General features: G+C 40.5%; 2 protein-coding genes across 3 annotated transcripts in view; one reads left to right on the forward strand and one right to left on the reverse strand.

Moving 5' to 3' along the window:
• The window catches only part of RNF6 (ring finger protein 6), a 6,313-nt gene extending 4,893 nt beyond the window's left edge, over positions 1-1,420 (reverse strand). The window contains exons 1-2 of the mRNA XM_065896245.1: positions 1,228-1,420; positions 245-340 (exon numbers count right to left, since the gene is read on the reverse strand). Coding sequence (XP_065752317.1) covers positions 245-340; positions 1,228-1,420 — 289 coding nt within the window. The remainder of the gene's footprint in view (positions 1-244; positions 341-1,227) is intronic.
• A 16,918-nt stretch (positions 1,421-18,338) lies between these two features.
• Positions 18,339-117,385, forward strand: CDK8 (cyclin dependent kinase 8). Of its 2 annotated transcripts, none has more exons than XM_065895897.1 (13): positions 18,339-18,466; positions 63,598-63,673; positions 75,235-75,345; positions 78,646-78,786; positions 97,526-97,583; positions 99,908-100,039; positions 106,665-106,808; positions 109,253-109,322; positions 110,129-110,201; positions 112,766-112,863; positions 113,478-113,556; positions 113,683-113,838; positions 116,109-117,385. In XM_065895897.1, exons 1-13 carry the CDS (start codon positions 18,339-18,341, stop codon positions 116,232-116,234), a joined length of 1,392 nt encoding a protein of 463 aa, XP_065751969.1. In that variant the 3' UTR covers positions 116,235-117,385. The 2 variants fall into 2 exon arrangements, with proteins under 2 accessions (XP_065751969.1, XP_065751968.1); XM_065895896.1 differs by having other exon boundaries at positions 113,680-113,838; positions 116,109-116,234.
• Positions 117,386-144,179: the final 26,794 nt, after the last annotated feature.

Raw genomic sequence — 144,179 nt, forward strand, 5'->3', positions numbered from 1 at the left:
TTGTATACTATTTCATACACATGAGCTCCCTGAAGGCAATGGGTGTGTAAGACGTCTTTATATGCATCCCCTGTCCTGTATTACCTAACTATACTGCTCAGCATATAATATGTAAATACTACCTGAATGATTATCACATTTAATCTAGAAAACACTAAAAACAAACATTGTACAAGGTCCTATAAGTTCATTTCTGCAATTACTCCAATCAAACCTGTTCCTTATGGAAAGGAGTCTACAATACCTCTGGTGTTTGTCCCATTTCTCAAGTCAGGCTGAGATGCTAGCTGTTCCTTGACTCCATCTAAACGTTGTTGTAATTCTTCTGACGTTATTTCTCCTAAAACAATGGAAAAGTGCCCACTAAAATTAAAATCTTTAAATTACATGAAAACTCATGAAGGGTAAGACTAATCTTTAGCAATCTGTAGAAGACATTCTGTCTTCATGTTCTATAAATTGAAGACAGCAAAAAACGTTTAATTCATGCAAATACATCATTTTCGTTGTTTCATTTATTAATGTTTTATTTAAATTAAAATAAGATTTAATTTGAATCATTAATGAAGTGCTCCTAGTTTATAAACTTAGGAACCTATAAGCTATAATTCTGTGGATTTTCGTCAGAGTTAAAAAGAAATTAAGAAGGGAGTACTTGTAGAAAAAATTTCAAATCTTTATTTACTTGAATTCTACCTAGTTCGTTATATGGGTAATGAATGCCCTTCATTATATGTGTATACAGAATGCGAATATGCAACACACAAATATATACAAGCATACAGTTTCAATTAGTTCATCTGTGAAATTAATTTGTAAAAAATTAATGGAGCACATTGAACTTTTTGGGAGTCATTAATTCAGCTAAATAAATAAATAAATGATAAGACCTCAAATGAGTTAGAATTAGGTTTTAAATGAATAATATTTTATTTGTACAAATATTACTTAAGAGACATAGGACTACGTAAATATCTGACACTATCATGTACGTTAACCTGTTGGTTTGACACTTGTGTAACAGTGCTATATGTTCAATATTCTTACCTACTTATAAAATACAGAAGTAAGCCAGTGATTTTCTATGTTGTTATGTTACAGTGCTCTTAAAGTCACAAAAACAGTACACTACATTTTGAGAGAGGAAAGATGGGGTAAAAACCCCTCCTTATTTTGAAACTTCTAATAATGCTGAAAAAGGTATTTCCTCTTTTGCCCATCTCTTACCAGGGGTGCCTAAAAGATTATGGTCTCTCATTAGCCGGTAATCTTCGTCATTGAGATCATTAATAAACTGATAATAGGCTTCTTCTCTGTGGAGACGCTCTTGCTGCCTCCTTCTCTCGTTTTCATGATGATTCTGGTCTTGAGATGAGGTTTCTTCACCACCACCATCTGATCTAGATCTAGACCAATTCATGCTGAGATTCCTGGCTTTCTGTTCAAACAGTATATACAAGATTCAAGGTATTAGCCGTGGACTACACATGGCTTCATATTTTAACTTAGTTTTTCATTTTCATTTTAAAATTCTGTCCACTACTCAAATACTTCATATGCCAAATCTTGCAGTGAAGAACTTACATATAAAATGAATAACAGCTCCTAGGTGATAGAACACAATTGGACCTACTTCTTTGCCTAAAGCCATCCTCTAAGTCAGACTGGATTTGGTTTCACCATACATTTCTCATAGCTGAAAATCAAAGTGATTATCTCATTTTCTACATCTTTGACTCTCCTGTTGGCCCAAAAGCCCTCACTGATGTTCCAAATATCTGGGTATTTCACATTACCATACACATTTTAAGCTTGAATTATGCACGTTCTATACTTCATAAGCAAAGGACTATTGGGTATCAAAAGGGTATCATTTACATTTATTTCCAGTAAGGGTATTCTTCCCAAAAAAAGTTCATAAATATAATATTACCCCCCCCTGCACTTTGCTGAGGTAAAAATAACTTAGCTGAACAGACCTGGAGTTGATTTCCCTTACAGCTAACAGGAAACAATACTCTGTGCACAGCTCTGGGGATTGTAAAAGCACGTAAGAGCTTTTGGGTTTCCCCATAGGAAACCTTGTTCCTAAGCCTGGAATGGTTAGTCCCGGAGGTCTCTGAGTGCCAGTGAAACTTCCTGACCTCGCTAGGCAAACACTGCTTTTGGATTATACTGAAATGTCATTCCTGAGAAGTTTACTTTTAAACCATAAGGAAATCAAGGGAGGAAAGTAATTGTTTCATAAATATCTTAGAATTTCTTAAACACATCTATTTACTAAGTCGTTAAAGCTACAGTTCTCAACTGGGAATGCACATCAAACACCCTTGAGGAAATGTTTTCAAATACAGATGCCCAGAGCTCACCCCCAATCCTAGGTCAGAATTTTCCAGGGTAGGGCCCAGGTCTACCTTCGAGAGCTAATCTGGGTGTTCTGTGGCTGAAATAAACCATCCTTTGACAATTTCTGGTATGTCACTAAAGGGTATGTGTAATACAGCACATGACTTAATAAAGGCTGCAGGATCGAATGACTAGGTGACCAGGGAAGCAACTTCGGTAACTAGGACTCAGTATTTAATAAGCAAACTACTTTAAAAACAGAGTGAAATTAGCCTACAAGTCTAAATTATTGTATGAGTTAGCAACTAACCACTCTCATGCACATTCTGACATTAAATTACAACGTCAAAGGATTTTTTCACAGTGATCCCTATGTCATTTTTTTAAGGAAAGATCTAGTAGCACTATCCAGTCACATGCAAATTAACATTATCAAAAACTACAGATTTCTTTCCATTTTCAGAATAATTAGGACTAGACCATCATTAGCAAGGAGCATATTTGGTAGGTACAGCAGTAATAAGCTTTTTGTATTAAACAGTTTAAATATCTGAAACCTATCATAAAGTAAAGCTACTTTAATATTATTGAAAACTTTAAGAGCTTCTCCTTAAGTGGTAGTTTTCTCGTACAATTAACCACAATTAAATCCACGTGAATACCTTACTTGCCTTTCAACATACTTTTAATATATGCAATGGTATCCATCCTTCCACTGTTTGTGCTTTTTTTGACAGCTGCCCATCTGAAGCGATAAAAGAGAGTCGAATTATTCAATAAGTTGCCTCTTTGAAGGCTAGGAACGGCTAGTCGTCTCCCAACTCTACTGTAAAGTTAAGGCAAACTCTCCAGTGGATTCTGTTAGAAACTCACCTAGAAAATGAGATCCCCAAACAATTAGGTCATGGAAATCTCCCGCACGGCCCGTTTCTGCCACAACAGAAACTAGGCCTTTCTTTCCTCCACCGTCACCCCTCTTGGGATGACAACTCCTCTCTCAAGGCCTTCCTTCCCACCCCGCTCCCACTCGGGTGTTGCCAGGCTTAGGGGCCTCCAGCTTACTTCTAAACCTTCACTCGCTCGCCACCCCTGCCCTCCGTCCCGATACTGGTTCTCTTCCTGGAAGTTGCGACAGAAGCTCGCGCCGGGGTAGGTCCCCCAGTACAATAAACAAACTGGACTCGTGCCCAACCAACCTCTCCCCAACCGGTCCTGGAGTAACGCTTCCCTTAGCGACCTAGATTCCCACAAGGAAGCCAGTGACAGCGGGGCCTCGGAGCCAATCACCGGCCAGGGCAGGGCATCTAGACCACAGGTAGCCAATCAGGAGAGGCGGGGCCCAGGGAGGGCCTGCGGTCCCCGCGTCTCCCGGAAGCCGCGGAGGGCCCGGAGCTTCCCCCGAGCTCGCTACGCTGGGGACCTGGCTGTCTTCCCGCTACCTGGAGAGAAGCGTGCGGCCCCGGAGGCTGTGACCGGCCGGCGGGCGGGGCTCGCATCCGCGCCTCCGGAGGCCGCTGCGCCCTCTGCTCGTCTGCTGAAGAGAAGCCTGCTGCAGCGGGACGGTCCAGCCGGAGCGCAGGCTCTGGAGGAGGGACGGCAGGCCCCACCCGTCTCTCCCTAAGGCCGGGCCGCCCCCTGCGCGACAGGAGACGCTCAGCCGCCGCCGGGCACTAGCCTGTACGAGTGGAAACTGCGTCCGGTGGGATCCCGGATGCCGCGTGCCGCGTTCCGGCTTTCGGCGCTCGCGGCAGCGCTGATGTCACGTGGACGCCTCTCCAGCCGGGGTGCGGCGGCCCAAGGACGACTTGGGCTGGAGTGCAACCCAACGGTCTGTTCTTGTCCCTTGACTGCCTGGGTACCACGTAGCTCACCACCCAGGCGCTTTCCCTTATTGACAATCGGAAATTACAAACCCTAATCAATTCTCGAGTGCCTCTACTCGGGTTTCAGTGAAAAAAGTGAATTCCCGCTAGGAATGCACTTTGAACCCACAACCCCTCCCCACAGTCGTGTCTCTGGTTTTACTTCTGAGATGTGACGCTTACCAAACTCGCCTCACCACTAGTTACGCCCTTGACTCAGTCCCTGCCCAGCCTGGTATAGGTTCCCCGACTTACCTACCCTCTAGAAGATTTAATCATTGCATCGTGCTCACCGTGCTGTGATTCTTCATTCGTTCATTCATTCATTCGTTCGTTCATTCATTCCTGCCTTAACTTTGGAGGAGCTAAACTATCCCGGCTCTCATGCTTAGCGCCTGGGTAACAAACTTTAGCATCCATGAGCTACCAGTGTAGTAGGGGTAGAAGGGACAAGATTTTTTAAAAATCGGCATATTGTTATAGATACGAAAATGGAAATATATAAACGATGCAGTCTTCAAGGCCCTTCACGATATCTCTGCTGTATACCACTACAGACTGGGTGCTTCTTGGCATTCTGGAACTACTTGAAGTTCAATTAAGCAACCCCCAACCCCACTTTTACCTAATTTCCTTTATCTCCCAGGACTCATTTCATATCTCATGGTCAAGGGATTTTTTTTCTGATACCTCTGAAGTGGCACTCTAACCCCATCGTCCAGCCACGCATAAAACTAGGCCCACGTCCCTAGTACGGTGGCTCCCATAGCTTCCTCTGTATAATTATTTTAGCACTTACTCATTTAACAAATATTTACTGGGTGCCACTAGGAATTAGGTGCCAATGCTAACAGCAGAAGATAAGACAAACCAGGCCCGTGCCCTCCTTTTGAATGGAAAAAGACAGCCACTGAACGAGTACCTACAATGATTTTCTGTTCATTTATAGTTCTCTCCCATCTAAGAGTCCAAACTCCTTCAGTTCAAACAAAGGGATTTATTCATTTTTAGAGTCCCAGAGCTCAGCATGGCACCTGGCACAAAATGCCCCTCAGCCAACTGCATGGATGAGCAGTGAAAAATGCAAACTTGTTACAAACAGGATTAATGCATGTTAGTACAATGACCTCAGGAATTCCGAGTACACGTCTGAGAAAATCACATGTGAGATATCCAAAATTCAAACAGAAATCATTTTAAATACCTATACGAGTTGTAATGAGTGTAATACGCCATCAAGTGCAAATACTTTAAAACGTTAAACGGAAAAGACGTGTATATATCCTAAGAGTCAAAAAATACAAAGTCTAATCAAGTGATTTACCTGGTGGCAGGCTGCAGATTTCTGTGGATAGATAGGTAATGTATGGAACTTTAATCCAATACCTTGCTTCAATTTTGTAGCCCAAGACAAAGTGACTATAAAAGGGTTCTACGTATGATAACTGGGACAGAGAGGTGGATCATTCCGGATATCTGTATTTCCAGCTCTCATAACCTGCCAAAATCTTTGGTCTAATTAACCTCGTTTATTGGGATGCTACCTGGCCTTTTTAGTGTGTAGGCGTCTTTTAACTCCAGGACTTTTTACAGTGAAGAATAAAAAGGTATAAAAGAAAACCATAACATTAAAAGGATTTTCTGTATATTTGCCATTTTATGTACTTATAGTGTTTAAGTGATTTTGGCTTCTTAGAATGACAGCCTTAATTAAAATTTAAAATCCAAACTGAGATGTTGATTTAGACTTTTACGTTTAAATCTTTTTTTTTTTGCCGTGCCGCCTGGCTTGCAGGATCTTAATTCCCCCACCAGGGACTGAACCCTGGCCCACGGCAGTGAAAGCCACGAGTTCTAACCACTGGACCACCAGGGAATTCCCTTAAGTTGAAATCTTAATAAGTTTGTGGACAGTATAAGAACAGCTAAGAGAAATTTAGGCTCATCATATTGTTTTCTGATTAATTTTAAGATTATTATTTAAGGATTCAGGAAGACATTAAATCCAACATTTGAAGTACTTATGGATTCAGGAGGACATTAAATCCAACATTTGAAGTACTTATGAATGAAAAAATATTACATTTATAAACAGTTTAAAATGTTTGTTTGAAGATGATTAATTAAATAAGTATTAATTAAATAAGTATGTGAATGAGATCTAAATTTAGTCAGAGTCTAATTCCAAATGACTGTTAAAGTTTACTTATTACTAGAATAATGAGAGCTGTAAACTAGATTTAAAAGCCTAAGGTTTAAGTAGGGCATTGAATTGGAATTTGATAAGTTGAATATTAACTGTTTAAAGCAAAGATTTTTTAAAAGAGTATTTTATTAATTTCCTCTTAAAATATTTTTTTAAAAGAGCTTTATTGAGCTATAATTTACATACCATAAAATTCACCCATTTAAAGTGTACAATTCAGTGATTTTTACTATATGCACAGGGTTGTGCAGTCATCACCACAGTCTAATTATGGAATATTTTCATCACCCCTAAAAGAAATCTCACACCCATTAGCAGTCATCCCATTCCTTCCCACCCCACTCCCAGCCCCTGGTAGTCACTAAGACACTTTCTGTCTCTGTGCATTTGCTTACAAGACATTTCCTATAGATGGAATCATGCAAGAGCAGCCTTTTTTTTTTTTTTTTTGCGGTACGCGGGCCTCTTTGTTGTGGCCTCTCCCGTTGCGGAGCACAGGCTCCGGACGCGCAGGCCCAGCGGCCACGGCTCACGGGCCCAGCCGCTCCGCGGCATGTGGGATCTTCCCGGACCGGGGCACGAACCCGTGCCCCTGCATCGGCAGGCAGACTTTCAACCACTGTGCCACCAGGGAAGCCCAAGAGCAGACTTTTACACCTGGCTTCTTTCACTTAGCCCTGTTTTAAAGGGCCATCCATATTGCAGCCTGGGTCAGTGCTCCATTCCTAAAGAGAAACTTCTTAATAGCCTTTTCTGCATATGAAAACCACCTCCAAGGACACCCCCTGTTATGGGTTGAATGTGTCCCTCCACTCATATTCTAATCTCCCCCCCACCCCGCCCCCATCTCAGAATGTGACTTAATTTGGAGATAGGGCCTTAAAGTGTTAATTAAGTTAAAATGAGGCTATTAGGGTGAGTTCTAATCCTATCTGACCAGTGTCCTTATACGAACAGGAAATCTGGATACGTGAAAAGACACCAGGGATGTGTGTACACAGAGGAAAGGCCATGTACAGGCACAGCAAGGAGGCAGCCATATGCAAGCTTAGGAGAGAGGCCTCAGAAGAAACGAAACCTGCTGACAGCTTGATCTTGGACTTCCAACCTCCGGAACAGTGAGAAATAAATTTCTGTTGTTTAACCCGCTTAGTCTATGGTGTTTTGTTATGGCAGCCCTAGCAAACTAATGCACCCCCTACATCAACAGCTTAGAGTTTTACTCTATCAGAAACTCCTCCAGATAGAAGCATGTGCCCAGGGAAATGGAGCAGTTGAGCTCCTAAACCTGTGTTCTAGAGAAGTCCGTCATTTCCTTTCAGAGAACCTGCCAGCCGCTTGCAAGGAGCCACTCTAGACCATGTGACCCCACCTCTCTGGCCATGGCTATTTGAGATAAGGTACATGTTCCAGATTTTCTGGGAATTTGGAATTCTGTCATGGAGATTTTGTCGGTTAACTGTGAGTGAAAGAACTGAAAGGTCATAGAGACGAAAAGGCTAAGACCTCTCAGATGTCGCCCATGAGCAAGTAAACAGTAATTAGAAAAGGAACAGAGAGCTTGCCAGTTCCCTAGGGGCTCCGTTACTTTGTCAACAAATGGGTCTGTGTGATTCTCCTATTCCTTTACATCATCCTCTGTTTGTTTGTTTTTTTTTTTTTTTGCGGTACGCCGGCCTCCCACTGTTGTGGCCTCTCCCGTTGCGGAGTACAGGCTCCGGATGCGCAGGCTCAGCGGCCATGGATCACGGGCCCAGCCGCTCCGCGGCATGTGGAATCCTCTTGGACCGGGGCACGAACCCGCGTCCCCTGCATCGGCAGGCGGACTCCCAACCACTGCGCCACGAGGGAAGCCCCATTCTCTGTCTTTAATTAGGTTATTTTACTGGGGTTCTTGCAGCTAAAAATTCTTCCTCTGAATCAGCCAGGATTCAAGGCAGGATGCAAAAATCACTTTACATTTTAAAAGCAGAAAGGTATTTATTACAGGGAATTAGGTACCTACAAAATCATTGCAATGGACAGAGGAGTGTGGGCTGTGGGTTGAGCCTCAGACCAACTCCCACATACGTTCAGGACCGACCTCGGAGGAGAGCTACCACCTCTGAGGTTGCCACTGGAGTCCTGGGTTCAGGAATGTCCGGCATCAGCTGCTGTAATACAGCTATCTGGAAGCCAACAGCAGAAATCCTCTGTTCCCAGAGCCATGGGTTATCTCTTAACACCGTCAAAGCTGGTAACCATGCTGAATCACTACTGCAGAATATCCTCACACTCCAGAGCCTTGCTTACCAACAGGAAAACAGCCCAAAGCGGGTAGAAATACAGCTTCTCCTTCAGCTCAGTTTTCCACATCTTGTTGAACACTTTTAACTGGCAGAACCTAATCTGCATCCAGAGCTGTGTTTGCAAGAAAGCCTGAGTAATGTCATTTTTAGTGTTCCAGGCTTTATACAAGATGGCACACCAGAAGAAGGGAAGAATGGAGGTTGAGCAAGGAGGTTGAAAGTACCCAATGTCGTTCTCATCAATCTCACCTATCCAGTTCAGCCAGAGACTGTCTTGGGTCAGGTTCTCTAGAAACAGAGCCTGAAACAAGGATTCTTGTTCAAGTGATTTTATGAGGGGAGTGCTCTCTGGAAAAGGCGAGTGAAGGCAGCAGGATTGGCCAGGGAGACAAGGAAATAAGAATGGGCCTCAGCTTATTCCACACAATTCACCAGCAAGTGTTATCCAAGAAGGCCAGCTTTTTGTACCCCCATTACCCCTGGATGAGGTCTTCGATGCAGGAGGACAAGAGAAGGTGGCATCTGGAATGGTTATCCAATGCTCACAGCAGCTGGGGTACAGATGCACTAGCTTATAAGTGGGTTTGGGCAGGGCGCTGTCTTCCACCTTTGCAATGTTCAGATCGCTTGCTTTTTGCATAAAGGTACTCCATCTAAGCACAGTTTCTCCAGAATTCTTATTAGCCACAACATCTGGGAAATTTTATAAGAGGAGGGTGATGGGCCAAACTACAGTCCCTGCTGCTGCAGCTGGTCCCAAGGCCATAACTGATACTATTATACATGATGGTTTAGTTTCTAAGTTGCCCATAAAGCTTAAGTGGTAATTGATTGAAATTTTTCATTTTATTTGATCCCCTACTGTGCCTGACCTGTAGGTTTATCCTTTTCTTTTTTCAGTTCCTTCTTTGGTTATCTGTGTGGCCTTTTGCAAATTACTTAATCTCTGCATGCCTCAATTTCCTAATCTGTAAAATGAGTATAACCATAGTACCTACCTAATTCTGAGGATTAAATGAGTTAATGCCTTGCACGTAGAAAATATTCTAGAAATATTAGCTGCTATTACTATTATATTATCATCTGTCCTAGGTTGGCTCCCTCCTACCCCCCAAAAAGCAGAACCGTAGACAAGGATTCATTTGAAAATGATTTAGGAAGTGTTCCCAGGAAACACCAGTAAGGGAGTGAGGGAGTAGAATTGGGGAAAAATGAAGCCTAAGTCAGGGTTTTAATACCAGTTTGGACCTAAATTCAGCGGGACACAGGAGACAGTGCAGGTTACCCCAGTGTGGTCCCAATCAGAGGTCATGAGAGCTGGAGTATTCATACTTGCACTCACAGTCACTAAGGTGGGGGTGAGCTTAATTCCCAGAACTTCAGTTTTGTGTGTGAAAAGGCGTTCCAGTAGCCTAAGGGTGGTAGCTCTACAAAGAGAGAAAGAAATCTGAACGGATATGGTCAGAGCATTGACTTGGCATCTGCTACACCATCAACACTATCATCATCATCACCATCACCGTCACCATCTCCATCTCCATCATCATTGTCACCACCACCATCACCATCTCCATCTCCGTGATCATCGTCTCCACCACCATCACCATCATCACCACCACCATCATCACCATCATCATCATTATTGTCATCACCATCACCATCTCCCATAAATCACACAATGGTACCTAGTTGGAAAGGCATTGTGTTAGGTTCTGGGGACAAAAAGAGCTATAAAATGCAGGCCCTGTCCTCCTACACCTTAGAATCCCATTGAAGAGACAGGATAAACACACAAAAAGAAGTATATGCAAATTGCCAAATAAGTGTAAACGGTATTGCTATGGGAATGTATTGGCATTGGGTGATAAGTTAAGATCCCAGCAGTACCTGAGTTGGATATCAAAGAGGGGGTAGGGTTTAGAGAAGTAAAGAAGAAAGGGAGAGTGTGGATAGGGAAGGAGGGGAATGATGAATGTTTCAGGGAGAATCAATAAACTTGTCCTAATGTAGCGGTTCTCAACCTTGAACGTTCATTAGGATCACCAGGGAGCTTTAAAAATCCCAACACTAGGGGCTTCCCTGGTGGCGCAGTGGTTGAGAGTCCGCCTGCCGATGCAGGAAACACGGGTTCGTGCCCCGGTCCGGGAAGATCCCACATGCCATGGAGTGGCTGGGCCTGTGAGCCATGGCCGCTGAGCCTGCACGTCCGGAGCCTGTGCTCCGCAACGGGAGAGGCCACAGCAGTAAGAGGCCCGCGTACCGCAAAAAAAAAATCCCAACACCCAGCTGTAGCCCAGGTCAATTACACCAGAATTGCTGGGGTGATTCACCAGGTGTTTCCAGTGGACACCCAAGGTCGAGAACCACTGTTTTATTTGATGGGAAGCAGCACAGGGGAAACTGGCTAGAACCCTACTAGAGATAACAGAAGAGCTCAGATTGTGGGAAACTTAGCTATGTGGAGCTGATTAATCTAATTCTAACGTTTCTATTGCAAGCTGCCTTAAGGTATTTTCATAAGTCAGGCTAAAGTAAATACAGAGGCTGGAATATTAGAGGAAGGAGTTTGAACTTTATGCTGTAGGTGATGGAAGGTCACACAGGGTCCTTGAAGATTTCTGAGCAGAGTAATGATGTAAATAAAACAGCATTTTAAAATTTAAGCAGGATGTAGGGTTTCAGAGCAAGAAGGACAATACCTGATGGAACTTGACCTTCGCTGGTAAGGGGCAAAGGCTACTAAGGGTGAAAAAGTCCCAGAGGTTCTGGGCATGGAGTTGCACGGAAACAAATAAACCCAGGTATCAAGTATCAGGTGTTTGCAGAAATGACCTAGGCGTGTTTATGTTCGGTAGAAAGAGAGCTCTGTGGCCCACAGGAGATCCAGTTTTGCACAGAAACCAGCCAGAAAAGACTCAGCTTTTCTCGTGATTGGGTCTGAGTAACATAGTCCAGCTACCTGGAAGGTGAAACATATTGGAATGAGAGGAGAATCCAGAGTAATGTTACACCTTGAAAAACTGAACACAAACCTAAATGGTGTTCTAGAGATTACTTGCTAACGCTGTTGTGTGGCAAAGTATATTTTGAACTGAAAATTAAAGTCATGTGCTTATCCGAGGAGAAAAGGACAAGATTATAGTACTGAATATCACTTTAAAGAGGTAAACCTTCTTTAATACTTATAGAACGTGAGAGCAGAATTCGTCGTCAACAAATGGGAGAGGTTTTCAGTTTGGGATGGTCTTACCGGTCACTGGAATGGGAATCCCTCAGCTAAGAAAAGGAGAAATCATTTTTAACCTGTTCTATTATTTTTTCAGCTGTCTGTTTCATTTAGTATGTATTTGATGGAAGGGTCTTGGCCTCATACACAAATATTAATGAAGCAAGGAATGAGGGTAGGTATTTGTTTTTAAAATTACTTTGCAAAAAATTAAATGAAAAACTTCAAGCTAGTATTAGGATGTAAGAGGGGAAATCCTGTCTTCATTTTCCTCCTTACCCAGCTTAATGTCATGGTCTGTTATTCTAACTACTCTGCTGCCAATAATCCTCACTCCCCGCCCCTCATCTTCTTTTCATCATACCCAGCTGGCAGGGCCCTAACCCCGGATGAATCCAACATCTGTCTTTTCCCGGTCTCCACCTGGGCTGTTGAGTGCTGGTGATGAAAATCTCACAACAAGGCAGATGGATATTGATACAATGCATAGCTGCACCTGCAAACGGGCCCTTGACATTGGCTAGAAAGTCCTACGATGATCTGCCAGCTATCTCTCTGATTCTGCCGAAAGATTGTTTTCAACCCACAGCCTTTTCAGATATGAAACCATTGCTTTCTCTCCTTCCACCCCGTCTGCTCATTCATAGCAGGTGAACTTTTCTTTTACCTTCGAGAGAAAACCAAAGCCATCTGCAAGGGAACTAATTGCACCAAATCTACAGATTCATATGTATCTGTGCCTGGGGAGACTGAAAGGCATGGATGATATTCTGCACTTCCTACTAACAAGAGGTGGAGTCTACTTGCCCACCCTTTGAATCTGGGCTGGTCTTGAGTCTTGCTTTCACCAACGGAATGTGGTAGAAGTGATGTTGTGTCAGTTGTAGAGCTCAGGCTTCAAGAGACCTTACGCTTTTACCTTTGCCCTTTGACAGCCCTCCCAGGCAATGTGAGGAAGGGTGAGATTGACTGCTGAGAGAAGAAGTGGGTTAAAAGGCTCTATAACCTGCGCCTGCCCACCTCTTTGTCCTTATCTCACACGACCTCCCCCCTCACTCATGACACTCCTATAAGGCCTTCTTTCTGCTCCCTGGCTCCCAGCTCAAGGCCTTTGCACCTGCTGTCCCTCTGATCCATCCACCTGGACCACTTTGCTCCCTCCCCTTAGCAGGTTTTGCTTCTCATCACTGAGATCTCAGCTGAAGCCTCATCTCAGAGCGTCTTTGGCCATCCACCCAATTTAAGTAATCTCCTCCCGGACCCACTTTCCATCTCATTGCCCTGTTTCACTTCTTCGTGGTACTTCGAGCTTTCTCCCCTCTCCTGTGAGCTCCCCACCCCCTGCTTCCTCATCCCTCCAAATGAAGGCGCTCTCATATTCTTATATGACCCTGCCTCTGTGGCCACACTTCACTGGTCCAGGATGGGCCCCTAACCTAGTTGGTCCAGAGCCCTTCCCGGGATTTTCAGAACTGGAATTGAGAAGCAGAATCCATTATTCTCTAATGACAGGCATCTTACATCAAATTCAGCAACTGTTAGTGGCCATGTGTCGAGTCATGTGGAGCTAATGACTGTGAGAACAAATGACACTCACATGATGAAGGGGAGAAAGGAAGTTATTTTTGAAAGTGTTTCTTTGGTTCTGACTGTTTCTAAGGTCTGAATTAAATTCTGGATGCTTACAGAGTTAGTTGAGTATGTGTTCAGAGGCAGGACTGAGGAAAAATGCCAAATGGTTTAAAATGACTGCCCCCCCTTTTATTATTATTAAGGTCCATTTCAATCTTTATAGAAACCAAGCCGGTGAAACACATTCTAATTCTAAATAATTATGCAAACTACGTCCTGGGCACCGTGGGGAGACACAAGATAAGTTACAGACTCAGTCATTAAGGTGTTTATTAAAGGAAAGATATTTTTCTAAGTACATAAAATAAATGACTCCAATACAAGGTAGGTGTGATGTTCCTATGTGAGTTACAAATAAAGTGCGATGGCGCCAGGGCTGGGGTAGGAGTTCACGGTAGAGAAAGTTCATGTTCAGTTGTAAGAACCAGGAAAGGCTGCATGACTGACTTAAGCATTTGAGCTGTATCTTGGAGGGTGGGTAGGCCTGCAAAGGTCAGAGATGGTATGAGGAAGCATCCAGCTTTTGAGGATTGGACAGAGGTATACTTGGCATGAGCGCGAAGCACACTGAGCAGCTAATGAAGGCCTGAGCTCGTGGGGTTGGCAGGAAAACAACAGAACTTCTGTCTACTGGCATCGCTGTGCTGGGGAATTGGGAGGTTCAGGACACGGTATGGTATGTTCAGTTTCAGAAATTTTACGTTTGCGATGACAGCACATTATCCCCTGAGGCTGAACAGGAGGCAGTGGAAATGTGGGGCTGGTGTCTGAGAGGCATGTTTAGACTGGAGATGTTAAATTTAGAATGAAAAGAACCACATTTTAAGAAAAGAAGCATGAGCGTGATTTGCGCATCGTCTGGGACATGGACCAACGAGGGTCACAGACTCTACAGTGTCACTGGAGGTCATCGTGGAGCAAAGAGACATGATATCAGGATGACCGGAGGCTGAAAATCAAACTGAAACAGCAGCTCTTAGGTCCCTGACGTGTTCAACTCAGTCAAATGACAGTTAAGTCTGAACCTGATTCTTTGATCTATAGCAGGGTCGCCAACCTTTCTGGCACCAGAGACAGGTTTCATGGAAGACAAGTTTTCCACGGACGGGGGTGGGGACGGTTTCGGGATGATTGAAGTGCATTATGGTGAGTTGTGCACTTTGTTTCTGTTATTATTACATTGTAATATGTAATGAAATAATTATACAACCTACCATAATGCAGAATCAGTGGGAGCCCTGAGCTTGTTTTCCTGCAACTAGATGGTCCCATCTGGGGGTGACGGGAGACAGTGACACCTGAAGTGTGTTGCTTACGTCCAGTCTACTCCGTAAGATGCAGCTTATTTGTCACTTGCCACTCACGGATATGAGTCTGCAAGCAGTTGATTTTTTATGGTGTCTGTGCAGTCAAACCTCTCTGCTAACGAGAATCTGTATTCGCAGCCGCTCCCCAGCGCTAGCCTCACCGCCTCAGCTCCACCTCAGATCATCAGGCGTTCAATTCTCATAGGGAGCGCGCAACCTAGGTCCCTCGCAATCGCAGTTCACAGGAGGGTTCGCGCTCCTAAGAGCATCGAAAGCCACTGCTGATCTGACAGGAGGCGGAGCTCAGGTGGTAGTGCGAGCGATGGGGAGCGGCTGTAAATACAGACGAAGCTTCGCTCACCTGCCCTGGTTCCTAACAGGCCACGGGGTTCCAGTCCAGGGCCCGGGGGTTGGGGTCCCCCGATCTACAGGAAATCCTTTCCAAAACCAGGTTCCCTCCCTCAAGTTTTTGGAATACAAGCACGTGCCCCAAGGGCTTCCCAGCTCATGGCTTTGGCTCTGCAGGCTACTTCTTACCTCCCGTAATCGAGTGTCCGGCTGCTGCCCTTTCCTTTCCTCCAAGCCTGGACACAGGCTCCACAGGTAAGACCCAGCTGATATCTCGGGGATAACAGAAGGGAATTACCACGCAGAAAAGAAAAACCTCAAGCTGGATATTAGATAGTACTGCTCCTAACACATTAGCCAAGCTCCCCTTTAAGGGGCCCTCGCGGCTCTCTCTTCCTTTGCCCCCCATCGTGATGCTCCTTTAAGGGGCCAGCTTACCTCACACCACCGTGTGCCCCCGACCTGGAGTCCAGACCCCTAACTCACACCGTAGCTGCAGAGAGCAAAGCAAACCATTCTCTTCCCTGGTCCTAGGCTGGCATCCTTTCCTGTCCCGGGATTACTCATAGTAAGAACACTGTTAGTTAGCTTGACTATAGTAATCATTTCACTATGTATATGTGTATGAAAACATCACGTCACACCTCTTAAATCCATACAATTCTTATTTTTAAAAAACACTCCGTTTCTTCACGGGAAGGTCTTATCTTCATGCACAGGGTGGACAGAGTCAAAGCAGTAGTCAAAAGTACAGTTTAAGAAGGCAGAGACCTTCAGGGTTCAGGAATACCGTGTGCAGGGGCTGTGGGAGACAGGTGCAGGGGTGAGGTGGGGCAAGCCCAGTCTCATGCTTCTTCACAACCTTTTCTCTAGCGTGGTGGTTTGGTTTCTCAAGATCTATGAGTAAATACTTGGACAGAAAGACGGCACTGAAGAAATACAAAATATATATGTTTCAGGAAGTCTATTCTAAAATCATATTTAGGAAAAAGAATTGAATTCTGTAATTACGCAAAGGAGCAGTCCCGCTAGAGAATCACCCAACTGACATCACTGACTGGAAACATACAACGCCCCATTCATGAAAGCTTAATTTTCTGGTGCACTTACCCTAAGCTGAGGTCTTTTATATCTTCATTTTGCAAAGAAAGGAATTGAGGGTCCAGGGACATACTGCTAATAAATGGCACATCAAGATTCAAACCCAGGCCCACCTAACCGGTCAGTGTGCTTAAACACTAAACAGTATTTGATGTACTAGGAAAAACAACTTTGTTTAAACCAGTGGTGAAGTCACTCTTTTCTCCAGGGAAATCTGTATAAGATCCCTTCTGAGGATTTTTCATAAAATGGTATCATGGTCATCATTTGTACATAGATATTTTGGACACAAACATCCTTACTCATTAATTCAACAAATGTTTACTGTGTACCAAAATCAAGCCATGATACTAGGTGTTATGGAAGATGCAAATATTACTTCCTATAGGAATTTATAATCGAGCAAGGGAGAGGAAATAAAAGACAAAACAGAATTTGATGAGTACCACAGGAAAAATGAAAAAAATGTGTGATGGAAGTTAAAAATGGGAGAGATTTTATGTCCTTTGGGAGCCGGGGAGCTTTTGTGGAAACGATAGCAATTGGGAAAAGTAAAATAAATATAAATACAAAATTAATATAAAATCAAAAAATGAAAAACAGACGTCTAAATAAGGGGGATAAAACAACATGAGGGATTATTATCAAGATATCAGGACTCCTCCAGCTGACACCTTTCCTACCTTAAAATTATCAACGGTTTCCATGGATTTAGATCAATTGCTGTAATCATGGCTAAAAATTGCTGCGCGTATGGGCAGTGGTGCAGAGGTCATACTCAAAATAACGTCCCCTCTGAAAGGATGGGGCGCACTGGGATGGTCGTCTGTCACAAGACTGGTGCTCTTCAGGAGCAGCGTGGCCACACCTCGCTGACTCACTTTTACTGATGTTTGTAATGTGTGTCAACACATTGCTATCTTTGTGCAGCCCTTATCAGACTGTGAACGACAAGAATACACCAAATAATAGTCTGTGAGCTGTTGACCAATACTTCGACTTTTTTCGATAACGGTAATGCCCTTTAAACTCTGGAGTTCGGAAGTGGCGCAAAATGTGATTCTAATACAAACTAGCTTCCTTCACACTTGAATTTCTTTGGTTAAGTTTCTAGCCCAAATCAGACTCTAAAGACATCGCTGTAAAAAAAAAAAATAATTTTTTTTTCCCCTAGAGATTGAAACGACTCACCTCCCCTTGGACTACGAATCCCATCATGCAACGCTGCCACAACCCCACCGCGGGGGGCGGAGCCGTAGGGGGGCTGGCCACGGCAGCGGCGCGTGCATTCTGGGCGTTGTAGTCTGGGGCCCCAGCCGCCGCCGGGACGCCCCACGTGGTGCGTGTGGCGGCCGCTCTGGGCAGCGGATACCGCGCTCTGTCCGCGAAGCCCTCGGGGAGCGGGGCCCGGTGGGGGACGCCGGCCGGCCGGCGCGGCGCGGGCCGCAGGGAGGGCCGAGCAGCCCGAGGCTTCGCGACGTTTTTGCGACAGCGCGGCCGTGTTCCGCGAGTCCCCTCCCTCCGCTCTCTGAGGAGGTACCGGCTGTTGTGCAGCGCTGCCTTTCTGTCTGAGTGGATGGGAGAGCGAGCGAGCGAGTGAGTGAGTGAGTGTGAGCGTGTGTGAGCGCGGCGAGGCGCGAGCGCCCGAGGGGCAGTCCGCCGCGCCGTCCTGCCGCTGCCCGCCGCGGGGGCCGAGCGCGCGGCCGGAGCGCAGGATCCGGCGCCCCGGAGCCTGCGGGGACAAGGGCAGCGACCGCGCTCCCCGCCCCCAGCCCTCGTCCCTCACCCTTCTGCGCCCGGGGACCGCGCCGTCCCCCCCGGCCGGCCCCCGCCCCACCGCCCCCCTGGATGTCCCCGGCGCCCTCGCGGGGCCTCCTCCTGCCGCCGCGGCCGGGCCGGCGTTGCGGCCGCCGGGCGTAGAGCGGGCGGGTTCCCGGGGGCCGCGGCTGCCGGAGCCTCCCCGGTCCCCACCCCCGCCCCGCGGCGCCGCGACCCCGCTCCCCGGCCTCGCAGGCCGTGACAATGGACTATGACTTTAAAGTGAAGCTGAGCAGCGAGCGGGAGCGGGTCGAGGACCTGTTTGAATACGAGGGCTGCAAAGTTGGCCGAGGCACTTATGGTCACGTCTACAAAGCCAAGCGGAAGGATGGGTGAGTGTCGGCGTCGGGCGGGCGGCGGCGCCGGGCAGGTGGGCAGCCTCCCTCCGGCCTGGGTCCGGCCGGCCGGGCTCGGGGAGGAGCTGGTGCCGAGGGGGCCGGGCCCGCACGAGACCCGGCGAGCCGCTGCCTCTGTCTCTCCTGGCGCCGCTCGTCGGGCAAGGGAGCTGTGTACTTTTTTTCCAGGGGTTTCGGTACAGATTTCTTTAAAATTTCGTTATGAAACGTCAGTTTAAATGATCTTTAAGGGGGGTCGATTTATTATGGGAACCTTCTGGGGCTTTCCTCAACCGCCTCTGGACTGACATCCATCAGTCTGGAAGGGAAGCTGGGATCCTTTTCCCCCACCAGTCTGTGATTGATTTACGATCAAATCCGGATTTTATTTTGGGGAAAGAAATCAGCAAGTCAGTGTGGTTCTGAAGAGTTCCTCTTGGTGATCACCTGCCGCAGAAACGTAGTAGTTACTCTTTCGATATCATTAGCTGTGAGTTTTACCTAGAACAATGGGGGTTTGGTGCAGGGTGGGTGGTGAGGAAAAAGGCTGATGACAAATAGGGGAGTCTTGTTCAGGCCGTTCCCCCCAGATGTAGCAGCTGGCAATGAACTTTCAATAATCTCTTTGCTTCAGATATTCTTCCCGAGAAATATTAAGTCTATGACTGGTAACGCTCCCAATTTAGTTTCCGAAACCGGCAGGTGAAGTGTTCATTTTTCCTTTGTCACTAGGTGAATAGCTTGTGATATTGACAAAAGAGAAGGCATTTCTTAGTTGAGAAAATATAATTTATTAACTCCTGTTTTCCTCTTCTAAAAACGGATGTTGTCTTTATCGCCTTTGACACTGTAGGAAACTGCTGGAAAGAGAACGTCAAAGCTTGTTATATAATCTTTAGATTTTATTATAAACAAAGTAGGTTTACTTGAACATCACTGTTAGTTTGGTTAGCTGCTGTTTAACGTTTAAGATAATTGCTTTTTTCCCCCCAAATCACACAGGAGGGTATGTTCAGAACTATATTAGCACTAAAAAAATGAAACCATTCAAAAAGCTGAAGTTACCTGGGTTGGGGGGGAAGCCATATTTATAAATACTTTAGTATTCTAAATATTGGCGAAGGAAGGATCTACCAAGTCAACATTTTCTCTTAGATTTACTGAGATATCTTTCTAAAATAACTTAAAATGGACTCTAAGAGGAAGAAGATAGTAATTCTCATTAATTTGGAATGTGCATTTCAGTGCTTATATGCAGCAGTAAAGCAGTAATGGTATATGCAAAAGGTAGGGATTTGAAAACTTGATAGTGTGGGTGCTGCATGTCTTTAAAAGTACTCTTTAGCAGAATGGGTAGTCTGGTGACACTTGAGAAATCAGCTTCTGGAGATGTTGTTGACTCTGTTGTTTAATTATATTTCTCATTGAAGTATTACTCTGTAATAACGTACATATTTAAAAAGTTATCCTTGTTAACTTCCCATACAGTATTTTTTAAAGGACTTACACCATCTCCCTGTCCCCCAATATTATGTAATTTGGGGCATATTCATAAAATCCCTGATCCCATGAGATTAGACATTGTAGTGCATTTGACTATCTGTCATCTTTTTAATAAAATTCTGGTGATCTTAATTTCTTTCTAATCTCTCTGAGAAAAACCAGTTCTATTTTCATAAATTACCAATTTAAGCTAATAAAACATACAAATTTTATTAACTTTGAATTTACATTTTATGAAAAACTATAATATTGTTTACTAGCAAGAGGTACTTTTGACCACATTTTATATCTCATGGTCAAGTTTTAATTTAGGCTAAGAATAATTTTAGAAGATTAAATTATACAATTTAAGATTAGCTGAATGTATAATATATGAACACTTCTTTGTCATTCATGATAACCAAAAAGTAGGTAGCATTGCATTTTGGAAAAATTAACTTTTTGTTTATAATTCTTTGGGCTTGTTTTCCAGTAGCCTCTAATGATTTTGTATATAGGAAGAACTGTTTTTTTAAAAATGGATGAAATGTCAAGAGAGTTTTAAAATTACTTAAAACAGTTTTTGTGCTCCAGAGGGAATGTTTTTCGGCTTCTTATAACCTCACTCTGGTAAAATGAAGCATTGTATTTATGAAGCTCTTTTGATCTTATGTCAGTGAAATGTAATTTAGTGCATTTTAGTCCTGGTAAAATAAAATTTGTGGCTGTTTAATCTTTTATGAAAAGATGATGATCAAATAATTTGTTTCTAGTATTGATTTACTTTCAAATGAAATTATATATTCTGCAACTGGAATTTCAGAGAACTCTAGGAACCCAGACAATAACACCTTCAAAGAGAATACTGAGATTTACAATAAAATGAAATAAATTTCATTTAGATGTATTTGGCTATTAAAATGAAGGTATCTAAATGTATCCTTTCAGTTGTCCAGTGAGCATCATAGACATGAATAATTAGTAATGGAATTTAGACCAGAGGAGTTAGCTGCTTAAATTATTGTTTTAGGAAATAAAACAGCTTGAAAGGTCATTTCTTTGATTTTAAGTATTAATAATACTCTCCTGCTAGTATACTACACTTTTGGTAAACTCAGCATTTTAAGGAATGTGGGGAAGATGGAATACTTTATTTGAGGCATGATTATATACATGGAAAGGGGGCCTTTTATAGTTGTGTTATTTTCAGATTCTAATAGAGTTAAAACATAAATGCACAGTAAATCTTGGGAATAATTCACTCTCGCTGTCACCATAAATGAGATAGAGAGTGTCCTTTGTGTCTGAACACCAAAAGGGTACTCAGTGGGAAGCAGGGGGATTCATTTTCTTTCTGAGTCAATTGCATTTCCTCTTTGCAGAATTTAGGCAACAAACTTATCTTGTTTAAAGGAATGGAAAAGTGTGAGAACCAGAAAACAATTTGTGTTTTTAAATTCTAAATTCTCATTATTGGCACTGAACATTGTAGAATTTAAAAATTAATTTGGGGTAAGAGTTTGATTTCCAAATAAGAAAAGCAAAAAGGCTTTTCTTGAATAGGGTTCTTAGGCTGCTGTACTCTGTGTTCAAAAGGACAGATACTATATAATTGGGATTGTGTGTGTGTGAATGTGAGAGAGAGAGAGAGAGAGAGAGAGAGAGAAAGAGAGGGGAAATATACAGAAAACTTTTGTTGGGGCACTTTTGTAGACAGCACAGAGATTAGTAGGCAGTGGTAATGATAATAATAGCTAAGTTACTGAGTAAGTCTTAGGACCTGGGCAGAGCCCTTTACAGCCATCATCTGTTGAATCCTCACAAGTACCATACAAGTCAGTTGTGTTTTTTCAGTTTTATAGTTGAGGAAACTGAAGTTTAAAAAGGTTAAGCAAATTTGTCCATGGTTACATGACTGATTAAATGTCAGAGCTGGAATTGGGGGATTACAGGCTGGTCTCTTACTCCACAGCCTAGGCTCTTAACCATTATGCTTCATATTAAGATAAATATAAACATAGACATGGGGATTTGGTGTTTTAGTGGGTCATTCAGAAAGCATGAATGCCTTATCACAGGACTAGTCTTTTCAATTAACTGATACTTTTTTAGTATGTTTCTGAACAGCCCTAGTTTTTCTAGTGATGCAAAAGTAAGTGTATAGCTATGTGGTGTATACACACACACATATACGTGTCTGTGTGTGTGTGTGTGTGTGTGTGTGTGTGTGTGTGTGTGTGTGTAGGACCAGACTCTAATAGGGCATGTTAGGATGTGAAAATTCTTCGTGTAGTGCAAAGAACTCTAAGTTGGGGAGACTGGAGAACTGAGTTTGAGTTCAGACTCTGCCTCTGATCACCAGTATGACCTTGGGCAAATCATTTGCCCTTGTAGACCTTTGTTTCCTTATTTCTAAAATTACGGGGTTTGAGTTGATCATTTTTAGGGCCTTCCTAGTGTTATAATTTGAGGAAGTAAAAATATAAAATACTTTTGCAAGATCAGGTAAGCAACCACTAAGACAAAAATTTTACTTTAGACAGTAATACACATCCATGTTTCTTAGTCTCATGCTTTAATGTGGGTTCTCATCAACTGCCAAAAAGAAAATAAGTAGCTTCCAAAGACTTGTCAGCTCCCTTACCTAACATGCCTTGTACCACTGTGGCATTCCCTCCTGTTTACATCTTAAGGTGTGGGATTTATGTGGCTGCTCCCATCCTGTGAACCATTCATTTGGTGGCTAGCACGAGGAACGCTTCTGATTTGATCTGCACTAGAGCTTTTAAGTCAGCTTTAATTCCTTAGCTGTGATCAGAACTTGGTTGGAACCCTTTATTTCCCCTGAAGGGTTTGAATAGTTTTTCTTCTGAATATTGCTGAACCCTGTATCTGGCTCAGTTTGATTTAAGTATTTCTTTAGATGTCAGAAATGCCAAATACAACATGTAATAATCCCCATCAGTGGGGATTTTGCATGCCCAATAAGGAATATTTCTTATAACATTTAAAAAATGTGACGGAAAGGGACAAGCAGAATATTCACTATGCATTTCTTATCTACTTGCAGTTGAATTTATCTGCCTTAATACTCAGTGTATTCAGATCCACTGGGTAGGCCACTTTGAGGTTTCATGCTTAGATCCCATTTTCTTTTTTTTTCCTTTTTAAATTAATTAATTAATTTTGGGCTGCGTTGGGTCTTTGTTGCTGCGCGTGGACTTTCTCTAGTTGCGGTGAGCGGGGGCTACTCTTCATTGTGGTGCGCGCACTTCTCATTGCGGTGGCTTCTCTCGTTGCGGAGCACGGGCTCTAGGCATATGGGCTTCAGTAGTTGTGGCTCACGGGCTCAGTAGTTGTGGCTCGCTGGCTCAGTAGTTGTCGCTCGCGGGCTCTAGAGTGCAGGGTCAGTAGTTGTGGCGCACGGGCTTAGTTGCTCCGCGGCATGTGGGATCTTCCTGGACCAGGGCTCAAACCTGTGTCCCCTGCATTGGCAGGTGGATTCTTAACCACTGTGCCACCAAGGAAGTCCCAGAGCCCATTTTCTTAGTAGCAGACTGGCAAATTAATTCATTTTGGATTTGCTTATTTGATTATTTTACTGTTTCTTCTAACATTGGAAGAAATCCATTCCCTCATTCACTCAGCGAATATTTACTGGACCCTTCTATCTGCCAGGCACTGTACAAGGTATTGAGAATGCCAAGATGAATAAAATATTCCATTATTTCAGAAGACACCTACTGAGGAAACAAACGTAAATAAACTATAGCAATTTAATAAGCATTACAATAATTAATACAAGGTGCTATTGGAACACAGACGTGGAAGCTCCCAACTGCTTAGGGTTTTCAGGATAAACCTCTCAGAGATGGCAGCACTTCATTGAGTCTTGACGGACAGGGAAGATCTCATCAGAAAGGGCATTTCTCCTTTTAACTTAGTTTCTTTTCTTCTTTTTTTAATTTTAATTTTTTGGCCGTTTCGCAGGGCATGTGGGATCTTAGTTCCCCAACCAGGGATTGAACCCGTGTCCCCTGCTTTGGAAGGGTGGAGTCTTAACCACTGTACTGCCAAGGAAGTCCCAGAAAGGGCATTTCAAGAGGAATAGGACAAAGGGTTTTTTTTTTTGTTGTGCTCTTAAAGACCCCAACACATTTTGTGGGTCTGAATTATTTCTTCCCATGCCTTTCCTTGCCGCACCTTTTCTGTTGCAGGCATCTTTGAGCTCCTGCTGCTTGTGTAGTGCTACATACATGTGCTGCAGGTGTTCCATTGTACCCATCGGACATGATGAAGTCTCTGTGATTCAATATGGGGATACATTTATCAGCATGTACTGAGCACCTTAATTGTCTCTGTGGCAGTTTCCCATCACAGGAACATTGGTGAATCAGGGTACAAGCAGCCTCTGAAATCCAACTGTCTGATTTAGGAATATCTCTCATATGTAAGACTGCCATGGCAGAACAGTGGCTCTGGATAGCAGATGACTCTCCTTTGGCCTCACCTCCATGAGGAGTAGGGATCCAGAATTTTCTGTGCTGCTGAGATGGTGGTGGCCAACAGGTCGGAGGGGAATTCCCCTTGTTGGGACTCTCAGTTGTGTGAGAAGATGGTAGGGAGGTGGCTTCCGGCAACTGAATTTCAGCTAGGAAAATAGAAATAATGACAGATTATTAGAAGTTACTGTAGGTCATTTGCAAGCTTACCTACTTTTTCAAAAATTAGTTCTCTTGGCAATTGTGTTCAGAATTATGATTTACAAACATTTGAAATATGATCCATATGTAAGTTGGGACTGTATATGCCAAATCAGTGTTGATAAATATATATTCTTCCCTGTGGCTGGTGTCATCTTTTTTGTAGTGCCTTGTATTGTTGAATCCAACCCTCATTGTCTCTTTATGTTTTTATTCTTTTTCTGTTCTTAGCTGCTGCTAGAGAATGAAAATCCTACTGTCGTTACCTCTTTCAGAACAATTTGTAAATCCTTTCCTTCACAGCAGCTTAAGTAGGCCTTGGCCATCTCTTTGTTATTTAGAAACTACTGTGATATTTTTTGTCTTAAAATATCTGTTGTCACCTCAAGGCAGTTCTTGAAGTTGTCACCTCAAGGCAGTTCTTGAAGTTGTCACTAAAAAGTGACTTTCACCCGTTAGTTTGATCTTAATACTTAAAGACCTTTAAGTTATCATTTTCTCAAGATTCTTTAGTATAGTGATTGTCAAAGTCACAAAACCAGTCCCTGCTGTAGTAGGCTGCTTTTACTGATAGAGTTATGTCTTGTCCTTCAGGTGTGTTGTCACAGAAAAAATGCTGAGAATCCCCTTTTTAAAATTGAGATATATCACATACCATAAAATTCACCCTTTTAAAGTGTGTGGTCTACTGACGTTTAGTGTATCCACAAGGCTGTGCAATCATCACCACTACCTAATTCCAGAACATTTTTATCGCGTCAGAAGAAACCCCGTATCAGTTGGTAGTCACTCCACATTCCCTCTCTTCCCAGCCCCTGGCAACCACTAATCTATTTTCTTTCTCTATGGATTTGCCTATTCTGAACATTTCATGTAAATAGAAATATATAGCATGTGGCCATTTGTCTTTTACTTAGCGTAGCGTTTTCAGTGTTCATTCATGTTGTGCATGTGTCAGTGTTTCATTCCTTTTTATGGTTGAAAAATATTGCTTTGTATGGATAGACCACATTTTGTTTATCCATTTATCAGTTGGTGGACATCTAGGTTGTAGCTACTTCTTGGCTATTATGAATAATGCTGCTATGAACCTTCATGCGCAAATTGTTGTGTAGATACATGTTTTTGGTTCTCTTAGGCAAATACCCAGAGTCATATGGTAACTATGTTTAGCTTTTTGAGAAACTGCCAAACTTTTGAAAGCAGCTGAGAACCACTTTTGAGTGGCTTTACCTTGACTTTGGTTTAGAACCATGATTTGTCCTCTGTCCACAGGACCTGGACACCTTAATTCCCAGGACACCTTATTAATCAGTAGCCCACCTTATTCCCAGGAAGTGTTCACACACTAATCTGTTGTGGCGATTCTGCAATACAGACTAATCCGGCTGCTCCTCCTCCATCGAATCAGACCGCCTTCGGAGCGTGTTCTCAGGCAGCACCTTGTGCTGGGAGCAGTTTTCCCTCAGCTGAAATTGGCTCTAACATTTAGCTTCAGAAATCTTAACTACTTTATCTTAACATACAACTCCAGTAATTCTCTCTTCACTCACCACCCCGCAAAACATAGTTAGTTCTTCATAGATATATTATGTAACTACATTAGTGTATATGTGGTTAATGTTTATATGTCCTTTGGGTCTTTCTGGTGAAGGTTTATGGGTTAGATATTATGGATTTCCTCTAGGGCAGTAATTGTGTTCCCCTTACTTCCTGGCATATCGCCAAATGTCGACAGGTATTTAATACTTTAAAAGTTTTGGTGTACCTAAAATTCATACTTGAAAATTTTCCTTTTAAACTTGCTAGACTTAAAAACTTGAGCATATTTTGGAATAGAAAAGCAGCGCCTTGTGAAAATACCCTGAGAAGCAAAGTTTGATGGGCTGGCTAAATTGATACCAGGAACAGAATTGAACAAAACCAAAGGCCAAAGGCAGATGCAAGCTTTGTTAATTGACTGAACCAAATAGAAGTCCCAGGTATTTGAAAAATTGAGCCACTACAAAGAATAAAGTATTTTCTAAAGTATACCTTGTAAATGAATCAGTTTACATGGGGATCAGACCTATATTTCTAACCTTAAGGAAAATATAATTAGTCTCTGAACCAGAGTTGACATTTAGTTTTCTTTAAACTCTGTGGTTGTTTCATATTTGAGGTTTCCTTTTGTTATGTGAATAAAAAATTATATAGTTTAACAACTACTCAAGGTAACTCAGTTACTCCTCTCTCTAGACAAGCTCTTTAAAATCCATAACTTTATTATAGCCCATGAATTCTAACAAATAATCCTAAGGAGAGGAGTTCTTCACATCATGATGCCTACTCTGGGTGTTTCTGTACACCTGAATTTTATAGCTTTTGTAGAGAACTAAGGGATTTAAAAAAAAAAAAAACCGAAACTTCTCAAACAGTGGTATTATGGTTTATATTAAGCAAGTCATTATTTTAGGGGAAAGAGGAGGTAGGTATGGAAAAATTATTTTTATGAGGCTTCTGTTTTAAGGAAAGCCAATAAATCGTGCAAAATTTAAGCTTGTGTAGAATAAATACATTTGCTTGGAGCTTTTTCACTTCATGAAAGAAACCCTTTAAGTAAGGGAGTTCTCCTAGCATACTTATCCTGTGACTCAGTTTGCCAAATATTCAGTTTATACACATTTTCCAAGAAAATGTTAAGCACAGAGTAAGGAGTACTTGTATTTGTTTTCTAGTGCTGACTTAACATTGAAGGTTCTTTTAAATGTAAAATTAAGTCATTTAAATATTTCATGTTCCATCATAGTCTCTCTTTAGCTGTAATTTTGGGGGGGCAAATATGTGTATTTACAGTTTTATTTGGTCTCTGTTCATTGAATGTCTAATGTGCTAGGTTCTGTGCCAGGTATAGGTGATTCAGCAGTGAACAGGCCATAGTTGTAAGTCGTTAGGGAACTTAAAGACTTTGAGGGGCACAGGCAAGTAAACAGGTAATTACAATACAGTGGTATACAGCTGTGATGGAGAAAATGATTAATGAAATCTACTGTGACGTTATTTTTTTTCATTGAAGACTATTATGCGGGACTTCCCTGGCAGTCCAGTGGTTAAGACTCGCGCTTCCAATGCAGGGGGCGTGGCTTCGATCCCTGGTTGGGAAACTAAGATCCCACATGCTGCACAGCCAAAAAATAAATAAATAGATCCATCGGATGGAGAATGTTGATTTTTTTAAAAAAAACATATTATGCATCTTTCCATGTCAGTAAATATAGCTCTAAATCATCAGTTTTAATTATTGCTGGCATCACATTACACACACACACACACACACACACACACACACAGTAGATATGTATCCAGTTAACCAGTTCTCTAGTGATAGATGAAATTTAAGTAGTCTCTAAATTTTAGCCACTGCAGTTAGGGAAGTACCTCCTAGAAAATATGACTACAGTTCTTCAACATAGGATCAAGCTCTTGCAGTGGAATTTTAGGGTCAAAGATTGTATACTTTCAACAGCTGTATTTCTGTTATAAAATAAGATTGGATTATACAATTAATAAACTCTCAGGATAAAAATTCAAACAGTGTGTAAGAATATGCAGGAAGATCATTGTCAGCCCCTCTTTGTATATATGCGTATGGGAGCAGATACATGTCTGGGTCGACTTTAAAATTTACTTTAATATTTCACTCATTTTGAGCAAATGATACATGAGTATGCAAAAAATGTAAATATACTGAGGAAGTGAAAACTTAAGTCTTCTCACCTCTGTCTCCTCCAGGCATTCATTTCTTCTTTCAGAGCTGTCCACTGATACGTTTCTTGTGTATGCTTTCCAGTTTGTGGACACAAACATCTTTGGACTTTATGGTATTATTTTTCATGCATAACTCTTTTATTTTTATAAAGTCACATTTATCAATGGCTGCTGGGTTATGTGTAAGAATTAGTTAGAAAGGACTTTATGTCATCATCTTTAAACACAAAATGTATGATGGCGTATACGTATATTTTGTTCCTTGCTTTTCTCAGTTCATATGTTTTAGAGACTGATAACAGCACATGTAATGTAATTCATTTCATCAGCTCGTCATTCTTTTTTATGAACATAATGTAATATACATATCCAGTTGAAGGACATTTAGGTTGCTTTCATTTTTTTTTTTATGCCCTTAAGCAGTACTGCAATAAATGTCCTTTATATCAGTCTTTCCACACAACATTCTCTCAGATGGAGATAGAACTTCGCAGGTACCCAGAAAGTTCCCCACAGGGATATTTGCTGTGGATGATACCACTGGCAAGGAGCAAAGTCTTCATGAAGCAAGAGAAGCTCCCTTGCTATATCCACAGGGAGTTTTATCCCTCCTGGCTTCTCTCAAAAGTTCTAGAGACTGATCATCACGCCCAAGCACAAGTTACTGGTAACGACCCAGTACGTAACTGCTAGACTGCTGCAGTGCAGGTCAGTTTCCCAGGAATGTCTCTTTAACAGGCCTAGGCTTCAGGCTCTTTGGAGGTCCAATCTTATGCACCATTTATACTCCCATCAGAACTCCCAAAACAAAACTTAATCTGGAAGGAAGAAATGGAAATAAATATAATAATGACATGCTTGAGTCCTGGGGGTAAATGCATTGTAAAGTTGGAATTGTTTATTCTTTTGGAAATTTTGCTTTAGGTTCTCTTTCCCCACATAGTCCTATGTGTTTTAGATTACTGGTTGACATAAAAAAATCGAGTCTTGTGGATACTTAAGATTACAGTCATTATTAAGTTTACATGTTATTTTATGTTCACTTTCATCAGATGATCTTTCTCTCTTGTTTCCTGTTGCTTGGCCTTGGTCATCCTTTCATTTCCTGACCAGCACTGACCTTCCTATACCCAGTCTTTTCCTTTTCTCCCCTTTTTGGCTTGCTTTTTCTGTTTGGTACTGATTTTGGCTTTGGCCTTGCTCCTTGTCACCAGTCTCAGTAGGATTCCCCTCTGGGCTGGCCTCCTTTTCTGCTGCCAATGGAATTTCTTGACTTTGTGTATTCAGCAGAGGGAATTATTTATGTAGGTAAGCAGGCAGCTGATTATCTACTAGACAGTTCTGATGTATTTTATTAATTTGGAAGAGACTTTTAAAAACAGTTTTAAGTACTGCTAAACATAACTCTTTCTCCATAGACATAATTTCTCCTCAACAGAAGTTGGAAAGTACTTACTCCTTATAGATAGATAAGAAGCTGAAAAAGTATGCAAACATTTAATCTTTTTATCTGAAAATCTATTTTAGTACACAAGAGTCCAGGGCTGCTTGAGAGTTTAAACCGGGTACCCTGTAGCCAAAAGTTACTACTGTCCTGTTTTAGCCAAGACTAGCTGACCTGCAGAGCCCCTTTAGGCTTTTGACATGTGCTAGGCTTGGACATGCAGACGTGGAAAACATAAGGAAGTCTGTCAAAGTAGCACACACTTCACATATTTCATCTGTTTCTCTTCCGGATTTTTTTTTGTGGGGGTGGGATGGGACCGTTCAGTTTCGGAAGGTGATTCAACCTGATCTTCTTCAAGTACTTGAAGTTTTCATTGCAAGCAAAAACACTAACCAAGTATACCACTTTTTAACCTTTATTTGACTTGGATCCTGTAGCATTTGCCCTATTTCTGTTGCACTTTGTAAGAACTGGACTCACTGAGTTTAAGTATGCTTGCTGCTTTTAAATCAGAATGCAGTACAATTACATTTTTCCTTAGTGAGATTCTGTGCTATGATTACCCCGGAAATGTTTTGGAATGTAAGATAACATTTGCCACTAGGTATTCATTATTTATTTTAAAGTATTTAAAAAGTAATTTTGATTTAGTTGCAGTGTACTAAGTAGGGAAATTAAATACCAGTTGTCTTCATGGGGGAAATAGTAGTAAAACCTTTTAAGAAGTTACACATTTACACTTCATCAGGTATTTTAATAGCTTTATTGAGCTGTAATTCACATACCATACAGTTTACCTGTTTTAAGTGTACAGTTCACCATCTTTTAGTGTATTCACAGAGTTGTGTGGCTGTCACCACAGTTTAATTTTAGAATATTTTTATCCCCCCTAAAAGAAATCCGGTATCCATCAGCAGTCATTCCCCTGTCCTTCCAACCCTCCAGCCTTGAGCAGCCACTAATCTGCTTTCTGCCTCTGGATTTGCCTGTTCTGAACATTTCATTTAAATGAAATCATCTAATATGTGGTCTTTAGTGATCGGCTTCTTTCACTTAATATAATGTTTTCAAAGCTTATCCATGATTTAACATGTATCACATTTTGTTTAGTCATTCATCAGTTGTTGGATATTTGGGTCATTTCCACTTTTTGGTTATTATGAATAATTCTGCTGTGAACATTGGTGTACAAGTATCTGAGTCCCTGCTTTCAGTTCCTTGGATATATACCTAGGAGTGGAATTGCTGGATCATATGGTAACTGAATGCTTAACTGTTGAGTAACCACCAAACTGCTTCCTCAGTGGCTGCACCATTTTACATTCCCACTCGCAATGCACAAGTGTTCCAATCTCTCCACATCTTTGCCAACACTGATCCCGCCCCTTTTTGTTAAATATAGCTGTCCTTACGGCTATTAAGTGGTATTGATTTGCATTTCCCTAATGATGAATGGTACTTATTGTATCATTCAGTATCAGTAAATACTTCTCATGTACTTATTGATCATTTGATTATCTTCTTGGAAAAACATATTTATATCCTTTACTCATTTAAAAATTGAGTTATTTATCTTTTTTATTATTGAGTCATAGGAGTTCTTTCTATACTCTGGATACTAGACCCTTATCGGATAGATGATTTGCAAATGGCCAATAAGCACGTGAAAAGATGCATCATCAGGGAAATGCAAATCAAAACTATGAGATATCACTTCATACCTGTTAGGATGGCTACTATTTAAAAAAAAAAAAGTGTTGGCCACTTGTATATCTTCTTTGGAAAACTGTCTGTTCAGGTCCTTTACCCATTTTTTAATCTGGTGGTTTGGTTTTTTGTTGAGTTTTAGTTCTCTGTATATTCTGGATACTAATTCCTTATAAGATATACAATTTACGAGTATTTTCTCCCATTCTGTAGGTTGCCTTTTACTCTGTGGATATTGTCTTTTGACATATCAATGTGGAAAATTTTCATGAAGTCCAATTTGTCTATTTTTTCTTTTATTTCCTGTGCCTTTGTTATCATAATCCAAGAAATCATTGCTAAATCAAGGTTGTAAAGCCTGTAGTTTGTAGTTTTAGTTCTTTAGGCCGTGGATCCATTTTGAGTTAGCCAGATTTTCTCCTAGAAAGTTTGAACTAATTCATCCTCTCATTCATAATGAACAGGAGTAATGTTTGCCACTCCCTTGATCAGTGTTTTTATTATTTAATCTTTAAAATAATTTTCTTTTAATCTTTGTATATTTGATAGGAAAGCTATGGAATCATGGTTTTATTTACATTTGTTTCATTAATATTTAAACTTACAGTTTCTTGTTTTTTCATTATTTAATTTCTTTGGTGAATTGCCTGATCATATTTTACCCATTTTCCTATAATATTTTTCTTAAATTTTTTTTTTGTGAAGCATTTGCTTCTTGGAATATTAAATTCTTTTATTCATGTTGCAAGTATTTCCAATTTTTATTTCTCTATTTATGATATTTTAATATGTAATCATCTGTCATTCTTTCTTTGCTTCTTTTTTTTTCCCGTAGTATTTTAATACTTTTCCACTTTTAAATACTGGTTTTAATTTTGTGATTGTAACATGGAAGATCCAACTTTATTATTTTTCTTTTAAATTTATTTATTTAATTTATTTATTTTTGGCTGTGTTGGGTCTTCGTTGCTGCACCCGGGCTTTCTCTAGTTGCGGCGAGCAGAGGCTACTCTTCGTTGTGGTATGAGGGCTTCTCACTGCAGTGGCTTCTTGTTGCAGAGCACGGGCTCTAGGCATGCGAACTTCAGTAGTTGTGGCATGTGGGCTCAATAGTTGTGGCTCACAGGCTCTAGAGCGCAGGCTCAGTAGTTGTGGCACAAGGGCTCAGTTGCTTCACGGCATGTGGGATCTTCCCGGAGCAGGGCTTGAACACGTTCCCCTGCATTGGCAGGCAGATTCTTTTTGTTTTTTTTTTTTTGTTTTTTTTTTTTTGCAGTACACGGGCCTCTCACTGCTGTGGCCTCTCCCGTTGCGGAGCACAGGCTCTAGATGCGCAGGCTCAGCGGCCATGGCTCATGGGCCCAGCCGCTCCGCGGCATGTGGGATCTTCCCGGACCGGGGCACGAACCCGTGTCCCCTGCATCGGCAGGCGGCCTCTCAACCACTGCGCCACCAGGGAAGCCCGGCAGGCAGATTCTTAACCACTGCGTCACCAGGGAGCCTCCCAACTTTATTATTTTTAAAAAATATCATCAGGATCATAAAGGTATTTAGAATAGTTACACTCTACACACTCCCAGGATACTTTAAAATGATTGTTTTGAGTTTGTAGATGAACAATGACAATAATCCAAATACATTGTGTGTACAACTTGGATCAAATACTGATGAAAGTGTTTAATTGGACAAACAACTGATAAGCTTAAAGATAACCAGCACAATTTCACAAGAGAACCAGTTCAGCCCAACTAAGATTTTCTTAATAGCAGTTGACACTGATGTTGTATAGGAGTACAAGTTAGTTAATGAAACTGAGCAAATGGGGGCCCCATTCCTCCTTTCCCTTTTTTTGTATTCCTGCATCCCTCCCAGTCATCCTCTTCCTTGGTCTGGCTACCCCTGTGGCGAACCCAAATCAAGAGTTGCTGTGATCACCCTCCACCAGAAAATCAGGAGCCCTGAATTCCAGGTGAAACACTGTGCTCTCTTGAACTGTACAGTGGACACTCAGGGACAAAACCCCTCATCACCAATATTTTTCAAGTTTCTATCACAGTACAAAAGAGTAACTGAGTAGAAAAGAGAGTAAGATGATTTATTTTTGCTTGGGGAAGAGAAGTGGGAAATAACTGTGGATGAGAAAACATCATGTATATTAAGTATGTAGGAATTAGCCATATGGAAATAATTCTAGAGGGCCTGAATGTTGTCTAAAGGGCTGGTACCTCTCCAAATTTTGATCTCTTTTAAACTCCTTTCATATTCCCCAACTCATTTCTAAATCTGGTTGGGCAGGATTAACCCTAGTGAAGTACCAGTGCAATTATCTGAAGGTAAAATGTACCTGTTTTTTTTCTTCTTTTTTTAATACAGATATTTTTACTGTAATCATTTTATTTACAGAATAATTTGCAAAAGTATATCATTAACATATAGTGCAAATGCAACTAATGTAGATTTAGACACTGCTCTGTAAACTTTCCATACCTTTGTAAAATAAAGCTATCCAATTTAGTCATGGTAATTACCAGAAATGGCAAACATAGAAACATTCATAATGGGTATATAAAAAGATTCCCATCAGTGGCCATGGTGAATTAACCTTTCCTCCCCAACCCTCCCATACTCCCACCCCAATCCCACAACTGATTGTAAAATAAAATACACATTTGAGGTTTAAACTTTTCTTTTTTGAACATCACAATATAAAATGTTAACTGGTGATGTAGTAAACTGATAATTTGTCTTATTTGCCTTAACTAGCATTACCACCATATAGGCACTTTTCCTCGTAGTCAAATTATGAACAGCATTTTCTGTAATAAGGCATATTCCATGCACATCATTTAGAGAAAGGTAAATTTAAAAATAGAAAAGATTTATGGAGCATGAAATCTGCGTGCATGTAACGTAAGCATATATTTTATATGTATTCTCCTCTCTGTACAGAATAATAAATACCACTATATCTGATGCAAATAATTCACTTCCAGGATTGTATATATTAAGTGATCAGACTAATCCCATCATTAAATTATCACCTTGCACTTATCATTAAGACTCCATTACCATGTAGGAAATATATACAGGACATGTTCCACGTGACATGACTTTCTGCTTTACAAAATGGGTCTGGTTTCTGTGTTTCTGTAGAGGTGAACAAGTCAGCAAAGCGTCTACAAAATGCCTCTGATTTATGTAAGCGCATTTGTGTATAAATACAATGAAGATTCTGAAGTGGGCAGTCATTTCTACTTCAGTGAGTACCGTTCCCTGCCTCTACTCCATGTTTCAAGGTTTTTCAAAGGGGCCTAAAACTAAAAAAGGTTTTTTACATTTAACTTCTTACAGCAACTAAAGATCAGTTTGAATCACAGGGACTTCTTTACTGCCCTGCTGAAGTTTCTGATCAAGAGGCAAACAGGAACGGTGCCCACATTTTCTATGCATAATTTGCAACGAACGTATCTTTTTTAAAAAACTATTTATTTTGTTTATTATTTTTGTCTGTGTTGGGTCTTCGTTGCTGTGCGCGGGCTTTCTCTAGTTGCGGCGAGTGGGAGCTCCTCTTCATCGTGGTGCGCGGGCTTCTGATTGCAGTGGCTTCTCGTTGTGGAGCGCGGCTCTAGGCTCGCGGGCTTCAGTAGCAGTGGCTCACGGACTTAGTTGCTCCGCGGCACGTGGGATCTTCCTGGACCAGGGCTCGAACCCGTGTCACCTGCATTGGCAGGTGGATTCTTAACTACTGTGCCACCAGGGAAGCCCGCAACGTATCTTTTAAACTGACCCAAATTAGAATAACTAACAAACACACATGTTACTGAATACTAGAAATATTGAATCAAGTGTCAAACTCAAACAGCGAGATTTGCTGGAACGTCATTTTACCAGAAAGTAGTTTATACCTATAAGGTTATACAGATGTTTCTCTTTGAAGGCAGGCAGAACCAATTTAGGAAATTACCAAATTGTGTTTGTAACAAACTGAAAGAAATCTGTAGCACACAGTACACAACTAAAAATACAATAGAAATATAAAGATATCTGGAGGAAAAAACTAAAGCTCTTCACTGTTTCTCCATCAGAACCGAAGTTCTCCATGGGAGTAAGACTGTAGAAAAGGTGAAATCACAGAATATCGACAGCCTGCAGTTATTAAGAGACACTTTGCATGACAACGTGAATTATGATAGAAATCAGCAGCAATGAATTCTATGATTATACAAAGCACAAAAGTCAGATTCTGGACACAGACTTGACTGTATTTATGATATTTGACTCTATGTTATTTTAATATGTAATCATCGGTCATTCTTTCATTGCTTCTGATTTTTCTTCACTGTAGACATTTTTTCTTACATTTCCTTCTAACGTTTTTAAAGTTTAAAAAAATTTTGCAGTTAAATTATTTAATCTTAAATTTATTTAGTATAAGATGTTATTAGGGTTCTAACTGTAATTTTTCTAGTCTTGTTAATACTGTTGAATAATTCTTTTACAATTGATTTGAAATGCCACCTTCACCATTACCCTAAGTTCTCTTGAATACTGGACCTTGTCTACTGGTTCATTGATCTATTCCTGTGTTACTCCTCTATTGTTTTTAAGTCTTGCAGATTTATAATACCTGGTAAGACCATACCCTTTCATCACTCTTCTTTAAAAAAATGATAGTCTTTCTCTTCCTTTTATTTATTCCATAAACTTCCCTTCCATTTAAACTTTAAAATCAACAATTTAAATTCTAAAAAATATATTTTTTTACTTGGGTTTAAACTGTGTTAAATGTGTTGATTAATTACTCTCCATACTCAGCGGTATGGCTATATTTTTTTCATTTGTTCACATTTTATCTTAATGAATTTTGATAAAGCTTTGTAGTTTTCTTCATATAGAGCCTACATATTGTTTATTACTGTGTATTTTGTTTTATTTGGTAGTCACACATAAGTTCATGTATCATTTGGTCTCATGTAGTATTTTTGACATACTAAAAAATGATTCTTTAGCTATTTATTATACAATTAAAAAAATATTACCCAAAAGTAAAGACAGTTCAGTGATTCCCCATTAATCTACCTTTCTACTGTTCTTACCTAGTTAAAATCTTTAATTGTATTTGTGACTGTTTCATCTTATATTTTTAAAATACTTATTTTCTCATATATTTATATTTAGTTCTGAACACTTTTAGTTCACTGTCTTGGTTTTTCTAGGTAAATATTCATAACAACTGCAAATACTGACAAATATTATTAATTCCTTTCTAGTACTTCAGCTTTAGAAAATCTGATGTTATTGCATTGACTGTAACTTTTTTAAAAAATTAATTTTTGGCTGCGTTGGGTCTTTGTAGCTGCGTGCGGGCTTTCTCTAGTTGCAGCGAGCGGGGGCTACTCTTTGTTGCGGTGCATGGGCTTCTCATTGCGGTGGCTTCTCTTGTTGCGGAGCATGGGCTGTAGGCTCGCGGGCTTCAGTAGTTGTGGCACGTGTACTCAGTAGTTGTGGCGCATGGGCTTAGTTGCTCCGTGGCATGTGGGATCTTCCTGGACCAGGGCTTGAACCCGTGTCCCCTGAATTGGCAGGCGGATTCTTAACCACTGTGCCATCAGGGAAGTTCTGACTGTAACTTTTTAATAATGGTAGTGTTGTGGGTATTTTTGCCTTACTTTTGATTTTAAATGGGAATGTTTCTAGTGTTTCTCTGTTAGGTAAGAACTCTTATTTTTATTTTCATAACATTATTAGATATGAGATTGACATATGCAGTATACCAGCTTGAACAATTCATTTAATCTCTTTGAGCACTTTGGAGTTTTGTCTGTAAAATAAATTCATCCCACAGAGATCCTTTGCGTAGTATAATAAGACAAGACACGTAAAGAAAATTTTCAAGCTCTCATAAGAGCTTGAAAAGTTACCTGTAAGTTACATATATTTTAATGTATTTATTAAATTAATCTCACTTGTTCAGTCATTTGTGATTCCCTGTTTCTCCATTAGCCAATTATGTTAATTTATATTTTTCAAGAAGAATTTGTGATGTTTATTGGTAGTTAATTTTCCTAAATATGTCTTTTTGCAGATAGTAACTTATAGTGCTTCTGCCTACAAAATGGTTGTGTTTCTGAGAAATCTCTTATGAAAAATCCCTTATAAAAACAGCTGTTTCACTGGGGTAAGGGGGCTAGAGGGTTTCTGTTGAACTTGCTGTGATACAAGTATTTTTATAGTTGTAATCGAAAAGGAATACGTCTGTTGACTAAAAATGATAGAAATAAACTGAATGTTTCTTCCTTTACCATGTAGTCTACTCAGAAGGTTCTTAGATTCCCCTATCATCTTTGTCCTTGACTGTGCAGTCTTGTTTGTAGTACGGTTACCATTGCCAGTGGTAAAAGAATAAAAGAATGCTTGGGTAAACAAAACAATTCCATTCCAGAAGAACACCCAGACAGTCAACAATGCATCTGTATGTGGCTGTTCTTTGCATGCAACTGTTATTTTTCCTGTTTACTCTGTGCTGATTCCAGTTTGCATCCTAATAATAACGCCTTTGTGTGGTGATTTTTTACCCCTAATTAATCAGTGATGTTATAACCATATTATGTTGTAAAAACTCATGCTATAAGAGACTTGCCTATATTTGCCAGTACAGGCTAAATAGTAAGTACTGTAAATATTTGTTGATTGCAAGTGACCAGATGACCCATTTTGTAGATTGAGATACTGTTATTGTTCTAGCTCAGTGCAGGTGTTGATGCTCTGCTCAGTAAACTGTGCTTATTGATAGGATCTAGTTGTACAAATATGTTTGTTCTTGTTAAAGCACTTGAATGGCTTGAAAATTCCAGGGGGAGGGTGTCTCTAGAAAAACACATGTGTGGAGGTGGGAGTTGTGCAGATGAAGCAGTAGTCCCCGCTTATCCACATGGGATATGTTCCAGTACTCCTGGTGGATGTCTGAAACCACGGAAAGTAATGTAACCCTGTATTTACTATGTTTTTTCCGTATACTAACATACACGGAGTGGATACACTGGGCAAAGGGATGATTCTCATCCCTGGCAAGACGCAAGATTCCATCATGACACTCAGGATGGCGCACAGTTTAAAACTTATGAATTGTTTATTTCTGGAATTTTCCATTTAATATTTTCGGACTGTGGTTGACCACGAGTAACTGAAACCACAGAAAGTAAAACCACTGGTAAGGGGGGACTACTATATTCACTGTATCGTTTAGATCATGTGTTGAAAACCAAGTAGAAAATGTAATCCTCCCGTTGTACAAAATCATAGTACCTTTTTAATTTTGACGAGTGTCGTCACGTTGTAGGAAGACAAGAACTAGAATAGGTTTGGAGAAAGGCAAGTAAAATGATTGGGAGAAGGGTACCATAGTATTTAATCTAAAAGGATTTGGTCTTTCAGCTTGGAAGTTACAGGGTTGGATTTGACATATAGTTGGTCCTCGCTACAGTGGGGAGAGGGTCAGGGTCGTTTCTAGGACCCCTTGGATGTCGAAAATCGAGGATGCTCATCTCCTTTTTGACTTCCCTGGTGGTCCAGTGGTTAAGACTTCGCACTTCCACTGCAGGGGGTGTGGGTTCGATCCCTGGTCGGGGAACTAAGATTCCACATGCTACGCAGCGTGGCCAAAAATTTTAAATAAACAAATAAATAAAGTGTAGTATTTGCACATAAACTATACATATCCTCCCATATTTTAAATTACCCGTAGATTACTTATAGTAATGAATACAGTGTAAATCATGTGTAAATAGTTGCCAGTGTGTAGCAAATTCAAGTTTTGATTTTTGGAACTTTCTGGAATTTTTTTTCCTGAGTATTTTTCTATCCACTGTTGGTTGAATCCACAGATGCAGGGCCTGTGGATACTGAGGGCTGACTGTAGAGAAAACTGTGACTATATAGATAGGTTGAATGTGGGCTTGTTTCTAGATCTCAGGCTTATGACGTGTTGTTTCCTTCTATCCCAACCTTGAAATATGACAGTGGGATAGAAGCTCTACAGTACTTTACTTTGCTGCTGAAAACATAATGAATTTCTAGAAAAGTTTAGATGTATTCATGAATGATAGATCTATAATTAATCACTAAATGGAATTCGGGGCTTTATCCCCAGTCTTCTGAGGTTTAAATCAAGGGGCATAAGCCTACTTTCCCAGATGGGTGCTGTTTCAAATATGTGGAAGAGGAACAAAACTTTGTGACCCAAGATGTAGAACTGTGACCAGTGACTGAATACTAAAGAAGATACACTTTGTCACTGTTAACGTGAGGAGCAGTTTTGTAACAAAGTTGTCCAAACGTGGAATGAAAGGTAGGGAATTCTTTCTCTCTACACATGGCTTCAGTATATCCTGAATGACAGATTGATGGAGTTGTAGAGGAAACTCAAGTATAGTCCTGTCAGCTCTGAGTTTTTATAATAAAATATCAGGAACCGTGATCAGTTGGAGAACATTGGACCAAATGGGCTAAATCTAGAAAAAGTACGGTAAGGTAAGCTGAAACTTGCAGATGGTTGCTTTGCCTTTAAAAGTTAATGAGCCACAGACTTGCTTTACATTTTTTAAACAATACTTAAATTTTAAAAAAAATAATGAAATGGTCATAGGAAAAGTATAAACAGTATATACATAGTACACAGAAGGGCATGAAGTGGAAAGTAGTAGCTCTCCACTCCTCCAGCCGTCATGTTTCCCTCTCCAGCTAGTAGTAAGGGAAAGGGAGGGTGGAGAATCATTCCACGGTGCCTGGCCTGAAAACTGAGTCAATGATGGCGGTGCCGTTAATGAAGAGATGAGGTAAGACTTGGAAGAACAAGAAGCTGTGTGGGGCAGTCTTATTAAATTGTCTTATATTGTTTGTCTGATTTAATTCTTTATGTTTTGAATTTTGATTGGCCTCTAGTGACATCTTGTCTTCAAAGGTGTCAAATTATTTCAAAAGGAATAGGAGCTGACTTGAAGAGGGTTTTTTGGACAAATTCGGGTTGATTTGAGCATCAAAAAGAATAATAGATTATAATGTGTTATATAAAGAATCCATGAATCCCCATTGGTGGTAAAAAACGGAGGGAGAGGGAGTTCTTTACACAAGAATGCCAATCAATAAATGTAGAAGGAATGATAGAATCAGAAAAAGCATTTTGTAACTCCCAGTGTAATACTTGATTCAGGCAAGAATCATCTATGGATACTAAAGTCATTTGGTAAAAGTTTCTTGGGAAATAGAATACTCCTTTTGTCTCCAAATATCACCTCATGAGTAATTTACTACTTGTAAAGGAGAAATGTCCCTTTATTTACAGAGAGATCTGACGGTCACCAGCTTAACAAAATTATCAATCTCAGCATCGCAGGTAGTGGGAGAGCCCGTATCGTGTATCTTCCGATGTGATGCAATAAGAAAAAAAATCACCTATGACGTATTCTCACCCAAATGTTTAACTTAAATCCATAGGTATTTATTATACAATTCCTTCAATTCTTCATTAGGTTTAAAATTTTCAAACAATAAATTTTTTGGAAGTGTTGACCTTAAAACAGCTGTTTTGCCAGCAAAAATGGGTTTATTTGGGAATAGTAGAGAAGTGCAATTTGGGACAAGCAAGCCATAGCCAAAATCAGGCAAATCCGACAAAGGAGTGGAACGTTACAGAGAAAAAGGAGGAAGTTGGGAGGGTTTGTTTTGAATGAAAGTCCATTGGAGAAAAGTGAGAGTTCAGGGTGATGACATTTTCTTATTGGCTGAGTTGCTGGGGTAGTTGATTTGATGTAGGAGATGCAATGTACACTTTTCCTGTTGGGGCCGGTACTTGATTCTTTCCTGTTGATGAGTGTTCTTTTTTTTAACTTTTTGGTTGCTCCGCATGGCATGTGGAACTTCCCTGACCAGGGATCAAACCCGTGCTCCCTGCAGTGGAAGCACAGTCTTAACCACTGGACCACCAGGGAAGTCCTGATGAGTATTCTTTTGGGGTCTGTAATTGACAGTTCTTCTCTATTTGAAGTCAAGTGGCACTGCTTAAAAGCTTCCCCTTCTGGCTTCTGACTCCATTTTAGTGAGGTTTCCCTTTATTAATTTTCACAAAAGCATGACTTAATGACTGCATCATAATTCTATATAGCTGTATATGACAATTTGTTAAATATAAATCTTTCAGTGAGATTATTTTTATAAATATTTTTATAAATTATTTTATAGGGATGATTTTTATAAATGGTGGTTTTAAACTTTCAAATATTCCTTTGAAACCTATAATATAACAAAGGTAGTGCTAAAAGTAACCTTGAATGACTATGTTACTTTATGAATATTTCACGTATTTCTCCTTGGAGATCCTGTTCTCATTAGCAGCTGAGCCCTGAGTGCCTCAGAAGACTGCATTGATAAAGCTTTGGGAACAGTAAGATGGGGGCACTAGCAACTATGCAGGTCCCATGGTTCTATAAGAGTGAGTAGTTCAAAGTGATTCCCGTAGGAACCTGGTGTTATCTGTCTGTAAGTTAAGCCATTAAGCCACAGGTGGCATGTAGTGGTACCTCAGTGTGATTTTTTTTTTTTAACTGATAACTGGTGAATGTGAGCACCTTTTCATACGCTTAATGGCCACTTGAATATCTTCTTTTGTGAAATCTCATTCAGATCTTTTACCTGTTTTTCTACTGGTTTGTCTACCTTTTCCTTACTGACTTGTAGGAATTCCTGATCTTTGTTGAATATTTATGTATTGAAAAAAATTTTCACAGGTTCCATTTGAGGACCTCTGATGCCACAGACTGTCCTGAGAGCCTCAGAGGTTAACTTGGGTAATTTGCACCAGGCTTCTCCCAATACCCCTTCCTTTTCCAACTCTGGAGATAACCACTGGCGTTCTGTACTAGCCTTTTTGAACCTCTTTAAAGATTTAGTCTTATCCTGTCATGAGGGCTAGGATCCTAGTGAGGGTTGCCTGTCTGCCATAATGATCAGCCGGGACATTTTCTTCTACCTTTGTGTTATCTCTCTTTGTTTAATGGGCTTCTATCTTTATAATAGTTATCGTTTTAGGAAGCATTAATGTTTAAATCAAGAATCTTCATTGTTTCCAAGGCATTACAAAATTATGGACTACCCAAAAGCATACCACTCTCAATTTATATATATTAATCCTTTTATCTCTAGCTAACCAGCTAGCTAACTGGCAAATTCTGGTGAATGCATTGACTTCTGTCATCTGGGCATATTCTGCCTGTAGCAAGGGGTCACATTCTAGGCGCTGAGATGAGATCTGTCCCAGCATATTCTGCCTCATATTTTCTTGTTTCATTCTTAATATATGACCCATCAACAATGAAGATTAAGTCTGAATTTTCTAGAAGAGTTTCTGTTAAGTCTATTTGGGGCACAGTTTGCCAACAGAGACTATTTTCCCCTTTTTTATGGAATGGAGGAGTAGCAAGGATCAACAAACTTTTTCTGCCAGACAGTAAATGTTTTAGGCTTTGTGGGCCACATAACAGTCTCTGTTGTGTATTCTTTATTTTTTTTAAAGAATCCTTTAACAATATAAAAAAACATTCTTAGCTCATGGGCAGTGTGAAAACAGGCTTTTGGGCTGAATTTGGCCCATGGACCATAGTTTGCTGACCCTTGAAATATTACAACAATGAATGGAAATGTGTGAGGGATAAAGTAATAGGATTTTATATGAGCTTATCCTCTTGCTGAGACATACTCTGTCTTTCCAGTGAGCGGTAAAGATTGTGCAGCAGGAGGACCTTGGAGTTGAAAGAAGATCCTCAAACGAAGTGGACAGAAGACTTTGACTACTGTGGCTATTCTTAGATTGGGTAGTCTTTTGCCACTGGGTCAAGAGAAATTTTAGTAACCTCTTGATCTCTTACGACTCCCATGAAGTTAAGTCAGTACATTGAGGGCTTGTTCAGATCTCTCATGGATGAATTGGTAGAAAAGTTTATGATGATTAGGTAATCTCAGAGTAGAAAGTTGCTGAAGTGCTCATTTTAAATTGCAAAAGATCTGTTCATGTTTAGGTTTCCAGGGAAGAGCTGTAATCATTGAGGACTTGGTTAAATCATTTAATAATCCTACAATTATAGGAAAATGGGAACCCATTGCCTGCAGTAGTCAGTGAGATCTAGGAGTCTTTGTAATTGTCTCTTAGTTACATGCCTTGGAAAGTTTTGAACAATTTGTAATTTGTCAATAATAAGGGATCTACCTCTGTAGGATATATCATGTATTAGTTAGTATACTTTAATAATGTCATAAGTTCTCTTTGGAAATCTTATGTCCTTTCTGAGCTAAAATAGAAAAATGTAATCAATCTTAGATCTTACCTCACCTTTTTTTTTTTTTTTAATATTTATTTCTTTAGGCTGCACCGAGTCTTAGTTGCGGCACACGGGATCTTTAGTTGTGGCATGTGAACTCTTAGTTGCGGCATGCATGTGGGATCTAGTTCCTGACCAGGGATCGAACCTGGGCCCCCTGCATTGGGAGTGCAGAGTCCACCAGGGAAGTCCCTTACCTCACTTTTTGAACACAACGAAAGATCGGTCACATATTAGACTAGAGCAGAAGCCCATGCAAATTTAAGATCCTTGAGGTACTGGTTGAGGACTTGCTGAAAAATTGGAGGGTGCCTCTGTGAACTCTTGGGGCATAACTATCTAGATGTATTGTTGATTTTCCCAAGGCAAACAAGTGTTGACTATTTTGATCTAAAGGAACACTATAGAAAGACACAGATCTACAAGTGTAAAATATACAGCTTCAGGAGGCAGTGAAGATAATATTTTGGTTCTGTAGGAAAGTGAGATGGGAGGGGAAATGAATTATCCTATTTGTGACCCTGAGATCCTGAATAAATTTATATCCCTTTCCATTTTGCTTTTGTTCTAAATCATGAAGATGGGAGTATTACAAGGATTAGTGTGAGGTATGAGCTCTTTGCAAGGTTTTCAATTGTTGGTTTTAGTCCTTTTAGCTTCTGCTTTTAGAGAGTATTGTCTAAATTTGGTAGACGTTTGGATGAGGTAATCCAGGCCTTGATGGGTTTAGCCCTAATAAAGCTGCCAATATCAGTAGACTCTTTTTTCCCCACAAAAAGTCAAACTCCTAACAGTGTTGAATTTGGGCTTGGTTTAAATAAGGAGACACCAGTAAATTAGCTATGACCTGATTATTGGTTAGGAAGATTTCAAGGAATGGGCCATTAGGAGAACATTTAATCTGGTAATTCCTTTTACCAATAGATTCCTCCCTGTTAAATTCCCTGGAGTGGTATCACATAGGAGAAAGAAAATGTTCCTGTTAAAGGCCTGCCAGTGAGTTGAGGGTAGTACGTGGGAATGTCTGAAGGTTATTAGAGGTGCCACCGCTGAAGTTGTTTGTCAGCTCCAGGGGAGAGGTTCCGTAATAGTGGTAGGGTTTAATTAAGATTGTTACAGCACTAGCAGTAATACGGATTTTGCAAGGTTGTCCTTTAATATTTAGAGAAATTTCTCCTTGTGAGTTTAAGGATAAAATGTGACATTCTCCATCATATCCCCTTCCTTGATCACCCACTTTTTTTTTATCCTTCACTTCCTTAACAATGGCAGAACTATTGGTTTTCCATTGTCTTTTCTAATTATAGTATCTACAAGTGTCTTTATCAAGAGACTCATTTATTAACTTGGAGGTTCTATACTCCTGCTGTTCCTTTGATGGTTATTCTAGATATTAAAAGATGCATCTTTGACTTAACCATGTGTAATACTAATTGGTGCATTTACTCTTTTCCCAAATAGTACAAGAATATTAGAGCACTTCAACCCCATTTACTCCCCCCATCCCTGACTTAATATGACAGTGTTGTATCTTTTAATTCTGTAAGTTTATACTCTACAAGATATTACCATTGTTGTATACAGTTAATATTCCTTTAGAATTACAACCATTTTTTCCATTTCTTATTCCTTCCTGCATTATTGTGCTTCCTTTTTGGATCATTTTCTTTCTACCTGAAGAATACTCCATAGTATTTTGTTTACTGTGGTACTCTTAACAAATTCTCCCTTTTAGTTTGTCTGAAAATGCCACCATTTTACTGGGTGTAGAATTCTAGATTAGCAGTTTTTTGCTTTCAGTATTTTAAGATATTGTTACTCTTTTGTTTTGTGTTGATTCTGTCAAGAAATCAGCTGTTAGTCTAATGAACTGTTCCTTTGCAGGTAATGTGTCTGCATTATCATGCTTCCTTTGGATCATTTTCTCTACCTGAAGATCACCCTTTTTACTTAGGCTGCTATGATTCGTAATGCTTCGTGAATCTGTAATTTATTGTCATTAGTTTGGAAAAATTGTCAGCCATTGTCTTATTAAATATTGGTTGTACCCTCTGTCTCTCTTTTGTTTCTTTCTCCTCTCTTGATGGGATCCAATTATATGCATGCTAGCCCTTCTCATCTGTATTACTTATGTCTCTTATTTTCTCCTTCATGGTTTTCATCATTTTGTCATTCTATTCTATATTTTGAATATTATCTTATGATATAGCTTCCAGTTCATTAATAATCCCTTCTGCTGTACTTCTTCTGTTTTTAAGTTCGTCCATTGTATTATTAAATGCAGTCAGTTTTAGAATTTTTTTTTTCTCCTCAAAAGTCTGTTGTGCTCTTTTCTTGGGCATTTGAGATTCTGTCAGAATTCTCAGTGTTTCATCGTCTTGACTATTGTATGCTTAGTTAGCCCTTATGAGTCTATTTGTATCATTTGCAGCTTCTGCTAGTTGTTTTGTCTCCTCGTGTGCTTGGTTATTTTTAACTGTGTTTTAGACATCGTGTTTGAAACTTTTCTGTCGAAATAACTTTATGCCTAGGAGGTAGTATCTTCTAACAATGAGCACCTTTATCTGGTGCCTGAAGGAGCTAGCAATCTGGGACTACGTTAATCTGTTTTCAAGCTTTGATATTTGAAGCTGAGCTTCAGTCCTCGTGAGAGTCAGTATAGTTCTTGTTTCTTAGAGTACTGCTCTTTAGGGTGTCAATCAAAAGTGCATGGGCACTCCTTGACACCCTTTCCTTCTTTCTCCTTGGCTTTAGTGGTCCTTGGACTGTAAGTTTTATCTCCGTAGTCGTGCAGGGCTATCAGAGGCATCGTTCAGCTCCTCAATAGCCTCTTTGTAGAGCTAAACATATCTCTTTGGCTATCATTAAATCCTGAGTTAGCTTGTCAATTATCTACTTTTTGTACCATATAAATTGTTTTTATTTTATTATAGTTTTTCTTAGTCTCAGGCCAGTGATATTCTCTTTTTATTTGTTTGTTTGAATAATTGGAATCTTTTTTTTTCTTTTCAAATGAAATGTTTTGTAGAAAAGTAAGAAGCAATAAAAAGAGGATCTGTTTAGGTTGAAGCAGGGCCAAGGCCTTGATTCTTCTGTACTTCCTTCCCTTTTCCCCTTGCTGCTCCTGAGTGATCTCATTAAAATCTTAAGGCTCTATGAAAGTTTAAAAAATTTGTCTTGAAAGAAAACCTCACATCAGAAGCCTTTAAACATATTTGAGGCATATAAAGAGACATAATAAAAAACATAATGAACACTTTTATTTTTCTACTTAAGGAATAAAACATTAGAAAATTCAAGCTCCTTGTGCGCCCTTTGTGGGAGGGAGAGTAATGCTTACCCCCACAGAAGATGTCCATGTCCTAAGCCCCAGAGCCTTTGAATATGTTCAGTTAACTGGGAGAGGGAAATTAAATTTGCAGATGGCATTAAGGTTTCTTATCAGTTGACCTTAAAATAGGAAGATTATTCTGGATTAACTGAGTGGGCCCAATGTAATCACAAGGATCCTTAAAAGTGGAAGCGGGAAATAGAAGAGATGTGACAGCAGAAGCCAGGTCAGAGTGGCGTGATATGAGAAGGACTTCACCCATTGTTTCTTGCTTTGAAGATGGAGGAAGAAGCCCATGAGCAAAGGAATGTGGTGGTTGCCTCTGTAAGTTGGAAAGGGCAGGAAACTGATTCTCACCCAGGGCCTCCAAAAAAGAGTGCAGCCTGCTGGCACTCTTCATCTTAGCTCACTGAGACCCATGTTGGACTTCCAACTTACTGCTCTGTAATATAATACATTTGTGTTATTTTAAGCCAAGTTTGCAGTAACTTGTTAGAGCAGCAATAAGAAGCTAATACACCCTCCCTCATCAAATTTACATCTCTCACCCTAGAAGTAACCAACATGCTGCTGTTAAAATTGCTATGGGGCTTCCCTGGTGGCGCAGTGGTTGAGAATCTGCCTGCTAATGCAGGGGACACGGGTTCGAGCCCTGGTCTGGGAGGATCCCACATGCTGCGGAGCAACTAGGCCCGTGAGCCACAATTACTAAGCCTGTGCGTCTGGAGCCTGTGCTCCGCAACAAGAGAGGCCGCGATAGTGAGAGGCCCGCGCACCGCGATGAGGAGTGGCCCCTGCTTGCCACAACTAAAGAAAGCCCTTGCACAGAAACGAAGACCCAACACAGAAAAAATAAATAAATTAATAAACTTCTATAAAAATAAAAAAAATGTATAATTTAAAAAAATTGCTATGGATGCCTTTATCCCTCCATACCATATATATGTTAAGTAGTGCTGTGAATGTGTTTAAACTTCATGTAAAGGGTATTGAATGGTACTTACCCTGTATCTGTCCAAAGAATTCTTTTCATCTTGCAAAAACTGAAACTCTGTCCCCATTAAGCACTAAGGCCCCATTCTCCCTCCCCCAGCCCCTGAAGACCACCGTTTCATTTTTTGTCTCTAGTACCTTACGTAAGTGGACTTACAGTATTTGTGAGCCATAGGTTTTTAACCTGTTCTCTCCATCATATTTCCCTCATTTCAGTTTTCCCCACATAACAGCTGGTGTGATATTCTTAAGATGTCACTTTGATCATGTCTGTTCATTGGCTTCTCATTGCATTTTGTGATGACTCACAATCTTTCACATGCCCTCCCCGTCCTGGGTGATTGGGCTTCACCTCCATTGTCACCTCTCATCATTCCCTTCCCTGTTGGACGAGTTTCAGCCCCTCCTAAGCACCAAGTTCCTTCTTGCCTCAGGGAACCTGGTGCCTTGTGGACTGCTTATGTTAACATCTGGAATAAGATCTAGCAAATAATAAATATGCATTAAAACATTTGAATAAGTGAAAACAAACTTTCTATCTATATTTTATTGGAAAAAAGGGGGCCACGCAGCAGAGATTTTCTCATCCTGCCTTCTTTTCACCTTAGACCTTGTTAAAGAGCTACCTCACATTTTCGTTGTTCTTTACTGTGGCTTTCTGTTCTTGTTCTCCTCTTTGCCCTTTCTTCTATTACAATGCATTTGGCTTCAAATAATAGAAAATTCTATCTCAAAATGATTTTTAAGTAAGGAAGTTTCGATATCTTACAAAACCCTTAAGTCAGGATTTGAGGCAGCCTCCAGCCATTCTCCAGGCGCAGCACCTCGCTGTTGTCATTGCGATGCCAGGCTCCTTCCGTCTGTCCTGTCGTCTTCAGCATTAGCTTCCTCCTGAGGCAGATCCTCTCATGCAGGTAAAATAGGTACCACAGGCACGTGGGGCTCTGCCTCCTCTCTTCCAGAGGCTCTTTGATGATCAAGTCACGCCCCCGCCCCTCCTTCTCAGGGAAGCCACCCAGCAGTCTTCACATGACTCATTGGCCAGAATTGGTTCATAGCCTGTCTCTGAACTAATCATAGGCAAGGGAAGTAAAATTACTTTTGGACAATTCTGGCCCACCTGGGGGCTAGGGAGGGCTCATCTTCTTTTTTTGTTTTTTTTTTAATATAGTGCACCAAACCTGTCTTCCTCCTCTTTTTTTTAAAAAATGTTTTATTTAGTTGTTTTTGGCTGCATTGGGTCTTTGGTGCTGTGCACAGGCTTTCTTTTAGTTGCGGCGAGCGGGGGCCGCTCTTCTTGGCGGTGCGCGGGCTTCTCACTGTGGTGGCTTCTCTTGTTGCGGAGCATGGGATCTAGGCGCGTGGGCTTCAGTAGCTGTGGCGCACGGGCTCTAGAGCGCAGGCTCAGTAGTTGTGGTGCACGGGCTTAGTTGTTCCATGGCATGTGGAATCTTCCCGGACCAGGGATCAAACCTGTGTCGCCTGCATTGACAGGTGGATTCTTAACCACTGTGCTAGCAGGGAATCCCCAGGGCTCATCTTCTTTTGAGGCACATAGTTACATTAAGGAAAAGTAAATAAACCTGAACAAAACAGCATTCTGTAAGAAGGAATCAGGAGGAATGGATACTGGGTAAGTAACCAACAGTGTCAACTGCATATATGCTGTGCCAGGCCCTGTGACAGCAAGTATTTGTTACTTTTCCCTGAAGGTGTCCCTTCTCCTTTCTAACCTCTAACCCTCTTTGTATGCTCTGGTACTTCTGTGCTCATCTTGTTTTGATCCTTCTTACCTTTCGTAGACGTGGGCATATTACTTTCAATTTGTATGCAAATTGAAGTATAAAGTAGACAGTTATATCTCTAAGATCTTTGTTATAATCCTCACGTTAACCACAAAGCAAAAACCTACAGTTGATACACAAAAGGTAAAGAGAAGGGACGACGCATGCCACTGCAGAAAATCATTGATTCGTTAAGGAAGTCGGCAAGAGAGGTTGAAAGGAATATGGGAATTACCAGTAAGCCAGAAAACAGTTATTAAGGTGACATTAGTGAGTCCTTATCTATCAATAATTACTCTAAATGTGAATGGGTTAAAATCTCCAATCAAAAGACATAGAGTAACTGAATAAATTAAAAAACAAGACCCAAGTATATGTTGCCTATAAGAAACTCCCTTTAGTGTCAAGGGACACACATAGGCTCAAAGTGAAAGGATGGAGGGCTTCCCTGGTGGCACAGTGGTTGAGAGTCCGCCTGCCAATGCAGGGGATACGGGTTCGTGCCCCGGTCTGGGAAGATTCCACATGCTGGGCTGGGCCTGTGAGCCATGGCCGCTGAGCCTGCGCGTCCGGAGCCTGTGCTCCTCAATGGGAGAGGCCACAACAGTGAGAGGCCCGCGTACCACACACACACACACACACAAAAGTGAAAGGATGGAAAAAGATAGTCCATGCAAGTAGAAACCAAAAGAGAGCAGGAGTAGCTATACTTATGTCAGATAAGACAGACTTTAACTCGAAACCTGTAGCAAGAGATTCTTTAAAAGCCAATGGTAAAGGGTTTATTTCACCAAGAGAATAATATAGCAATCATAAATATATACCCCCAACATTGGAGCACCCAAATATATTAAGTATAAACTAACAGATACAAAGGGGGAAATATGATACAATATGGTAAGGGACTTCAGTAACCCACTTTCATCCAGGCAGAAATCAGTAAGGAAAGATTGGACTTGAACCATACTTTAGACCAAATGGACCTAACAGACATATATATATATATATATATAACATTCCATCAGACAGCAGCAGAGTATACATTGTTCTCAAGCACACATGGAACATTCTCCAGGATAGATCATATGTTAAGCTATAAAACAGGTATTAGCAACTACCACAAGGGTGTGACTCCCTCTCTGAACCTGCCTGTGTGTCTATCCACACGTATTGTACTCTTTTTCCTCCTAATAAACAGTACTTGCTTCACTACAAAAAAAAAAAAAAAGGTTTTAGCAAATTTCGGAAGATTGAAATCATATCACCTGACTTTCCTGACCACAGTGGTATGAAACTAGAAATCAGTAATGGGAAGAAACCTGCAGAATTCACAGAATGTGGAAATTAACACACTCTTGAATAACCAGTGGGTCAGAGAAGAAACTGAAAAGGAGATAAGAAAATACGTTGAAACAAACACAACTGGAAATACAACATATCAAAACTTATGGGATGTATTAAAAACAGCTCTATGAAGGAAGTTTATAGTGATACACACCTACAGTAAGAAACAAGAAAGATATGAAATAAACAACCTCACCTTACACCTCAAGGAATAGGAAAAGAACAAACTAAACGCAAAGTTAGCATAAAGAAGGAAATATCAAAGATCAATGCAGAAATAAATGAAATAGAGACTAGAAAGACGATAGAAAAGGTCAATGAAACTAAGCTGTTTTTTGAAAGATAAGCAAAACTGACAAACCTTTAGCTAGACTAAGAAAAAAAAGAGACGGGATTATTCAAATAATGTCAGAAATGAAAGAGGAGATATTACAAACGGTACCACGGAAATACAAAGGGTCATACGAGACTACTATGGACAATTATAAGCCAACAAATTGGATAACTTAGAAGAATGGACGAATTCTTAGAAACATACAACCTACCAAGACTGAATCATGAAGAAATAGAAAATCTGAAGAGACCAAAACGAGTAAGGAGATTGAATCGGTAATTGAAAACCTCCCAACACAGAAAAGCCCAGGACCAGATGGTTTCCTTATGGAATTCTGCTAAACATGTAAAGAAGAATTAACACCAGTTCTTCTCAGACGCTTTCAAAAAATTGAAGAGGAGAGGATCACTGTTAAATTTATTTTTTGAGGCGAACATACCCTGGTACTAAAGCCAGGTAAGGGCACTACAAGAAAGAAAAACTACAGTTCAATATTTGATGAATATAGATGCAAAAATTTTCAACAAAATATTTGCAAACCCAAGTCAGCATTACATTAAAAGGTTTATGCATCATGATCAAATGGAATATATCCCTGGCATGCAAAGATGCTTCATCATACACAAATCAGTAAGTATGACACACCACGTTAATGGAATGAAAGATAAAAATCATCTGATCATCTTCATAGATGCAGAAAAGCATTAGACAAAATATAGCCGTTTTTTAATGATAAAAACTCTCAACAAAGTGGGTATAGAGGGAAAGTACCTCAAAATAATGAGTCATATATAACAAGCCCACAGCTAACATCATACTCAATGGTGAAAAGCTCCAAGCTGGTTTTTTTTCCCAAGTGGGAAATTAATTTTTCCCATTACCTTTACATTTTGGGATTAGTCTAGTTCTGATAATTATGGGTACTTCCCTCCTTTCCTGTAGTCTTATTGTGCCTTTTCTCTAGGCTTCAAACCACTCAGAATGTTAATTTGTTAAATCATAGGTTTTATACACAATTAAAATTTTTTCACCTCTTTGCTCTCTTTCAGTTTTATACAATTGAAAGATTATGTGAATGCTACAAATAGAACTTGAACGTTCAGGTGGTCTTTTGTTTTAAGGTATCAGACCTATTTTTTTGTTGTTCATAGAATATATGACAACAGCTTTAAATGAAAAGTTTTTGATAGCTTATATCTGCTCATTGCCAGATAAGTTGTTAGTTAGACACTGACAGGAGCAGAGTTTGAGAGTGTGTGTGTGTGTTTGTGTGTTCTAATAACAAGCAAAATAGTGTGTTAGCTCATGTAGATAGAGGAGGTGTGTTCATTCACACGTGACCCATTTGCACTGTGGTGAAGCTGCCTGAGAGTATTTTAAATGGAAGCAATTTATAAACGAGTTGGTAGCCACACTTTCAGAACAAACTGATATAGCCTTGTGGGGAGATATTTTCTGGAATGACTGCCTGTGTTTGGGGTCCAGGTTTGCTGCTGTCTAGCCTTGTGACTTTGGATTCTCTGTCCTTGTATGTAAGATAGGATAGTGATTGTAAGTTGTTGTGAGTCATTATTAAACACAACTCTTGCTGTATAAGGGATAATCTGTCATAGCTATGTAAACTGTATAATAACCATGGTACATTTTTTCTTCATGAAACACCTGTATAATTATTCTCATGTCTATTTGAGTTAAAATAGTACTATGGCCAGTTAGTAACTTAACTATACTAAAAAATTATTTTCTTCTTCCTCTTCCTCTGTGTATACATATACACACATGTATATTTGGATGTATATCTGTATATATCTCTCTGTATATATGGGTAAGTATACATGTATATATGTATACACTATATATGTATACATGTGCACACATTTACACGTGTATTTTAAATATATTTATGTACGTGCATAAATATTTATACAGAAAGCATGTATGCATCCTCTCTATACATAACTACATACATGCAAAACACATTTTATGTAAATTGTTCCAGATCATGTGAGGCATGGACTTTAACATGCGTTTATCTTAAGTGCTTAGTGTAGTACTTGGTATGTGGAAAGTGCTTGTTACGCATTGTCATCATCTCCTGGGAGTCCCACTCTTTGTCTCCCTGTCTGGAAGTCACATTTGTTGAATATCCACTTGTGGAGAAATAGGCTTTCTGGTATTTGGGGAAGTTGGGGGCAGAGGTATGCTTCCCACTCCTGGGAAGTGTCTCTGCTTCCTCCCCGCAGGTGACCTTGCTTCCAGAATTAGCAGAACACAGGGCTTATAAATCTACTAGTAGAGTGATCTTTTGCAGAATGGTATGAAAGTGCCAAATACAAAAGGTTACTCTTGATATTGCTGCAAGACTTAAGCTTCTCCAATCTGACTCGACCCCGGCCGGCAGCTAGTGCCCCCCCAGCCCTGCCCACTTGGAGATATACTGCACCTTTTCTTATTCTGTGCAGCCATCTCGTTTCTGGTGAGCTGTTACATCCTTAGCTGATTACAGTGAGTCCCTGGCCAATTTTACCTTATGTGTGATTGAGGTGGGGCAGGGCTGGAAGGAAACGGGAGAAAGAGACAGGTTTCTTCTCTCCTATGAAGCCCAGCACCTGTATCAGGGATTGTTCTTAGGCAGCCGGCTTGAGTTTATCACTCTTTAATGCCACTGCTGTTCATTTATGTATTGAAAATAGCAAAATTTATAGTTTGGGTACTTGTTATTTGACTTTTGGATTATTGACAATAGCTTCCTAATTAACATTCTTGCCTCCAATCTTTTTTTTTTTAGATTTTGAGATTAATTCTGATTGAGGTTGACAATTCTTATTCATTATGGTATTCAACAAATATAAAGTATAACTGCATGGAGTTAATACACTTTATAAAAAATTGAAATATAGTTGATATACAATATTATGTTAGTTTCAGGCGTATAACATAGTGATTCAACTTTTTTTCTTTTTTTAACACCTTTATTGGAGTATAATTGCTTTACAATGGTGTGTTAGTTTCTGCTTTATAAAAAAGTGAATCAGCTATACATATACGTATATTCCCATATCTCCTCCCTCTTGCGTCTCCCTCCCACCCTCCCTGTTCCACCCTTCTAGGTGGTCACAAACCACCTAGCTGATCTCCCTGTGCTATGTGCTTGCCTCCAATCTTGATCCTACTAGTGTGTGCTGATGCTGTGTGATTTTTAAGTCTAATCTAATCAGATCTTAATTTTATTGTGTTTAACATTGTCAAATATCTATGTAATTCTGTTGAAATTTTCATAAATTTTACATATCTTTGGCATCTGCCAAATTTAACTCTCCTCCCACCATAATTTTTTCCCCGTAATTTTAGGAAGTTTTATTTTTGTACTTGAGTAGTGATAGTTCCATTTAACTGATTGTTTTTGCTGTTTTTTGTACATGGAATTGAGTTGAAAATACTGCTCGATACATGGCATCCTGGCATTGTCAGTCTGTACAAGGCCCTACGTTTTTCTTTATTTTTCATCCTCTCATCTCTGTCCCATTCTCTTCTTCCATTATAATAGGCTCCCATTCTTATGAATTTAAAAGGTAGATTAAGGGAAAAACATTTATGGAGTACCTTAATAGCACATCAATCTTGAGTACTTATTCACAATAATACTTGGAGTACAACACGTTAATATTTAAGAAATGTTCAGGTGTATTCACATGCCCGATGTAATGCTACTTTTAAGAAGAAAATGTTTGGGGCCAAGTAGAAATAAATTAGGCAGATATGCGAAATAGCAGGGAAGACCAGTTATTAGGGAGGAAAATATTACATATTAATTTCTGTTTTCAGTGTTGCTCATTTCTTCTAGCACGAATATTAAGGAGAAAAAGAATGATTATATGACCAGTGTCAAAATATAGTTCTTGAAGTCAGGATGCCTGATTATATAACTTTACTCTTTGTAGAGTTATGTTCAGAAAAATGGCACTGGGAAGGTGATCTAAGAAAGATAGGTTGGTAGTTGTCTTTGATGGAAACCCCCTACATTTAGTGATATCTGATCATGTTACTGTAATCTTGTAACTAAACAGACAGAAAGGACCAGGAGTTTCTTTCCAGTTTCCAAGGTTAGAAATACTTTTTAAGCTCTGCATAGCTTTTTTTCCAAACAAGGTAAAGATGTGTTTGAAGTATGAGAGCTAACAAATTGAGCTTAAATCCCACAAGATAATGCAGAGGAGAGAGATTCATAGCTAGGTTTACAAGAAGCTTTGTAACTTCTTGGAGTTTGGCCTCTGGAGTTGCCAAGAGACTTGAAAGTATCTCCTGTTGGGTCTGTCTTGCTCACTGGTGTATCTCAGGTACTATAGCCGTGCCAAGCACAGGAATGCCCCCAAATCAAGAATTAGTAGGTCTAATAATCTTTTAAATAAGCTTATGTCATTAACCAGCAAGTTAACTTGTGGATTTCACTTGTCAGAATGATCAAAAGAGCAAAACATGTTAACTACGACAAGGAATTTTAAGCAAAGTATAGCATGGCTAGTTAGAATGTGTTCTCTGAGAGCTGACCCGATGTAAATTAAAGGGACTGTTGTTTCAATTTGCTTTAATGCATTGTGACTTCATGTCAGGTAATTGGGCATCATGAATGTTACAGGCCACCGGAATGCACCTGTAGGAAAGTTTACTTGCCTGCTGCAGCAAGGGCAAGTGCACAACCTGGGAACCAGAGCAAGTGGGGCTTCGTCGGTAGGTTTGGGCTGAATGATTCTAAGGAGAGACTGGGAAGTAGACCAGCTCTGCATTGGATACTGTTGTGAGGTGGGGTCAGTTTGGTAATTGGGTATCTGAGTATTCTGTTCAGAGGTAGGCGGAATGAAGCAGAGCTGGGGACTCATTGGTAAGAGAGCAGTAATCACTCAAAAAAGGGCCATTTTAGTCATTTTGCCATTCTGGTGTGGCCTTGGGCAAAACTTTATTTCCTGTTTGCCTTTTCTATAGAGGCCTTGCCGCTAATCTGTTAGGGATATCACAATCTGATTTTCAGTGGGGTTTATTTTCACTTTCTTAGTCCCTCTTTTTGGCCAGATTCAGCCACTGAGGATATTGTTCTGTGAAATCCAGATCTTCCCTGTGCTGGAATTCTGTTGATCAGGAGACTTCAGAGAGTCTCATCTACTGTTGGACTGCAGTCAGTTCTTTGTGACTACTTTTTGTTGTTGTGGGGTCACTTATTGAATCATGCAAAGCAAAAATGGCTGTGCACATATAAGACTCTGGAGATCACATTTGAACTCTACAACACTGACAAATGCTGAGAGATTATGGACAGTTTGTAGTCTACTTCTAAGCCAAGAGCCAAGGTCCCAAATGTGGTTTTGGTGTAGACAGAAACCTTCCTAGGTTTGACATCAGAGGGGCTGTCTGTCTTATTTACTATTTTAGTTTACCATTTTATGGACTTCCCTGGTGGTGCAGTGGTTAAGAATCTGCCTGCCAATGCAGGGGACGTGGGTTCAAGCCCCGGTCTGGGAAGATCCCACATGCCGCGGAACAGCTAAGCCCGTGCACCACAACTACTGTGCCTGCGCTCTAGAGCCTTCAAGCCACACTACCGAAGCCCGCGCGCCACAACTACTGAAGACCACGCACCTAGAGCCCGCGTGCCGAAGAGTGGCCCCTGCTCGCCACAACTAGAGAAAGCCTGCGAGCAGCAACAAAGACCCAACGCAGCCAAAAAGAAATAAAAAACAAAACAAAACAAAAGAAAGAGTTGCTTAGTAGTTGAGTGTAATTGCCCAAGAACTAGAGTGAGCTGAGTTGCACCCAAAAGAAAGTGGCTACAATCTCAACAGTTGGCTTGTTTGCATATTTTAGTGAAATCCTGAGCAAATTGCAGCCAGGTATGAGACTCATACAAGGAGTGACTGGGGATGCAAAGAGCAATATTATAGGTATCATCGTTAGAGATAACAAGTATCTGTTAACAGTTCAGAAATGTAAAGCAGCAGAGGGGAAGGGAAGAGCTGGCGGTGGGGGGAGGTGGGGAAAGCATGCAGATTAAAGCCTGACGTCTTTGGTTCTGGCCATTTAGATTTTGTTCCATAAGCCCTGGGGGTGGAAGCTCTCTCTCATGCTGCTTGATCCAAAGGTCTTGGGTATAAGCTTTCTCATTCTAAGACCATCTTCTGGACGATTCTTAGCAATCCTCAATTTGGGGTCTCTGGCTGGACAGTCTTCCAGTAACTTGAGGAAGTGTTGTGTTGTTGTAATTGAGAGCTATGGATCCAAGGAGTTTTACTGCAGACTATGGCAAGGTCATTTCCATGGGGGTTCAAGTACAGTCTTTCCTTAATGATGCTTCAAAAATAGCCAAACACCTAATCCGAGCGCATGTAGAGCTGATTAAGTATCTGGCAAGGGAAGATAGTTGTTTACATCAGTGATAAGGTTGAACAGTTCTGGAAAATTATTTTGTTAACCAGAATTATTATGTCACATAATTATCATTTCTTTTCTGTGATGGAAATAATTAAGATATAGTCTCTTAGCAACTTTGAAGTTTGTAATACGGTATTGCTGTATATAATCATTGTGCTGTGCAGTAGATCTCCGGGATTAGAGCTCCAGGATTTTTTATCTTCTTATTGCAAGTTTTACCCTTAAACAACATCTCCTCAGTCCCCCAGCCCCCAGCCCCTGGTAACCACTATTCTACTTTCTGTATTTACGGGAGACTGCACGTATAAGTGATATGCATGCAGTATTTGTCCTTCTCTGTCTGACTTGTGTCACCTAGCATAATGCCTTCAAGGTCTACCCATGATCCATGTTACCACAAATGGCAGGATTTCCTTCTTTCTCGTGGCTGAATAATATTGACCCTTTTTAAGTGGCCCGTTACCCATCTTCACTGGAAGCTTGTAAAATCTACTGCTTTTCTCCACTTTTCTGAAATGCCTAAATATTGTCTTGATGTGCATCTGTTTTAATTCATTTGTGATAGGAACTCACTGAACCCTTCCAGGTTTACAAATCCTGTCCTTCAGTTTGGGGAGTTTCCTTGAATTACTTTGTAAGTTTTCTTCCTCTCTTTTCTCTGTTCTTTTTTTGTGAAACTCCTAATTATTTGTGTGTTGGATTTCATGGACTGGTTCTCTAGTTTCCCTATTTTTATTTCACATTTCTCTAACTTTGTTTTATTGCTCTGTTTTCTAGGCTCTCTCTTCAGTTTATCTTCTACCCAGCCAGTTCTGCTTCCAGATGGATCTTGTCCTCTCAAGTCTCTGCTTTGGAGGATTTGGCTCTGCAAATCTAATTGGTTCTCAGCTTTCTTTGCTATCAGTTTCTTATTTGGTTTTCTTGGATCCTTGTCATCAGCTGCTGTTCTACTGTTTGTCCACTTACATTCTAGTTTCCAAATTTTTATGCTATCTTCTCTCTCATTTTTCGTCCTTATGGGTTTATGTCTTAAAAATTTTTTCTTTGCCATAGTTTTAGTAGGGTGTTAGGAGGGGAGTGAAGTTTGATATGTGTTCAGTACTCTATTTTACCAAAACACTACTCATTTTTTTTTAACCACTCCTTTATAGCCATTTTATATTTTTGACTTCCCCTCCCATCTGTTAAAGGCAAGTGTTCATCATGGCTGCGCTCTCTTCTTTTTGGTCTTCTCACATGACACACTTTCTCTCAACTTTGTTTATTTATTTTTAAATGTGATGTTTTCTTGTCATACTCATTTGTTTTGTACACACCTTGAAGTGAAGTATACGTATTCTGCACCGTTTGGAGAGAGCTGGCATGAAAGTCCCCCTCCCACTCTACCTCTGTTTCTAAGGTAGGCAAACCTCAGGGCTGTCCATGTGTTTCCATGATTTTAAGCTGCTGCCGGTCTTTGCTATTCTCTGAGCATGCCAGATCCTGTCTGTGCTTCTGTATTTTTATACATGCTTTTCCCACTCCCTGGGATGCCTCATATAACTACTGATTTCTTTTCCCAGCCCCTCCTTCCTTTCCTGACAAACTTCTTAAGTCTTAAGAATCTCTGCTTAAGTAGACTCTTTCTGAAGCTTTCTTTCATCTTCCTTCAACCCTTCAAGGTATAGTTAGTTGATCATTCCCTCTGTTTATAGTACTATTATATAGAGCACTGTACTGCAGTTATCACTGATACAATCTGACTACTTCGACTGGATCATGACTGAACATAGGGAACGAATCTTTTTCCTCTCCAGGGTGCCTTTTTACAAAAAAGTGTTGTGTGCATGGCTACATAAATAAGTGTGCTCTGTAAACCACAAAGCACTATTATGTTATGATGGTAATTATTATTAGGTGATTTTTAAGAGGCAGTTGCGTTTTTGATAATCACACATCTTTTCAAAGTTTTTTTGTTCTCCCATTTTACCTTTCTTTCTGATAACTTTTATAAAATATAAAACATTAACTACTTGGGATGGGGGAGAGAACTGATTGCAGATTAGAATTTTTTAGCTCATTTTGAAGACATTTTCACATGGCTGTCTTTAACAAAGAGAAAGTCCAGGGGGTGTTGTCAAGGAGGTGAGTTAGTCTCTGGTTTAATTTATTTCCTTCCCCACCGCTCTCTCTCTCTCTCCTTAGAAGGCTCAAGTCTAGGAAGTTATCCTCAACAGTAGATATAACAGAACCTGTTACACTCCTGGGTTGACCATCTGGTTAAATCAGTACCATGCACATGTCTAATCTCTAATAGATTTATTCTGATCCCAATTTCATTTTATTTTTGTGTCACCCTCTTTAATGTCTCCTTTAATTCTTTCAGAAATCATTCAGACTTGGTGAACATTAAGTACAGATATTCTTAGTGTATTTTTTTTTTTTTTTTGCGGTACGCGGGCCTCTCACCGCTGTGGCCTCTCCCGCCGCGGAGCACAGGCTCCGGACGCGCAGGCCCAGCGGCCACGGCTCACGGGCCCAGCCGCTCCGCGGCACGTGGGATCCTCCCGGACTGGGGCACGAACCCGCGTCCCCTACATCGACAGGCGGACCCTCAACCACTGCGCCACCAGGGAAGCCCCTTAGTGTATTTTTAATATAATGTGTGCCCATGGTGCTTTATAGGAAAGTACTTGTAAATCTGATTGTCGTAAAACAAATCTTTTTTCAGAAAAATAATGTAATTGTGATTTGTTTTTACAACTAAGGATGTGGTGTAAATATGTTATAAAAGGAAAGATAAAGTTACGTAAACTTTATGGATAACTTAAAATGATAAAGTATTAAACTTATTGATTTTATAATGAGTTACTCATCTGTTCAGTCAAACCTTAACTCCGGCTCTATCACTCTGCCCTTACTTTTAGTTGTTTTTTTTTTTTTTTTTGCAGTACGCAGGCCTCTCACTGTTGTGGCCTCTGCCGTTGTGGAGCACAGGCTCCGGATATGCAGGCTCAGCGGCCGTGGCTCACGGGCCCAGCCTCTCCGCGGCATGTGGGATCCTCCCGGACCGGGGCACGAACCCGTATCCCCTGCATTAGCAGGCGGATTCTTAACCACTGCGCCACCAGGGAAGCCCCCTTACTTTTAGTATTTGACCTCATTTCGAACATCAGAAAAATAATGAAAGCCATCAAAATGAGAACTCCCCTGACTTTTTGCCTCTGAACCAACTTCTTTGCACCTGTATCTATCCTTTCCTCCCTCCTTTGTCTTCCTGTTAACAATGGAAGACACATTTCTCCTTCTCGCTCTGAATCTAATCCCTCCCCAGCATTTCAGTCTTTGCTCTTCTTGTTTTTCCCTCTCATCTCCTTTTCTCTGGGTTCTTCCTTTCAGTACTTAACATAATCAAGCCTCTTACATCTTAAAAAAAATTCTTTAACCTTGTGTATTCCTCCAGCTGCTGCCTTATTTTATCACCTTCAAAGAACTACCTACTTTCATTGTGTCAGTTGACTTATGCCCCCTTCATTCCCCAGCCTTCTGCAGTATCTGCCAGTACGTCACTGCGACTATTTTTGCCTAGTCCAGTGTCCCCTGGTGACTTCATCGTTGCTAAATTCAGTGGACATTGCTCGCTCCTCACCTCACTAGACTTCTCGGCGGCTTTGGATACTGTTTACTATTCTGCCCTTTTTCTTACCAGTCCTGCTCTTTGGTCTCCCCTCAGGTACTCTCCTGGCTTGGTTGACAGTATGTATATGCTGATATCTTCAGCTTTCTCTTGACCTTTAGACGTGTTCATTCAGCTTGCCATCCCCACGTAGGTGTCTCACAGGTACCAGACTCAGCCTGCACACAGTGGAGCCATCATCTTCCTGTTCCCTCGGACCTTTTCCTCCTGCTGTGTTTCCTGTTCTGGGGGATGATGTTGTGTTGGCCTGCTCCTGGGGCAGGAGTCATTATGTCTGACCCCATCTCCTTCCTCATCCCCAGGGTTCTGTCCTTTGTGCTGCTGGTCTGCCTTCCGTCACTCCAGTCTGTCCCCTTGGCAGCAGCCAGCATCATCTCTCACCTGAGTAGTTTGGACACTGTGGACTTAGCTGGTCTCTCGGTTTCCTGTCTTCATTTACTGCCCCCCAACATTTAAAAGGCCGCCAGAGCAGAGGAGGATTGATATTCTCCTGTTTAAAATTTGTTAACGGAGCGGCTCGTCTTGTTCTTGGAGTATAAAAAGACTTTTATGATCTGGTTCCTAACTGTATCCCCATCCTTATCTCCCGTTGTTTAATGTATGTTCTTCAAGTGCTTTTCCCTCACCTCATGTGCCCTCACACTTTGTTCCCCTCTTAACACACACACACACACACACACACACACACACACAGAGCACAGTTTTCAAAGTGCGATCTGGGAAGCTCTAGGTGTCCTCAAAATCCTTTCAGAGGGTCTGCAAGGTCAACACTGTTTTCATAACAGTGCTATGTTATATGCCTTTCTTCACGCTGATTCTCGCGAGTGTACAGTGGGTTTTTCTCAAAGGTGACGTGACACGTGATGATGCCATTGCTCTGGTGGATAATGGATATGTGCTTTCGTAGGTTGTGTTTTTTAAGAGTTCCCATTTTTCAATTCTAAGAGGGTTAATATTGATAGAACAAACAGAACCTCTTCAGGGTCCTCAGAGACATCTAAGAGAGTAAAAGGGTCCTGAGTCCAGAAAGTCTGAGGACTGCCATTTGGGCCTCAGTGAGATGGGATTTCCTCTGAGAAGGCTTTGCCTGGGTCTCCAGGAAAAAGAGTGACTTTTGGGTAGCTCTGCGGTTCGTACTTGCTCTGTCACAGCATTATCATATTGTCTTGTGGTGGGTTAGTTATCTCTCACCACCAGTAGCCACAGAAAGCTCCATAAAGGAAGGAATTCCCTTGTATCCCCAGGACTTAGCACAGTTCTGGAGACACAGTAAGTGCTCAGTAAACATATGTCGAGTGAATCCCTTTGAAGGTATTTGGGGATATGAACTATATAACATGTTTTAAATCATAACCATTTTGTACTTTATGAATGATGCATTCATTTCTTAATTTTTTTGACACCCCAATATCCAAATGGGCTTTAAGAGACCATGTTTTATATATGCACGCACACACACACACACACACACATACACACACACACACACAGGAAGTGTATACATATTAGAGCAGAAAGAACCTATTATTGGAAGTCAGGAGCTTCATTTCTGAAACTTTCTCTTCTGCAAATAACCATAGAGCCTTGGACAAGTCTTCTTATTCCTTGGAATCTAACTTCCCTCATCAAGTAATGGGATTGGAATAGATTACCTCAAGTTTCTCCCATATGAAATTATGTGATTATATGTGAAAGGTGTCAAAGTGTATGTGATTTATATATTTTTTTATTTTATTAAAAATGCACATACATTTAGATTTATCTGTATATTAAAATAACTTTGTTTTTACAGGAAAGATGATAAAGACTATGCTTTAAAACAAATAGAAGGAACCGGGATCTCTATGTCGGCATGTAGAGAAATAGCAGTAAGTGAAGCTCTTTTTATCATCATCATTGTCAGCTGATTTATGGGTGTCACCTATATAGGTCTCTGAATTGTATTTGTCACATGCACACGTTAATTGAAAGTTGAGAAATATTTTTCATATCTACTATCTATAGCAAAATATATTTGTTTTTTAAAGAGAAGTAAAGGTGGCATGTAGTTCTAGTAAAAATTTCTATGTAAATTCACTTATTTCGGGTTAAGTAAATCTCAGTTGTTTATGTAACTATATATTTTTCCCAAAAATGTCACTAAATAGTTAAGGATCCAGTTATTCTTACTATTTCATTGAGTGCAATAAAATTGTTTATTATGTTATATGTTAATTCATATAAAATTAATATTTCTATTTTAATAAGATGAGATTAATGTCATTACTTATGAACTTAAAATGAGATTATTTGATTTTCATTGTATCTGTCTGTTCATTTGAATAAGTAAAATTATATACCCCCCCCTTTTTGGAGGCATACCATTGCCATATGGTAATTAGAATCTCAATTTGATTCTGAAGGAAAATATTCTTCATGTTAATGCATTATTAAATAATTATTCTTACATTTAAAGTGAGTATTCTCTGAGACTTTACTTCAGCTTTTACTATTGTGAAACTATGGGTCCAAACTTGTCTTTTCTGTCTTTAATCAGAATATTCTAGAATATATATTGTAATAATCTTTACTTTTATTGCTTTCAGCCCTCTGTCTACACAGATATAGGCTGTTGCGACCTGGAGGTATTAATTTAAATAATATTACTCTTTTAACAGATTCTATACCACTGGGTTTTCAGCTAAGAGTCATTTATTGTGTATCATGTTGACAGGAACTAGACGAAGAAGAAGTAAACATAGAACACATAGAGCAAGTCAGGATCCCTGGCCTTAAGCGTTTGCACACTGATGAGGAAAGGCTTATAATTCTTCTAATAATAGGAATGGTGTGCCGAGCACTGTGGTAGCAGGGAATAGAGAATGGGAAAAGGGTATATGTGTCTAAACTAGAGAATCAAGGAAGGTTTCAGATTTTGGAGGACACGTAAGAATTACCTCGATGAGAGAAGAATAGGAATGAGATGGAGGGCATTCTTAACCAAAGGTATGCTGTATTGGAAATTATATTTCATTTCATTGATAAAATTCTTATACTCTTGTATCTTGAGGCAAGATATCTGTACATTAACTGTCAGTTCTGCAGCATCTACTATTCTCTATGTTCTAGTTGCTTTTAAAGAATTAAAATCTGTTGAACTATGGTCAGTGATGTTGGGCATCACGATAGGGATGACCTTTAGAGGGGCAGGGAGGAACCAGAGGGGAGACAAGGGGGAGCTTTCAGGGTGCTATTCTGTTTCTTGGTTTTGCTCTGGGTCTGGTCATGTGGGTTTCACATGTGAAAACTCACTGAGCTGTCATGTGCTTTCCTCTGTCTTTATTATTCTTCAGCAAAAAGTTTTAAAATCAAACAAAACTCCATTCATTTCAGGAACAGACATTCTTAGCTTTTTATCTATGTTGATAACTGTAAATGCAGTTAAGCACAATAAGGAGTATGAAAGCTTATTTTTAACGTACTTGATTGTGGTTCTTCAACCTAAGGTGAGCAGAAATTTTTAATTTTGATGAAGTCTCATTTACTAGTGTTTTCCTTTTATGACTATTGTTTTCTGTGTCTGGCTGAAGAAATCTTTATCTACTCACTAATTGTGAAGATGTTTCCCTTTGTTTTCTTCTAAAGCCTTACAATTTTAGCTTTACTTCTAAGTCTATGATCTGTTCACTTCATTTCTGTTTGTAGTCTGATGTAATGTTTGAGCATCTCCTCCCCTCACCCCATGTGAATGTACAATTGTAGCATCATTTTTTGAAAAGATTCTTTCCCATTGAATTCCTTTGGCATCTTTGTAAACAATTAAATGACTGTAAGTGTTGGACTATTTCTGGGCTCTATTCTGTTCCATTGATCGCTTTGTCTATCCTCAGCCAATACCAGATAACTCTACTTTACATACAGCAAGACTTGAAGTGAAGTGGTATAATGCCACCAGCTTTATTTTTTGTTGCAGGATTGTTTGGGCTATTTTAGGTCCTTTGCATTAGCATGTACATTGTTGAATTGGCTAGTAATTTTTATTTCTAAAAAATGCCTGCTAACATTATGGTTTGCATCAATTCAGGGAGAACTGAATCTTAATAATATTGGAACTTCTAAGCCATGAAAGTATGTGTTTCTTTCATGGCTTAGAAAGACATACTTTTCCATTTTTTAAGGTTTTTAAAAAATTTCTCCCAACAATGTTTATAGTTTTTTAGTGTGGAGGCTTTACACACTTGTTAAATTCATTCCTAAGGATTTTATGTTTTCTGACATTGTTATACATGGGATTATTTTTAAATTTTTGTTTTCCACTTGTTTGCTTCTGTATTCAGAATTGATTTTTTAAAAATATATAAATTATATTTCTAAATTCACTGGTAGGTTTGGTGATGTCTTTGGGATTTTCTACATAAGTAATTGTGTCATCTGTGAATAGGAATAGTCTTACTTCTTTCTCTCTTTATGCTTTTGATTTTTTTCTTTTGCATTGGCTAGAGCCTCTCAGAAGATGTTGAATGGTGGTGAGAGCAGGCATCTTACTTGTTCCCAGTCTTGGGGGAAAGTGTTTTCAGTGTTCACCATCAAGTTAAATGCTAGCTATAAGTTTTTTATAGATACCATCAGTCAGGCTTAGGAAGTTCCCTTCTATTTTTTTGTAAATGGTAATGAATTTTATCAAATGCTTTTTTTCTACATGTCCGGAAATGACTATATAGTTCTTCTCTTATTCTGTTATATTGGTAGACTACATTGATTAATTTTCTAACATTTATCCAGTTTTGCAGTTTTGCAATAATCCCTGCTTGGTTATATATCACTTGATTTGATTTACTAAGGTGTTGCTGAGGAGTTTTAGGTCTTTTGAAGAATGTTAGCCTATGATTATCGTTCTTGTAATGTTTTTGTCCTTGGTATCGAAGTTGTGCTGTCCTCATGGAACAAGTTAGGCAGCCTTTCTTCATCCTCTGCATTCTGACAGTTTCTGTATGGCTGGCAGTTATTCTTCCTTGAATGTTGGACAGAATTCACCAACCAGTATTATTTTCTTAATAGATATAGAGCTCTTCACATTTAATATTTGGTCTTGTGTATGATAAGTCCTATTTTTTATGCAATTTGTTCATTTTGTTTGTTACTGAATTTATTGGCACAAAGTTGCTAATAATATTCTTATTATCTTTTCACAAATGTGGCTCCTATAGTGGTGTCCCTATTTCATTGTGGACTTGGTAATTTGTGTTCTCTGTCTGTATCATTGATTTTTGCTCTTATCTTTATTATTTCTTCTACTTACTTTTGGCCTGCATTTCTTTTTTATCTTCTTCTTTTTTTAAATATTTATTTATTTATTTAGACTGCACCAGGTCTTAGTGGTGGCACGTGGGATCTTCGCTGTGGCATGCTTAGCTGCGGCATGCAGACTCTTAGTTGCGGCATGCGGACTTCTTAGTTGTGGCATGCATACTTCTCAGATGTGGCATGGACTCTTAGTTGCGGCATGAATGTGGGATCTAGTTCCCTGGCCAGGGATCGAACCCAGGCCCCCTGCATTGGGAGCATGGATTCTTACCCGCTGGACCACCAGGGAAGTCCCTCTTTTTTATCTTCTTAAGGTGGACCGTTAGGTCATTGATTTTTTTAAAGCAGTTCTTTTCTAATATAAGCAATTAAAACTATAAATTTGCCTCCAAGTAGTGTTTTACTTGCATTCCACAAATTTTGTCACATTGTATTATTATTATCATTTAGTACAAAATAATTTCCATTTTCTTTGTGATTTTTTTTCTTTTATTCATGGATTATTTAGAAATATATTGTTTAATTTTTAAATATGTGAGGCTTTCCAGATAATTTATTGTTGTCAACTACTAAATTTTTTCTGTTGCGGTCAGAGAAAAGAGACTATATTTTAGCAATATATACTGAAATATTTATAGATGAAATCATATGTCTGAGATTTACTTCAAAATAATTCAGGGTGGGGTGGGAGGAGCGGATATGAATATCGATAAAATGAGATAGGCTGTGAGTGGATGATGATACATGGGGGTGGTTCTATTTTACTATTCTATTTACTTTTGAAAATTTTTCTATAATAAAAATTCAAAAGGAAAAAGGATCCCATCTGTCTGACAAGTCTTCTCAGACCTCACATTTATTATGGAAGTCCATTGTCTGAGAAGTCCGGTTTCCCCACCAGTCACCTCCATTATTCTCTTACGATCTACACCCAGTTTGTTCCTTTCATAGCATTTATTACAAATTATAATTATAAGGAGTTTCTTTTTATTTTTTGTTAACTTATTTTCTGTTTGTGGTCCTACCTCTGCCTGACTGGAATGCATTTCTTCACCAGTGTGTGCTAGCTCTTACACATAGTCTTTTGTTTAGTAAATAATTGTAAAAGGGAGGGAAGAAGGAAAGAACTCTGAGACTTTCTACTGAAGTGAAGAGCTTTGCATGTCTTCATCCTCACTGTATTCTAAGAGGCCTGCTGTGTATTTCCAGAGCTTCCTGTGGGTCATGATCCCTTTAGCTTAGTGGTGTTCAGAACTCTTCAGTGGACTCTCGGTGTACCAAGGGGCCGCCTTGTAGTTCAGCTGCTGTTAAAGCCCACATCTGCTTTAACCTAGGCACCTCAGGTTTTTTAATTTTTCTTTAATTAATTTGCAAGAATTCAATTGAAGAAAAGTTTCCACAGCTTAAAAAAAAAAACAAATAATTTTGGAATAATTTTACTGATGCTTTTATAGTAATTTCAACTCAACTCTCATACTTAGGGCATACATTTAGAATTTATTATTTTTGCTATATTGTAAAATTTTAGTATTAGAAATCAATGTTATTTTGAGAATATTAGGTTTTCTTACCTATTTCTCACTCACCATGTAAGTGGTATATATTGGCAAGATAGTTTTAAATGCTATTTATTTTTTATTTGTACTTTTAGAGTTCAGATTAAGTGTGATATCCTGTGGCATTAATTAGAATGAATTAAGTTTATGACGAATGATGTTTTAAAACATTTGTATTTTTACCAGTGATCTTAGTACTCAGGAAATTATAAGATTTTATTCCCAGTAGAATTAGGAAAACTTAGGTGGTTTCTGTGATGAAACCATTGTATAAATTTATTGAAACCTTTTTCCATTAAACATTTTTGGACATAAAATTTTCAAAAAGGCAAAAACATCTTACACAGTGCCAAGCAGAGGCATCTGCAGCCTGTGGGCTCTGTGTGGGGTGCTGAAGCCCATCAGGTGTGAAAACTGCTCGCCACCCCCAGTGTCTGAGCACCCGCCTCACGGGGTTCCATGGAGCACTTAAGACCCTCCCCGGGTTAACCTGAGCTCCCATTCTGGCTTTACCACTCACCTGGCTTGTAGGACCCAAAGCAGGTGATGTAATTTCCCCGTGTTGTAGTTTCCTCTTTGTAAAATGAGAATAATAGTTATCTCATAGGGTTTTAGTGCATGAGGAGCGTAGGTCACTTCTGGGACACAGTAAACTCTGGGTGCACGTTAGTTCCTCAGTCAATGCCAGTTAGCACTGCTGCAGCCACAGCATGCGAACTGCCTGCTCACTTGAACTTGTCTGCTGCCAGAGGACTTCAGCGGAAGGTCTCAGCACATTTTACATCCCGGCACCTAGTGCAGCATCTGCCACGGGGCCTGGCATGTGGCAGGCATTAGATCTGCTAAATGTAGCCCAGCTTCCTGGTCTTCTGGAAGTGCTTCAGTGTAAATATTTACTTAGAGGCATTTCGCCACTGAGACTCTCAGCTCCATCTCCAATCCCACAGAGACCCATCTCCCAGCATAGCGTGTTGTACTTACTCAGTAGTAATAGCTATTTACTGTACTAGTTTGCCAAGGCTGCCATAACAAAATACTGCAGACTGGGTGGCTTAAACAACAGGAACTTATTTTCTTACTGTTGGAGGCTGTTGATCCAAGATCAGGGCGCCTGCAGAGTTGTTTCTTGTGAGGCCTCTCTCCTTGGTTTGCAAGTGGCCACCCTCTTGTGGCCTCTTCATGTGGTCATCTCTCTGTGCGTCTAATCTCCTTTTCTTGTAAGCTCACCATTCAGATTGGATTAGGGCTCATCCTACTGACCTGTTTTTAACTTAATTGCCTCTTTAAAGGCCTTATCTCCAAATAGAATCATTCTGAAGTTTCGGGGGTTAGGGCTTCAACACAAGAATTTTGGGAGGACAGCCCATAACACTTACCATTTCTTACTACCATAGTAATAGCACTTACTATTAAAATCATTGCTCTCAAAGACTTAATATTTGACTAATCAGATTTTTAAAAAATAAAAGTAGATTGATTTTTTTGATGAAAGCATTGATCTTAGTCTACAGTTTAGAAGCCAAAGGGTGTGTTGTATGATGCCCTTTAGTTGGTGTATTTTCTTTATTCGTGAACTCAGTTATTCATGTCTTTACCAGGTATTTAATGAGCACGTACCAGGCAGTGTGCTAGAAACTAGCAGTGCGGTGCTGAGCTAGACACAGTGCCTACCATTGTCCAGTTCATAACCTAGTATATATTTAAAATATCTGTGTCTCTGGATGATAAGAATTACTCCCCCTGGGTGTTAGTTCTTGGGATGTGTTGTTGTTAGACCAAATTACTGGCTTTGTATTTTAGAGATTAATTAATTAATTTTAAAAGCATTTGAATCCTGATTCTAACCACTACCTAGGAATGTGACCTTGAGCAAATTATTTAATCCCCTTACACCACCATTTCCTCTTTGTAAAGTAAGAGTATAAATATTTCATAGGGTAATTCATGATTAAGTGAGATAGTGCATGTCATATGCTTAGCCCCATACTTGGCACCTAGGAAGAGCTTAATAAAATGGTTGCTGCTGTTTCCTTTTTAATACAAGAGCTAAACCTCATCTTGGAGGTGAGATGGAGGTGACATCTAACAATAGCTTTATATATAGGTTTCTAATAATTGGAGAGAGCTTTTGCCAAAGCTTTGGAGTTTGTTTGTTATCATTTCTACCCTGCTGATTTCCAGAAAGGATTTGAAATAGCTGCCCAGCTGAGAAGTGTGTTCCAGTTGTGAGGTAATGGAGAAAACCCTGACCCAGAACTGACATGCACTTAGGGCCAGGTCCACTCTTCCAGCCAGCTGGCTGAGCTTGGGCGACCCTGAAGTCCAGGCTTTCCCGTATCACATTCTTTGCCTTGTTTATTAATTAGCAAATGGTCAGTTTTAGATATTGACCTTAAGTTTCTGAGAACATGTGTATATCTCTGGAGTTTCATAAGTTGTAAATTATATTCTAAAAGCAGAAATATATAACTTGAATTTAATCTTGCTCCTGAATAAAATAACCATCACTTTCCAGAGAGTAATCATTAATATAAATGACTTAATATATAGTCCATTCATAGTCTTTCCTTTGCTGAATTCATTTCAGAGCCCCTAATATATTGTTAACATTACATTTACCTTGATACTTCTTTTGGTGAAGAGTGTTCTTAGAAAAGGTACTGAAGTCCTAAGTTCTAAAACCTTGACTTTCTCACATGTCTGTCATGTATTTGGAACACATTTGCAAGGCACTAAGTCAGTTCTAACTGATAGAGACAGAATATCAGGCTTCATGAGAAGTTTTTTCTTGTCATTGTTGCTGTTGTATTTGTTTTTGCATGGTGGGATGGGAATGCTTTTTAACTTACGGATCATTAGGGCCACTTGGGTTATTAAATGGAGATAAAATAAGGAGATAAAAGATTTTAAATAGAAGAATGTCTTTCTAGGAGATGAGAAAGGTTAATGAACCCATGCAAATGTGTTCTACTTGCAAGTTTCTGTCTGTATAAGCTCTTTATTATTTTGTGAAAAGTTTACAAAATTTTATTCAACTTTCCTTTGTAATTTATAGAAAAAATAGGTACTGTATCTCACAGAGTTACAGATCTTAGTTCTTATCTGATATTTGGTGGCGATGAATGTTGTATTTTCTATTGTTGCTGTTACAGTTGTCCCTTTGCATCCATGGATTCAACCAACCATGGATAGGAAATATTGGGGGGGGGATTTCCAGAACGTTCCAAAAAGAAAAATTTGAATTTACCATGCTCCAGCAACTAATTACATAGCATTTACATTGTAATAGATATTATAAGTAATCTGAAGATGATTTAAAGTATAAGGAACTTGAGCATTGGGGGATTTTGGTACCCTCCTAGGGCAGGGTGGGGTTGAGGGGTGGTCCTGGAATCAGTCCCCCTCAAATATTGAGGGACGACTATAGATAGTTTTTTAAAATAATTACAAGCTACAGATTTGTTTTAAGTTTAATTGTTTTGTGATGTCAAAACATAGGCAACTAGTAGAATGGGAGAAAATATTTGTAAATCATATATCTGCTAAGGGATTAATATCTAGACTATGTAAAGAATTACAACTCAATAGCAACAGCAAAAAACCCAATTCAAAAATAGGCAGAGAGGGTTTCTCTGGTGGCACAGTGGTTAAGAATCCACCTGCCAATGCAAGGGACACAGTCTGAGCCCTGGTCCGGGAAGATCCCACACGCCGCGTGCAACTAAGCCCATGTGCCACAACTACTGAGCCTACACTCTAGAGCCCGCATATTAGATATTAGGCAGAAGACTTGAATAGACACTTCTCCAAAGAAGATATACCTGTAAGCACATGAAAAGATGCTTATCATTAGTCATTAGGGAATTGCATATCAAAAGCACAGCAAGATACCACATCATACCTATTAGGATGTGACTATTACAAAAAGAAAATTTAAAAAGGTAACTAGAAGTTGGTGAGGGTGTGGAGAAATTGGAATTCTCATGCATTGCTGACGGGAATGTAAATGGTAGAACTGCTGTGAAAACCAGTTTGGTGGTTCCTCGAAAAGTTAAACATAGAATTATCATATGATCTAGCAATTCCACTCCTAGGTATTTACCCAGAGAATTGAAAGCAGGGACTCGGGTACCCGTACACCAATGTTCATAGCAGCATTATTCACAGTAGCCAAAACGAGGAGACAGCCAGTGGCCGTTAGCTGATGAATGAATAAACAAAATGTGGTCTATAAATGGAGTGGGATGTACTGCGCTGGCCTAAAAGTTTGTTCCGTTTTCCCGTAAGACAGCTCTAGTAACACTGAGTTGTCTTTAACTTCATTAGAAACAATTTTGTTAGATTGTATTGTGACAGCTGTCATATTAGTGTGCATTTAAAAAAAACGTCAAAATTGGTGAGTTTTTGTGTAGCCTTTTAATATTGAAGATGGAAGAAAAAAGCAACATTTTTGGCACATTATCATTTCAAGAAAGGTAAAAACACAACTGAAACGAAGAAAAGATTTGTGCATGTATGGAGAAGGTTCTGTGACTGATCGAACGTGTCAAAAGTGGTTTGCGAAGTTTTGTGCTGGAGGTTTCTTTCTGGACAATGCTCCACGGTCGGGTAGACCAGTTGAAGTTGATAGCGGCCAAATGGAGAACTTAATTGAGAACAATCAACATTATATCACTTGGGAGATAGCTGACATACTCAAAATATCCAAATCAAGCGTTGAAAATCATTTGCACCAGCTTGGTTGTGTGAATCGCTTTGATGTTTGGGTTCCGCATAAGTTAAAGAGAATAAAACCTTCTCGAAGGTATTTCTGCATGCGATTCTCTACTCACATGTAGTGAAAACGTTCCGTTTTTAAAACAAATGGTGACGGGTGATTAAAAGTGGATACTGGTGCTTCCCTGGTGGCGCAGTGGTTGAGAGTCCGCCTGCCAATGCGGGGGGCACGGGTTCGTGCCCCGGTCTGGGAAGATCCCACGTGCCGCGGAGCGGCTGGGCCCGTGAGCCATGGTTGCTGAGCCTGTGCGTCCGGAGCCTGTGCTCTGCAACGGGAGAGGCCACAGCAGTGAGAGGCCCACATACCACAAAAAAAAAAAAAATGTGGATACTGTACAATAATGTGGAATGGAAGAGATTGTGGGGCAAGCGAAATGAACCACCACCAACCACGCCAAAGGCTGGTCTTCATCCAAAGAAGGTTGTGTATATGGTAGGATTGCAAGGTAGTCCTCTATTATGAGTTCCTTCTGGAAAACCCAACAATTAATTCCAACAAGTACTGCTCCCAGTTAGACCAACTGAAAGCAGCACTTGACGAAAAGCTTCCAGAATTAGTCAACAAAATGCATGATCTTCCATCACGATAACGCAAAAACCACATGTTTCTTTGATGACCAGGCAAAAACTGTTACAGCTTAGCTGGGAAGTTGTGATTCATCTGCTGTATTCACCAGACGTTACACCTTCGGATTTCCATTTATTTCGGTCTTTACAAAATTCTCTTAATGGAAAAAATTTCCATTCCCTGGAAGACTGTAAAAGGCACCTGGAACAGTTCTTTGCTCAAAAAGATAAAAAGTTTTGGGAAGATGGAATTATGAAGTTGCCTGAAAAATGGCAGAAGTAGTGGAGCAAAACGGTGAATACATTGTTCAGTAAAGTTCTTGGTGAAATTGAAAAATGTGTCTTTAATTTATACTTAAAAGCCGAAGGAACTTTTTGGCCAACCCAATACTTGGCCATTAAAAAGCTATGAAATTCTGGGCTTCCCTGGTGGCGCAGTGGTTGAGCGTCCACCTGCCGATGCAGGGGACGCGGGTTCGTGCCCCGGTCCGGGAGGATCCCACATGCCGCGGAGCGGCTGGGCCCGTGACCCATGGCCGCTGGGCCTGCGCGTCCGGAGCCTGTGCTCCGCAACGGGAGAGGCCGCAGCAGTGAGAGGCCCGCGTACCACAAAAAAAAAAAAAAAAAAAAAAGCTATGAAATTCTGATGCATGCAACAACATGGATAAACCTTAAAGACGTTATGCTAAGTGAAATAAACCAGACACAAAAGGGCAAATACTGTGTGGTTCTACTTATATAAGGTACCTAGAATAGGCAAATTCATAGAGACAGAAAGTAGAATAGAGGTTACCAGGGGCTGAGGGGGAGAGGAAAGTGGGGAGTTATTGTTTAATGGGTCCAGAGTTCCTGTTTAGGATAATGAAACAGTTCTAAAATGGATAGTGGGGATGGATGCACAACATGGTGAGTGTACTTATGCTTCTGAATTGAAAATGGTTAAAATGGTGGTTTTTAATGTTACGTGTATATTTTACCATAATAAAAACATTAAAACAAAACAAAAAAAGAAACCAACTAAACAATAGCAACCATACAGACAGATTTACACAGTTATATCTTTTCAGTATCTTTTCTCCACTGATTTTTACTCATTTTTATGGGCATCTCAAAATTGTATGGGTACTTATTAGAATTTTAGGATTGATTGCCATTAGGTTTGTATCGCCTTTGAGTTACAAATGGTATGGGGTTTTTAATGCTATTTTTATGGCAAAGATTTTTAATGAATCTCCTTTGTTTTGCAGTTACTTCGAGAGCTTAAGCATCCAAATGTCATCTCTCTTCAGAAGGTGTTTCTGTCTCATGCTGATAGGAAAGTATGGCTTCTGTTTGACTACGCTGAACATGACCTCTGGGTAAGGTGAATTGTTGGTGGACATGGAGCCATGGTTTCAGTTGGAGATTAAGAGGGACTGACTGAAAACAATTTTGGGAGCTCATCTTCGTATGAGATTTACATTTTTTTTTTTTTTTTTGCGGTACGTGGGCCTCTCACTGTTGTGGCCTCTCCCTTTGCGGAGCACAGGCTCCAGACGCGCAGGCACAACGGCCATGGCTCATGGGCCCAGCCGCTCCGCGGCATGTGGGATTTTCCTGGACCGGGGCACGAACCCGTGTCCCCTGCATCGGCAGGCGGACTCTCAACCACTGCGCCACCAGGGAAGCCCTCAGCAGATTATTTTTAAAATAGGATTTACAGAAGCCTTAAGTAACTATAAAATTTACTCCTTTATTAAATATAACAGCTACATTTTTTAAAAAAAACCTGAAAGGCCATCTTGGGGATAAGATTAATGATATATATAGATGAAAATCTATAATAGGATAGCCCAAATAATTTTGAAACATACAAAACTTACATCCTGATCAGTCTTGGGTGAAGAACATGTTAACATAGATTTCAGTTTAAAAAACAAAACAAGTAAACAAAACCCAGTATTACGTCAAGTTAATTCATTAGCAACTACTTTAGTACTGTGAGATATATTTTTCTGATATTTACTAAGTAATAAGGTCTTTAAATATTTCACTGTGTTTTGCATCCTGTCTATATTTACTAAATTAGCGTGACTGTGCATTTATTGAGCTAAATAAAAGAGAAAACATATGCAAGGGATTATAGTATCCTGGCTCAATTTCAAAATCTTCAAAATAATTTATTCTTTCATTCAGCTGTAGTTCGTAAATGCAAATACAAAATTTTGAAATAAAACTAGCACAAATCCTAGTAAAACTGTTTAAAAGTAAATTCACCTTCCGAAAATAGTTTTAAACTCTTTTGCTAATTTCCAGAAGTATCCTCATTTACATAATTTTAACTTTAACAGACTTCAGAAACTGAAACTTACTTTGGTGTCATATGCTTTCAGATTTAGAAAAAAATATTTTCATACTGTTTGTAGATTCCTGTTTTCTGTAACTAAATGTGGTTTGATTCAAATTATTTTTTTAAGTTATCTGGAAAGAACTGTTTTCAAACAGAAAATAGACACATGAAATTTTCTCTCTGTTTTATGAAACTATTGTCCAAGGTTCATACTGGTTGTAAATATTTTTTTCTTGTTGGCTTCTGTTCTTTTAAAAGAGATCTAATCTAATCAAATTAGGATTCTGTTAATAAAAATTCATTACATCAGGGTGGCCAGTATTGAGTTGAACATTCATCATACTGAAATCTAACACAAAATCAAATTACGTAATCCAAATTTATGAGAAAATATCCAGGCTGGTTTATAAACGTGATTTGTAATAAAACATAATTGAGCGTAGGAGATCGCATTGTATTCCCTATGGTTTCTCACAAACTGGTATGTAATATTTAATTTTATATGTAGGTATAATTATGCTTTCGCAGATTATACTGCGTGTAATGTTGTGCATATCGTCACCATTGGCTTTATCATCATCTTATTAATACTCATTTAAGCCAGATAAGTACTTTAAATGCTCATTTTAATAAAAACCAAATGGTGATTCAATTTTATTAAAACCTATTCTTTATCCATTTTATTTTCTTATTTTAATTTGAATATTGAAATGAATTAGATGGGGTAAGGCAGCAGAGGGTAAGGAAACAGTTGCAGTAAAAAGAGTCATTTAAAAAAATCACTTAGGTGTTGGTGAAATCTTATGGTATACATATTGCATATTTGTTATATTGCCCTGGAATAAAAATGAAGGTAAAAAATTCTCTTACTGTAGTTTTTTGTAGTTGTAAAATATTGGTTAAAAAGTAATATGTAATACCCTAATGAGAATATAACTAAAGAAGTGGTATATGGCATCAGTGGTTATCTTACCTCCCTAAATATTTGTTCCTTTCATTCTTACTCTGGCAGGTTTTAATTTTTTTTAATGTATTTTAGTCTTTTTTTTTTTTTTTTTTAAGCTCTGAGGGCCGCTGGTTCTTCTTAAGGTGAACAGACTTTTGATTGTCACATCATTTCTTAGGATAGGTGACAAACAGTCTAGATCATTAAGAGTTATTGTAGCTCTGTTTTGTTTGCCTTTTATTAAATACTTTAAAAAAATTACTGAGAAGGAAGTTAACATAATGTAATGCTGCTACGAAAGCATAGATTAATCATACTACATATGTACTGACTGATACCCCTTACCTTCTGAAATATACCTTTGCTTCTTATTTTTTCTTTGGAAGATAAAACTCCTTCACTCATTAGTCATTAGTTATTTCTTACCCATTTTCTACCTCTATATGATAAGAAAGTAGAAATGAAAAGGTTAATGTATAATATTAAATATCTCACTCCTCTTTTAATTATTTTTATTAAGTTCAAGAGTACGCCTGATACGCCCTCACAAATACTGGTCAGGAGCTGCTCTTGCACATGTTAGACACAGGCATGTGCACAGCGGTGCACCCAGCAGTTGGCTGCAGCTGACTTGTAGATTTTCTTGCAGTTTAAGAGCGCTTTAATTAAAATGAAACCTGTCAAGAGTTTGAAACATTGGATCTTGTTTCTGTTGAGGTACATTTATTTGTAGAATGATTTTTCTGTCTGTAAAGTGGTATTGTGTTTACTGGATGTCCACTAACATTATATTGATACCTAGAAACCTTTGATGGATGTTACAAGGCTGTTTTTTTTTTCCTCGTCTGAAGAAGCTTTCATATTTCTAATTATGTCCAGTGTGAATTGGTCATTTACGTGTTATTCCTTTGTGCTTGGGTGTACTTAATTGAAATACTTTCCCATTTGCTTTCTTTATAACTCATGTATTGTAAATAGGTACCACATCTATGCTATGTCAACCAGCCAGAACTCTATCTGTTCTTTTTTTTTTTTTTTCATTTAATCACTGCAGAATAAAAAATACTCTTTTCTTGAAAATTTTCACCAGATAAACAGGGGTCAAGTAACTCTGAAAGTAATTTTTAATTATACTTTAAAAATAAAATCACATTACTTCTCTGTTGTCATCATTTATTTTCTGAGACCGTATCATATGCTTAGGAAATGACATTTTAGCGCTAGTTATTTGGAAAATTTAAGGTTATTTATGTTATCCAGCAGAACGTGAAATTATATTTTCAAATCTTCGGAAATCCCTGAGTGTTTTTCTGTTAGGAAAATATTATATATCAAACTGTCTTTCCTTTTTTAAGCTTCTGGTGATATTTTTCTTTCTTTCAGCATATAATCAAGTTTCACAGAGCGTCTAAAGCAAACAAGAAGCCAGTACAGTTACCTCGGGGAATGGTGAAGTCACTATTGTATCAGATCCTAGATGGGATTCACTACCTGCATGCTAACTGGGTGTTGCACAGGGATTTGGTAAGTTGAAATGTAGTTAGGTTTAAGCCAGAAAGATGCATTTGGAGTTGGGTGATTTTTTAGTTGTCTCTAGATATCAGTTATACAGGCCTGCAAACCTTATAGAGGAAGTGGGAATGCTAGTCTCAAAACTAGCCTAGCCTTGTGCTTTTGTGTAATGCATCCTGCTTCTTGACATACGTTAAGCTGGTGCTTAAGAGGTGAAAGGGCGCATTTGTTTTGCTAAGCTTTCGGGGTTTTTTTCAAGTCTGTAAATAACGTATTGGCCTGCTTTACATTGAATATTATATGCCAGGCAAGCTCTAGAAGTTGGTATGTTTATGAGTAACTTGAAACTAACCCTTTGGAGCCTACTGTATCCTAAGTTGTATATTAGAAGAGGAGCATTCATCTGCTTATTTTTAAACCCACTATGTTAGTAGCAGTCTCTCTGCCAACAGCCTTTAATAATCATGATTGAGTACATTATTGAGTGCCTTGTCACGTTAAGCTGCAGTAAAGTTTTACGAATTTAGAAACTTCAGAAACTGACTTTATTTTTATTTCACATGGCAGAATAGTTTATGCCCTTTTTAAAAGAAACCCATATAGCATTAAATTGGTGATTAAATGGTGCATTGTTCATTAAATCTTCATAGATTTAAATTATGTAAATCTCAAATTCCCCTTTTCCCCTTTCATATTGCTTAATGTAGTAACTCTAGTAAAGTGTGCCTTCACTTCAAACAATTATAAACACAATGCTGGAAGTGATGACTTGGTCCCTAGTCACATGTGTACATTAGGAAAAAACCCGTCGCCAACTTGGAGGTGGAGCTGCTCTGCCCCTCACGCAGATATTCTTTCCAGGCTGCTCTGTGTTTAATGCATTCAGTCTCTGGCCTTCAGTCAGGTGTTTTAGTTTCTAGTTCTTTCATCTGTCTTCAGTAAATCTCCTTGAAATAAGTTTAGTGGTAGTTATTTTATCTCCACTTGTCAAATCTAGAAACCATTTAGAGTAGGACCAATAACACATCAGAAATTTGGTTGAAATAACTTTTTCCCTTATGCAAAAAATTTTCCTTTATTTTTAATAGAATTAGGTTATTTTATTTATAAACAATGAATTTATAGAACATGAATGTGAAAAATCCTTTGTCGTGGGCTTCCCTGGTGGCGCAGTGGTTGAGAGTCCGCCTGCCGATGCAGGGGACACGGGTTCGTGCCCCGGTCCGGGAAGATCCCACATGCCGCGGAGCGGCTGGGCCCGTGAGCCATGGCCGCTGGGCCTGCGTGTCCGGAGCCTGTGCTCCGCAACAGGAGAGGCCACAGCGGTGAGAGGCCCACGTATCACAAAAAAAAAAAAAAAAAAAAAAAAAAAAAAAGAAAGAAAAATCCATTGTCGCTCTGTGAAGCTGAATATAAATTTCAGCTTTTAGGGGTAGAGTCAACTTAGGGAAAAACTGTTACTACTTTTTTTTTTTTTTTTTTTTTTTTTTTTTGCGGTACGCGGGCCTCTCACTGTTGTGGCCTCTCCCGTTGCGGAGCAACAGGCTCCGGACGCGCAGGCTCAGTGGCCATGGCTCACGGGCCCAGCCGCTCCGCGGCATGTGGGATCCTCCCACACCGGGGCACGAACCCGTGTCCCCTGCATCGGCAGGCGGACTCTCAACCACTGCGCCACCAGGGAAGCCCTGTTACTACTTTTGAGTTACTGACCTTTTTTATGATTCTAGAGGAATAGAATCTGGTTTTTCCCCATAGAGTTAATTATGCTACGATAACGCTACATTTTCTTTCTAATGTAAGTATTTTCTCATCATTAAAATATGTATGTTCATTAGATGAATACAAACTGATGCTTAAACCAGTATTTAATTTTTATGTTAATGTATAATATCCCTGAACTACTCACATTAGTATTAACTACAGTAGTGAAAATAATTTCAAAGTCTGATTTCTTTTGTGTCTCTCTTGGGAGAGCTCTTTCTATTGATATGGCCAGAACAAGTTGTCTTTGGCACAGAGACAGTATAGAGCAGGTCATCTCAGAAGTCTCTGTTGGTGGTGTACCAGGAGACAGATGCAGTGGAGCAGTGCGCTTAGGTGCAGGTGACAGAGGGATGCACTGTCTGTAGCTGATTTAAAAATAATAAACAGACGAAAAGTAGTTACTTTTTAAAAATTTCTTTATTAATTATTCTTGGCTGCGTTGGTTCTTTGTTGCTGCCCACGGGCTTCTTCTAGTTGCCATGAGCCGGGGCTACTCTTCATTGCTCTGCGCGGGCTTCTCATTGTAGTGGCTTCTCTTGTTGCAGAGCACGGGCTCTAGGTGCGCGGGCTTCAGTAGTTGTGGCACGCGGGCTCAGTAGTTGTGGCTGGCGGGCTCTAGAGCGCAGGCTCAGTAGCTGTGGTGCACGGGCTTAGTTGTTCCGCGGCATGTGGGATCTTCCCAGACCAGGGCTCGAACCCGTGTCCCCTGCATTGGCAGGCGGATTCTTAACCACTGAGCCACCAGGGAGGCCCGTTACTTTTTATTGTTACCGTATGCTGGCAATTCTGAACAGTATCAGTGATAAAATATCCCTGTTCACTGAGGCAAACCGCTCCTACTCCTGTGTCCCTCTTGATATGCCACTGCTCTCTGTTTAAAAGTGTGTTCATCCAAAATATTTTGTAAAATGTAAGCGGTTGGTTTTCTGCTGCTGCCTCCTTTGGCTTTCCCATCTGAAGTGCGGTTTCCTCTACTGTCTGTGCGTGACTTCTTAGTGATCGTTCCAAACTCCTGACCCTTCTGTGCATCACAGGCACACTGCACCATCGTCTCCTTAAAACTATAACCTCAGTCCCAGGCTGGATCTTACTGTTTCAGGTACCTGCCTCTTGAAGTATTCTTCAGTTCTTAAAGGAAAGATTCATTATCATAGTTTTTTTAAAAATACGTGCCCACCTTCCTGCCAGCTGAAAATTGAATTTTGGAGTTTGATAGTTTTTCAACGGTAGCTACATAAGATATTCATATATGGAGTAATCAAGTATTTACTCTGAAGAACATTCTTTAGAAGCTGTATGATATGCCTTTTTTTAACCCCTTCTCAAATAGTTGTTATGATTTGCGGATGAGATATTTACCCTATGAGAATGAATATAATTTCGAGTTAATTATATTCTTTGCTCCTTTCAGTCAGGTTTAGATGAAATGAGGCGATACCAACCTTAATAGGTCTACGTAGATATTTGTTTGTTTGTTTGTTTGTTTATTTATTGGCCGTGCCACATGGCTTTCAGGATCTTAGTTACCCAAGCAGGGATCGAACCTGTGCCCCCTGCAGTGGAAGCGTGGAGTCCTGACCACTGGACCACCAGGGAAGTCCCTACATAGATTTCTAATGTTAATAATTGAACCAACTGGTTAAGTTGCTGACTTGCCACAAGAAACTTCATATTAAGGTGGATAATCGGCATAGACAGCCTAAAAACACCATTTGAAAATAGCCCAGAATGTTACTGAAGCTTTTGCTTAATAGCATTGGCTTTATTATTAATAGAAATACTGATTTGAGATGATAGAGTTATGAAGTTCTTTGATATATATAGTTGTTATTTAATAAATAAAGATTAATTTTGTCACTGCTAATGATTATGTAGTAGCAGATCAGTAACTCAGTAACTGGGATCTGTCATCCTTGGCAGGAAATAGAGATCTAATAATTCTGGAACTCCTGTTGGGCTGAAGGTGGTAATGTGTACACATGTGTGGATGCTTTAAGAAAAACGGGCTAGAAAGGAGAAACATTCAGTATTTATTTTGTGAGATAATTTATAAATCCAACGTAAACTTTTTAGTTTTAGAGCATTAAAATATGTATGTATAAGTTGGTTTGCTTATACACTTAATCTGTTTGCTGTAAGTAGAGAGAAATAAAAACAGAGGTGTGTGTAAGTTAGCTATGTTGTTTCCTTTGACTACACCCTTCTCCTTTCTTCTTTATTCTCCTCTCCTTGGAAATTAAACTTGTTTGACTAATAGTCTGTAGTCCTGGTTCTGGCATTACCATCTGTATTACTCAGCGTTCTCCAGAGAGACAGAATGTGTATATATTAGAGAGAGAGAGATTTCTTTTAAGCAGTTCCCTCAGGCAGTTGTGGAGGCCTGGTTAGTCAGAATCTGCTGGGTAGGCTGGCAGGTTTGACAGACCCAAGGGAAGAGGTGTAGTTGAGTCCAGACTCAGTCTGCTGGCAGAATTCCTTCTTGCTCAGGAAGGTCAGTTTGTTTTATTAAGGCCTTCACCTGGTGGATGAGAGCCACCCACATTATGGAGGGTAATCCCCTTAACTCAAAGTCCACCCATTTAAATGTTAATCTCATCCAAAACCACCGTGACAGAAACATCCAGGATACTGTTTGACGAGATACGCAGGCACTGTGGTCCAGGCAAGGTGACAGATAAAATAAGCACCCCATACAAGTCGGTTAGCCAAGACGCCCGTTAAGGTAATGTGAGAAAAGGCATTGCTGGGTCACTTCGTCCATCCACCCCACCCCACCCCCGTTATCTGCTGTTTATTTAAAATAGGAGTGTTCTGTTGGCTTAAGGAATACTAAGATTTTTTTGCCAGATACCATAAGGAGAAACTAAGTGTGAAATATTATGAAAGCTTCAAATAAAGATATGTTTAAGTGACTCAGAATAAGGAAACTTTTGAAGTCTGTTAGCCTGATTGTATTGAGTTTGGTGATTTTTTTCTGAGCCCAGTCTAGTAAAAAACTTGAAGCACCAAAATCATATTCGATACTTTTTGTGTAGAAGCTAAGTTTGATTTGGCAGTAGTGACTGAACTCTTTCCTGTGAGAGGTAGTCCTCCTGGATTGAGTTAAAGCACACGGACAGAGTGTGAGAAGTTCTCACTAACAGTGACTCCATTGTGACCTGTGTGAGGACATCCAGCCAGTTTACTCTTATCTGGCCTCTTTCAGTAGAACTGATGTTTTTTTTTTTGTTTTTTTTTTGTTTTTTTTTTTTTGCGGTACGCGGGCCTCTCACCGCCACGGCCCCTCCCGTTGCGGAGCACAGGCTCCGGACACACAGGCTCAGCGGCCACGGCTCACGGGCCCAGCCGCTCCGCGGCACATGGGATCCTCCCGGACCGGGGCACGAACCCGCGTCCCCTGCATCGGCAGGCGGACTCTCAACCACTGCGCCACCAGGGAAGCCGAGAACTGATTACTTTTTATAAAACTTTCTAAATTTAGGGATGGTTTTCTTGTGAAATCGTGAAATTTCAAACAGTTAATTTTTCTTTTCCTAGGAGAAATTCTGTGATAGATTAAGAATTTGAAAAATGCTTGTCAAGCGTATGCATGCTGGTGTTAGTGAACTGGAGATTAAAAACACCAGTTCAGGGCTTCCCTGGTGGCGCGGTGGTTGGGAGTCCGCCTGCCTTTGCGGGGGACGCGGGTTCGTGTCCCGGTCTGGGAGTATCCCGCGTGCCGTGGAGCGGCTGGGCCCGTGGGCCGTGGCCGCTGGGCCTGCGTGTCCAGAGCCTGTGCTCCGTGGCGGGAGGGGCCGCGGCGGTGAGAGACCCGCGTACCGCAAAAAAAACCAAAAAAAAACCACACCAGTACAGTCTGGCTCCAGTCTCCTTTTTTTCTTTTCTCTCTTTCTTTATAGTTATTTTCCAGCCAACCCCGAGGTTGCCCTGCCTTCCTGAATCCCTGCTCCCTTCATCTCCAGCATCTGAAATTCTATTCATCCTTTAAAGCTCTGCTCCTGCTACCTCATCAGTAAAGTGCACCCCTCTTCCACCTCCACTCCCCAACTCCCACCCCAGTCACACTAGCTGGGAGGGAGAGTGTTTACTTCTACACCCTGTAGCAGTTACTTTGAACTACCCCTGGGGCACTTGCTAGCTTTGGTAATTGTATGTCCTCTGTTTGATGGTAAGTCCTGAGGGCAAAGGCTGTGACTTTGTATATGTTTGCATCCTGCCCAGCGCTTAGTAAAATGCACATTAATGTATACAGTATTGCTTATATTTGTTGAATGAATGAACTAGCCCATTTGTAACAGAAGCAAAGTGGCCTCCAAGGTTATTCTCCATAGCTTATCTCTCATATTACCTGATGCTGGTCCGTATCTGCAGACACACAGAGACTCTGCTGTGTTTCTTCCTTTTACTCCCTCTTATCTCTGCGGTGATTCAGTGCAGTGGAACAGTGCAGAAAAAGTTCTTTTCTATTCGTACTACATTTTAAGTCCTTTCAGTAGCCTTCCTCTTCCACCTAAAAGAGCTCAGCTCGCTCTTAGCAGTCAGTTCAGAGACCATTCAGCTAATGACACTGATCTGTTGACCTTTTCCATTGCACTCTTCCTCTACCCCATATTTTTGTTCCTCCCACTGAGACCTATTTCCTGGCCCTTTGTCTGTTCTGATGTTCTTCTCTTCATGTCATTTATTTTTTCCAATTTTTTCCTTTAATCTTAAGGTTCGAACATTTCCATCATAGTTCGTTTACATCCCTCACTTTTTTTCAAGAATGTCTTAAAGTACCTTCTGTGTGAATTATTCTTTAATTGTAGGTGAGGGGCCCATACCTCCCTTCTCCTGTACATCCCAGCTGTTCTGAACTTGGCAGCTCTCATGTTTCACTTTAATACTACGTTTAATTGACCAGTTCATTACTAATCACAATGTAAATATTTTAATTTCTAGCTGATAGTTGTTCATTTTAAATTTTCTAGTGAACTCAATGTTGGCTGAATTTTGTGCTTTTTGTTGAAAATATTCATGCAGTGTATCAGATATACCATAGAAATGATTTACACTCAAATCAGACTTGTATTTAAGTAAGTATTAAAGACTTGGGCTTTTGACATGTTTCCTAAGGAACTTAATAGAAAGTGGAGAAGTAGTTATGATGCCTGGCCTATTTACCATTAATTTTCGTTAAGTATGTATCAGGTTCTCATACGGTCATTAACGTGTTCTACTTTAAAAAAAATCTAATGTCCAAAATTTCATTTGAATTATTACCTTAATGGTTTTATTATAGTGGTAATTAACTTGGAACTACCAGACACATAGGGTTGTATTTTTGTCCTGTGGCACTAAGTGGATAATATAACATAGTGTATTATGTTATATACTATAATATAGTATTAAGTGAGATATACTGTAATACAAGTTTTCACTGTGTTGTTTTCTTTTTTCATTTAAGCTGAATTACAAGGCTGTATACAAACTTTGGAGTGTTTTGGAGTATTACAACTAGCTGCTAGTTGGTCACTCCTGCCCTAAACCAATTCAAAGTAGTTTTTTTTTTTTTTGACGGGGGGGTTATAGCTCAGTGGCAGAGCATTTGACCGCAAAATAGGCTCTTTGTTTTTTTGTGTGGTTGTTTGCTGTAGTAAAATTTCCTAGAAAATAAATCTTTGTAGAGATTTCCTTTGGAGTATCCCAGTGGGGATGTGCTGTCATGTGTAGTATGTAATGTGACATAGCCCAGTGGGCCATTGCATAAACGTATTTAAAAGATGCTGGAGCTATTTCAGAGCTTTAATCTGACTTATTAAAAAAGAAATGTGATAGTGCCGCTGCCATGCAGTTTAATTACACTGGGTAACTTGGAATCACTTGGTGGGGTTTTAGCTGTTTGGTGAAGGATGAGTTGGTTTCCTGTTCAATACAGTCAAAATCTTGGAGTGAGCCATTGACTCAAACTCAGTTTCATAGGGCCTACTTTATGAAGGCACCTAACTATGTATTGATGGTAACATGATGAATTATTGGGGTCTTTTGGATCTGATTCTTCTTGAGTGAGATTGCCTGGTTTATTAGTTTTGCTTACTAATACTAAAGTTTGCCCACAATGATATGGTTAGTTGGTTTGTTGGGTTTTTTAGATGCATTTTCTTTCTTTCTTTCTTTTTCACATCTTTATTGGAGTATAATTGCTTTACAGTGTTGTGTTAGTTTCTGCTGTATAACAAAGTGAATCAGCTCTACGTATATATGTGTGTGTGTATATATATATATATATATATATATATATATATATATCCCCATATCACCTCCCTCTTGCGTCTTCCTCCCACCCTCCCTTATCCCACCCCCCCCCCCTTATCCCACCCCTCTAGGTCGACACAAAGCACTGAGCTGATCTCCCTAGATGCATTTTCTTATTGACTGTTGAGCTCTGTACAATAAGTGGAAGACTCAGAAGGAAAGAGATTAAGTGACCTGATTCTGGTTACTTAAGAGAACTGTTTTCAAAGCTGGGTCACTGAATTTAGGGAATTTTTCCTCTAGATCAGTGATTTTTAAATTGCAGGTTGTAAAAGCCATAAATGAGTTGGGAAATCACACAACGCAACCAGCCTTTTTATTTTTTTAATGGAGTAGAGTAGAATAGAGAAAATATCAGAGTGCATCATATATCTTGAGGGAAATTATTGTTTCATGAAACTTTTGTTTCAGTTATACATGGGTATATGTGAATATGGTCATACAATATTAAGTGATTTTCTTCCTGTGGGTTGTGTTCAAAAAGGTTTGAAAGCCGTTGCACTAGACTGTTTCCCAAAAGGTACTCGATCTGGTTAGGAAAGAGAGCATCAAGGAAAGAACGTAGTCAAACCTTTAGAAAACACTTTGTCCCAAATTATAAGTACTTTAATGTTTTATGCAAATTTCTTGACATTGATAACAAAATAATTTTGAATAGCCGTAGCCCTGTAGGAAATATGTTTTTCTAAGTAGGGTTTATTTACGAGTAGGAGAATTTCAGGCAAATTTCACCTTCCTCCTTTAATACCTTTCTAAATTGTCTGCATAGTTTGCAGTTAACATATATTATTGTTATATAGAAGAAAACAGAGGAAGATTCTATTTAGTCTTTATTAAAAGTTCACACATAATATTGAGTGTGCTTTAGTGTATTTATTTTATGGTAGAGGATGATTGCTATTAAGAAAAAAAAAAGCCATGCATACACTTTTTTTTCTGCCTAAAAAAAGAGGACAGTACCTTCTTCAGGGTAAAAAAAAGAAAAAAGAAAAAAAAAAAAGAAAGAAAAAGGCAGAAAGGACCCTGCCACTGTCCAAATGCTGAAAGAGGCAAAGCAACAAAATAATTGACCAGCTGGGAAGAAAGGAGCCTGCGTTCTTGGCCTCTGTTCTAACTGCTGTTGCCCCTTCTCTGTGCTTAGCTTCCTTGAAATGAGTGTTGGGAATATATTAAGCATGTTTCTTTACAACAGAGCTTTTTTGAAGAAAAATGCTTTGTGACTGTCAGGTTTAATCCCTGCTTATTACTTGAGATTTGCTTCATTTACTGGGAGTGAATGAAAGTAAATACATCTCCAAGGATTTACTCTAATTTTCTTATTTGTCTAATTGTATAACCAGTAAAACATGTAAAATTGTGATCATAAAATTTAGGCTTGAAGATAAAGCATAGGTTTTATTGATAAGAATGGGTTAAGGCAAACTTAAATGAGATTTGCATTAATTTTAGTTAACATAATGAATTGTGTTTATTCTATAGTATATTTACTTAAATGACCAATTGGGCAGTTTTCTTTCTTGGAAGTATTTGATTGTTTGTAAACAGTCTGTTTGATTTCTTGATATGTGCCATGTTTGTGTAATTTTGTTATTGATGTTGAGCATACACAGTGAATTGCGTTCTATTGTTTTACATAATGAAAAAGTGGCCTACTTAATTTTACTGTATAGCACAGCTGCAAATACCGTACCTGCTTATATGGGCAGATTACAAGTTGATTATGAAAATATTATGTTACTTAGTTTGCATATTGCTTCTAATCTACTTTCCTTAGAGTCTGAGTCTTTTCATACACTTTATCAGCACAATGCTAGAATCTTTTAAGTCAGATTTCTCACCAATCAAGAACAGATATTCTAAATAAGTTAATTGAGACTTTAAAAAAATGGAGTGTAAGACAATATCTTTGAGTAATCCTAAAAATTGACTAGAAGTAGAGGATTATCTGAGTTTTAAGTCACATACATTGGTATCTTTTCTCTTTTTTTAACATAAAATGGAGCCAGACCTGTCTTTTCATCTCTTCGATAGAGAGTCATCTGAAGTATTAGGACTGTCTGGCACATAATAAATGTTCAGTAAGTGCATTTTACTTCAGTCCATCATCACGTTGCCCTAGAACTATGAATAAGTACCTTAGGGGTGGGAACTTTATCCATTTCATTTACTGCTGTATCATTATTACCCAGAGTAGCACATATTAGCTGCACAATAAATATTTATTGATTGAATAACTGGATTCTTATCAATGCTACCTTCAAAACATATCTCAGATTGAACTACAATAAGACCGTCCTATAACTGAGATTTGAATGTGGCGCAGTTGGCATTGGTCCCAGTCATCTGACCAGTGTCTTTTCTCAAATAAGAGTGACCTGTAGTGTTTGTTTTCAGGGAGAAACAGCTGTGGGAAGAGACAGCCATGAAGGGAAGAGCAAATTAGCAGAGATTCTGGAGTCCTCCTAGTGTCTCTGGGTCAGTGTCTCTGGGTCAGTCCAATGAACAGGTGCCGACTAACAGGGAGATTCCAAAACCCCTCACTGCCAGGATATGGATTTGGATTTTCCAGGTGGACTTCCAGGTGTGCTCATTCGTGAATTCCTGTTCATTAACCCTACAGTAACCTGACCTCCCAGTTCATACAGTTCACACAGTTGAGTTTTTTGCAGTCCACTTACTGCCTCTTGACTTTGCTTCTTATCATTTCTGTCACTACTGTCCTAATCCATGGTACCTGGATTACTGAAAAAATGTCCAAGTGAATCTTCCCTACTTGCAGTCTTATGTTCCTATGGTCCAGTGTCTACATAGCAATCAGAATGATCGCTCTAAAAATCAAATCACACCATGTCATTCCCCTACCTAAAGTTCCTCAGTAGCCTCCTACTTGTGAGACAGGTGTACTCAAAATCTATCCTAAACATTTATTATATCTTCTTGATGCAAAGACTGGAGAGCTGAAAGCTGCAGCATTGTTTTATGTATCAGTAAGATAGAAAACATGCTGGCAACTTGACTGTCATACCATGGAAGTTATAAGACATAACCCAGTTACAGAAATATTAAAATTTTAAAAGGAAAGTAAAAATACATAAAGTGCATTTTTCCCTTGACATTTGGTAATGGTAAGTAGCTAGGACTTAATTACTAGTGCAGTGGCAAATGATTGAGGTAACTGTTTTTCTGTCTTTAGTAAGAATTGTTAAGTTTCATCATTATGTGTGATGTTTGTTCTAGGGTTTTGGTAGATACCTTTTATCAGGTTAAAAATGTTCCCTTCTATATCCAATTAAGTTGTTTGTTTCTAAATCAAGAATTGATTTTATTAAATGCTTTTCTTGCATCTTTTGAGATGGTCATATGGCTATTTCCTTTAATCTGTTAATATGGTAGCTTACATTTATAAGGTTTTATTTCATTTTTAATGTTGAACCATCCTTGTCTTAGTGGGATCAGCCCTACTTGGTTTTGATCTTTATTTCTCCAGTTGCTGTTGGATTCCCTTTGCCAATACTTTATTGTGTCTATATTCTCAAGTGAAGTTGGTCAGTGATCTGTTTGTACTCTTTTTTTTGTTATCATGATTATACTAGCTTCAGAAAATGATTTTAGTCTCTGGAATAGCTTGTATAATATAGGAATTACTTATTCTTGAAAGGTTGGTAAAAGTCATCTGTAAAACTGATTCTGGTGCATTGAAATGAGGATGGATGATTTTTGACTATCATTTAAATTTCTTTAATAGTTGTTAAATTATTCTGGTGTTCTACAAAACCCTGGATAGAATAAACATTTTAATATAATACAAATTACTGTAATTGACCCTGGAAAAGGTAGAAAAACTAAATGGACTAGCAACTGTGGAAGACTTAAAGACATTTGTCACAGGGCTACCTCTAAAAAAATGTAACAAATGCACATTTTTCACAGTTGCTTCAACCATGAAGCAACAGTTAATCCTGCATTATATAAACTGTTCCAGAAAGAAAGTTTCCTTAATAACTTTGTAGGAAGAAAGCATACCACTGACACAGACCTAATAAAGATAGTAGGTCAGTGTCATGTATAAATATTTATACATATATCCTATATAAAATATTAGCAAGTAATATCCAGAGGAATGTTAAAAGAATACTACTGTGCTCCAAGTAAATGAAGTTCATTTCAAGAATGTGAAGATGATTCAATCTTTGGAAACCTATTCACAGAATTCATATTAATAATGCTAAGAGAATAACACTGTGGTTATCTCAATAGTTATAAATATAAAACTTTTGCAAAATTCAATGTTTGACAAAGTTTAATATTCATTTCTGATTGAAATTCTTTATAAAAATAAGGAAAGAAGGAAACTTCTAAGCATAAAAAGTGTACATACCAAATCAACAGCTGTTATCTTTTCTGTTACCTTATCTGTTATCTTCTCTGTTCTAACCCTTCTGTTACCACTATTATTTAACAATGTCCTGGAACTTTTCTGGTCTAAAAGTAACCTCAGTAACTATGATAGGGGAGGCTAAATAAAATAGGACCAATACAATAGTACTATGCATTTATTTATTATTTGTTCACTGTTGAGTGATCAAATACAGGAATCAAAAGAGCCTTTCTGGGCTTCCCTGGTGGTGCAGTGGTTGAGAGTCCGCCTGCCAATACAGGGGACACGGGTTCGTGCCCCGGTCCGGGAAGGTCCTACATGCCGCAGAGCGGCTGGGCCCGTGAGCCATGGCTGGTGAGCCTGCGCGTCCAGAGCCTGTGCGCCGCAACAGGAGAGGCCACAACATTGAGAGGCCCCGCGTACCGCAAAAAAAAAAAAAAAAAGCCTTTCTAGGATATTTATATAAATGTAAATAATATAGAGAAATCTGGAATTATGTCCACCAAAATACTTGTAATGACCTAACTCTGTGAGGTGAGGTTTCAGATAAATTTTACTTTCTTTGTACTTTTCTGTATTTTAATTTCCTACAAGATGTGTATTTTTATTACTTTAACTCTTAAAAAGCTGTTGCTAATAATAAACAGTTTTTTAATCAATAAAAGGCATAAGTAACTAGAAGCTAGAAAGGTGATCAAAAACAATTAGGGGCATCTCATAGGGTGATGTAGAGAAATCATCTTGGAGGTATTATCCAATCATGCATGGTTACCTCACCCCCCAGAAGTCTTCAGTTAAGAATCACTTCAGTTGTGAGTCACTGTTAACAGATTATAGTGTTAGCTGTCATTATAATATATTTTGGACTTTTAATATATCAAGCATCGTATTAAGTCTTCTATGTGCATTAGTAACATTTATCTTTGCAACACTAACTTGTCATTATTTTTATCCATATTTTATAAATGAGAAAATGGAGGTGAAGGTCCCAGAACTAATAGCTGATAGCATCCTTGATTTTCTTTTAGCCTGTTCTTAACCATTTAACCATACTTCCTCATCTTCTGAAGAAGTCTGTTATATTCCTCAAATGTTTAGGGGAAGAAAAAAGTTGAGAACTATTGGTCTAAAGTCTGTGTCTATTCAAATATAGAAAAAAATTATAGTATCAGATAAAGTATTTTTTATTTCAAAAGACTGAAACATATTTTGTAACAGCAGAATGATTAAAATAATGGATATACACCAAAGAATTATGGTTTGTTCAATTTGGCAGTTGTACAAAAGGAAATAGAAATATATAATTGTGTACTTTGACATTCTTTAAATCAGATTTTGACAAAATTTTTTAAATAAAGAATGAGCAAAAATTATAGAATGAAGCAATGTGATATAATAGAATTGCTTGGCATTTAGGACTATATAAAAGAACATATTTTAAAATAAACATTCACTGGGAATTCCTTGGTGGTCCAGTGGTTAGGGCTCCAAGCTTTCACTGCCGAGGGCCCAGGTTCAGTCTCTGGTTGGGGAACTAAGAATCCCACAAGCCGTGTGGCACAGCCAAAAAATAAAAAGAATAGAAAAAAAAAAACCATTTGCTAAAAATATATGTCTAGAAAAGTTCAGTGTGTACTAGAAGATGAAGATATTCATGGTAAGTATTCACAAAGACACAAATTCTACATTAATCTCTCAGAACACAATAAAAAAAACAAGTAAAAGCAGAATTATATTTTTTAGCTATTAGACATCAATTGAAAATGTGCCATTTGAGATACAGATCAGTATGTGTCGTAGTACAAAATGATTAACAACCAAACTGAAACAAAGTCATTGAGTGTCCAGAAAGTGTGCCACCAGGTTGTGTTGTTTATAGTGTGTAGGTTTAGTTCTGAAAAAATCTTGGAGAACAGCACTTAACGGTGGTTTCTTAGGGATCCCTGTCTTCTTTTCATAGACAGATCCATTAAAAACCAGCTTTTCTTGTTGACTCAGAGTCTCCATTTTGCCTTGATAACGTTAGTGAATATGAAGACTCTGGTTTTACTCCTAGAATAACAAGTTGTTAACTTGACAGAGATGCCAGTGTTCTGCACTTCCGTACCTGTGTGAGGTACCTCTGATTGGTGATGGAAGTTTCCGGACCAGCCCAATTCCTGTCTTTCTCAAGATGCAGCTCCCTGCGGTCCTTAGTCTTCTACCAGAGTTGGCCCCTTAAATGAAACTACTTCGCCATCCCTGCTGTATGCCAGAATCATCAGTGTGCTGTTTCCCATCGTGACAGAGCCTGGAGAACAGAAAGCCTCTACAGGAATGGTTATCTCTGTAACACAGACATCTTGCTTTAGGAAATGTCAGTGGGGTTTTTTTTTTTGGAGCACAACAACATAAAACAAGAAGAAAAACCATGAGACTGTAAAACAAGGGCATGTTCTTTTAATTACAAACAGTTTTTTTCTGGGAGAAATAAAGCAAGAGAAGGCTATCGTAGTTTCAAACAATCAAATAATTATACTTCAAACAAGTATCTCATTGATCTATTTCATTGTTCAGCAGGCAGTAAAGGGTGTTCTGTAATCATTTCTGTGCATAAGATAACTATTCTCAAAGATGTTGTCATGATGTTATAATACTTTTAAGTCGTGTTGGACCTCTGCTCTCTGTAGCAACAAATAGTTTAATGGAGTATGTGCCTCATCAAAACGTCACCAGCAAAGTATGTTTTTTTAAGGTGATTATGTCTGATGGCACATGAAAGATCGCAGACTTGGTTATTACTGATTGTTTCATGAATTATCACCAGTTACTTGGATGCTTTGGCTCTAGAGCTTAAAACTGCTACCGAGGGGCTTCCCTGGTGGCGCAGTGGTTGAGAGTCCGCCTGCCGATGCAGGGGACACGGGTTCGTGCCCCGGTCCGGGAAGATCCCACATGCCGCGGAGCGGCTGGGCCCGTGAGCCATGGCCACTGAGCCTGCGCATCCGGAGCCTGTGCTCCGCAACGGGAGAGGCCACAGCAGTGAGAGGCCCGCGTAATGCAAAAAAAAAAAAAAAACTGCTACCGAATTCTCCCACTGAAAAAAGAAAGAAAAGAAATTAGCTTTTTGGAGAATATAATATTGTTTCAATGTGGCATTAAGTACGAAAACAAAAATTACCCGTCAAGTCTTTTGAAGACTTCCTTAAAACTGATTAAGCAACAAAACAAATACTGACAAGAGTATTCATGATCTCTATGGCTTTTTGGCCAGTTTCTCTTGAGATTTCCATTAGATCACATTCACAAAAGAAACTTAGTGTGAGATGTGTCTACTAAATCAGAGTATCACGCCCTGGGGCATGTGGATACCACCATGGGAGACACCATGAGGAGGGACTCATTGTTTATAAACAGTTTTATTAAAACAGCACTTAAAACCATTCTCATTTGTTTATGACTACATAGCATGCCCAAACTGAACTTAAATCCATTAATTTAAGTATGCGTGGTGACTCTCGGCCCCAAGATCTACTTCAGATCATGCAATAGGCAGTGAGTTGTCTTGCAAAGCAAGTTTTAATTATTAGCTGGAGCTTTGGCCCCAAACCCTAATACTAGGAAAGACTTTGACAGAGAAACTGTTCCCCACCAATGCTCAAACCCAGGCTTGGGACTTGGCCAGTCCAGTGAGTCTATAATAAAATGAAGACCAAGAGAGGGAGTTTTTCCCCCTTTGCCTAGTAGCAGGCTGACCAGTACCACCCATCCCAGGGCTTCTCGTATCTGGGTCCGGCTGCTGAATGAGTAAGAAAGCAAAAGAGAGAGAGAGAGAGAGAGAGAGAGAGAGAGAGAGAGAGAGAGAGCTTTTCCACTCCATCTAAAATAGGAGGAAAATGATGCCCATGTGTGCTTGTGCTTTTGCCAGATATGGAAGTAATCTTTTAGAAGCACTTAAGTGCTAGAAAAATCCATCACAGCAAGCCAGTTAATCAGCTTGTAACTGTGGAGGAGGGAGTGGGATTCGGGATGTGGTGGAGGAGTGATGGGTGGTAAAAGAGCCTTTAACGCTTAACTCTGTGTGGCCTCATAGTTTGAATTGTTTATAATCAGAGTGTATTCGTGTGTTACTTACATCATGAGAGGGTAGGCGTGGAGAATCAGGTTCCCCAGTAATGCAGAGGAGAGTTCTTACGGTAGAAATAACGGGCTAGCACTGACACAGTTGTGTAAGGTCTAGTCACAGAACGCTGCAAACACACGTGGGGCAGGAGAGCTCAGTGGGTAAGAGCTTGTAGGTGCCTGGCATTCCATCATAAAGACTTCTACCTTATTCACAGGCAGTGAGGGGCCACGTAAAGGTGAAATACTTTAGTAATAAAGCACAGCAACAGCATTCAAAGAAACTTTGAAAAGGTCGTCCCTACCTCTGTCACTCTAACCGTTTTTGTTCTTCTAGTCCTTACTCAACACTTTTTTTTTTAACCCAGTTGTAATCACAGTCTATATATAATTTTCTGTCCCACTGTTTTCCTAATCATTTCCTCTGTTACTGTGGAAGATTTTAAACAAGGGAGTGATGATGTGATCAGCTTTGTCTGTTAGGAAGGTAACCCTGGCAATAGTACAGAAGACTGAATTGACAGGAGGAGAATCAAAATGGGGTTCAAGAGATGTCTAGGGAGTCCTGCCCTGATGAACCATGAGAAGAGGGTTCTAGCCCAAATATCAAGTCCCCTCCTGAGCCACACTGTGACTGAGAGCAGGCCTTTCCCTCAGCCAGACAGACGGGCTGCCTCTTCTCTCGGAGGGCACTCCCCCCGCCACGCTGTCGGCATTTCGCATTTCGCATTTCGCACGAGTCTCTGAGACCTGGTTTCCTCTGAAGCAGGCTGAGCTCTGCAGTGTCCCTGATGAGCAGCTTTGTTGGCAGCTCCACGTGGCTCACAGGGAATGTTGTTAGTGCTGCACTTCCTCTCGGTGCTTCACCAGCTATCTCAGTGGGCGGGAGCGTGTGTGTGATGATGGACATTCTGAAAACATTTTCTTGAACAAAACATTATAGTTATGGTAATACACGTCCATTTAAAGCTTGCTACATAAATTACCTTCAGAAGGGTCTATCAGGAAGGGGCACTGCACTGCTCAGAGACGGGGCACATCCTGCTACTGCCCCCCACCCCCATCTCCGTGATTGTATTTGGGGCAAGTCATGCACTCGCTCTGGTGCCTAGTTTCCTCATCTTAAAACCTGTAGGAATTTTCAGCCTTTGAAACGCATGTGCTACCATTTCAGCAGTGTTTTTTCACTGAGGATAAAAAAATAATTTTGATCTTTGGTAGTTGGTAGAATAATGTACTGTAAGTTACGTTTTATCAGTAATAGCATAGGGGCTGTCATTAAATATGGTCAGGGAAGCCTGTGAATTGGTTACCACTGTAAACAGCCTTCATTAAAATCTTTAACTTGATTCCAAGATTGCTTTGATGGGTATTTGAAAGGCGTCGTGATCTGGTTTCACTTTTATTCAGCAGACTGGTAGAACTGCAGTCAGACCAGGCGGATGGCAGGGTGGCAGCCTGAGAGACGTTTGGGGACTGCCTCTTCCTCCTTCCCCTCTCTCCTCCTTGAAGAGGGACAACCCTTATGTGTTAGTATAGTAGATGCCACTGTGACAGATTTTAGATGGCAGTTAATCTTGTTATCTTTAGAGACTTAAGAACTGTTTGAAATATTACTTTTGTAAAATCTTACTTTAAATGTTAGCTTCCTTTTTTATTTAAAAATGAAAACCTCAAAGATGTTCAGGTCATGGAAAATTCCTGTTACTCTGCTAACTCATTTAGAAAAGACTTTATTAAATTGACTTCTCTATAATTTATTTGAAACATAGGTACATATTATGCGGTTTCCAAGAAAGGGCATCAGGTGGTCCCTTCCCTGTAATTAACTTGCTGCTTAGTGTTAAATTATATTTGAAGATACATTTTCCCTTGAAGTTGCAGGACATTTTATGTAACTGAAAGAGTTAGAAGGAAGCACAGCATTTTAACTTTCTGCCAGCTGTTCCGCAGTAGTGAAAGCAGACTGATAACAGGGCCAAGAAAAGCCTTAGCTCTGCCTGGAGAAAAGCACTGCCATATTTGGCCTTCATGAAGTTGCATATTGCTTTGCATATATACACATAAAGTTTCTTTGGTGACTTCCTGTGTTTGATTTTAATTTTTGAGTAAATGTGGTTTTTTTAAAGGTGGATTTATGTTATATTGGCATATTGTCTATTTAAAAGAAACCACTACTGTCTACTGAAAAAAAACACTATTTTGTTTCCACAGAAACCTGCTAATATTTTAGTTATGGGTGAAGGTCCTGAGCGAGGAAGAGTAAAAATTGGTATGTTATATCTTTGATAAGTCACAGTGTAGCACTCTTTTAAAACTTTTGCAGGCAGCTTTATCACTTCTAATTTTTGCTGTAATAATATGCATTTATTCATATAGTTCCATGTGATCAAAGCCATTTCTAAAGAGTATACATTAAAAGTGAAAAATGTTTCACACTCTTGAAAGGTGTCAGACAATCTTTAGAGACTGAAGTGTTCTAATTATAAAATAAGCCATGCAAGTTTCTTAGAAATTTTGCTTTCATTAAAAATAGCCTATAGAGGTGAGTGGCTTCTATCCATATTAGAAGCCAGCCTCACCTTTAGTCACAAGGGCATACAGTGTACTAGTAATTATACCATCGGTTCTGTTTACCTGAGCCACATTAGGTCAGAACATATGCCTCTGTTAGCCTCATCTAGATTAGGAATTACAAACTAAGGATACCACTGAGGCTGAGTAGGTTCTAATGAGCCTTTGCCTGAAGGGAAAAAATTAACAAGCGTTCTCTACCTCGGCATGTTTTCTAATAGCTCTGTTTTCTTATATATCAATGCAAAATTTTACCCATTCCTGGTCTGATAACCTATAAGGATAGAACTAGATTTATTTTTCCTAACTGGTTATTTTTTCATTGTCATTTCCGAGTTGTGTTTGTCACATTTATTCAGTTTGTTTTGTGTGTGGATAGAAGAAATGTAGTAACTAAATTATATTAATTTAAAAGCAGCAAGCAGGCTTATGGGAGTATATAACAAAGTAAATAGGAATTTCTGATTGTAAGATTTAATATGAAGTAGAATTATCAGCTGATTTGTACCACTTCACCAACAAAGAAAAACCCAGGTATTCTTAACCCTTCTTCCCTACCCTCCCCTATAAATTCCCCAAATCTCATTTTCTACTTCTAATTAGACTCTTGAAATACTCTTGATATAAATTTTGCAAGCGTTTTAGTAGTGCGAACATTTGACGCACCTCGAAATGCTCCTAGTCATTGACTTGCTTTGAGAACCAGGCCCTGTCAGTGCTTACCATAGTATCAAACGCCTGTTAAGTCCTTACATGTGCTTTTAAAGGATTTCATCCAATCCACCTTGGTGGTATCAAAGTCAAATGTAGGTTCAAAGCATGCAAAATCTAAAAGACCCAGCCAAACAGTATTTACAGATGTGTTCTTTACTGTAAGATTTAGGGGAATTTTATATGTTAAAAGTAATCTAGTTTGGAATTATACTTCTGTGTAACATGTATGATGTTGGCAGGTTTGGGGGCCACTAACGGCTTAAAGTATTCACATTTAAGAAGAAATATTAGTTCTTCTGTAAACCCAGTATTTAGTAATCCGACTCATGGTTTTAATTCTTTGCCAAATTTCTGTGGGTTTTTTTTAACCTCTGTAATTAAGTAGATTAGATTGGGGCCTACTTCATTAAAAATATATATTAGGAGAGCAGAATTAAACAAATGGTGGATGAATCTTGAAATTTTCGAATAGGTGGTATGAATAGTGATTGTTCATTCAGCGTGTGTTTGGCAAAAGCAATGTGCAATGACACTGTACTTGATGCTAAAAGGGGGAGAGAGATGAAAAAGAGACAGTTTTTGCCTATGAGAAGGTGGCAGTTTATTAGGAAAAATGTCCATGCCCGAATCACCACGCTATATATTAAACCGTGTGAAATGCCGTGAACTGTATCTCATTACAGCTCCAGCTCCGAGATACAAGTTTAGGACATTTGTCAAATCACTTAATTTCTTCTAACCTCAGTTTCCTCATTTGAAAAAGGAGGTGATTGAATTATATGATCTTTAAAGTCTTTTCCAGCTTAAAGAACAAGCATGATTCTTTAAAGAAAAAACTCCACCCAAATAAATGGGGGGAAATAGTGGTATTATGATACTGTACGGTCCGCTTCTGATTATACTGGTGAACATGCTTATTGGTGCAAATAATGGAAAGCCTCACCCTAACCGATCCAGTTTCTTGGTGCTTGTGACCAATGAAAAGAATGGGAATGCAGCTTCACAGCCCCGTCCCAATGGTGGTAAGGCAGATGGAAAGAAGCTGCCCGGAGGGTAGGGTCACCCTTGACCTCTGGCAGCAGAGTGTGCCTGTAACCCAGTGGAGGAGCGAGTGACAACAGTTGGCAATGAATGAAGATCTCAAACTTGTTTTATATTTAGACTTCTGAAAGGGGTGAGATGTTGTGTTGGTTTTGTTAGTTTTCTCCCCCCGGAATTCACATTTTTCATATCTTAATAGTAAAATTAGAGTAATCAATGAAATTTGTAAAAATCTGTGTCCTTAGCATTGCTGTTATTTCTTTACAGCTGATATGGGCTTTGCCCGATTATTTAATTCACCTTTGAAGCCTTTAGCAGATTTGGATCCAGTAGTCGTAACATTCTGGTACCGAGCCCCAGAATTACTTCTTGGAGCAAGACATTATACCAAAGCTATTGGTGAGTAGAACTAATTAAAATTCCATGACTTTTTAAAAGTGGCTTTGTTGTTGTAAAGTATACATCTTTCTGTATATTTTTAAATCAAGTAATATAGAAAATTATAAAAGTAAGAGCAAAAGCTAACATAAAATTCTACTCTCTAGAAATACCATCATTAGCATTAGGGGTGTACCATTCCAGACATCCCTTTCTGATAGATAAATAGATGCTAAAAAAGTTTTTAAATATATGGGACTGTACTATGAATTCTAAGTAAAAAGTATTTTAATTTTACTTGAAAAGAGAAATAAATACAGTAAAATTTCTTAATCGTTGAACTTCAGACAAATGTTTCTTTCACCAAAAGAAATACTAGCTTCTAAAACATCCCCTTAAAATTAAGGAGAAAAGATTATGAAAATAAGTAGGCGTTTAGAACATCTTAGTTCACTTTTCAATTTTTGATAGTATTGATTATCTCCCTATTTTGAAGAATTAGGAAATTAGTGCTCTTCTACTTCTTCCCCCACCAACCTCTCACTTTATAGTACCATTGTCATCATTATTATTATTACCACTTTGTTGATGTTTACAGCATTTATTTTCTGTTTGCAAACCGTAATGCCCACTGTTGTTTATACTTAGGCTACATATTGTAATGGATTTGATGTTCAGCTACCACAATCCTTTTATCACAACTTTTCCATTAATGACATCTTTATTCTGCTTCATTTTATTTGGTAGAATGTTATCATCATGTAGTTTTTTCTTATGTGTTTTGCCTTTCTTTTTTCCTTTTTTGTGTGCCTTTATTGCTTACTTAACTTGTTCTGTGTTCCCCAGGATGGTGTTAAACCCATTTTTATTTTTTTTTGGATAACTCCACCCACAAGTCTTCTGTATTTTGCTCTATTCTGGATTGGTTTTCATCCCAGTTTTTCCTTTTTTTATTCCTCTGGGTGGGATCTGTTTCTTTCTGGATTTCATTAGTTCATCCCTTACTTTGCTACAGCATATTCTTAAGTAACCTATCTTAGAGGTAAATTTTCTAGTTCTTGGATTTCTGAAAAAAATGCCTTCATGATACTTTCCAGTTTGGTAGGGATTAAAATTATAGGTACAAAATAATTTTCCCTCAGAATTTGGTGATGCTCATCCATTGTCTTCTAGCATCAGTGTTACTAATGGAAAGTCTCACATTGATCTTGTTCTCATTCAGTGGTGAATTACCTGGGGCTTTGTCCTTTCTGAAAACAAATAGGACTTCTCACCCTTGTATTTCACAGTGGTGTGCTGGCCACTTGGTAGGCACATTCAGTTTGAAGTTTATGTCCCATGTATGTGGGAAATCCTCTTGAGCTAGTCTTGATTGGCTCCTCTGTGTTTTTATTTCTCTTTCCTAAACTGAGTATAGGCAGATGTTGGATTTCTTGGATTGATCCTTTATACCACTTTTCTTCTCATGCTTTTGTGCCTTTGTCTTTTTTATTTCTGAGAACCCCTTCTTATTCTCTGGTTATTTTTTTTAACATATTGTATTGCTTTATGAAAAAAAAAGCTTCTTAAATACACTGTGAGGACAGTGATAAAGATACTTTTGAATTGTTTGTAATTTGCTATATTTCTGGAATAATTATCTGTGTTTTCTTTGTAGTCGCTTTTTTTTACTGATATGTCTTGTTCTCTCCCTTTCATGTGGCTGGTGTTCTTGAACTGTTTGTTGACCCTTGATGTCTCTTTGCATTTGAGAATCAGGTTACAAAAAGCTGCTTGGGAACTTAGTGTACATGGATCAGAGGGCTCATAGATAGGCAGGCTTTACTTCAGGGTGATCCAGCAGAGAACTACCATTAACTGGGGAATCCTAAATGCCAGTATGCACAAGTCTTTGCGCTGAGGACGTTCAGATTCTTTAAGGGAAGAATCTCCAACTTTTGGCCCAAGCTTTGTGTACCTGGTAGCCCCAGGGCAGTAGTGGCTGGGGAGGGATCAGGTGTTCAAAATACAGACTTTGTAGCTGATTCTCCAAGCACAGAATCTCCCCAGAGCAGTGCGGGGCAAGTCTGCTTCCCACTCAGCAGTAATACTGCGGGCTGGGGCCTTCTCTGAACTGTTTGCAGAAATGTTTTTATTTGTATCTCTGCTAGATCAAGTCTGCATCTGTCCAGTCTCTTTTCATCCATATCTTAGTCAAAATACTCCCTCTTCAGAGAGAACTTCCTTGGTCACACCATCAGCCTTACCCATCACACTTCGTCTTCCTGTCTGAAATCCCCTACATGGGTAAGCCTTGACCAGCTGTTCACCACTGGAGGCCATTGCCTGCATGGTGAGAACTGAGTACTCTGCTGAGTGAGTGAATGGGTCTTGTCCCTGATTGTCTCCTCTGGTTCTCTCTATTACTGTGGATTTGGACCTTTATTTCTTTGCTGTCATTTCAATATATACTCAAGAAGAGGAAAGGAAAAATACCTGTAATCATTCCCCCATATTAATCTTGAATCCAGCATGTCTTTTTTCACAAAATCTTTTATGTACAAATCTTTATACCTGCTTTGAGATCACATTTTATTGTATAGAAAAATAAAGGTAGATTAAGTTAGGTATAAGACTTTTCTGTACTATATACCGTTGCAACTTTTCTAAAAATCTAAAATTATTCCAAAATAAAATATTTATTTTTTTAAAAGTCAATTAGGAGGAAAAATAAAAGTTATTGAAGCTAGCCCTGTTTTTGAATGTATATTACTACCTAAGCACACATTTGGTTATCCTTTTTACAAAGGTATTCTAAATGGTTAAGCATGAAAACTAATATGATACGTAGGTATTTTTTCCACCTAGAAAATGAATATTTAAAAGCAGTGTTACTTTTGGTAAGACATATTAAGAGGCTATACAAATAAGGAAATAATTACCTAATTTCAGCTGCTGTTAACAGAAAACTCAACACTGAATTGATTTAAATTGAGTAAAAAATAAACTATAACATAGGTTTGTGACTATGGCTCATCATTTATTACTTTTTTCTTAAGAAATCTATATTTTATTGTGAGCATTGAGAATTGTGTAAGCTGTTATTCACCAGGACAGTCTGCAGTCTAGCAGTTTTAGGTCAGGGCTGTTTGTCACAAAGCTAGACTACCAGCTGTTAGACAGTCCTTTGTTCAAATGGCTTTATAATTTAGCAAAGAGAAGGGCTTCCTCCTTCTCATCAGCATCAAAATTTATTGGATAACCGTTAGACTTTTTAAAACTTAAGAGAAACCAAAATGAACGCAAATTATGTCGTTTACCCTTAAGGGTTCTCCATCCAGTTGAGACAACAGTATGACTGTGTGCATAAACTATGTTGTCATCTTTGAACAACAGAAGTAACCAAGACTAACGCTCTGACTTGTAGCCTTAGCTCTGCCACTCGGGGAGGGGGACGGTGTTTAGGCAAGGTGTTTAGTCCTTTATGGCCTCATTTTTTGAAGATGAGAATTTAGCCTAAATCATCTCTTAGATCCCCTTCAACTCTGAAAGTTCTGTGACGTTGGATAGAAACCACTGCCTTCTGAGGTAGCGAGAGCACAGAGGGAACTGACTTGAGGGCAGATGACTTGAGACCAAGGTCAGTCCCAGTCCCTCCGCATATGCCTGGCCTGGCCCAGAGCAATACTGGAAAATGCTTTCTTCTATCAAAATGTTTGCTCAAAAAAGTGATAATGTAGATATCTTACAAATTGCTTTTTTGTTTGAGAGAGAGACAGAAGTCATATATAAGCCATTTTTAATATAAATTTTAAAAAACAGAATCCGGGAGTAGAAAATGAAACTTCTTCCTTGCTTCCAGTCTCTCTCACACGGTTCGTTCGTCCAGCTCCACAGGTGGGTAGCCTGAGCATGCAGTAAAGCACTCAGCACATCCCCACCACCACCCTGAAGGCACTTGCCTAGCGTTTTGACTCCCCTGTCTGGTAGTTGTAGTAGGCTCAGCAGATAGAAGAACCTTTGTGGTTGAATTTACCTATTATTTGCTCGATATACGTTCATTTTAGTGGTCTCATTTAGAAGGGTTAAATCTGCCAGTGGAGTTTGGTGGGTTATGTTAGACCGAAGGTGCTGAGAAGAAGCAAGAGAGCATAGGGGAAATCTGAGCACGTCAGCCAGCATGTTCCCACCCTCGTGGCGAATAGATCTTAGTGCTGTGCTCATTCACTCCATTGTATGGAACTGCAAGCTGAGTCATTAAACCCAAGAGAGAAGATGGTAGCTTAGTCAACACTGTGCTCCTGGGGACAAAGTTTAATTCAGTTTTGACTGTTGGGGGTTTTGTTTGATTGACCTTGTGGAGAAGGCTGAAGGAGGGGTATCAGTCTTTAATTAATAGTCAACTAGGGCAGTCTTAAAAGTTTTACTAAAGTCTGAACTTCAATGAAACCGGGAAGATGTGAATTTACTCTTTCATTGAGATAGAAGCTAACTGTTAGTACACTTGTTGATGAAAACACATTTAACACATCTTTCCTCCCCCCATTTGGTTCTGTGTAGCCCCCAGTTGCGGTCCACTTTGCCTGGTTAGCTCAGTAGCTACACATGAACATCACATACTTTGAGAAATAGATGGGATTTGTATGTTTTTAATTTGGAAAGTCTTTCTAGAAGGAGTTTGACAGGTAGGTGAGCAGGAAGGGACTTTTCCCTTGGCACAATCTGAAAAAATAGGCAAGATAGGAGAGACTTGTTTACAAAGATTTAGAAATTAATCCGAAGTAATAGCCTGATCAGCTAACTCAGATTCGTGATTAATGTCTGGATTTGAAGAAGGGAAGGATGGTGAAATTGACAGAAGGTGAAAGATAATAGAAAAGATAGGAAGAGAGGTTATTTAGGGTAAAGTAAGCAAGGTTCAGTAAAGTAATTATGGAAATCCTACTTTCCTGACTTTTTTTTTTAAAGCAACATAGGATAGCTAAACTATTTGCTTACCTCTCATCTTCCTTTACATGTTTTATTTTTTTGTTCGAGTTTTCATAACGAGGCTGAGTTGTTACAGTGTCTCTTGGGCGCTATGAGTAGCGTTTTACAGATGCAGACTGACCCCCCGGCCCTCTTGGTGACCCCACTCAGCTTGCCTATATTCCCTTGGATTGAGATGATCAAAGGTCAGCTTCCTATGGGATAACCATGTATAAAGAATAATCACAAAATAATTAATTTTCCCGCTTACTCTCTGGTAGTAAAACGAAAATAGCTTGGCTTTTATTTCTTGATGAGACTTTTCCATATGGTAGTGTTGGCCAGACTTGGTTCTCTGATGGGGGAGAAAACTGATGGGCAGACAGTGTCATTTTTAAAATCACTTGCTGTAGTCTCGTTGGTCATCTTAAAGTAAATAGATGTTTACCTTGTTACTTTGAAATGTAAGTGTGATAATTTTACATTAAATTAAATATCTATATTCCAGTTGTAGATTTTAGGAATTTTCAGTTATTTATAAATTAACATTTTCCCCACTTTCTATTTAAGTGACCGTTATTACCATACCTGAATGATCGGCCTTAATAAAATAGTGATGTTACTTTGTCCTTCTATAGCTGTGTTTACCACAGGTATTGGTTAGGTCGGTGAGAAACCACTTACTGAGTGGCTGCTGTGTGCACAGCTTGTGCTGAGTGTAGGGAAGTTACCGTGGTCGATTTAGGGATTTGTTGAGTAGAAATGGAGGCTTTCAGCTTCAGCTTCCAGGTTGGCATGTATATCTTTCCACTGCCAATAGTTCTCTTAGTAAGAATTTAATGTGAATGAAAGTTAGCCTGTATCTTAAAGTGAGTGAAGGAAATTTGTTGTATAAAGAGGAATCCATTTGCCTGGCTTTTAAATAATTCTTATGAATTTGTCACCTCTGTGCCTATTTAAAGGTAGTATTTTGCCCCATATTTTCTTGTCTTTATAAAACACTTAAACTTGCAAAGTCTGACTCTGCTATAGCATGGAGAAACACTTGAACAAAAAGCTCTTCCAGTATAAATACTGTTTCATTAGAATATTTGAGGCTAGGCATTGTCTTTTTCTTGTTGGAACAGTACCTTGCTAACTAGTGCTAACATGGCAGGATAATTGTTAAGCTTCACAAGTTAATAAGTACATAAACTAGATAGGAATAAAAAATATTTTTTACCTCAAAAAATGGTGCTGATTGTTTTTGGCAAGTATGCACAATTTCACAGACTGTTTGGGTTTTCTGTTTGTTTATTTTTTCGTTTCGCTTTATTTGTTTATGGTTCCCATGTTCCATCTGCAGCTTTGTATGTATTTCACAGATAAGGTAATGTTTGAAGCACTTAAACTCACCAAAATTTTTAGGTAATAAATTCGATTAAACTTGGACTGAGACCACTGGGTGGGATGGAGGTTTAACAGGGAATGAAACACTGGGGTGGGTGGGGTGGGAATATGTATGTACAGACAATATTCCTTGATATTTATAATTGCTAGGAATTAATATGGCTTATTAGGGGAGAAAAAGAACTAAAAAACACTCCCTGCCAACATAAAAATGCATTTTCTTTTGGAAAGAACCACTTTATTTTCCTCCTTTCTTTCCTTTTTTTTCTTTTCTTTTCCCTTTTTTTTTTTCTTTCTTTTTGTTTTAAAGATATTTGGGCTATAGGGTGTATATTTGCAGAACTACTAACGTCAGAACCAATATTTCACTGTCGACAAGAGGACATCAAAACTAGTAATCCTTATCACCATGACCAGCTGGACAGAATATTCAATGTAATGGGATTTCCTGCAGGTACACATTATGTTTTTGTTTTTGTTTTTAAATCACTGTTATTTGAACTTAGATATCTTTATTGGAAAGGTGTATATTTTTAGCTGATGAAAGCTACTCTTACTCAATTCTCTGTGTTGATGACTTGCATTAATCAAAGACCCATAGAAATAGCAAAATTTGTAGAGTTCACATATTAGCATAAAATATTTAGGGGTTTCTTGAATTTGCAGGGTGTATTTTTGTTTCATTTTGGTTTTGGGTTTTGTTTTGTTTCATATTTAAAATGATTGCAGTATCTGTATTTAAAAGGTGCCTTTAGTTCTCACCATTGGAGATGAAATAAAATTCAGTAGTATATATTTTTGTCTGGCAGTATATATAATAATGTCATTACTTGGTATTTGATTACAAATTTTGAACACTATTTCTATTTAGGGCACTGTGCAGTACATTGTATTGAATAATAGTGTTTTTTGCTATATAACTCCTGTCAGTAAGAACATTCTTTGAAGTTAGAACAGTCAGGATGTGAGTGAAGGGCTCACATTGCACAGTGACCATGCCTGCACTGATTGCAGCAGGGAGGGAGTTGTTGGGTGTCCCGTCACAGGCTTTAGATCTCTAGCTGCATCCCAGTCCCTTGTGCCCCAAGACAGCCGTTCATCACCCACCAGAAACTCTGCCCAGAGGTCCAGAATAAAGAAAATTTGTTTAAAACCCCTACATAGTTCTGGCCAGTCAAGTACTTATTAGAAGTTATTTCTTATTATGAATTTTTCTTAGGTCCGTAACTCAAAACTAATACAGAAATATCTGGGAGTTATAATTCCACATCCCTTGTAAGTGTTAATTATCAGTAAATGCAGAATAACTACCTTTCTCCAAAATTGACTGACATTTCTACAAAGATTGTTTTGTTGTGATGGGAATTTCATTTATTCACTAAATATTTATTTATTGAGCACCTGCCATGTTTCAGGCACTGTGTTAAATATGAAATATTGTTCATATAACAGACTCTTGCCCTCTTGGAGTTGACATTGAACTGCTCTAAGGAGAATGTTGAGAGAATGGGAGTAGTTCGAGTAATGGGGAGAATGGCCTTTTCTTCCCACCTCTGAATGTACCCATCATTTCAGAGGCCCCAGGGGAAAGAGCATGGCTTACAGGGGTGGAGTTGGGGGGCAAGTCTCCATTGGTGATGGTTCTAAAATGGTTCTTAGTATGTGGTTCCACAGTTAGGGTAGGCTTAGCTTATAAGGAACCTAAAAGGCAGGCAGCAAAATTTAGACTTGTGCTAAAGAATGAGACTCTGTGATAAGTTCTTGAGAACTAGTGACATGGCTTATGTTCAATCTTAGATTAGTGTGGCAGGGGTATGTAAAAATCAATTTAAGAAAGGTAACTCAAGTCGGGAAACCAGCTGCTTACCTGTAGCGGTACTCCAGGTATAAAGTGATTTGGATGGAGAAGAAAGAATAAAGATATAATTTTTGACAGGAAGCATGTAATTGAGGAAAGAATAAAAGATTATCTCAGGATTTCTAGCTTGAGAAATTGACAAAAATAGAGAAATTGAACAAGGAAGTAGTTAAGGAGAAAATGCCATTTAGGAATTTAAAGCATGTGTTTAGTTTACAATATGTGATATCTGGAGGTTAGGTAGCAAATATTTTTATAAGTCAGTTGAAAGAAAAGCAAACCTCTGAAGGTCATGTAAAAGCTGAAGTGCTGTGAAGCTACCTGGTAGAGTGCGGGCACCTGTAGGCTCGCAGTGAAGTGCCCTGAGGGTGACAGCAAGCTTCTAAAAAAGCGTGTGGTGTCTGAGTAGCTCTAATGCCAGCAAGACTGATCTAGGTATTTCCCACCTAATGTATCCAGTAGCTGGAAACTAGCCAGGGCACCAGCTGACTTGTTAATATGCTAGTTGCATCCTATTCTGTTCCATTTCAAAGAGCTGCTACTGCTTACCTTGATGACCACATAAACCAGTGTATTTAATGAGGGGAAAGTGAGGAGGGCCATAGGAAAAGAGGTACAGCTTAAAGCTACTGAGGGGGAAGATAGTACACTTATTGTTGAGGAGATTGGGTGCTGATTTAACCAAGAAATTTGGTGGGACAAAAGTGGTTTTACAAATAGAAATAGAACTATTAAATAACAGAAATATTTGTTTATAACTTGTTCCTCTGTTGTTACAGAAATTGAGGTAACTTATAGTAAAACATGTAGAAAGTAGGCATTCAAAAAATAAAGTTAAAAAGAGATTGAACTCAGTACAAGGTATGGGGAATTGCATTTACATGTTTAAGATGTTTACTATAGCTGACCATTTATTTAAAGTCTGTGCTTTCATGGAAGTTAAAAGTATAGGACAGGTAATGAAAAGTGAAGTAACCTTTATTAAAATTCTTGAGAAAAGGAACCTAGACAATATAAAATTATATCAATGTATTTCACAGATAAAGATTGGGAAGATATAAAAAAGATGCCTGAACATTCAACATTAATGAAAGATTTCAGAAGAAATACGTAAGTTGGAAAGAAAATAGACCTTTTATTGATTTTTGCTTTTCTAGAATTCTTAGTATAAGATTGAATACTCAACATGGTAGAATACTCAACACAAGATCATTCTATTCAATAATTTTACTTATTTAGTCTAATAAATACTTTTGCATTATGATAGTCTTCATTTCTTAAGATGTTTGAATGGTGATAGAAAGAAGATGCATATCTTATATTAGCAGCTGATTTGGATATGAGAAAAAAAGTTCATTTCTTTCCATATTTATTACTTTCTGGAAGCTGTGCATCCATGGAAAGTATCATAGCTGAAGCAGTAAGAGACTGAAATAAACAAACCTTGCTGATAGCCACCTGCCTACCCACCCAGGCTGGTTGTAAATTTAAGTACGTTTTAATGGAGAAGAAGGAATATTTCATTTATTCTCAATGTAAGATCAAGGGGATTGGGAGAGGGATTTTATAGACCTGTGACAGATTTTTTTTAATTTGTTTTTATTTTAAACTTACTAGTAAGGCTGAGTTAAGCTCTTGACCCATATGTTATTTAAGATAATTGTTGAGATAGCATTCATGTGAACAAAGCCAAACAGTGTGTATATTATTCATGAAATTATCTTGCATTTAATCCATAGTATCCATTCAGAAGTGACTAGTGTGAATACTGAATGAAATATAAAATTGATTGAATACCATTTTCAATGTATGTTCTGTGTTGGTTATCATTAAAATAATTCTGTTTGGAAAAACTTCAGCCAATGTAAAATTAACCTCATATCTAATATAGCTATTTCATAGTGTTTCTCTTTCAGGTATACCAACTGCAGCCTTATCAAGTATATGGAAAAACATAAAGTTAAACCAGATAGTAAAGCATTCCACTTGGTAAGCATTAGAGAAAAGTACTAAACAGTACTAATGCATTTCTTCCCCCTGGTAAGCCCAACTGAGGCTTTTTTGAGTCAATTTCTGTGGTTACTCAGCACTTTTAGAGTTCTTTAATAGTAATACTAATGCAGAGATCTCGTTGGTGCATATAGTAAAGATATCGAATACTTGTTTTTCTAAGCCCATTAATTAGAAAAATTAATTAGAATTTCTAATTAATTAGAAAAATTAATACTAATTTTTCTAAACATTAATTCACAGACTTAATGTTTGGTTACATTCGATTTTCTAAAGAGAGTCAGTGTACCAAGTCTGTCAAGTCATTTTTAAAATTCCATTTATTGGTTTTCATCAGTTACTTTAAAATTTCAAAGAAGAATCAAGATGAAAACAATCCCACTGTTCAGAAATAAGTTTTACAGATTACCTCTTTATACGTTTGCCTCTTATAGACTTGGCTGTTAAAGGTCCTTCAGGGACCTTTATGTGCTTTTTCTGGAAGAATATGAGAAATGTAGTATGTAGACAGTATATAATGGAAAAATGATTTGACCTAGAATCTAAATGAATCTGCGCTATCAAGGTAATTTGTGACATTATATTCAACTGTTGTCAATTTAAACTTGTTTACAGTAAACTTTCCATTTTTACATCATAACAATTAAAAATGTTTTTCAGTTTTATGGTTTTCAAAAAAAGTAATATAAAGGGGGAATTTGGGGAAGCAGGTTATATTTTGCTTGGCTTTAAATTCTTTTAATCCTTTATTCCCAGTATTTTTAAATGAGTTCATTAAATGGGAATTTTTTTACTTTGAAAGGATTAAGCTTTCCTTTATTACAGTACCCGGCCCCTTGGCAAATATTTCTTGTATTTCTGCTTTTTCTTCTCCTTCTCCTCTTCTGCTTCTGCATCTTCTTCAGTAATTTTTTATCATGTTGTGTATCAGCAATTAAAAAGCAGTGCTTAACTGACCATATTACCACACAGTGTATTGTTATCCAAATCATGGCTTCTTATAATGTACTTAAAATAGTACCCAAATTGGAAGGTAAGTTAGATCCTTCAAAGTTATGGCCTTATTTATTCTAACAAAATAATGATAATAGTGGTAGAACAAAAGTCACAATTTAGGGGAATTATCTTACGCCCCCCCAATTCACTGCTACTCAGTCTAGTCTGAGGAGACTCTCGCTACCACCACCACCAAAAAGTGTAGAGAGATAGGCTTCCTTTACAGCTTACTTGCTTGTTTTTACTAGGGCGACCTATCTTGGGTGGTTCCATCTGAAAGCTCTAATACAATTCCATTAAAACTGTTGAGTATTTTAAGTAGCAAATGCATGCTTTTCCTTTCAATCTCAAAATAAATTGTGCTTCCACTGAAATATCAGCTCGTTAAAATTGAAGTCTCAGCATCCCAGGATTTCATCTGCATTTAAAAATATTTTCTGTTCGTTTGTTCTCTGATTGTGTCATCTCCCACTGTCTCCACATGTCTGCTAGTTGCTTGGTTTTCAGAGTATGGTCATGGGTTAGCGGCACCAGAGACATCTGGGAGTTGTTAGGAAGTGCTCCAGGGATGACTCTGGTGTACTCTGAAGCCTGGAAAACACTGCATTAGATCAGAGATCTAAGCTAAGAGACTACTGTTTAGATCATCTCTTAAATCACATATTTACATCAAATACTCTAGTTCATAGAGCCTTCAGTAAATTATATTTCAGCCAAAAGATACTGAGTTTTCACGTTAGTGTGACATTGCTTTATGTAATAATAGTAATAATAATGGCTAACACTTATATAGTGCTTTCTTTGTACCCAGCACTGCTATAATTGCTTTCCACATATTAACTCGTTTAATTCTGAAAATAAACTTATGATAAAAGGTACTGTTTTTAATCTCCACTTGAGAAATGGGGTTACAAAGTGGTTAAGTAACTTGTTCAGAATCTCTCAACTAATAAATTCATAGCTACACCTCTGCACTTTACGAGCTCTGTGCCAGCCACCACATTTATTCAGACCAGCACAGCGCTGTCAGGAGGACTCGGATGCCCGTGCTGTCTGGTAGGGCAGCTCCAGCCACGTGTGCTTGCTGGCATGACTGAGAAACTGATTTCTTAATTGGTTATTAATTAATTAATTTTTAATTTGGTTATAATTCATTTAGATTTAAATCTAAATAGCCACATGTGGCTGGTGTATTATTTGTGTTATAATAAGGTTTCCCCTTAACAGAAAATACAAGAATTTTAGTCCCATTTTAAATTGGATATAGCAGTTTAGGGAGAAGGTCATTGGTTTAGAGTAAGAAGACATAAGTTTAGTTACTTCTTGTAGGAGAACCAAGTGAGATAATGAGTCTTAGAATGACTAAAATGTGAATTATTACATTAAATGGAACAATTGGGAGATTTTTTTTTTGTTAGTTTGGGGGAATAAATACCCTCCAAATTCTGGTGTTATTCATCAGAAAACATATGCCTCCCGAAAATGTGCCAAAGAGTATAAAACTAAGAGAAGTAATGCAGTGACGTATTTATGATTTGTGGTTTCAGCTTCAGAAGTTGCTTACCATGGACCCAATAAAGCGAATTACCTCAGAGCAGGCTATGCAGGACCCCTATTTCCTAGAAGACCCACTTCCTACATCAGAGTAAGTGATCAGTTTATTAACTCACTAGCACGATAGACTTTTTTGGTGCATGCTTTATTTCAGTTGTCAGCTCCAAGTTGCCATTGCTCTTACATGGGGACCCAAGGAAATCCTTATGAGAAGTGAAAAATGAGCTCTGACGATTGAAGTGTCGTCAGGGGTTTTACAGCTGTCACTCCTTCAGACTCCCTGAGCTGGCTCACTGCTTGCAGTTACAGTATTGTGTTCCAGTTGCAGACTCCATTCCCAAGTATATTTGTGTTTCCATACTCTCATTTTAAATGCAGTTTGGAGAGTCAAATAATGACATTCCAGCTGGAATCTATCTTTTGGTTGTGGTGATCAAAAAGGAGCCTGGGATCAAAGAAGAAAGCTGAGTCCTATCAGATGATTATTGATGATTTTTATACAATGAAAAGCCCTCCCCTGGCCTGCTGTGACGTCACTGCTTAGAAGAAGAGATTCATTGTGTCACAGCGGCATGAAAGGTGCTTATATCACAAATAGCAGGCAGAGGGTCCATCTTAAAAGATGAAAACAAAAACCACTTAAATGCAGCATTTGAAGTATTGATTAGTATACTCGAAATCACTTTTCTTTTTTCTTATGATCAGCGTTTTTGCCGGTTGTCAAATCCCTTACCCCAAGCGAGAATTTTTAACAGAAGAGGAGCCTGATGACAAAGGAGACAAAGTAAGTATTAAAGTGCGCTTGGCCGCTTCTTGTTTGATTCGGTGCCACTCTGCCATTTCCTGGCTTGGACATGTTCTGTTCTCCTCCTGAGCTGAGCTTTATTTTTGTGTTTAACCACTTGAGAAGAACCAGCAGCAGCAGCAGGGCAATAACCACACGAATGGGACCGGCCACCCAGGGAATCAAGACAGCAGTCACACCCAGGGGCCCCCGCTGAAGAAAGTGAGAGTCGTCCCTCCTACCACTACCTCAGGTGGACTGATCATGACCTCAGACTATCAGGTACTTCCCGTCTGTTTCGCATTGACCTGCCTTGTCAGTATTGCATGTGGGCTTGTGACCACTGGAAAATGCGACGTCGTTAAGAAAATACCGACCTTTACATGCCTGGGAAACACGTTGACATGAAGAGTTATTGGCATTGAAAGCACTTGGTGGTACAGTAGAGGGGGCTTAGCCAGACTTAACATGATCAGATGTAAATTACGCCATTCATTAACTCTGTGACCTTGGACAAGGCTTTAGCTTCTCATCTGTAACATGAGACGGGCGAAGCCTAACCTGCCGTTGCCGTGGGAACAGCTGTGGTGAACTTCAGCACCCAGCATACAGTGGGCGCTCAGGAAGTGATGCCTGTCGTTTCTGAAACCACAGTGATTAAGGACTCAGGCTTCCAAATCCCAGCCCCACCACTGACTTCTGGGCAACCTTGAGTAGGTGGTTCAGATGTCCTCAGTTTCCTCATTTGTCGGATGGATGTGGATGATGGTCAGCGTGAGGCCGTGGTCAGGATTCCATGAGCGGACGTGAGCTAAGGACAGTGGCCGGCCTGACCGACAGGCATTTAGTAGATGGCACCACTCACCTATTCGTTCTTACTATCGTCGTCATCATTAGAATTCTTAGTAGCGTTCACAGGGCCCAGGACACACTTGCTGAGTGCTGGTGGTGGTGCTGGTGGTGACTGTAATCATGGGAAGAGCTTGCTGAGTACTTACCATGTGCCAGCTCTTCTACTAAGTATGAAACAGACATCATTTCCTCCAAGCGTTACAACTCTGTGAGGTCAGCATTATTGTCGTTTCAGAAAACTGGGGCTCTAGAGGTTAAACCCCTTTCCCGTGTTCACCCCACGAGCTGGAGGTAGACTCAGGACGCAGACTCAGATCTGCTGGGGGTGGCTCCGATGCCACTTGTGGATCCTCTCAAGTGACATGGTCAGGTCCTTTGCCGACAGACCCATTTTGAACATCGTGTACCACTTCCCTGCTGGTTCTAATCCTGTTCTCAACTGATCTGGATTTCAGTGTGGAAGCATACTGAAAACTTGACCAGTTAGAGTTATTTCCCTACTAAAAGAGAGAAAGAGGTCTTAGTAAACTAATACGGCTCCCAGAGCCTGCGGCTACACCTCAAGAACTAGATATGAACTCTTTGCTATGGTTAACGGGAGGTCCAGCCCACCAAACCCTGGGAATCATTGTCTGCCCGAGTAGTAATTGTCCTCCTGTAAGCTCACAGACAGGCGTCTTGCGGGTTGATGTTTGCTCCACTACCTTTTCCTCCCCACCTGGAGGGAAAGAACGCACCTCTCGGCACAAGGATTGTTTGCACGCTCAGGTGGTGCGTCCTGAGCATGAAAATGGAGCAGGTGGAGCATGCTGTGCTTCTGTTTGTCGAAGTTATTATTGTGGTGGGTTTTGTGGGTGGTTTCAAAAATAGCGTTTCTGACTACAATTTCACATGTCCACTCTTTTTAAAATGTTATTTTCGCTAGGGTTGGCAGAATTGCAAATTAAACATGCTTTGAAGGAAGAAAGTATTAAATCGTGGTTACTCTTTCGTAGTGTTTGTCTTGGGGAACTAACAGTATGAGAGAGAGGTGCAGGAGTGGGAGTAGCAATAGGAGAGATCAAAACTAGAGGACTCTGAACGCTGCCCCTTGCGCTGCTTGTAGAGTTGAGAATACCACTCTTCCTACATTTTAATAATTGTAACTTTACTTTTGTATATCACTTGTAGCAGAAAGTAAGATTCATTAATGTAAAGGGCATAAAAACATTAATGCTGAAGAAACGCTCCTGCGGTACCCTTTTCTGTCATATTCATCTTTAGTCACGCGTGTGTGTTGAGAGTTTTCTATTGAAGAAACAAGCATGTAGATTAGCTTTGAATTTCTTCATGTACACATCATTGAGTTCAGGAGTAAGCATCCCAGGCAAGTTAGTTATCATTTCTCAGGTCGATACAAAACAGCAGAAAAGGGAGTTCCTGTTACAGAAAAAAGCAACGAACTGCACAGCACAGTAGCGAGACTCAGCTTCGTGTGATTTGACCGGAAATACTTCAGACCTTCGTAAAGAAAAGTTGGTACTAAAAGATTCGGGGGTTTTGTCATTTTAATTCTAAAGCCGATACATAGCACAAGACTTTTAAAATTCTTACTGCCGTAAAATAGAAGACATTTCAAACACACATAAGCCTTGCCGGCTCAGGATACAGCCAGCGCGTAGAACACCTGAGTCACATCTGCCCTCCCTCTCCTTTTCCAGCGTTCCAATCCACATGCTGCCTATCCCAACCCTGGACCAAGCACATCACAGCCACAGAGCAGCATGGGATACTCAACTACCTCCCAGCAGCCTCCACAGTACTCCCATCAGACACACCGGTACTGAGCTGCATCGGATACTGTCCATGCACTGTCGCCGTGCTGCAGGGCTGCCTGCGGCTCTCGGCGGGAACCTGGAATGGGCCATGAGAATGTGCTGTGCAGCCACGTAGTCAAATGTCCGGTAGCCGAGTTCCACCACTTTTCACAGATTGGGGTAGTGGCTTCCAAGTTGTACCTTTTTGGAGTTAGACTTGAGAAGAAAGTGCTAGCACAGTTTGTGTTGTGGGTTTGCTACTTCCATAGTTTACTTGACATGGTTCAGACTGACCGATGCATTTTTTTCAGTGACAGTCTGTAGCAGTTGAAGCTGTGAAACGTGCTAGGGGCGAGCATTTGTCGTTGTATGTGGTGAATTCTTCCAGTGTAACAACATTATCTGACCAATAGTACACACACACACAAAAGTTTAACTGGTACTTGAAACATACAGTATATGTTAACAAAGTAACCAAGACTCAAAATGAGATTATTTCGGTACACCGTTCATTTTAGTGTCTTAACAGTGGGTTGATTCGTTTTCTACATTAATCAGTGTTTTTTGACCAAGAATACTGCTTGGAATTTTTTGAAAGTACAAGAAGCCACATAGTTTTTCCAGGAAGGTTTCAAAACTCCCAAAGATTGATTTCCAACTTATGAGTTTGTTTTTACTTTTAATCTATGACTTGACTGGTATTAAAGCTGCTATTGATAGTAATTAAATATGTTGTCATTGATATAAACCTGTTTGGTTCAGCAAACAAACTAAACTGATTGTCATAGACGGTGTTTCATTTTTCCTGTTGGTGTTGCTGACTTGTGAGCATGCTTTAAAGATGAAAAAAGCATGAACGATAACTTCCTTAAAAAGGTGCGGCATCCAATTCAGATACTTTGTCCTGATTTGAAAGCTGGTTGGTGTAGTGCTACTAAAATTTTGTTCAGTTCATTTTCTTTTTAAAAACTTGTTCGCACGTTGTTTAGGGTGCCCTTACTTCAGCAAAGGAGAAGGAGTAGGAGAGCCTTAGAATTTTTGAGGAAAAAGAAAACCTATAACATACAATGTACTGTATCAAACTATTTTACATGAATGACACAAGTATTCTGAATTTAAAGAAATTGAACATTGTTAAAAACAAGGTGTTATGTAATAAATTTATTTTTCATAAATCAAAATATGGAGTCAGTTGTATTTTTATATACACAAAGGTGTTTTATTTTAAAACGTGCCTTAACAGGTGGCCTCCAAATAAATCTCTTCAGCTGTTTTCATTAATAATATCTATATCTTCTGCCTCCATAATGAACTAATGACTTATGGTTTAGATACGGATTCGTTTCTCTGTTACACTTAGTGCTATAATACAAGATGTGAAATAGACACCTTTCTAGTAGAAAGAAATCATAATGAGCCTTCCATTTCTAGAATAATGCTGAATTCTGTGATATGCTGAGCCTACTTTGACTCTTTTATCCCAAACAATTATTTTTACTCCCTCCTTCGACACAAAATACAGAAGATTATGAAACTACCATACTCCTTTTCTTAAAAATTCAACTCATTCGTATAAAGCTGTTCTAAAACATGTTAAGAACTGAGGAATTCCGATAGTGAGTGGCCTGACCCTAACGGTGACGGTGGTCTTTAGGAGCTGAACCCGTGTTTCCGTGTTGAGTCTTCCCGCCCCAGTTCTGCACACGATGCCCAGATCTGGCTACAGAGTTCCCCCGCTGTGTCACTGCCGTCAGTCTTACCTGTATTTCCCTTCCGCTCTGATTGTCTTCTGCTTTTTTCTCCCTGCCTTTAATGAAGTGCTTTAAAACTTAGTGTGTATGAGAATCATCTGGAGTTTTCTGTCTTCTCGGGGTCTGGCCCCCGAGGTGGTTTTGGTAGGGTTGGGGTGGAACATGGAATCCTCGATTTCAACAGGGTCCCCAGTTGGTTCCGATGCAGTAGTTGAGGGACACGCACGAGGACCGCTCCCAGGCTGGTCTAAAGCTTGAGCAAACAGTAGCAGTTAAGTGGCTCGGAGAGAGGGCTGCTCTGTTGTCAGCCATCTTCTCCTGCGTGAATTTCAAAAAGCAAAACCCACAGTAACAAATTCCACTTGAAGTGTTGGAAACGTCTCGGGCACGGTCCTCAGGTTTCTTTATTCCTTTATCAACCCCCATTCGCTGAGCAGCCCTGCCCAGTCTTGCTGGTGACCATCAAATTCACAAGTCCAGCCTCTTTCCTCCCTGAGCTGCAGACTCGTATATTTAACTGCGTCTGTGACAGACGACAGACACCCACACCTGCCGTGGTTCTCTAGCCTGCTCCCTGGCTCTGCTTCTCCACGAAGCACCTCTCATCCACACCTGACTGCTTTCTGACCCTTGCCTGTTCCATCCCAGGCCTCTCCTCTTCACACTTGCTCCCTGGCTGCCGAGTCCCAGATTCCCAGCCCAGACCTGCCTGGCACATCTGACCCATGACTCAGATTCTCTCTAGACTGAACGTATCCAAACTTGCCTCCTGCCTCGACTGTCCAGCTTGCCGTCCTACAGACTTACCCGCCTTCCCAGTTGTCCAAGCTACAGGGAGACCTTGTTTCCATACACGCGCACGCCCACGACCCCCTCCACCCCACACCCGGCTTTTCCTTCAGTGGCTCCCAGCTGCTGTCTCCTCCCCCTTCCCCGCACCTGTCTTCTTCGTCACAGCAGCCTGGGTGGTCCTCCTGCCGTTCCTCCTCTCACCCCCATCCGTGGCAGCCAGACCCCTTACTGTGCCCAACAAGGCCCTGCGTGTCCTGCCGTGTCTTTCCCACCCCGTCACCTGCTTGCTCCAGCTCCAGCGCTGTCCTCGCTGTTCCTGGAACCTGCCACGCGCTTGTGGTCTCGAGACTTCTGCACTTGCTATTCCATCCGCATCTGTCTCTCCCCAGCTTCTCAGCTTCCTCCCTCACCTCTTTCAGGTCTGCTCAGATCTTATCTTATTAGAGGCTCCCCCCTTGCACTGTGTATAAGACTGCAGTCTGTCCTCGTCTCCCCACACCAGCCAGCATCCTGCCCCCTTGGCCCGGCTTTATTTTCTACATAGCACTGACCATCACTAACGTACACTTGCCTCTTGTTTTTCCTCTCCCCGCCCCAGAAGGTAAACTCCACAAACGCAGGTTTTTGGTTTTGTTTTTAAAATGGAAATATTATTGACATGCGACACTATGTAAGTTTAAAGTGTACAGTGTGTTGATTTGATCCTCGTGATTCCACCTATATGACATTCTGGAAAAGGCAAAACCATGAGGTCGGAAAACAGAGCAGTGGCTGCCGGGGTGCAAGAGTGAGATAGGGATTGGCTGCAAAAGGACGTGTGGGAATTTCTCTGAGTGATGCAGCCGTTCTGTGTCTTGATTTTTGATGCGCAAGTGAATGCAGAAATCCTCAGAACTGTGTAGGTGAGTCTTAGTGGCTTTAAATTCAGCCTTAAGAAGAAACAAATAGAAGGGAAAAAAAAGCCTACAAAATCTACTGTTGGCAACTGGAATGCTCATACGTTATTGGTGGGAATATAAAAAACAGCCATTTTGGGAAACAATTTGATGGTTCCTTATAAAGTTAAACGTATACTTACCATATGACCCTGCAATCACACTCTAGGGTATTTACCCAGTGGAAGTGAAAGCATGTCCACACAATAGTCTGTACATGCATGTTCAAAATACCTTTATATTACAGCCCGCAAATGGATGTCTATTAACAGATGAATAGGTAAATTGTGAGATATCCATGCAGTGAAATAAATTATTCAGCAATAAAAATGAAAGTTTGGTAGAATCTTGATTGTAGTGGTGGTTACACGTGCACATATATGCGTTTTTCAGAACTCATCAAACTGTACACTTTAAATTGGTGATTTGTATGTAAATTGCACCTTAAACTTGATTTAAAATTTAGTATTTGTAAAGCTTTTAGCACATGCCTAGCTTTTAAGCGTGCATAAGTGTTAGCTATTATTAGTGTTTTCTCCAAATGGAAATACGATTTTTTTCTTAAGACTTATAGTATGACCTAGTTCTAGCAGGTAAGTTAAACTTGGAGTCATTTCATGACCAGACGTTTCCTAGCCTCTCATGAATCAGCTTAGAGTGTTTAAATGAGCGAAACGGAGAGCTAGCGCATTGATAATCCCAAGGCTGGAATATGCAAAGGTCCCCCTGAATTCAGTAGTCTTCATTAAGATTTTTTTTTTTTTAATTCTGCAAGGGTTTGGGGCCTCTGCTTTTCTAAAGTGTTACTAAACAATTGATACAACCTTCGTCTCACGTATGAATTTGCTCATAACCTGAATGTTCTTTGAGCGAGCAAGAGAGTTGAATTCACTAGATATTTACTGAGCATTTGGTATGTGTTTGATAGTCCGTTAGGACTTGCAGCCAAACAGAACTGAAACAAACCTCAATCGCCGTCCTCAAACACTCAAGGAACTACATTTACATTTAACTGAGGAGTCAGGGTACACACAGGAAACACAATAGTGGACGCCGTGACGGGATCAAGCACTAAGCAAAGGGCTGGAACCATGACTCTCCCGTCTTGAGAGGAAGCGGCACCGTGGGAAGGGTTTGGGGTGGGGAGGATTGGTGTGGAGCGTCTGAAGAACACGGGGCTTGGGGTCAGAAGACCTAGGTCTTGGCCCTACCGCTTACTTAATGTCAGCCTAGGTCAAGTCATTCACCTTTTCCAAGCCCCTGTCAATAATAAGAATTGTGATAGTAACAATGATGTTTTCACTGTCACAGAAATGCCAGAAGGCATTGTGTAAAGCAAACTATGCATCACGCTTCAAAGTTGCGTAATTAGCTTTATTATCTCGCCTGGACCCTAAAGTTACAGCGAATGCCTACCGTGTGCCAGGCACTACGTGAAGCATTTTACACATAGAATTACTCCTCACGAAAGCTTTGTGAGTTAAGTATTATTTTCCCCCATTCTGCAAATGAGAATAATGAAGTTCTGAGAGACCCTGCCCTGCTCACACTTATTCAGCTATGTGACCAAGTCAGATTTGCTTTACCTCAGCTTCCAGGACCCAGAGAAAGGAATAAGCCTAGGAATGTCACAGAGGGTGAAGTGTGCATCTGTCCAGAGCACAGAACATGTCCTGGGCAGCAGTAGCCAGAGATGAAATAAATAAGCTTGTGGGCTGCCAGCGAGGGCTGTTTTATTTTCAAATGAAGTCATTTCTTGGTGTGCTTTCCCATTTAAATTACAAAGTACAAAAAGAATTTATATTTTACTAGTTACTGGTAATGTCTGTTGAAAGCATACTCAACAATATAAGGGATTTTAAAACCTGACGCTGGTTCAGTAGGCCCTAAAATCTGCTTGATTAATATGCGGTAATTGCTTTTCCAGTTGAATTTCTGCACTGACGGAAAATATGCTCTACATAGGCAAAAACAGACAACTAAAATTTTTCTCTGATGTCGTCAGAGGCTTTCACTGTGCCAAGTTAAGCAGGACTCCTGTGCACGTCAGACTCCTCCGGGCCCCTTCTTCCTCCAGCTGCTATTACAGTGACTGTGTCTACATGGGCTGCAGCCATGTTCGGGCAGGTGCTTTGCCGGGGCCCACGGCAGTGGAGCTTCTCTGATGCCTCATCCGTGCAGAATGCTCGTAGGACCCACTCTGAACTCAGGATACGAGGGGCAACTGATGCCCAGGGGGTTACCCTTGACCAATGGATTAAAAGAATCAATGGTGGACTTCCCTGGTGGCGCAGTGGTTAAGAATCCGCCTGCCAATGCAGTGGACACGGGTTCGAGCCCTGGTCCGGGAAGATCCCACACGCCACGGAGCAACTAAGGCCGTGCGCCATAACTACTGAGCCTGTGCTCTAGAGCCCGTGAGGCACAACTACTGAGCCCACGTGCCACAACTTCTGAAGCCCACGTGCCTAGAGCCTGTGCTCCCCAACAAGAGAAGCCACCGCAACGAGAAGCCCGCGCACTGCAACGAAGAGTAGCCCCCGCTCGCCGCAGCTAGAGAAAGCCCGCGTGCAGCAACGAAGACCCAACGCAGCCAAAAATAAATTAATTTATAAAATTAAATTGAAAAATAAAATAAAGAGTTAAAAAAATTAAAAAAAAATAGAATCAATATATAGATGCTTCCTCCTTTGATTTCCCAAAGCAGAACAGTTTGGAGAGGCATTTCGTAAGGCACTTTAGAAGGTCTTGACAGAATTGAGCACCAGTCACCCACGGTGGCAGCCAACCGAATAATGCATCCTTGAATTGGTTTTCCTTCCTTGTTCTCTCCCTCACCTCACACTACTGCTCCCTGAGATCACATTCACACGTAAATCAACTGCGCACAATGCTTTGTCTTGGCTTCTGCACTGGGGTAGCATGGAATCCAGGCTAAAAAAGTGTGTTCAAAAGATGTCAGCGGTGAGGAAGCCATTGTTGGTCAAGTAGGTCGTGCTAGGCTGTGCTTCGCAGTAGTATCAATCTACTAAGATTTTCCCTGTGGTAGTTTGGGATGAGCTACAGGTGGGTCATTGGATTGGATTATGAAGAAGTTGGGGCCCTTGAACAGTATGGGAACAATATGTGTGTGTGTGTGTGTGTGTGTGTGTGTGTATACAAAGAAGATGTGTGTGTATGTGTATTTTTACATATATACACACACTCATCTTCTTTATCCATTCATTCATTGATGGACACTTAGGTTGTTTCCATACCTTGGCTATTGTGAACAACGCTGCAATAAACACGAGGATGCAAATATCTCTTTGAGATGCTGATTTCATTTCCTTTAAATAGATACCCAGAAGTGGGAATACAACAGTAGTTGTATTTTTAATTTTTTGAGGAACCTCCATACTGTTTTCCATAGTGGCCGTACCAATTATTGGGCTGGCCAGAAAGTTCAGGTTTTTCCATAAGATAATGTAACAGAAAAACCCCAAACAAACTTTTTGGCCAACCCACTACATCCCACCAGCAGGTGCACAGGGGCTCCCTCTCCCCACACCCTCACCAACACTTGTTATCTCTTGTCTTTTGGATAATAGCCGTTCTAACAGGTGTGAGGTGATATCTCACTGTGGCTCTGATTTGCATTTTCCTGATGAGCAGTGATGTTGAGCACCGTTTAATATACCTGTTGGCCATTTGTATGCCATCTTTAGAAAAATGTCTCAGTTCTTCTCTCCATTTTAAAGTTGGATTCTTTGGTTTTTTTGCTATTGAGTTGTGTGAGTTCTTTAAATATTTTGAATATAAAACCCTTTCCAGAGATACGATTTGCAAATATTTTCTCCTATTCTGTAGGTTGCTTTTTCATTTTATTAGTGGCTTTCTTCGCCGTGCAGAAGCTTCTTAGCGTGGTGTATTGGGTTGGCCAAAATCTTACGGAGAAACCCAAATGAACTTTTTGGCCAACCTGATACTTCCACTTTTATTTTACTTTTGTTGCCTTTTCTTTTGGTTAGTGTCAAATCCAAAAAATCATTGCCACGACCAATGTCAAGGAACTTACCCTCTCTGTTTTCTTCTAGGAGTTTTATGATTTCAGGTCTTAAGTTTAAGTCTTTAATCCATTTTGAGTTGATTTTTGTGCATGGTATAAGATTGGGGTCCGGTTTCATTCTTATGCTTGTGGCTGTCCAGTTTTCCTGACACCATTTATTGAGGAGACTGTCCTTTCCCCATTTATTCTATATTCTTGGCTCCCATGTGGTAAATAAGTTGACCGTATATGCACAGGTTTATTTCTGGGTTCTCTATTCTGTTCCATTGATCTATATGTCTTTTTTTCATGCCCGTACCATATCGTTATGATTGCTATAGCTTTGTAATATATTTTGAAATCAGGATGTGTGATAATATCTTTAGCTTTGCTCTTCTATCTCAAGATTGCTTTGGCAATTGGGTCTTCCACGATTCCATACAAATTTTAGGATTATTTTTTCTGTTTCTGTGAAAAATGCCTTTGGTATTTTGATAGGGATTGTATTAAATCTGTAGATGACTTAGGTAGTATGGACATTTTAACAATATTAATTCTTTCAAAAACACGATCAAAGTATCTTTCCATTTATTTGTGTCTCACTGTCCTTCATCAAATTTTCAGTGTACAGATCTTTCACTTCCTTGGTTAACTTTATCCCTAGGCATTTTATTCTTTTTGATGCATTGTTATGGGATCATCTTCTTAATTTCTCAACCTAGTAATTTTTTTAATTGGATGCTGGATATTTTGAATTTTGCCTTGCTGGTTGCTAGAGCTCGTTATATTTGTTTAGTGTTGAATTTTGTTTTGGCACACTGTTAAATTAACTGGATCCTTTTGATACTTGTTTCTAAGCTTATATATCAAGTCTAGAGCTGCCTTTAAGTCTAGGGCTAATTAGTCCCCACTACTAAAGAAATGTCCTTCTGAGAATTCTGCCAGAAGCCCCAGCTACCACTCTGACTGGTAGGACACAGACTATTCTCAGCCCTGTGTGAACTCAAGGAAGTGGTTCTCAACCTCTGGTAGAGGCCTCTCATGCATCACTTTGACTTGAAGGGACCCTTTTGCAGATCTCCAAAGCTCGCTCTCTGTGCAGCTCTCGCTCTCCAAAACATTGCCCTTAAATTCCAGCCACCTTAGCTTCCATGCAGTGCAACTTCCATCTGCTCAAAACACCAAGCACACGGACTTTATTCAGATTCTTCTTTCCTGTACTGGGAACTGCTTTCAAGCAGTAAGCTCCTGCAACAGTAAGACTCAGTTTGTTTCTTGGGGAAACAGTACTTGTGCTGTCCATTGTCTGATGTCTGAAAACCAGTTTTGAAATATATTTTGTCCAATTTTTGAATTGTTTAAGGGGGAAGGGTAAACCTGGTCCCATTACTCCATCTTGGCTGGGAGCAGCGGTCACACCCGGAAACAGTTTGTTAGGTGGGTCAAACGTTAGGCAGAGTCACAAGTTTTATTAGCATCATGATATAAGTGAGTTTGAGCTTGATAAGACAGTCCGTACATTTTCCTAAAATCTGTGTACTCTGTGTCATACATGACCAAACATAAGGCAGTCTGGTATATAATGTGATCCTCTAGTTTCCCAATGAGAAGATTAAAAAAGGAAAAGCTTAGATGGATAGATAGAGGATATACAGATGGATGATAGCGATTTAGACATTGATATAGATATCCTTTAAGAGATGGAGATGGAATGCTTAAATATCTGCGTTCAGTTATAAGTATGTAAAATTACACATTAGATAAACGAACATGATTTTAGAATATTGCTTTTTCCTGCTCTCACTTAACATGAAATAATTTTATTCAATCACTCATATGCGTCTTTGGCTTTAGTAATTTTGTCCTTGCTATTATTTCTTTTTGAGTTTCCTAAAACATCATTTTATATCATCAAAGTTATATGAAGCACAGCCCTTTTTGACTTTCAATATATGTTGCTCTCTCTGGAAATTTTACCCAGGCCACAAGGAAATGGCTTGCCTTTCTGTGCTTGTCTTTTTTTTGTTCGTTTTCACTTAGTGATCACCACATGTAAAACACTTACTTTGTGGCTTTTGTAAGTGATTTTTATAAGCATTGTTAACAATATAAACTATTGGAATCGAGTGTCACAGCCCCAAGAATAATTACTAAATACTAAACCTGTTCAATTTTTTTGTCTCTGTTTTTCAAAATCCATTCCATCAAATGACCTGTATAATCATCCAAAACTAGTGTTTTAAGGTCATTTTAGACTCAGCTTGCAAGATAAAATATAGAGTGTCCACTTAAACTTGAATTTCAGGTAACCAATAAATACATTTTGGTGTAAAAATGCCCCACATATTGTTTGGAACATACTTATACTAAAAAAAAAAAAAATGTTGTGTATCTGAAATTCAGATTTAACTGGGCGTACAGAATGCCCAACTACAGATTTTTCTTTGTCAAATCCGACAGTCCTATTTTAGACCAATGCCTACCTCAATTATCTTCCTAAGATATTGCTTATCAGATGATTCCTTCTGTTTTGAGTGATAATATTGAGAGACGACCTCACTTTATATTTAGACGTGAACAGTAATGTCCTCCATCATTTTCTTCCTAAGTATGTAATACCATAAGCACTCTTAAATATATTTCCAGGCATTTTCCCTTGCTGGAAGGTGGAAGTTAATTCAGAGAATAAAATATTAGAAAACTCAGTTCACCAGTTTTCTGAATATGCCGCCAGAACCCGTATCACTAATTCAAGCACGATGTCCTTAACACGGGTTTGGACTGGGTGAGTACGCTCACTTTTCTTTTCATATTTTCAGCTTTATTTTCCCCGAGGCTTTCGGCACACGGACAGTTTTCAAAGGCAAATGTCATCTTTCTCACCACCATCCTGACTGCACAAAGTGTAGGTAGCTATTTCCTAAGCCACACGTGCTTGCGAGGCAATTTCAGTAGCAAGTCGGTAGGATCTAGGAGGAAATCTAGGATTAAAGAATCTCTAATCCAATTGACTGTTCTTTCTTTCTTTGTTTTACAAAAACATAAGTCTTGAGGACTGAGTTTCTTCACAAAACTAAACATGTTTTCTTCATTTATTCTTGGGCATGGTCACAATAATGCTTTCATTTCCCCCTGCTATATTATTTAGAAAGAGTAATTGAGTTTACCCCAGTACTGCGGAATCCTGGTGGGGTGTCAGATCTTTAATAACTTAACTCGTTCTGTCACTTTATTGAATTAGGAGGAAAAAATAATGTTTGCCACTTTGAATCCCATTTTAGAATCTATGAAAAACTGCTAAGTTCATCTGTGGTTCCTGAATACCCTCGGTTAATATCAAATTGTACCCAGCTTGAATCATTTCCTGTGATTCAGAAAATCATTTTTGTTCCATCCCCAAGGATACAAATTGGAAGTAAAGTGATAAAACTTGGAAGTAACACAATAAAACATCCCTGGGAACCATGAGAATCTTAGATTAACCACTTGGAGGGTTTAAGTTCTTGCCCAGATGTGCTGGAAATATCCTTTCCACACAGTGAAAATATTCACTGCCTTCTTTAATGCAGTGATTTTCTCTTGCTTGCTTGCTTGCTTTCTTCTTCTCCTCCTCCTCCTCCTTTTTACTTAGAAAAGTAGCTGCTGATCTTGCTGGCAGATGACACTGCTAGTTCTGAGGAAAATTCGAGAGCTCCCCACCTTGGAGGCTGGTGCAAGGTGGTAGGGGGAGCTGAGTGCTTGGGCCAGAAACTTCTTCATGCCCTGGCTTAAAAGGCATTTCTTCCAACACATTCCTATCCCTAAAGAGCATCCCTGCTTTCCTTTCCAGCACAGTTCTTCCCCTACCAGCCAGACAACTGACATTAACCAGAGCCCTACCAGCCCTGTCACCCTCTCCCACACCGGTGACTCATTTTATACGATCGATTTCAGCATTCTTAAAGAAAGAATTTTTTAAACTATAATTTAACAAATGGCACTTCCTCGGTGCTCTGGTGTTTCCATTCTTAAGGGCAAGTGCGCCCGGGGCCAGTGTGTTCACAGCATCCTCTCTCATCCTGTAACTATCAAGCCAACTTGAAAAGATGCCCAGCGGTCTTTCCTTTACAACTCGATTTCTTTCACAGTAGTTTATACTGAATGATGACCTGTGGTCCAGAGTGAGACTGAAAATGGGCCGTCTGCTCCTTGCCCGAGGGAATGGCAAGTTCTGGAGGAAGAAATGTGGAACTGTGTTCCGACCTGTGCTGGTCTCTTGGGGAAGCACTGGGGCACATCAGTCTGTGGCTCTGGGGCTCGGGTTTTCCTGCATGGAACAGGGAGCGTGGAGAGTAACAGGTCCAAACAGGAGGACTCCAGGGCCGCTCGTGAATTCCAAGCTGTGGTTGGCGTCTCGACAGAGTCCCAGTACCCGTGTGCATGGGCGAGCTGAGTCTCCCAGAGGGTCTGGGGCAGGAATCTCCTGAGCTCACAGCATCCTTTGTCTGCGTGGACCGCCCACCCTCTGCGAGCTTCAGAGGAGCAGTACCCAGCCTGATGTGCTTCCCCGAGGACTCTGGCATACAGGGGTGGCACCCGGCACGGCGGCAGGCAGAGAGGGGGCACTTGATGGTTAAATGTCAGTTTAACTAGTTCATCTACAAAGATGATGTTTACAGCTACAGTTTCTAGTCGACATTCCCCCCCGCCCCCCGCACTGAGCAGAACTCAGGATGGGGGGCATCGGGCAGCAGGGAGAAGGGAGCAGTAGATGCAAGGTCAAATGTCTTCACTTCTATGGTTATTTTAAATAGATTTTCATTGCTTTTTCTCTTCCTGGGGGAAGTTGCTTAAATATCAAAAATTTTGATTTTCGTTATCTACTAAAAGCATGGAACATTTCCAAGCACAGTTAAGTACTTGCCTAACATCATCCAGAATAAATAACCAGGGACATAATTTCCCTGCTCCTGTTACCTCGCGTGGCTCTGCACCACACAGGTGCTCTGGGCTTGAGCAGGGTGCGATTGCTTTTGTCTCCAATCCTAGAAAATGCTGTGTTCCTTTGTGTTGGGATAAAAAAAAAAGGGTATTCTGGTCCCTTTGAGTCAAGAAAATTCTTTTTTGCTTTTTAAAAAAAAAATTTATTTTTTTTAAAGCAAAGTACAATTGATTTACAATGTTGTGTTAGTTTCGGGTATACAGCAAAGTAATTCAGTTATGCATATGTATATATATATTCTTTGTCAAGTTCTTTCCCATTTTAAGTTATTGCAGATATTGAGCATAGTTCCCTGTGCTCTGCAGTAGGCTCTTGTTGTTTATCTATTTTATAATATAGTAGTGTGTGTGTGTTAATCCCAAACTCCTAATTTAGCCCTCCCCTGCACTCCTTTCCCCTTTGGTAACCGTAAGATTGTGTTCTATGTCTGTGAGTCAGTTTCGGTTTTGTAAATACGTTTGTTTTATCATTTTTTTTAGAGTCCACAAATAAGTGATATCATATGATATTGGTCTTTCTCAGTCTGACCTACTTCGCTTAATAGGATAATCTCTAGCTCCATCCGTGTTGCTGCAAATGGCATATTTCATTTTTTAGGCTGAACAGTATTCCACTGTGTGTGTGTGTGTGTGTGTGTGTGTGTGTCTGTGTGTACACACACACACATAATACCACATCTTCTTTATCCATTCCTCTGTCAGTGGACATTTAGGTTGCTTCCACCTCCTGGCTGTTGTAAATAGTGCTGCCGTGAACATTGGGGTGCGTGTGTGTTTTCAAATTAGAGTGTTCATCTTTTCCGGGTATGTGCCCAGGAGTGGGATTGCTGGATCATATGGTGATTCTATTTTTGGTTTTTTAAGGAAACTGCATACTGTTCTCCATAGTGGCTGCCTTTACCTTTGGCTCCATTTACATTCCCAGCAACAGTGTAGGAGGGTTTTGCTTTTCTAATTTCACGATACCAGTACAGGCGGACCTCGTTTTATTGCACTTGGCTTTAATGTGTTTCACAGATACTACGTTTTTTACAAACTGAAGGTCTGTGGCGACCTCGTGTTGGTCAGGTCTGTCAGAGCCATTTTTCCAACAGCATTTGCCCCTGTCTTCCTGTCTCTGGGTCACATTTTGGCAATTCTCACAATATTTCAAACTTTTTCGTTACTGTTGCGTCTGATTATGGTGGTCTGTGATCAGGACTCTTTGATGTACCACTGTGACTCACTGAAGGCTCAGACGATGGTACGCATTGTTCAACAGTAAATTATTTTTAATTAAGGCATGTCCATTTCTTTAGACATAATGCTATTTGACGGCACACTTCATAGACCGCAGTATGGTGTACACATTAACTCACATGCACTGAGAAACTCCACATTCATGTGATTTGCTCTCTCGTGATCTTCCCTTTCTTGGTGGTTTGGAGCAGAACCCGTGCTGTCTCTGAGGTCTGGCTGTATTTGGTTTGTCTGTGCCGAACATAAAGGAGCCCAAAAGCCTGAGAGCAGCCCTGGAGGCCAGTGTCGCCTTCCCCCCTGCTTCCCTGTTTCTCTGTCCACTGTTCACCAGGTGCCGTCAGGTCCCCACTCCTGCTGCTGTCTTGGGGGTGAGGGTATCAAGGGTAGGGCACCTACTTCCTCCCCTGTGTTCTCCCTGGCTCTTGTCTCCGTAAGCCAGCACGATGCCCCACGCTCTGTGAGCATTGAATACGTTCCGTAAAGACACAGTGGGCGCTGACATTTATAAGTGCCTTGTTTATGTCAGCCACCATCTCACCATCTCATTTAATGCTCACAGCCATCCTAGGCCACAGGCCCTATTATTATTCCCATTTTCCAGATGAGGAAGCTGGTGCTTAGGAGGTCCACATTTTACCCAGGATGCACAGCTCCGGCAGAGCCAGGATTCCACTGAGGCCCAGCTGCCTCTGGAGCTGGCATCTTTACCTCCACAGTGAATCAGTGATGTCAGTTTGTTCCATTAAGTCAGTGGAGAGGGGGGCAGCAGTCTTGGGACAAAGCTGACCCCGAGGATGGCAGAGCAGAGACCGCAAGAAGCCGGGGGGCTGGAGGTGGATCTACCACGCTGGAAGGCTGTCCCTTCGCTGGACTTGCAAATTCCATAACAAATAGCCTTACTCTTTTTTTTTTTTTTTTTTTTTTGTGGTACCCGGGCCTCTCACTGTTGTGGCCTCTCCCGTTGCAGAGCACAGGCTCCGGACGCGCAGGCTCAGCGGCCATGGCTCACAGGCCCAGCCGCTCCGCGGCATATGGGATCCTCCCAGATCGGGGCACAAACCTGTATCCCCTGCATCGGCAGGCGGACTCTCAACCACTGCGCCACCAGAGCAGCCCTAGCCTTACTCTTGAAGCCACGTTAAGTTGGTGTTTGGCTATCTGTAATAGAAAGTACTCTTACTGACATGCACTGGGCAAGCTGGGTCTGCGGTCCTTCATTACTGTTGCATCTTCCACTTACTAATTATTTACAGAGGTGCTTCTTTTCCGCAGGAACATATTCATTAATGAAATGTTAGCAAATATTTATCATATACCAGTTGGAAATCAAACTACACCAATAGACGATTAAAAATGTGTTCACATGCTTTTGTTCTCGTGAATATATTTTTTTTCCTGTTTTAACTTCTGTGTTTATTTCATGCCCCTAAGAGTTTATGAAACTGTCCGGCTCTCCGTGGAAAAAGAGGTAACATTCATTTCTTGGTGGCGCGTCACAAGCATGCTGTCTGGGCAGAAAGCCCTCTTACACTCACTTGCAGGGTGATTTATTTCTTTGCGAGCTGCAAAGTCGCAGCCTTGTGGGAAGAGTCCGCCACGTTCAGACAGCAGTGACAGGTTGAGAAATGGTCTTTGTCCAAGCCAAGTCTCTTCTGGATCCCTGATTATGTCTAAATGGTGCTCTTATCCTTACACAGAACCCACCTTCTCAGTCCACCAGGAAGCACTTGATTTGTTTCCCAGCCCCGAGGATGGGAGAAAGCAGCAGTCTAAAGGGTAATCACACAGCCAGGTGAGCTGTGGCTTGGGAGAAAATGGGTTTGAATGCTGAAAGAGTTTGGTATTACGCTAACCTATTTACTAAGGAGTCTGCTCAGCCCTGCCTGGGAAATTGGATGGGCAGGCAGGGAAGGATTCCGGACACTTCCAAATGGGGACACCCCGGGTAGCTCTAATTGTCCTGGCTGGAGAGAGGGGGCTGAGCAGGCAGTCATGAGCCGGCAGTGCCCATGGTGCGTGTGACCTGGAGAAGACAGACCTACAGATGTGGGTGAATGAAGGTCTTCACAGCAAGCCCAGCTCTTGTGGGGGGAGCACCTTGGGCTCCAGCGCCCACAGAGGACTGATTTCCCTAGTGCTGTGGTTCAGATTTGCTTAAGTGACAAGGACAGCCAGCGAACAGGACAACGGAACCAGGTGTTTCTGGGAGGACAGGCACCCTGATGGAGTCTTGACCAGGCGAGATGACCCTGGCCCATGGTCCTGACATGCCTGCACCCCTCTGTGGGTTTAGGAGGGCCCTGTCCCCGCAGAATCGGCAAGGTGAAGACTGAAGACAGACAGCGGCTGTGATGTTAGAGTCTCCTAGGGCTGCCCTTAAAACTTCATTCATTCCTTGGGGCCAGCCAGACATCGTGTTAGATTCCAAGGATGAAGGAGAATAAGTGTGTGTGTTTGTTGGGTGGGTGAGGGGAAGGTGGTCTGTGTTGCGAGTCGAATAATATTTTGCATGTGCTAAACTAGCTTCTTATTCACAGAAATGTAATGTCCTAATCCGTTCCTAAAATGAGAAATTTTATAACACAAAGTCATTCCATTTGTAAACACCAGGGGCTTGAGAAACAGGCCCACGGAGGGGCTGGGAAGCCTTAGAGCAGCTGGATTCAGCTTCTGAAATCATCCTCCAGATGTGCGCCAGACCCCGCCCAGCCCCTGGAGAGTGCCTGCCGCATGGCCTCCAGGCCCCCTCCCGGAGGTTTCCAAGTGAATCTCTCCCACTTGCTGTGACATGGCCTGCAATGTCCAGTTGAGGCCAGAGTCAGCCCACACCTCTGCGGATGAAAGAGCGTCGGGACTTCCTGGAGGAAGTAGACATGGCTTGTGACAATCTTTTGGAAAGAGAGGGTCCCCAAACCGGGACCAGGACAACCACAGCCCCGCTGGAAAGGCCAGGCCTCTGGTCTCCGAGCCTCGCTCACCAGGTGTGTGCCCGGGAGCCTGCAGGACCACTGGGCCCCCTGGTGCCTGAGGAGCCTCCAGTGCAGACCCTTCAACACTATTTCCCAATGAAGTTACACACGCAGACCCAGAGAAAACTGACAAGAGTGGAAGCTGCTCATCCCATAACCTTAAAATTGCATCCCATCCCCACTCCTCACACCCACCGGGCCCTAGGAATTAATCTGTTTTTTTTAGCGCAGTAATTATTTTGTGACAGCCACAATTATATGCATTGTATCTGTGCAGGCGTGACAAATCTGTTGATTTGTTAAACTGTGAACTGTTAAAATACGCCAATATTTTTGTAACTGCTTTGGCATTCTTCATTTTAAAAAATATATCAGGTGATTTAATAAAAAGTAAAAGAGGAATCGGGCCTGGCCTTTTTGAACCTCAAAGAGGTCCTGCCTGGCCTGGGTGGCAAGGTTCACCCAGGTGGAGAGAGGCCTTGCTCAGAGTGTGGTCCCTGGGCCAGTAGGTCTGCCTTGCCTAGAACTTGTTCAGAACACGGACTGCGCCTTTGCATAAGATCACCCAGTGATTCCTAACAGCCGCAGGGAGCACAGGAGAAGATGTGTCCAGCGCTCTGTCCCCCAGCACTGGGCCCCTCGCTGTTTGGGGTCAAGGGGTGAGCCCCCTCCCAGGCAGCACAGAGCCCCCCAGGGAAGGTGAAGGTCATGGAGACCTGGGCTCCCAGATCCAGCCACTCCTCCCTCATTCACAAAAAATTATACTGTTACCACTTACTGACTTTTATTTGTCAATAAAAGCTCTATGGCAATTTGCTTGCTTTCTTGTTTTGTAAGTCAAATTCCTGGAGACAGAAAGTAGAATGGTGGTTCCCAGGGCCTGGAGAGCAGCGGAGATGGGGCCTTCATGCTTAATGGGGACAGAGTTGCAGTTTTGCAAGATGGAAAGAGTTCTGGAGACGGAGCGGGTGATGGTTACACAACAAGGAAAATATCCTTAATGCCACTGAACTGTACACCCAAACATGGTTAAGATGGTAACTTTGATGTTACGTATATTTTACCGCATTAAAAAGAAGCGTTAAGGAGGTATAGTCAGTGGGACGCAGTGGCTGGTTCCTGGACAGGAAAGAGGAAGAAGCAGCTGTCCCGCCGGGCTCCTCCGGCTGTCCTGACTCACGGTTACACCCTCCACTTGCTCTTCCTAAAGCTGAACACTCTCACGGTCACCAACAAAGCACCTACAGAGGCTGCACCCGGGACCAACGAGGGCCCGGGACCTGATGGAGAGGACAGTGCGGGGCGCGGCTCAGCGGAGCCCGCCGCCGCGGGAAGGATTCTGCCGCCGCGCGCGCGGAGAATGGGGGATGCTGCCGCCGCGGGAAGGATGCCGCCGCCGCGCGCGCGGAGGACGGAGGATGCAGCGGCGGCGGGGCGGCTGGGTTCCCGGCGGCCGAGGCCCGGCCAGAGGCGTGAGGGCTGTGGTTTGGCGCCACCACTTCCAGGCCAGGGCCCCGCGTCCTGTGTCTCCCCTTTGTGCTCGCGGGCCTCAACAGACACCCTGAAGTGGGAGCTGGAGGAAAGGGGGTCCCTGGGCTCCCCAGGGCGGCGTGGGGTCTGGGGAGCGGCTACTGAGGCCTGAGGGGCAGGGCTGGGGAGGGATGGAGAAGGGGGCGGGGAGGAGGGGGCCCTGGGGGTGGCCGGGAATGGGGGTTGGGGGTGGTGAAGGGCCCCTGAGGAGCAGGGAGAGCCCCGGAGAGGTGTGGGCCAGAGGACCAAGGTGGGAGTCCGTCGCTTAGAGGCCGGGACGGCTATTGGACCTTGGCCTCCAGGAGCGTCAGATACAGACGCTGCCCTACAGGGCTTCTGAGGGGAGTAGAGGAAGGAGTGTGTGGCCCTAGCTGAGGCTCTGCGCTTGGAATCCGGGCCGGGAGAGGCGGAGGCAGCGCAGAATCAGGCAAAGATGCAGAGGGTTTTGCCAGCTGCTCGGAATCTAGGGCTAATGCAGTTGTCGAGAGAACCCTTTCCTGTAACCCTTGGGGTCCCAGGGCAAGATCCAGGTCCACAAATCAAAGAACAGGTCACAGAGCTCCTACGCTGTCACAGGCCCCTGGCCCACGCTCACCTCCGCGTCCCCAGCCGTCTCCCAGCCAGTGTTCCCCGGGCCGTGTGGTTACCACTGAACAGTTATCTGCCTGCTTTGCGGAGGAAACGAGAGCACGCCACCCTCCTGGTGCCGCCCACTCTCCAGCAGCCTTTGTTGGGTCCGGTGGAGACTGGCTGTTCCCTGAGTCCAGTGGCCGTACCTCCTGAGCTCCCACACCCCGTCCTGTGTCACACGTGGCACCCTTGCCCAGCATGCCGACCCTTCGGCCCTTGGTCTTCGCCTTAAAACTGGAGCTTGAAGACAGTTCTAAGCACTTCTGTTCCTGACCCTGGTCACCCCACCCTCCCCGCCTGTTAGCCCAGCACCAAGTCACTGCGTTATAAGGGACTGTAAACCCACCTCTCTCCCCGCAGACTGTGGGCAATCCTTGGGGTCAGACCTACTTCGGTCGAGCCTGGTGTGGGGAGGTGGCATTTCTTGCTTCTGTGATGTGCTTGGCAGGCACCAAGGGACACTGTGATGGCCCGAGCCTCATAGCTCAGCTCAGCAGGCAGGGCTGCCCCAAGCACTGTATAAAGTAGCCGCCAGCGCCCCCTTTTGCAGATGAGGACCTGAGAGGTGCCACTGAGCAGCTGCAGTGCAGGGATTTGAACACGGGTCACCCACAGGTGCTGGCTGGGAATCCAGCACTGTGCCTGGGCAGGGGTTGGTGGTCCCAGAACCTGCAGGGTCGGGGGCGCCCGGATGCCCACTGTCTGGGCAGTGCCCGCCCACCCTGCAGGACAGATGCCTGGGTGCTGGGGCAGGTCCTGCTCCTTCCGTGGTTGCCCAAAGCTCTGGTCGTGGCATCAGCTTTTCCGTGGCCTTAAAATGATTGCTGTGTTCAGTTTGTATTTCAGCTCGTGGAAATGAGGAAGAAAATCCTGGTTGCATCAGGCCATAAATCTAGTGTTGTTCACTCCTAATTACACATGGGGACAGAGATGTTTCCACAAGTAAAATTCACAGGTGATCACCAAACCCAGGGGTTACCGAATACTCCAGTGTCAGACCCTCCAGAGTTCACAAACACTAAAAGCAAAACAAAATGGGCCCACAGGGAACGAAGGAAGAGTAGGGAAGGGTGTGAATCAAATTCCTAGTCTCCACCCCAGAGATCTGGCTTCTAGGCTACGCTCAGGAATCTGTATTTTAAATTCCCCGGTGATTTGGATGTACCAAGGCTTGGAAGCCAGTGGCTTGAAAGGCCCAGAAATCGGCCCCGCACCCCAGTAGGCCTCACCTCCCCATAAAAATGTGAGCGGATGGCCCAGGCTACACAGAGCAGCAGAAGGAGTGCATGGGGAGTCCAGCCCCGGGATGGGGTGGGGTGAGGCGTGGGGCACAGCGCTGACGTAGCCGGTAGCCTCGGAGGACTTTGGTTTTCCTGAGAGAGAAGAAAATGAGAAGAATTTTCCTGTTAGGAATTTATCTGATTCTATGAGACTTGAATTTCTTATTATTCACTGAGGGTGAGGATATTTTTAAAGGAATGGGGATCAGTCCCCGGAGGGGAATTGTCATGTGTTTAGTATCTCTTCCGGTTTCTGCTAAGGAATCTGGCAAGACCTTCCGTCCAGCTCTGTCATCTTCCTTCCCTTCTGATCAGAGGGCCAGTTATGCCGGTGACCCCTGACCCTCAGGCCTTTCACTCTTTGCCCAAGTCTCAGAAATCATTCCTGACTTTCCTGCTCTTTCTTTCCCTGGAAACACCAGAATGGCCATTTTCAAACCTGGCTGTATATTAGGGTCACCTCTGAAGTTTCTATGAAATATTAATACTGGGGCCCTACCCCCAACAATTGAATCCAAACTTTGGAGGTGAGGCTGAGGCATCTTCATTTTTAAAGCTCCCCGACTGTTTGAGATGTTCAAGATGGTTGGACCATCTCCCCAGGAAGCAGGGCGACTGGGTCTCCAGCCACTACTTTACCCAAGTAAGAGGGAGCGAAAGTGTAGGGTTGAATTTGCTGTGTTGCCAGGTCCTCTCTGCCCAGGTCCACATGCCAGCATTTTAGATACACCAGATCAATAGTTACAGGATGAAGCATCACATATACTGTCGATGTGAAATGAAAAAGCCAGGCCAACTGGCGCCAGCACATACCCAACCGGCTGACCCGAGTCAAGTCTCCCCAGGTTCAGTTTCCTCATTCGCAAAGTGAGGCCAGCATTTTCCTCTGGTTATGTGATGGATCAAATGGGATAATGTATATGAACTGGCTTTAGAAACTATCAAGTGCTATAAAAATTGAATGGGTTTAAGCACCTTATATGTAGAAGGAGTTCACATATTCAACTAAAATTATGTCAGTTCTTCCCAAATTGACTGACATGTATGTATTGAGTGCAGTACCAAAATCCCAGCAAGCTTCTTTTTTATAGAAATCAACAAGCTGCTTCAAGAATTTGCATGGAAATGCAAAAGACCCTGAATAGTCCAAACGGCTCTGAAAAAGAAGTACAAACTTGGAGGACTCACATTCCCTGGTTACAAGCAACAGTAATCAAAATAGTATCAGCGGGGCTTCCCTGGTGGCGCAGTGGTTGAGAGTCCGCCTGCCGATGCAGGGGACACGGGTTCATGCCCTGGTCCGGGAAGATCCCACATGCCGCGGAGCGGCTGGGCCTGTGAGCCATGGCCGCTGAGCCTGCGCGTCCAGAGCCTGTGCTCCGCAACAGGAGAGGCCGCAACAGTGATAGGCCTACGTACCGCAAAAAAAAAAAAAAAAAATAGTATCAGCGTAAAGACAGGCAAGTAGTTCCATGAAACGGAATATTGAACTCCAAAATAGACCCATAGATATCTGGCCATTGGATTTTTGACAAAATTACTAAGGCAGTTTAATGGAGAAAGAATAATCTTTCAATAAATGATGCTGGAACAACTGGAGAGCCATATATATATATATATATATATATATATATATATATATATATACACACATCCCTTTATCTCATACCATTGATAGGAATTAACTTGAAATGGAACACAGATGTAAATAAAAGGCAAAAGAGCTGAAACTGTAAAACTACTAGAAGAAAACAGAGGAGAAAAATCTTAGTGACCTAACATAGGCAATGATCTATTAAATAGGACACAAAATGCAAAACTTAATAAATTAGATTTCATCAACATTTAAAACTTCTCCTCCTCCAAAGATAGTGCTAAAAAATTAAAAAGCAAGCCACAGGCTGGAAGAAAGTATTTCCAAAACATGTATCTGACAAAGGACTTATATCCACAATGGATAAAGAATGCATACAGCTAAATGAAAACAACCCAATGTTTTAATAAAATGGACAAAAGATTTAAAATATGTTTATAAGTGAAGGTATGTGTGTGGCAGATGAACACGTGAAAAGATGCTGTAACCTTACTAATCAATGAGATACCTACTAGAATAGCTAAGGGTAAAAAGTCTGTGGCAAGGATCTGGGGTGACTGGAACTCCTGTGCATCGATGGTCAGAATGAAAAACATTACGGTCACTTGGGAAAACAGTTTGACCATTTCTTATAACGTTAAATGTACACTTACCACGGGATCCAGGACCTTCACTCCTACCATATGTCCACAGCAGATTGCACTCAAATGTTCTTAACAGCTTTGTTCATAACAGCCCCAAACTGCACATAACCTCCAATGATCATCAACCTGTGAATGGATAAACAGATTGTGGTACATCCATACAGTGGAATACTACTCAGAAAGGAAAAAGGATGAATTAGAGATGTGTGTGTTAGCATGGATGAATCGCTAAAATATTCTTCTAAGTGAAAGAAGCTGGACACAAAGGCTATAGACTATTTGATTTCACTTATGTGAAATTCTAGAAAAGGCAAAAGTCTGGTGATAGAAAGCAGATCAGAGGTTGCTACGGGTCAGGCAGTAGGAGGAGGGGGATTGAATACAGAGGGGCATGAGAGCACTTTTGGAGAGATGGAAATATTCTCATGATTGTGCTATTAGTACCCAACTGTATACATTTGTCAGTACTCACTGAATTGTTTAATTAAAAATGGTGAGCTTTGTTGTATGTAAATTATATTTCAAGGAAGCTGACCAAGAAAATTACTGAAGTCTCCTGCCTGTGCTGCAGATAGAGATCTGTACACAGGATGGAGAAGTTGGTTCTAACCATGAGAGGGAGAACAGGCTGGAGGGTGTTTGATCCAAGTCTTGAAAGATGGATAGATAACGATTTGCCGAGTAATAAAGGAGAGAAAACAATTTTAGGCAGCGAGGGCAGAAGAACAAAATCTCACAAGCTGGAAATAGCCAGACAGATTCTAGGAAATACAAGTGGTTGGTTGAAACCTAAGGTTCCAGGAAGAGCATGTCCGGAAGTGAAAATGTGGGTGACAGTACAGCTTGAAGGGTCTCATACCACATACTAAGGCACTTAGGTTATATCCTATAAACAAAGAGAAATTGCTGAATAGTTTTAAGCTGTAATAAACATACTCAGCTTTGTGTTTTGTAAATATTACTCTGGAAGCAGGGAGGAGGACAGATTGGAGTGGACAGCAAGATTGAAGGCTGAGAAACCAATCAAAAGACTAATAAGACGAAAAAAGAAGCAGACTCACAGATACTGAGAACAGACTAGTGGTTACCAGTGGGGAGGGGAGGGAGGGGTAATATAGAGGTGGGGGAGGGGAGGTACAAACTCTTGGGTGTCAGATAGGCTCAAGGATGTAGTGTACAACACAGGGAATATTTTGTAATTGCAATATCTTGTAATAGCTGTAAGTGGAAAGTCACCTTTAGAAATTGTATTTTAAAAAGACTATTGCCATCATTCAGATAAGATACACCATGAGTTTTGTTCTGTGGAGTAGAATGATGCAGAGGGGAGAGTGATGAGAGGCATTAAGGGGGTACCACTGGACAGAATGTGTCTGAGGGTGTGCATAACAGAAGGAAGAAAGGCAAAGAGGACTCCTTGGATTCTGGCCTGGGTGACGGGGTGGCTGGTGGTGACTTTTGTCAAGATTGTGAATACAAGGAAGAGTGAGTTTGGGAGGGAAAGATGAGTTCAGTTTGGGGCATGTTGGGTTTTATAACGGTCCGTTCTAGTAGAGTGTCTGAAAGGAAATTGAATATCCAAGAGTAAAATTCAAGAGAGAGATCCAGACTTGATGTGTGGTTCAGAGTCATCCACACATAGATGGCAGCTGAAGCTAAGGGGTGAATGAGGGTGAACGCAGAGGGGCAGGTTATGAAAGGGATGAGTGGAGAACGGGAAGCCTTCATAGGAGCTGAGAAATGACGGTCCAAGAAATAATGGCGCAGCTGAAGCAGGAAGAGTGTGGTGGGGAGAAGCAGACGAATGAGGGAGATGTTAGACAAAGACGGTCAAACACTGTGCAGCGCCACCTAGAGGTCAAACATGATGAAGACAAAGAGGCCATTGGAACTGCCAAGCGGGAGGTCGTTGGTGTTATGTGCCAAGGTGGTTGCTATGACGTGGTGGCAGAGCCTGATGGCGGAAGGCCAAGCTATGAGTGAGATGGCAAGAAACGCGGACAGTCAGCAGGCAGTTCGGCTGTGACGTGAAAGAGAGAGGAAGGTAGTGAGTAGGTAGGGAGAGGTGTAGGATCAAAGTGTTTGTTTCATAAAATATTGGGAGACTTGACAAACTTCATTGGCTGTTGAGGAAAAGCCAGTGGAGTAGAAGAAGTTGAAAATATACAAGGAAGGAGTGACCACAGGACTCCACAGGAAGGAGTCCACCCTCAGGTGCACTTTTGTGGTCCATGCTCTGGACCCTTCTCCCTCCAGCTCGCCCCCCATCACTGCTCCATGGCCCTTCAGCGATCTCTGACCATTGTGCTCCTGCAGACTGGTCTAGCTCCTTCCATCTCCCCGTACATGCTCTTCTCTCTCCTTGGAAGGGTCTTGCCTCCGGGCAAAGCCAAGCCTTCTTCTGTTCAGCATTTTCTGGCTCTACAGGCATGCCTGGGGGCTCCCTCTGCTACGTTCCTCCTACACTCTCTCCTACTTCCGTTACAGCAATGATCTTGTCACAGTAGAATTTCTTGCTGTGATATTGTGATTTATAAGAAATATACATTTGGTCATTGAGATGACCAAAATATATTTCTCATCTCTACTGTGGTTTTCTTCCGTGGTTCCTGGCTCACAGCTCTGACAACCTTGGAATTTCCTGATCAGTGAGAGCCACGCGAGCATCTTTTGTTACAATATTTGGTCTCTTGTCCTCAGTTCCTGAAATTGCTTCAGAGCCATCAAGGTGAAATGGGTATCTTGTTATTCATAATAAGCCCCTTGCCACCACAACTGGGTTTAGGTTGATGAGGTGACTTTTGGAAGGTACTTAGGATGGGGGCTGGTTGCCAGGGGAACCAACCAGGAAATGGGTGGAACTTTCAGCCCCACCCCCTGATTTCCAGGGAGAGGAGAGGGGCTGGAGAGTGAATCAGTTGCTGATAATTTAATCATGGTTTGAGCAATCATGCCTATAAAATGAAGATTCCACATAAACCCAAAAGGATGGGGTTCGGAGAGCTTCTCGGTTGGGGAACCCAAACCCTTCCATGTGCCACCTTGTTGGGGACTTCACCCTCCTGTATCCCTTCATCTGGCTGGTGGTTTGTATCCTTTAATATCCTTTTTAATAAACTGGTAATCTAGCAAGTAAACAGGTTTCCTGAGTTCTGTGAGCCACTCTAGCAAACTAGTTGAACCCAAAGAGGGGGTCGTGGGAACCTCTTATCTATACCCAGTCGTTCAGAAGCACAGGTAACAACCCAGACATCTCCGGGCAGATAGGGTCAGAATTCAGTTGAATTATAGGACACTCAGCTGTTGTCCAGAGAATTGCTTGGTGGTGTCGGGGGGAAACCTCCCATCCACACATTGGAATTGGGTCCAGAACCTCATTACTTGCATATCTCTTAACTAGACTGTAAACTTTTGAAGCTAAGGACTGTCTTTTTATGCTGTATCCCTAGCTCTTGGAACAATGATAGGTTCTTAGTAACTTGATGAATGAATGAGTGAATAGATGAATGAACGCATGAATAAGAGAACGAACAGCGGAGAGAGACCCAGGATTCTGACCCAGTGGGCCAGCACCTGCCCGGTATCCCATGAACAAGGCGTTCTGTGAGTGTTGCTTCATTTAATCCTCACAGTAACTTCGAGGTCAATACCACTAGCTTATTAGTTAGTCCTCACTTTACAAGCAAGAGAACCGAGGCTTAGGAAAGTGATTGTCCAAGGTTATACGGAATCTCATTTGCAGAATGGGGCTCTGAACTCTGGGCTGTGAAGGTCTCTGTCTATTCTGCACCTTTCCATCCAGCTCTTTCGAGCCTCATGGTCTCAGTAAGTGATTAAATGCTTGGATTTTCGAGCCAAATAAACCCCGGGCTCAAATCCCAGCTGTGCCACTTAGGAGCTGCTGTCCTTAGGCAAGTTCCTCAACCTCTTAAAGCCTCAACATTATCTGTACATGGGGGTGATGAGATGGTGGTGGAAGCAGTGGAGGAAGCAGCAGCGCTGCCCTGAAGTGTGAGACCTTGTGTTCAGAGCTCTTTGCACAGTGCCTGGCACGGGGTGAAGTCTCCGTACATATTCACCATCGCTTTTATTGCTTTTAAAGGGAAATAGGTTCAGAAGTTTTCTTACAACCTAGATCTATTCAAATCCTGGTGAACAGACTCACACCCCTTTATAAACCAGGGTAGCAAATTATTAGTTCACGATAAGAATGCCAAGCAGATCAGACACTAAGTCACCCTCCCTTTCTATCCCCTGGGGACAGTGGCACGGACACACTGAGAAACTCTTTATTACCCGCTTCGCAGTTTTTCAGATTCTGTTATGACTATTATTCCTTTCTCTGAAATGTCGTCCTGGCTTCTTATCACAGAGTGTCATGTTTCCGAGTTCATTCACACTGAGCTGGTAGTGAAAGTCTCCTTAATTTAAACCTTCAGTCAAAGAGGATGACCCGTCCCTTTTGAGCCCAAGATCTTGGGCTCTGTCTTACTTTGAGAATGGAAGTCCCTCCCCCGTCCACTGACGACACTGTTTATCCTCAAAGGAGAGAAAAGCAGGTTTTCATTTATGGGCCAGAAGATGTATCATATAGAGTTGGGAAGACTTCCCCACTGGAGATCTCGGCAGCAGAGGGCCAGGCGTGTAGTCAAAAGACACCATTGATGTGACAGGAACAGAAGCCAGTGCCCTCACCTGCCCTGAGGATGTCTTTCCGGAGATGTTTGTCTGGTCTGACATTTCTGACATTTGCAAGGGAGCCAGTGGGACTGCCATCTTAAGTGAGGAAGCAGCTGGTAGCTCTCTCCTCCAATTGGCCCTGAAACCCCTTTGTTTTCAACAGCCCACAAGGGGACCCGAGAGATGTGATGTCCTTACAGGAAGCTCTTTTTTTTTTTTTTTGGCCATGCAGTGCAGCATGCGAGATCTTAGTTCCCCGACCAGGGATTGAACCCATGCCCCCTGCAGTGGAAGTGTAGAGTCCTAACCACTGGACCCCCAGGGAAGTCCCACAGAAAGCTCTTAAATCACAGCTGGGTCCTGGCCTGAGAGCTGCCAAGTGTGTTCTGTTCTGTCCTTCTCTCTGTCTCTCTATTTTTGTCTTTCTCTGCAACCCCCTTGTACTCTGTTTGTGTGTGTATTACGCTTTAATAAAACCTACCATGTAGGTTAAATATATTTAGGATAAAACGTACTTTTATCGTAACTCCTTTTAACATTAAATAAAAATTCGGAAAGGTCAAGGAATGTGTCATGGGAGTATCAGGAAAGAGCAAATCTCAAACATTGTATCTGAGAAAAGATGCTTCCAATCTGGATTTAGGGGTCCAGTCTCCACAGAACCAAGTTTCCCATCTTAGCCTCACGTTCTGATGATTTTTGGACTGTTCATTTTCCCCTAAGTAAGAAAACGCAGAGCGTGTTATATGTGAGGTCATGTTCGCTCAGACCGTACTCCTGGTGATGGGACTGAGGGGTCCTATAAGCTCAGAGATTCCACCACAAGCCCTCACATTGACAGTGATGACATTTCTAAGGCATTAGACACAACAACCCAAGGATATACCACACCATAGTGGAGGCGTGGCTTTCCAACTTCAGGTA

Source organism: Phocoena phocoena, chromosome 18 (genome assembly GCF_963924675.1).
Source record: "Phocoena phocoena chromosome 18, mPhoPho1.1, whole genome shotgun sequence".
Lineage (NCBI taxonomy): Eukaryota > Metazoa > Chordata > Mammalia > Artiodactyla > Phocoenidae > Phocoena > Phocoena phocoena.

Coding starts and splice junctions, on each gene's coding strand:
- CDK8 (XM_065895896.1), top strand. CDS start 18,339: ATGGACTATGACTTTAAAGTGAAGCTGAGCAGCGAGCGGGAGCGGGTC. Junction 100,040..106,664: donor ACATTATACCAAAGCTATTG/GTGAGTAGAACT, acceptor TTTGTTTTAAAG/ATATTTGGGCTATAGGGTGT. Junction 112,864..113,477: donor GACCCACTTCCTACATCAGA/GTAAGTGATCAG, acceptor TCTTATGATCAG/CGTTTTTGCCGGTTGTCAAA.